Source organism: Homalodisca vitripennis, chromosome 5, assembly GCF_021130785.1.
Source record: "Homalodisca vitripennis isolate AUS2020 chromosome 5, UT_GWSS_2.1, whole genome shotgun sequence".
Lineage (NCBI taxonomy): Eukaryota > Metazoa > Arthropoda > Insecta > Hemiptera > Cicadellidae > Homalodisca > Homalodisca vitripennis.
This window is the reverse complement of record NC_060211.1, coordinates 144,370,130-144,483,387: the sequence shown is the minus strand read 5'-3', so window position 1 is coordinate 144,483,387 and position 113,258 is coordinate 144,370,130. Positions and strand designations below refer to the sequence as shown.

Below are 113,258 nucleotides of genomic sequence, written 5' to 3'. Positions count from 1 at the left end.
CCACAGTGAATAAACCACTGAACTAAGAGCCACACTGCATTACATCTGCCAGGCCATGACGGTAATCTACTGAGGCTGCCAACATCCGCTCGCTACCCAACACTGTAACACAGGACCACAGTGAGTAAACCACTGAACTGAGAGCCACACTGCATTACATCTGCCAGGCAGTGCCGCCATGCCGGTACTGAGACTGCCAACATCCGCTCGCTACCCAACACTGTAACACAGGACCACAGTGAATAAACCACTGAACTAAGAGCCACACTGCATTACATCTGCCAGGCCATGACGGTAATCTACTGAGGCTGCCAACATCCGCTCGCTACCCAACACTGTAACACAGGACCACAGTGAGTAAACCACTGAACTGAGAGCCACACTGCCTTACATCTGCCAGGCCATACCGGTAGTCTACTGAGGCTGCCAACATCCGCTCGCTACCCAACACTGTAACACAGGACCACAGTGAGTAAACCACTGAACTGAGAGCCACACTGCATTACATCTGCCAGGCCATGACGGTAGTCTACTGAGGCTGCCAACATCCGCTCGCTACCCAACACTGTAACACAGGACCACAGTGAGTAAACCACTGAACTGAGAGCCACACTGCCTTACATCTGCCAGGCCATGCCGGTAGTCTACTGAGGCTGCCAACATCCGCTCGCTACCCAACACTGTAACACAGGACCACAGTGAGTAAACCACTGAACTGAGAGCCACACTGCCTTACATCTGCCAGGCCATGCCGGTAGTCTACTGAGGCTGCCAACATCCGCTCGCTACCCAACACTGTAACACAGGACCACAGTGAGTAAACCACTGAACTGAGAGCCACACTGCCTTACATCTGCCAGGCAGTGCCGCCATGCCGGTACTGAGACTGCCAACATCCGCTCGCTACCCAACACTGTAACACAGGACCACAGTGAGTAAACCACTGAACTGAGAGCCACACTGCCTTACATCTGCCAGGCAGTGCCGCCATGCCGGTACTGAGACTGCCAACATCCGCTCGCTACCCAACACTGTAACACAGGACCACAGTGAGTAAACCACTGAACTGAGAGCCACACTGCCTTACATCTGCTAGGCAGTGCCGCCATGCCGGTACTGAGACTGCCAACATCCGCTCGCTACCCAACACTGTAACACAGGACCACAGTGAATAAACCACTGAACTAAGAGCCACACTGCATTACATCTGCCAGGCCATGACGGTAGTCTACTGAGGCTGCCAACATCCGCTCGCTACCCAACTCTGTAACACAGGACCACAGTGAGTAAACCACTGAACTGAGAGCCACACTGCCTTACATCTGCCAGCCCATGCCGGTACTGAGACTGCCAACATCCGCTCGCTACCCAACACTGTAACACAGGACCACAGTGAGTAAACCACTGAACTGAGAGCCACACTGCCTTACATCTGCCAGCCCATGCCGGTACTGAGACTGCCAACATCCGCTCGCTACCCAACACTGTAACACAGGACCACAGTGAGTAAACCACTGAACTGAGAGCCACACTGCATTACATCTACCAGGCCATGACGGTAGTCTACTGAGGCTGCCAACATCCGCTCGCTACCCAACACTGTAACACAGGACCACAGTGAGTAAACCACCGAACTGAGATCCACACTGCCTTACATCTGCCAGCCCATGCCGGTACTGAGACTGCCAACATCCGCTCGCTACCCAACACTGTAACACAGGACCACAGTGAGTGACAATACCACAGAACTAATTTACAAAATTGCAACTGTTTGCACTGCCAAGCCTCTTTATTTTGAAACCACTTTGTACTGTATGTATAGATGTGCATTTTCTAACGGCTGAGATGTACACTTATACGTAACCCGAGTAGGAGACTACTATCGGACTGGGAGGCACAGGGCGGTTGCTCATGAAAGTTTGTCTTCACTGGCTGGTGTTCAGTTTGCCGAATAAAATAAACATGCCCATAAACTTAAGGTCGGTATTTAAAATTTGTTTGTAAGTCCATTAAGGATTTGAAGGTAACATCTAAATTGTTATTGATACAAGAAACCAGTATCTTTACGTTTTGAAGTTTGCAATCTGATCTTTCTGTGGTGTATACCTAACTTAATAAATACCTTCAGACAAGGTTAAAATAAACAAATCATAACATATCACGGTGTTATGATACACACAAGTCAGAAATCGAATCAGACACTTTACACACATACACTACCTATAAAAATGTACTTAATTTTAAAAACATTAATTATTTAAGCTGAATCTGTTGTCAGTGAAGTATTTTGTTTCTAGTAAGAGAATTTTTTTGAATAGTGTGCATGGAGTTGGAACACATGTTTGATTTGTGATTTGTTCTTGATTTGTGCGCATCTGGTATGATTTTTACAATTTTCAACCTAGACTGTAGTCAGTAGTTATTTATTAGGTTAGTTCTTCACCTAGGAAAGGGATCAGATTTTAGGCCAAGAAACGTATTGTTATGATTTCTTGAATCACTGAACGATGTCTGATGTCCTAAAAATCATGTTACCTCACAATCTGTTCATCATCAAAAACTTCAAACGAAGACTAGTCAGACAATGTTATGTAACAACGAAAATTGTTCCTAGTCTGGCAATGCTATACTCGTATAACGCCAAGAACTATAGCTAGTCATGTCATCTATATATATAAAAATGAAACTGTTCGTGTGTAACAGCATCACTCACAAACGGCTGGACGGATTCGCCTAATTTTTTTTTTTAATTTGTTCGTCTTGATCTGTAGAAGGTTATAGGATACTTTTTATCCCTTTCCCGATTCAGGATTCCGCCCCACTGGTTACAGAAATACCCGTAAGAAATGCATTGCAGCAAACATATGTTATTAAGTGAAAGAGTCTTTTCAAATTTTTAATCAGCTGTTCTTTGTAAACATATATAATGCGACAAAAAATTGTTGTTATTTTTGACAGTAACTAAGTAAACATAAATATTTTTGACGTTTCTACGTAAACAAACATTTTTTGACATTTACAACGTGTCACAAATGTCAAATTTTTGATAAACGTGATTTGTATATATATATATATATATATATATATATATATATATATATATATCTATATATATAAAAATCTTGAGTCACGATGTATGTTGCCAATAAACTCCAAAACGACTGAACCAATTTCAATCAAATTTCACATGTATCCGTAATTTAGTTTAACTTAGAAGATAGGATAGTTATTATCTGAATTATTCGCTTATGTCGTGAATATAAACGAATAAAATGAAGAAAAGTTTTCAAAGCGCCTGCACATTATAACCTGCAATTACGAGATAGATACGTATATTAAACAGTGAAACACTATTTGAAGGCGCTAAGTTATGATGTATAATTGTCTAAACTAAATTTTTGGTTGAACTTAAAGGTTGAGTGGTAGACCACTTTGTAATAAAATACATTATGCATGTACAATACATTTTTGACATATTTTCTTGATCGTGACATCAAGGTAAAATCTACATCGGGGTTGGAAATATAATTTACTTCAACCAGAAATGCTCATACGCGGGCAAAACTTACAAAAAGCGTGCGAAGCCGCGGGAAACAGCTAGTGTTATATAATACCGACGAATATAGATAAACAATCGAATATAACGAGTATGTATTATAGGGTTTAAAAATAAATGAGCGTTGATTTTCTCCGATTACACAACTAAAAAAACTGTATATATATATTTCAACATAAGTATATATACTCAACCACTGTATATATACTAACAAAAGTATATTTCAACATACAAACTAGTTAGATAATAGCGTCTGTGTGGCCAGAAGCGAGCCACCGCACAGTAGGGAGATTCCATTGATAAGTTGTCTTAGGTGGCGGGGTTGATTTCTTGGCGTTAAAAATACGTGTCGTTTGAGGCGGGGGCGGGGCGGGGGCGTCCGATCAATACGCGTCTGTGGGGGCGGCGTGGAGGCAGCGGGGGCGGCACGGCGCGGCTCAATTCGGTCTTCTATTTGGCTTTTGTTTAATTGAAATCTGGGACGAAGAGCTGGGATGTTTCTGTACATGTACCGGTCACCCTGAGAACACATCCGCGAGATCAGGACAAGAGAGTATGTTCTTTAGCTAATCCTCTATCAAGGAGGCAAACCAATGCCAGCAAGATATCTGCGTTCGTTTTCACTCTATTTTACCTTGTGTTGCACTCGATTTTGAGTTTAAAACCTAGTTTTTTAATGTTAAATTTATAGTTCTTTTAAATTTTTTTCCTGAATACAGAAAAATAGAAAATCCTTCGTGTAATTACAGCCAATTTTGTGATTACACTCAAATAAAAACTGTGAAAGATAAAAATGTGAAGTTTTTTAGCATTTACTGAGTTTTTGCTTCAGATAGTGATGTATTTTTTAATTGATATATGACAATGAAATTATTTTTAATGAAATATAATTTAAGAAAAATGACACGTTTTAAATGTATATTCTTAACAAAATATTGTTTTAGTAAATAAAGCTTTTTCTATTTAAGATAGATTACAAAATTATATAAATTACTATCTTTTAAGCCTGTAAAACACACACAGAGTGACTAAAATATAGTTTTTGTACTTTTTTTGTATTTAGAGAAGTAATCCTAAGTGGTTAAGAATTTAACATTACGAGTACAAAAATATTTTCTTGACAAAAAATTAATTGTATCACTTTAAACTGGCTTCCGAATTAATTAGTACCGTTACTTAGAGAAATAAACTGCAAATATTGTGTAGGCAATTACAACTCCGTACAACGATTGCCGCTATTATCTTGCAGGCGTTAAATAAGTACAGTTTTTATTCAAGGGTATTCATTGTTGTATTAAATAGATTTCGTTATTAATGTTAAAAAAAGAGTTTTTAAAAGCTAAATAAACAACAAATTCATTTGTATAATTAACTTACCAAGCATTTTCTTACATTAACTTTTAATTACAATAGGTTTTATATTGTTAAAAGTACAGTGTTGTTCTTTGTTTAATATTTGTTTCTGATTGAAAGATTACGAAGGAAACAGATTTTTTTTGGAAATAAGCCATCCCTTAGTAATAAAAAAATCAGTGACACTACATTTCGAGATCTGAGATCTGATCTCTTCCTCAGGTTGATAACCAATCACATATCTACAATTTAATTTAAAATAAACGAATCATACAACAGTGTTATGACGTATAATTTCTTTAATCATTGAACATGGCAAATATTTGATTACATTGTGTTTTCTTCAGTGTTCTTGTCTTAGAAAATTGCATATGTGTTATGTACATACCTATAGTTAAATGCAGGGTATAAGCAAATCATTTTAAATTAATAAATATTGTAGTTTTATGAACCCTGTTGTAGTTTTAACAATTATAAAAACGTATATCGCATAATTTCCCAATATAACGATGAATCACAACCTTCACGGTTGGCAATATTTTAATAGTGATAAAAGCATTTTCAACATTCAACAAACATTACTTTGTTAAGTATAAAAAACCTCTAACTGCCAAGTTAGATAATAAAAAATTGTTAATTTCAGTGTCCACTCTTTAAAAAAACATATAGAAAGTTCTTACTTTCTATATGTTTTTTTAAAGAGTTTTTTTAAATCAAAATTTTAATTATGAACATTTAAGTCTTCAAAAATTGAAAGAATTAATATTTTAAACAAATTAAATAATTTGGTTCTATTCTGTATTGAAAAATTACAAGACTTTGCTAGTAAATTATCTCTTCGAAAAATTGTTGGATTATTCACAAAATCCTAATAAACAATATGTTATAGATGTTCAAATATTATCATCTATAAAAAGATGTTTTAAAGAATTCGTTCTAACTAATTAAGATAAACAGTATTTATATTTCTGCGTATCTAGAATATCAGAGAACACGTTAAAATTATATTAAAAATTTATATATATATATATATATTAAAGTTCAAATAACATATAACAGAATGCTTGTATGAGAGGTAATGAGATAATTATGACCCTCACACTACTATAGTGTTTTTAAAATTAAAAGATATTTTTAACGATGATTATTTTATTTCAAATCTGTCTGATAAAACTTTTATTGTTGGGCAGAATAGCCAACCAAATAAAGTATTTGGATGGAGTTTAAAAATATGCCTTCAAACGATTTTAAAATTGAATCATATATTGAATTATCTGGAGAAAAATATTAGTAAAATAAATGCTTACATGCAATTTTAAAATACTGTAGATAGTTATTGTTTTATTTACGCTGTTTGATGTGCAATTGATTTGCAAACCAAACTTTCATCCTACACGAATTAAACGGTATGGAAAATTTGTAAATAATTATATATTTTCTGAATTTGACAAACCAATGTCATGTGAAGATGTAAAATTGTTTAAAAAATGAAGTTATGGCTAAACATATAACAACCCGAAAATTTAAATAAATATCTCTACACATAATGATAAATCGTTCCAATGTAAATATCAGACATTTATGAGACAATTATAGAAAATTTAGTATTTGAAATTTTGAAACAAAATGAAAGAAAATTTGAAACAAGATGATTTTAAACACGAACAATTTTATTAATACTGGTTTAATGAAATACTAGAACGATAACCAAAAGATGAATAAGAAAAGTTTAAAATTACTATGGTTAGTTTAATATGTTTACTTTATTTTGAGTTATTGTATTGCTTTTGATTTATTGTATTACTGTTGGATTTATTTTTTGGAATTATTTTTGTCGTTTGGAAAATAAATTTATTATTATTTATTTATTATTATTCACTCTTTATGTTACAGGAATATTTTAATATGATTTATACAGAAGAACTCAAAACTCAAGATATTTATTTAATTTTAACAAATTATAGTATATCTAAAGAAAGATTATCAACGTTATATGAATGTTGAAAGCAAATTGAAAGAAAAAAATTAAGGAAATTATTCATATTTATATAGTATACAATATGTTACGAGTATATTACTTGTCGTATTTGAATATTTTAGATCAGTTGTTTGAATTGTTATAAATTAGATCCCGCACATTCTCTAAGTTTAAAATAAATTGAAAAAGTTCGAAATAGATGTGATATTAAACTAGGAAAGGAAAAATGTAATGGATCAAGCAATAAAAAAATAAAAATAAAAAGCAAACTTCAAATGCTTTAAAATAGATGATGGTAATTATATATTGAATAACCGATTTTTGTTATATTTCCAGTTTTTAATATATTACAATTGTTGATGTACGATTACTATTACGATAAACTAAAGACATGTGATCTAGATTTGAACGATTGCTATATTGGTACAGACAGTATTTTGTTGAATTAGAACAAGATTCTTATAAAATTATAAAATATAAACTTGATTAATTGTATCCAAGAGATTATCCAAAGAATCTCGAATGTTTTACCAATTAACAGAAACAAGTTATAGGAAAGTTTAAAAATTAATTAAATCCTAAAATCTTAGAAGCATTTTGTGTATTGAGAACGAAAATGTATTCATATGAATATAACATTTACAACCATTTACACGAAAGGGGTTTAAGACAAGTGTTGTAAATAAAGCGATAATTATAGATAATTTTAACAGCTTTTTATTCAAAAATAACGTCTATAAGAACCTATAATCATCAACTGTATACAATAGCTGCAAACAAAGTAGCATTGTGTTCAAAATACGATTAAAGAATTTTAGTTTTAGAAAATAAAGTTTAAACAGATCCATATAGATATGAAAATCAGGTAAAATGCGATATGTTAAAAGATTTGAATAAAATAGTTAGCCTTAGAAATTAAATATATTAAATTGAAGATTAATTTACTGTATTAAATGTAAAAATAAAACTAAAATTACAGATTCTAAAATTGTTCAAAGTCAAAATGGATTATATAGAATTGTAGAAAAATTTAAACAAATTCAATTAAATTTATACAGATTCCTAATGAAAAACCAGTAGACACTCCTTCCGGCTCAGTCGAAAGAAAGGCAGATTTCACACATTGCCGTCATTTATAAACGTCAAACTGAAGGTGCATCCATAGTTTTTATGTTTTATTTTCCCAACACTGATAAGACAATAATTCTTAAACTTGGCATGTTAATATAAACGAAGAATTTTGAAACATTTAGGACTACATGATAGTCCTTGGAACCTTACAAGATAGACATTGTTATATACATTTATTTGTATAAACGTAACTTGATTAAGTTAAAATTAATCGGAAATCATGTTTGTAAACATATTCACTTATAACGGTTCAATTGTATACTTACATCACTTTAAACAACCACCATCTTGACAATTTAAGAGCTATCGAAAGAAAGTTAGAGCTTGCCCAAATGCGAATGTCCGCCATCTAGAAACCTTTTATTGGTTAAAACTGGCTAACAAACTCGACCATTCTGATGAGTAAATATTGTCTATGTACTGCATAATAAATTATTTGTAACCATAGCTTTTCCCAATTTTAAATGGCCGCCTTCTTGAGATATTGTAAGAATGAAAGGGTAAAAGTTGTTTATATTTACTTATTATATTTTTAAAATGTATTGTTTTTTATCTACGTTGATATTTAGTTTAGATAAAATTTTGCTCGAATGCGAATGGCCGCCAAATCTTTCATTGGTTAAGGTTGGTTAAAACACTCAGGTATAACAATAGTTTGATCACAAATTCGAAAAAAATATAAAGTATAAACCTGTATTCGTCTCAAGGAATGCAGAACAACAATTATATTCAGTCTTTTCAATGAAGACACAGAAGTTTGACGACTTCAATATAACATAGACGATCTTAGAGATGATAAAGAACATGAATAGCTGTTAAGTCTAGAAACTACTACAATATTGGTGATCTGATCGACGTTTATTTAGATACAGATCCATACTGCTTACCGTCTGAGAGAGTGAAGGTGGCCAGTGTACGAGCTGTTAGGTTATTCTTGGCCATGTTAAATGCGTACCATCAAATGCACCAATCAAAACATATGCGCAATACTACTGCTAAGCTTTATTCCACAGTATCGAACATTCAAGCTTCAATTTGAACAGACACTGATTGAAAACAACGATGTGGTTACGGCTGATGTTCAAATTGAAAGTAATTAAGAGAATGAAGTTCGCTACCCCTCAACTGATCGCAGATCTGATCACCTCCCAGGAGTAGCAGCCTAAAAACGATGTGCTAAAAAATTGCAAAATGAAGTCACATGTATCCAATGTGATGTTGTCTTTATTGACTCCTTTATTTACTTGAGATACTTCAGAAATGTCGTAGGCATTTCATGTTTGGACTCTATTGTCATGAAATAAAATACGAAATTAAAAAACTACAAGAATATTTGCCTTAGAAAAAACGTAAAAATTAGCAGTTTTCAAACTTAAGTCCAGTATGTACGTCATCGGAACATAAGTGACGGTGAGTTGCGCGTGTGATGGTGTGTATCGCCACATGACATTAATATAAGTGACAGAATGGTATCGATATATCATCCAGTTATTTTTAGTTCCGCCTGAAATCAAATGGAAGCAATAGTTTTCACCAACAAATCGAAAAAGATTAAATTGTTTTTTTTTTATAGAAATAAGAGCTTTTACTATATGATTCACTGTAGGCCAAATAAAATCAATATCTGGCGTTCAGGAACCCAGCTGGACCCAAAAGGGATATGCATTTGGAAGCCTGGCTTACAAAAAGAATTCGAGTTGAGCGCTAAAATAACCCACAGACAAACCAATTCTGGAACAATTTCTAGTAAAAGCAATATATTTCCTTATGTATTCCATTGATTTGTTAATAGTACACCAATAAGATTTAAACCAAAACAGATAAGATCAAAATCAAATCAGATTTAAATCTACGCCAACATTTCGCTCTGGCACGTGTCAATGTTACCAACGTTACCACTGACGTGAAAATCGATTGTCTGAAAAGTGCAAGGAGAAAGTGAAGTTATTTCACTCTGTAAATAGAAACCTGCAACCCACCTGCTAATGCCAAAGAAGGTATTTATTTACATCCAACTGTTTCACTTTCATCACTACTACAGTATTGCCAACGGCTGTTAACAAAAACACTCATTCTTAAGGTGCTACGGTGTGCACTAGTGTTTCAATTTTAGGGTGATTAACAAATCTTAGGGGTGCACACTTAAATAAATAATGTACATTTTATTCGTTAAAATTGATCGTTATGCTAATAGCATTGTATATGGCTGACTTATATAACTGTAAAAATAAGAACAACCACATACTGCATTTTCACTAAAACATGCTGGAAATTGCTGATTTGTGTGGTAACTAACAATAATGTGATAACCCTCTTTAGAAAGATTACATCTCTGCTGCAGGTTATGTGAAATGTGTTCATTGTTACAAATGTGAGTATGTTCTACTTTAAAGTTTTGCAATTTCAACCTATCGTGGTAACTTTATTTTGATTTTACTTAAATAGACAGACTCTTTAGATTCTAAAGTATAGATTATACAGTTATAAGAAAGACGTTTTGTAAATATGCAGTAAATTTTTGGTTTGATTGTAAAATTTAAAACAATTATATATTTTTAACTTTAATAAAAAAATAATACAAAATATTATCACATTCAAAGAAAAATAGCTCTTCCAAGTCAGACTAATTTTTGCGACATTTGTCTACTCGAAGATACTGTGAGGACAGAACAAGTCCAAACATTCTAATTATTAGCAATTATAAATGAAATACGATGCTATTTTCAGCATGGTGAGATTAGAATTAGGCCTACATTGTACGGTAGCCACTACTAGTATCTTTAGTTTGCTGGTTTTTAAGCAGAAGATTGGATCTCCGTGTGTCTGTTGCAGAAGATGTGATATTGACATCTTGTTTACAACCTTTAATTTTAAAGGAGATTAGACCATCATCCTTATGGAAATTGTATAACAGACGTTTTGTACTTCAAGGCTTGCCTGTGCTGCGATTGTGTACAGTACAAACAATTGTAAAAACATGTTGTTTCTAATTGTAAACTACTCGATTTTTCTATTATGATCTAATTGTGACTATTTAAATTTATAGATGTCTAAATTTCTGTAATATGTTTAGAACCATTGTTTCCAATGTCCGTCGCTTGACTGAACGCAACCATATCTTTTAAAGTTGCAACAGACTTTAGAATCGTTCAAAGTATTTTCTCATAGACTGTAAAGAGTACAACAGTAGCAACTCTTAAGTACTATCACAGAATACAATTAAGATTTCTTGTGAAAAAAGTGAGTGAGTTAAAATTAAACTATTATATCCGTTAGCTGATTCAGAATCCAGACAGTTGAAAGTCCTGGCTCACATCTTAGGCAAGAGAGGCGAGCAACAATAGCAGCCTCAGAGCACATCATCCATTCTTCCACATCTCACGCGCACTTGAGCCTCTCTAGGCATGTAAAATGTGAGCTTGCCAGCCAAGTACAATGCACTACATCCGTGCGGTTTCACTTCAGAACAAATAAAAAGAGAAGCAAAAACGTGTATCGCGAAGAACTGAAATTAATATTTTAGGGAGGAAATTTCTAGATTTACTTGTGTTTCATAATTGGCGTGCGCAGCGTTTTGAATTGAACTTGCTCATCTTTTAAATCAAAGCAGTTTTATGGACTAAAAACTCATAGAAATAAAATAATAAACTCTGATATAAAATGAAGTGATTGTACTTACGAACTCTACGGTTATCTGTTTAGAAATTTGTTCTTCGTGTCAAAACAAAAAAAGTTGTATAAACATGTGTTAGAAATGTTTAGTTCATTGCTTGTATGTCTGTTTGTGTTGTTTAGGTTTCATTTCGGAAACCAGTATAGATAAAAAGTTCAATTTGTATAGGTACAATTTATTGTTCTTGAAGTCTCACATCCAAAGAAAACATGTGTACTACCGAGTTACTGAAAATTCCCTATTCTATACTATCTAATGTAAGTATTAAGAGGTTAATTTGGAGAATACATAGATCCCTCAAATAAGTAGCCGCGTAAACATATTTTGAAATATCTCATTGAAGAAACGGTTTTTACGTTTCATAGTACAGAAATAAACAGTGTCAGGCCACAATATGTTAATACTGACATAGAACCTTGCGAGTTAACAGTTTGTACTTATCAATAGTACGAGTATTTTAACCTGCATAATGCGTGATTTAAAAGTGATTTTAACACGGAGATATCTATACGTCTGGAAAAATTTGATAATACATTAAAAGAGAGACGAGTGTAATGGTTTTACTTGTACGAAAGGTTTTCTGCAAACGTCCAATCCATGCCTTTGGATGATCCGTTCTTCCAATTCCCCAAGATCCTCAACGAACTCTTCTGTTGAAGAAGAAATATTCTAATAGCGCCATAGAAGGTCAAAAATACTGTTGCAAAAGTCAAGCACAGCTCAACCTCTGAGAGAGACCGCAGAGATTTTCTTTATTCTTTAAAGATTGTAATTTCCGATGGAAGGTTTGAAAGAATAATAGGATTTTGTGCATTTAACATTCTTATATCTTACAAAATGTATAACACAACGTTTCGAGAGTTGAAATCTGTCCTCATCGTCAGGTGAGGAGACAATTATTACATAAAGATTACAACGTGCGGCATGAACTACCGCTAAAAGAATAAAGAAAAAAGAGAAAGAAAACACGTTAAATATACAATAAAACTGCTTGGAATTCAGACAGAAGAAAATGAACCCAGGCATTGTCACTGTACAGGATAGAAGTCACGAGCACAAGTCAAGAGCACAACACACGTCACACCGTTTCTTTTTTTAGTGGAACTCTATTGCTCTCTCGTTGTAACCTTTGTGTACTGATTGTCTCCTCATCTGTCGAAAAGGATAGATTTCAGTCCTCGAAACGTTGTATTACAATTTTTGTTACATGTAACGAAAGGTTTCCTTCTCATACACGGGTGTATTATTGCTGCGGTATGAAACTGTTCCATTCTTATACTCGTCGAGATTTAAATGATAATTTGATTGGTAGTACCACTTATTTTACAGGTAAATATATTAAAAGGTATCAATGTAGTTCATCTTACAACCGTAGGGTCGTGGTTAAGTGACCTTATTTATATAACTTGCAGTCCTTATGGTCGTTTCAATTCAAATAACCGCCAATTTTTTAATAAGAATAACTCAAAGAATGTCAGCCGTAATCCGAATAGATAGCATTCTTATATCCAGCTTGACGCTTGGCAGACTATAACGCTTGTACACGTCTTCCACACCTGGATTTATATCTGTCTCTAGTACCGAATGGGACGATAGGCGGAATTTTTAGGGCTCAAAATCTTTGTGACTGTGATAAGCCCAGATTAGTGCGTAGTTTGGAGGGTTTGGAGGGCTTACGAAATTCCTGCTGGGTGCTGCAACCCATAAGCACAAAGGGCGGCATGACCTCGGTCCTCGAGAGGCATTTATGTCCTCGGTGAGCTGAGGATGCTGCTCTAGGCTGTTGCTCGGCAGATGGTGACACGCATGGGTGTATTCTGTACCTCTGGGCATGTGCCAGTGAAAAGCTCGCTTTAGGTACCCTATTCCATATCAGCAGGGTAACGGATCCAATGATCAGACTCTACGGAGGAAGGCTCACCGTGGTCTGTATTTTATGATACTGGTCAAAGGACTGGTCACCCAGCTGTATCTTGTACCTCTGGAGATATGCTTATAGAACTGGTCTTCCAGTACCCTATCCCAGGCTAGCCACGGTCTGGACAACGGATCCGGAGGTTATAGACCACAGAGGGAGGGTACTTTGGCTTCCGTTATCTGTACCTCTGGGTGCAGAACATGGGACTAGTTTTCCCGAGTAAGAGAGAATGGTAGGAGAACATTTTGGTTTGTCAAAATTTCCCGATGATTCGCAGTACAATGAGTACTGTGGTGAGTGAAACACGGCTAACGATCAGAACAAGCCGATATACCCTTAAATTCAAATGGGAGCGTCGCGCTGCAGAAGGTGGTATCCCGAAATCAAGAGACGGTTAGAGGCGAAAAAGAAACTAAAGTAACATCGGGAAGGATAAAAAACAATGTCGGCTCGAGGAACTCACTAAGGAGACCTAGTGCCTATGGCCAGAGGTGTAGGCGGGATCCTCTGGAGAAACCCAAATATTCCGAGCCTCAACCATACATGTAGATGTGCTTTGAAATATTGAAATATTAGATAAGGAGTATGTTCCGGGAAGCTTACGGTTAACGCATGCTATTTAATGAGTTACCTTCTCTAAACTGTTATCAAACATTGAAAACGATCGTGCAAGATACTCCTCGGAACGCAGACAAGTAACGGTTCTTCTGCCAGCTTCAATGATGCCCAAATAATTGTTACAACAGGTTTTGTTATTATACTACTGTTCATAACTAAACATATGTCCAAATTGTTATATGTCGAGCAGTAATTTAACCTGAGTTGCATTCCTCCATATTAATTAAATTAAACTAATACTCTCTTCTACCTTCTGGCAGTAATTCTCAATTATTTTTTTAATTCCAGATCTAAAATAGGTACAATATGAAATTTGTATTATACGACAATTTATATTAGAAAGTGCAGATTATTTTGAATTATAATAGACCTCAAAGCGGAGTTATTTTTCCACAATTGAACCAAAAATCTGACACGGTTAGCAGTGTGTAGGAGTAGTTGTTTTATATGTTTTTGAATTGATCTTACACTAGAATTGTTAGCAGTGGATAGACGTTTATATTTCTGGGACTTAACAAAGGGTGAAAAAAAGAAATCTTTGAATCCAGGATTCGGTATCCACAAAATCCTGCTCTAAAAATATAAAAATAACATATTATAACACACCCGTAGGTTTCAAAATAGTGTTTTTATCGGTGTTTTTTATTGAGCACTAGAACTCCGAACTATAAGAGCTGCGAGCTCTGTATCACCACATAGCCTGGGGTTTCTTCAAATCAATATGGATATTTCCCTCGGAAAGATATCGATCGCCAGTCATGCAAGTTGTGGCGGAGGTCGAAATGGTATGGTATCAAAAGGGTTATAAATATGAGATAATGATATTTTCTTAGATAATATTTTTCTTAGCTTGACAAACTTTGAACTAAACATCAGATACGTAAATAAATGTTAAATTAGCGACAATTAACCACACTAGACTCTCAGTCTCTCTGCGTGATTATTACATAATATGTCTGTTGGTCGGTTTTTAAATGTATCACTCTAGGAAAAACATAATATGAGAAAAATATTTTTCAATATTTTTAACCCCTTCAATAAAAAATTAGAAATCACATTTTTTGCTTATTCAGTGCAAATTGGCTCTTGGTTTCTATACTAGTAATTTTACCCCAACTCCACGTACTTAGTATCACTTAAATGAACATAATAGTTTATAAGATGTGTATAATGAAGGTTTTTATTACACAGGGAATGTTGTTCTGAGTTACGACCATTTAAGTGAATGATTTTATTATGCGCACTCAAAGAAAGCAGACTTAAGAACACACAGCAGACGTAACGGGTGCTCTCTGATTATATTATTCGTTTTCTTCATTTGGCCGAGGAGCAGTATTCCGAAATTTCCCCAGACAGCTCTGAAGCACCTGCACATTGATATTTAAACAGACGCAGCGTACAGTCTTCGTGGTGTTGCAGGTTTTGTGATATTACCTTGTGAACGTCAATGTTTTTTACTACTTATTCTTAAAATAAAATTTAAAAAATGTAATATTTATGTTGGCGCCATTAAGCATTATCCTAACCTGCTTTTAGTATATAGATATTAAAAGATTAACAAAGGAATACATATACAAAACTAAAAAGTGCCCAAAACATGATTTATTAGTAAGTTTTCTTATAGAAATTCACCCGAAGGACTGGAAAATTTTAATTTCTACCAGTCCACACGATATCTCAAGAAAACATTACTTATTTTGGCCCGAAACTTTGCACAAAACTTCATTTCTATATTATAACCAACATCGAGTTCAAAATTATGGTGAATGTGACTCGTGGTCTATTGGGTAACCATGATGTCAACGAAAAATCACAGGATAAATAAACTCGTAAACAGTCTGGGTACAATCATATGAATTTTAACATGTCATAGTAAGACATGTAGCCTCCCCAGGAGGGTTGTTCTGGCTGGTTTATACCTTCCAGTTGAACCTACACTTGGTACAGCAAAAACCGATAGACAACCCAGGAACGGCACATTACTAACCACTAATCGAGATGGGTGCAGGGGTAGATCGATAGCTCTAGTCTATTGCGGGGGATGACTGTTGGAGCTCCTTAAGTGTTAAAGGCAGTTGCTAACCTAGACATAAGGGTATGCCGCCCCCTGCCCGCTTTGACTGGAGAGGCTGGTACAAAACCAGCTTCCCCTTCTTCCACGGAGATATGGTGAGATTAATGATCAAAATCCTTCCTCGTGGATTTCGACGGAGACCCCTATCCCGAACCTTACTCATCCAGTATATCCTGTCACTCCAGAAGCAACTCAAGGGCCTTTTAGGAGTAAGTGCATTCTCTCTTAATTTCTTGTCCTAAGAAAAAAACCAATAAAATACACACATGTTGCCTAACGAAAAGAGCAGTAGACGAAGCATGTTATGTGACACACGGTGTAACGTACTTGTACCTTGTGTAGCCCTTTAAAACCCAGACGTCCGTATAGTGCGGATATGCAACTTTTATTACTTTACTGGCTACCTATTTTACCAAATGCTTTGAAATTCCACAGACTTGTGTAAAAAGATTAATTGCATTGAAATATAATTGTTTGTGAAGCTATGACTTCGTATTATATAAGTCTGTGATCGAGAAATTGCAATTCATCTCAGATGACTGCTCATTAATTGTAGCATACAAATGTATTCCACCACGCTGGGAATATTCCACTTTGTTTAATGTTATTAGGTTAAAACAGTATAAAGTACGGAAGTTAAATATTAAATTATTACCTTTTTTATTTGAAAATTAGTAAAACGAATGGTCCGAAGTCTCTCGTAATCGAAAATACACAAATTACTAACTTAGTTGCAAGTGATGTGGATGTGAGCAGTGACGACGATTTGAGGTAGAACTATTTTAACATTCTGTAAACATATACTAGTTAGGTAAATATTGAATTAAAAAGTTTTTTTGTGTGTCTTGTTTGTTATATTTATATAGGCTATAAACAGTTTTAATTATATTATCAGAAATAACTTCGGTTTTAGTTAAGTACTATGAATGCTCATGTTACATTTACTTGCACAAAAGTTACAAAAAGGAAAAATGACACGTCCTTAAAAAATTTACGTTACTCAACTTGTGAATAAAGTAGGTCTATAATTTATTGTTGTTTCTTTGGAATAAGAATTAAATTTTGTTTAAAATAATTAGACAATTGTGTGTAAAATATTTTGAGCTATATAGTTTTTATCAACAAACTTGAAATTTCAAAATTTGTATCGATTTTTTTATACACTTTCACACAGTAACTGGACTGAATGTGTCTCACAAACTAACTGATAAAAAATAAGAGATGACATGGAAAAACTAGCTATTGATATTCTCAGGACTTTCTAATGGGCTTCGGTTAGACATAACAAACCCTAATAAATGGAATGTTAATCATGTTTGTTGATTCTTGTAATAACTTGTTTTATGATTTTGTGTCTTACGTTTTCTAAATAACTGAATGTTTATCTGCCTTACAATAACTTTAAATGCAATCTGTGGGAATTTTATAAAACATTTCAAAATTTAATTGGCCACCAAATTTGATAAAGTAACATTAGAGACCTCTTGTTTGCAACATTATTCTTCTTTTTATAATACCTTTAAAATGAGGTGTCACTTGCTAGGGGATCCTATTTGAAATTTTTTACTTATCCCCCAAAATAACCCATTTTGGAGGGAGTAAAAATGTGCATTAGTCAAAAACTCCTCAGTTGGTCATATAAACAACCCCTAAAGTAAATCACTCCGCATCTATTAATACAAAAATTTAATAGGGTTTGGACTTTTTAAGACAACCGGTATTTATTCAAGCAACCGCTAACCAGACAACCTGTTGTCTAGTTTCTAATCTAGATGTGTAATGGAGGTTATTACGTTGAACTTTAAATCTTACTTTTTTTTTTTTTTTTTTTTTTTTTTTTTTTTTTTTTTTTTTTTATTTAAAATGGCCTAACTAACGGCGGCGAAATGAGCCAGCACAGACAACGTAGCGAACCTAGGTTACCACGCGAAACAGACACGTCACACCCTCTAGTATTTAGTGACCCCAAGCAGTGGACCTAGGGTCCAGGTACTGTCCGGCCACGAAAGGCCGTGGCAGCAGAGTCGTTTAGTGGGTAAAAATCCCACATAACTGGTACTCCGGTATCCTTTGATGGTTCCCTCTGCGTATTAAAAAAAGTTCCACTAGAGTTATTTAAATTCAGAATTGTACGAATTCGAATAGAATCATAAACATTGATGTATTAAAATATGCCTAAATGACCCTAAGTTCCAAGTATACACAACACTTATTACAAGTAATTTGTCACGACATCTTATAATACATACATGAAATGTCAGGTTATGTCTATGTGTAGCCGTAATAAGAGGTAACATTAGTCGCAAATAATTTTCAATATATGTTTTCAGTATGAATTTCATAGAGATGCAACAAAATTGTTTTCAAAATTTAAATATTTAGAGCACTAAACGCGTAAATTGCTCATAAAACTACTTAAAAAAAGATGTTTATGTAATTTATATATTTTTTATTTATGAATATATCTAGTTGATTTAATTTTCTATTCATATTTTTCGACGTAAATCTTTTTTTGACGAACGCGTCCCATATTATATTTTAATCCTAGGCCAGCCGGTAGGAAAGTAGTTCGATGGTGACTGGTGCGCCTGAAACTCAGCTCTACACTCCGTGTCAAACACTGCTGCCAGTTTTACGTGATCGGAAAATTATTGATTATTGATAGCCACGTCATATCGGGATCAGCGATATGGCAACATTGCCTCATCGTCATTGGACTATTTTCGAGCTGGTTACAATAGGAAATATTGTGCTATGTATAAAATCAAGTTTATTTTACGAGAATTACAATTAGAAATTTTCAACTTTATACTACTGTTAGGGATACTTTATTATGTCAACCCCAAGACAAATATTTAACAACCGTTATCTATTACAAAATTGACGGTTTGACAAAAATAATGTAAAAACTAATAAACTTCACATCACAAGTTTAAGTATAACAAAAAGTAGGGTTCAGGTTACGTTTGACTAACGGAATCCTCGGCTAAACATTTTTGTTGTTGTTTTTTTTACAAACCCCAGGTATTTAGCTTGTAATGTCTAAATAATTTAAATTATTAAACCTTTCTTAGGGGTTACCTAATTTTTTTATATCTTTGTTTTCTATTAACAAATTTTACAGTCTATGCTTACATTAAAGATTTTCTAACCTCTGTCTCATCAGAACCTTTGGATATACCGTTTAGGCATACTCTTAGTGAAACAGTCAATATTTCCGTCTAGCCAGAAAGAATGATCTATTATAATTTTAAAAACTGTTGATTTTACCCAAAACTTTTGGGTGGGACGAACATATTAAGGCGCAAAAGCGATTTGTTTGTATAAAAATACGTAAAAATAATATAAACGAAATGATAATGATTACAATGTTATTCAAACGCCTCAGAACAGCTGTCTATGGCAGAGCTACCTTGGTATTAATTCACCATCGAAACAGCTCGTCCATTAATTTTATAATTTATAAAGTTTCGATGTAAAGGCGGTGGCGGTGCTGGGGAGGTCGATGAGGATACGCATGCGCTCTAGCGGCTAGGCTCGGCAACAGGTAACGTTTACCCCGCCAGCTGCTGTCCGGCCCTGGTCTAGTGCCGCGACCTTCAGCTATTCCCTCCGCTAGGCGGCCACATAGCACAGATTTGTATCATTTTGGCGACATTTATGAGTCAATAACAATTTTTTGAAGCCTGTATTTCACCTTCGCCTTTGTCCGAAGTAGCAGTTCAGCTTCAATCGTTCACTATTTGAATGGAATGAAAAAAGTAAACAACGTACAACTATCTTGACAAATTACCGGTTCGCGGTTGGAATTCAATTTACTTAAAAGTACAATTATATTCATGCATTTAATTGTGTGGAATAAGGTAATCGGAAATGAATATTGCCTTTTTAAGTGGTTACACTATGTGATTTCTTCACATAAGAATTTGTGTATTCAAAATGTGATTGTTTACAATTTCAGCATATCTTTCGCGTAGGATCAGTTAGAAACGCTTGAAGCGTTTGTCTGGGTACATTTATCTAGGTTAATTTATCTCCCTGATATTTACTTTTCACCTATAACGCAGTTATGGTGGGATGGGCTGATTCAATGCGAATGTTGAGTTTAGCTCAATGGTGCTGTTGCAGACTTTTTGTAAAAATAATGTTGGAGCATTGAATCACCCCGTTCCACCATAGCTGCGTTATGTGTAGAAGACTCGGTTGCTCCACCGTTCTTTGAATCGTGTTAGTCAACAGCGTGGTGTACTCAATTGTGCACCTGATGAGATAATGAGAATACCTCTTCACCTAGATTGCACTATCGTGTTTTTTTGTAGTCTGGGTGTCTATGATGACGAAACGATGGAGAGAGAGGGTTAATTTTCAGCTTCTTCGTTCTTCGTCGCCGAGTATTGTTTGGACTTATTCAGACGAACTTGACTCCAGATTTCAGGAGTCATGCATGCAACTTCAGATTTCAGATGCTGCACTTAAGAGGAAGGTTAACTGGAACTAAACTCAACTCAAAATGTTTTACTCTTATTTACTATATGGAATAATATTGTGGTGTGGCAGCATACAGCAAAAGTCTGAAAGAGTCAATATACTTTAAACAGATATTGTGAATTCAAAGAATCCTCTATTGGAGATGGGATTACTGATTTTACCCTGCTTCTACATTATCTGCATCTCGATGTATCATAATCCGTTGATGGGATATCAGATGCAAAATGTACCTACACTGAATAATTTTATTTGAGGAACTTCCATCTCAGGTTGGCGCCAGGTTAATAAATGAGCTTCCTTAGTAAATTAAAAAAATGAAATTAATTCAAAGCTCGATTAAAACACAATTTGGTGTCAAAAATATTTTTTCTCAGTATGACTGACGTATGAGTTTTTTTTTTAAATTTTTTAGACATATTAGTTCTTATAACATTACATATCACATTATTGATTATCTTCGCTACTATTTGTGCTAGTACTGTAGATAAATTATTGAAAAAATGTATAAAAAATTTAGAAGACAAATTATTTAATTCAATATCCTTGGGAGCCACACTATGCTTTTCTGGTTTGTTTTCTTTTTTTAATTTTTTGGAGGTTTTTCTCTTTAAGTGCAATGAGGACTCTCGTTTTAACACTTTTTTGTCATACCATGTTATTTATTGTATATAAGTTTTTCTATTACATTTATTATGTTATTACATTATATAATTATATTTATATTCACATATTTATTATTGTTTCCTTTTGAATAGTTTATTACCATGCTTTAAGTTTAGTAACTAGTTATTTTAGTTTGCCTCGCTCCACTTTCAGTTGTTACTCGTGTATTTACTTCTCAATACTTGTATTATCCTATGGAGCATTTGGATTTATTCATATGATTATTATCTTAATGATATGTAATATTTTTAGCTGTCATTTTGAATATAATATTATTATATTCAAAATGTTCTGCTTGTATTATTTGTACTTTGAAATAAAAAAAAATCGTGCAACAATTAACGGGTAGTTTTTACATTAATTTTATTACTTAACTTACAGTTGCGGATCTCAAGAACAGTCTTCAAACAGTTGGACGGATTTATTTTACCACAAATGAATGTTTAGTCAAATCTTCTCAAGATATTTAAATTCTTAGAATGTCTGCAGCCTGAAGATGTACGGCGCGGCGCCCTCCCCCTCCCCCTCCGGTTGACTCACCGCAAACAAACCACCCCTCAGCACTTATCTCCAAGAGCAGACGTAACTCCCGGGATCGAAACCCAATTTCCGTATAAACAGACAGAACTAACGACCGCGCGTTGTTGGACAGGGCAGGAATAATTACTGAAGCACTGCAGGAGGGGAGGGCCGCACAATCGCCGGCATGTTGGGGTAGGGCACCCTCGCAGCGGTGGCGGTGACGGCAGCTCCCCCATCGCAAGCGTGAGAGTCACCTTCTGCTTGCCCGTGCTGGGCAAAACCTCTGATTCGACGGAAATTTGCACGGAAATAGCAAGCATATAAGGCCGAAAAGGTAAAATTGCACCGACCGTAGCTTCTAAAACACAATGTTTCTTGTTGCCTCCATCACGAAGACAGTATTTTACAAGTGTAGTCATTCAGCATATGTAAAGTTATAATACGCTTTCCATACCTAATTTTAAATTGCTAAATAGTGCCTCCTTCACGAGGATATGCATTCTCAGGTACTGCCCTTAAAAGCAGCCAACTAGTAATTTTAACGCTCCACATCATACTCAAAATTTGTAAATGATAAATAGTGCCTCCTTCACGAGAATATTTCTTTTCAGCTACTACTCTTGAAAGCAGCCAACTAGTAATTTTAACGCTCCACATCCTATACTCAAAATTGTTAAATGCTAAATAGTGCCTCCTTCACAAGAATATTTCTTTTCAGCTACTACTCTTGAAAGCAGCCAACTAGTAATTTTAACGCTCCACATCCTATACTCAAAATTGTTAAATGCTAAATAGTGCCTCCTTCACAAGAATATTTATTTTCAGCTACTACTCTTGAAAAGCAGCCAACTAGTAATTTTAACGCTCCACATCCTATACTCAAATTTTTAAATGCTAAATAGTGCCTCCTTCACAAGAATATTTCTTTTCAGCTACTACTCTTGAAAGCAGCCAACTAGTAATTTTAACGCTCCACATCCTATACTCAAAATTGTTAAATGCTAAATAGTGCCTCCTTCACGAGAATATTTCTTTTCAGCTACTACTCTTGAAAGCAGCCAACTAGTAATTTTAACGCTCCACATCCTATACTCAAAATTGTTAAATGCTAAATAGTGCCTCCTTCACAAGAATATTTCTTTTCAGCTACTACTCTTGAAAGCAGTCAACTAGCAATTTTAAGTTCAACACCTTGAACTCAGCATTTTCAAATACTAAATAATGCTTTCTTCACGGTGATATTTATCTTCAGGTACTGCTTTTAAAAGGAGCCAACTAGCATTTTTAACGCTCACCATCTTCTACTCAGCATTTCTAAATGCTAAATAGAAAAGTCTATTACTTATAACTTAAAGTGTTCAGCTCTTATTTAGATTTCAACCAGCAGTCATAGTGTAGTTACCCCGTCACTGCAAAAGCAAAGGGCATTCCCCTAAATTTCAATCTGGAGATGGAGACTGAATTAAAGTGTTGTGTCCACACAAGACTAGGTACTTTATATATATATATATATATATATATATATATATATATAAATCTAAACGTGTCGGTGAATAATACTATATGGAACCAAATACCCAAAAACACTTTTGTACAGTTTGACACTCTAAACTTAGGTGTTCATGAGGATGTAGCGACATAATGTTGGTAATCTTGTAAGATGCAATCTACTAAAGATTATTTAGATCCGTCTAGGAAAATTTAGCGCAGAAGCAATGAAGGTATTAGACATATACCGTATCCAAAAAAGTGACCGTGAATCCCAGCAATTGCTTTAAAAAAAGCCAGCCAGAAGGCCATTATAGCTAAGAGGAAGTTTGAGGAAGCATTAGAAGAGAAAATACAGTAAGGCTGGATCTTCCTATGAAGCAGGACTGCACTAAAACATACAATTGCCTTACAAAATCCTTGTTTTCCGAAGGTTTACCCTTTTAATACATTATGTTCTGTATCTCAAAACTTTTTCAAGATAGATCTTTGACATTTTTACCAGTTGTTTAGTAAGGCAGAGGGGGAAGCTACTAAGTTTTTTTGTAAAAATATCTCTTAAGGTTTTGGTATTTAAAAAAGTAAAATGTAATCAAATAAGAAGTTATTATCGATGTTTGGGAAAATATAACATATATGCATATTATTTATATATACATTAATAATATGCATATTTATTTATAAATCAAATGAACCGAATAAGGTCAATTTAAAAGAGTAGGCTAGTACAGTTATCAAGATATGAACATAAAAACTGGTCCACCACAAATTATCCACGTAATCTCCAAAAACGACACTACAAGATAATAGGAAGAACATTTCACTATGAGCTCCAATGTAGATAAAACTATAGATATAAACAATGACAAAATTGCATGATAGCTTCTAACATACTTAACCTTTTCAAATATGATCTAAATTCGGAAGAAATTTATGTTTTATCCAAAGGGTTACCTTTCTCACAGAAGTTTAATCATATGGGTTTTCTTGCTGATGCCCTCACATTTGCGCATAATATAAGGCTAAAGTTTAATTTTCTATAAAATACCATGAATGATAATAAAAACCCAAATTCAGTGGAATTTCAAATCAAAGTCAAATTGGACCCCACCTAATCTCCCATTCATAAAAATCATATCAAATTCATAAATGTCATCTTATCGAATTTGTCACATCATGAATTTACCGATTCCTTAAAAAGTAATTACAATCTAACAGCAGGAGAAAGAAAAGCTATCACATAACAATTTTATCAGAAGATAAGGCAACACAATAGTACTTCTAGATCTGGATGATTATATTTCTAAAATTAAGAAGCAATTACATGATAAAACATTTTTCAAACAAATCAATTATGACCCAACTGAATGTTTTAATAAAGATATTAAGCATTTTCTGACAGTTGAGGGACCAAAAGAAGATATCAGTCAAGAAACTTTAGCTCTCCTAACTCCTGATGTACCAAGAACCCCTGTTTTCTATATATTACCTAAAATTCGTAAGGCAACAAGGCTACTACTAGGGAGACCGATAGTTTCGGGTTATAGTTCTCCAACGGAAAGAATCTCCAGCTTTATCGACATCATTTTGCAGCCAATGGTGAAAAATTTGAAGTCACACATCAAGAACACCGATAATTTCATCGCAAGACTGAATGACGTGAATCAACCCATTCTCAGCGTTGCAATACTATAGTCACCATTGACGTCCAGTTTCTGTATATTCCTCATGATTTGGGTAAAGAAGCGATTCATAGTTTTTTAAACACTAGACCTAAGCAAGCCAGTCCCAGCACAAAATATATAATGGACTTACTCAAATTTATTTTAACTATGACTATTTATATCAAGAAGTCTACTTAATGTTTATAATTGAGCAGTTATGCATTAATACAACTGAAGTAAATCTGGTATATATAATATTTTTTTGGAAGCAAAAACAACTCAGTGGCTAAATGAGGCTTGGAGTTAAAATAAAAGTATAAATAAACGATTCCATGTTTAATAGTTCCTTATAAAAAACCGCTAATTTAACATGAGCGAGATACAGAGGTATGCAATCCTCTTAAAGTGGTTTGCAAAATGTCAAACACGGAGTGATACGGCAAGTGTTAACTTCCTGTTCCATGGTTGGAATAATTAACTGTATCCTGCTACTTCCTGGAAGAAGCCACTTCTGATCCTGAATTTAGCATATCAAGAAGAAAGCTATTTTACTGCGTATCACATCACATAACTATATTTCTCGAAATAGCATATTGACAAATATAACTCAAATGTGTCTGACTGGATCGTCGTATTCTGATGCGGTTGGCGGCGTTTCACTCTACTAACCAATGTGTTTTCACTGACTTTTTTTAATTAGCAAATTATGTCATAAATTTATAACACAATAAATAAAACACAATAAATACCGATGTTTTTTAGTTTTATTTATTAAAAGTCAGTGAAAACACATTGGTTAGTAGAGTGAAACGCCGCCAACCGCATCAGAATACGACGATCCAGTCAGAAATGGCAGCGCATAATGTACTTCACAATGTGTACCTAAAACAACCCGCCATTTCTGATTGGATAAACCTTTTGAGATGCGGTTTGCGGCATTCAACTCTACTAAGTGAGCTCTTTCAAATGAGCTATCACTCGACCCATGCTTCAATTTAAGATTTCCATGTTTTCCTCTGTGGGCCGTCCCCCCATGGTTGGCATGTCATGGTAATAGCAAGAAAAGATAGTTTACATAGCCATATGACACTGTGCAAAGTTTATAGATGTTATCTCCTATGGTTTTTGAAATATTAAGCCGTACCCATACTTTTCAAACACCCTGTATAATGTTTATAATTTCAATCAAGATTTTATTTCAAAAGTGCTTGCTTTATTGTTAAGTATTAGTAAATAAAAACCATCTTTCTATGAAAGATATTTTAGGTTTATATTATTGATTAGATTTACAATATCTGTGACTATAGTAATTTTAAGTTACAATAGGTTTTCACGAAATATCTAGGGTTAAAAAAGTTGTTGATTTTTGTTAGGTTAATTTATAGTTTCCACTAAAAACTATAAATTTACTATATAATTTACTTATAAATTGTATTTTTTTTTATTTCTTATTTAAAAGAACTTTTCAAAAATAGCGCCAAAAGCTCTGGGAGTTGATTAATTAGGATTAAGGTTCGTGGATAGGAGATTATATGATGTTGGTTGAATTCAATAAAGTTTCAGTCACTTGTAGTAAAAATTAAAATTTCTAAAATGGTCTCTACATACTTTTCAAACACCCTGTATATACATAAACATGCACGTACAAACACGCACACAACACAGCCAATAAACTTGACGGAGTTATGAAGTACCCAATATAATGTAACGAAACCTTACCTACCAATCCACCAAATATAAAATTTTAAAACGTGATACAAAAATCTGTTTGTTGCATACTTTTTATTTTGTGATTTTCTCGCTGCCACATGGTTATTTATTAGGCGAATGTAAAAGTTTCGCTAACGCTTAGCCAAATCCCAGGGAGTGACATGCACCATCCTACTCGATATTCCTCATATAGAAATGTAGCCACGTGAAAAATTTAAAGTGTGTAGATAAAGTCATTCTCAAGACATCGTGCGGAGAGATAAACAGAAATTAAATTTGTCCACTCCCTCAAGAAATGTTTCGCTAACGCTCAATCAATCAAATAATATAAACATTTCAGACAATTAAAAGGATGACACATAAGAATTGTATACACACATCCAATAATTGGCGTGATATTTTTAGAACGCATAATAGGAATATAAGTACAAAGAAAATATTACCAAAAGCCTTACCTCAGAAACAACGGGGGTGAAGAGTGTGGGGTGCGAGCGCTTTGTTTCCGGGTATAATGGGAACAGAACCAATTAGAATGGAATAAAAATCGTGAACGTGCCAACAAGAAAAGGGTATCGAGGGGGGACAAGAGCCTAACGTGCAGGCTGGCACGTTTTGTCGTAAAGAGTTGTTCATGTCGTCATTAAAGTCAACATTCTATGGGAGAGTTTAAATACTTATTTTAGTTTATGATCTCAACTAGAAAACATTCTAGAATACTAGCAGCAAAAAACGGCTTTGTTAAAATTTGTCAATCTTTCTGTGTTGGAGCTGATGACTAATTTCCCATTAGTGAGAACTCCAAACAAAACATTCTTGTCTATCTTTCCCTTTCTAATAGTACACATCTATATTTTCGTCCTATAATTAGGTTTCTAATCTTTTTCCGAACAGTCAATTATTTTGTTACATATTTACAGTATGTTTAATAAACTTAATATAAAAACATATCCAAAGAAATGTATAATATTAAAAGCCAAAGACACCATTTCCAATTGTAAAAATATAAATTTGTAATTTTTTTATTATTAAAATATTGTCAATTGTCAACGCAGGGCTCAAGTCTTTAAGTCGTCAACTGTTTCTATAAATCTTAGCTTCCGCATAAGTAACCTTATTCTCAAAGAGGGCTCTTCTGTAAATCAGTAAGGCATAGTTGGTTGCGTTCATTTTGCGATGATAATAATGACCCCTATGTCTAGGGAAGGTTTCTCTAGTAGCATGAAGTATTAATTTGAGTATGTAGATAGTAACAATTCATAGAATATAAACATTTATCTGCAGAACTCATGAAGATGGCTCGCACTTCATTATTCTCAACACTCGCTTTTGCAAGACTAAAAGTTTGTTGAGATTGCTATTCAAGGAGCTAGCGGTGCCCAAAATCATCAGATATCAATGAGGGAAAGAAGAGCAGAAGCAGAGTATCGTCATGGTCTAAAAAGACGCTGGAATTTGAACGAAAGCAAATTTATAAAGATATTAGTCCACTTCTTCAAGCAAAGATACTGAGTTCCTCAAAACATCGGGTTCGGACCTTCGACAAGCAATAATATTGTTCTCTGAAAACTTTTGGATCTGAAGCTTTTCATAGAAAACCTCATCATTAAACATTCAGTTTCTCGCACCGCAGACAAAAGTATACACTTTTGGACAGCCAAGCTGACAATTCTGATTAGTCTAACTTGTTATCAACATTACATGTTAGAGACATGTGTTAAAAAATTGGCTCACAGATTGCTAGACCTAATTTACATACCGCCCTTAACTGATTAACAAGGTTTTGGCTGATTATGTATGTGAAGTTCAGCTGTCTCATCAAATCCTATTCAAGAATATGAAATATTTCAAACTTTATTCAGTGGTATTAATAACCATGCCAGAACTAAGTTTGTAAGACTGAAAGATATTCTTCCAATACATACCCCTTATCCTTAGCATGTATCCATTCAGGTGCAACATCATTACTTCGGCTATGCTCTGTCGTGTAACTCACTACATAATCGTTATCAATGATTGTTCGAAGGAAACGTACCACACACTCTCTCTCCGCATAACAGTACAGTACATGACACCTACCATATACTTTCAGGCAATGCAAGTACACAGAAATACGATTTCAACCTAGATTCAAACCACTAGCACATTAAGGACAAATAGGCTATCAATTTAAATTTTAACCTATAAACATACAAGCTCGACAGTTAGTAGCTACCTAAATACCATTAGAACTAAAAACTTTCAGTTCACTCATCAGGTCAGTCAATTAACCCCAATCACCGCAAATATATGATACAATTCATTCAAGACACCCCGTGGTGGACATATAGTTCAGCAACCCTCAAGGGACGAGTACAGGAGGAGTTATTAGGCAGCCCCCTCCATGGCTCTCCAGTCTGCCACTCCAGAGGTCACTCAACAAACCCCCCTCCCTTACTAACTATAAGCATACTTTCACTAATTCAGGTGTTTATTTGAGAAAACCCTAGGTAATAAAGTGAAATAATAGTAATGCATACTAAAAACTGTACCAAATAATATAAACAGTCCATTTTAGGATTCCAAACAAGCAATAGCATCTTCGATTAAAACATCATATTTACCAAGTATGGTTGGTCAACACAGTTCATTATCACTAATATATACTGAATTATCATACTCTATTATCCAATAACTTTTTTCAAGACTCAAATCTTTCGAGGGTCTAGCCAAATGAGATGGTACGCGTATTAATGTATCTGAAACAAACCACTACATTAAAAATCACAGGCCAAATCTTTCTTTTAAGACGAATCTTAGACATTCCCATTTCTTTTTAGGTATCCGAATCAATTGGCATTATATTAAGGATAGACATTTTGAGATACACCAAAGCCACCAAGGTCATGTCATTAAATCACAATATTTTCAAATAGCAACGAAGAACTATTATAATCTCTGCTGAAATTTTGTGAAAACCTTACAAGAGAAATTAGGTGAAAAATATTATAATACATTTTCTATATACAATTCTACATAGACACAGGCATAGGTAAAACAAATAATACCAAGTATTATATCAACATAAACCCTGACCACAAGGTTAGAACCCGGCCATACCAATTTGAACCACTCATGGCTCAAATTCTGTTATTCGAACGAACTTCTTCATGCACATCACGAGCCTCTTTAATGCCAATGAGAAAGAAATGTAATTTATTTGTAAACTAATAACTATTATATTAAAAGTCTTCAATTTAAGCGACTTCTATGCTAGCTATAATGTTTCAGTATTTTAACACCTTAGTATTTTTTTGCTTTCATTGCTGTAGTTTAATTAGGTTTACAACCAAATCCCACTATGTGAAGCTTAAAAAAGTACCCCACTTTCATTGTATCCTGTCTTAGTACGAGTAGAACTTTCAATCCTTTGAATTAGCCAGTGATTAGGTGGTTCTAATTGTCGTGATTAATCGCATTTCTGGTATCATCAAATTTGTTTGCCAGTTTTCTTTTTGTGTTCATATTGTTATCTATTACATCTCCTTTGAGGAACTGTACAACTCCTAGAATGTGGACTTGGTAGTCTCCATATTGCATTCCTAACAGCGAATCCACAAAAAATGTCAATAGCGGAAGAAAAAATTCCATTTCCGGGGCACATACTTTAAAATTGAAATTATCAATGAATCCTGGGAATTCAAATTAAATAGCCAAATTTTCCTAGACCAAAAAATATCAAACATTTTCCCGGTTTTTTTGGGGAAACAGACCTGGAAAAAACACCACCTCTTGATCATCTAAAGAAGAAGAGAGTAGAATCTTTTTGGGGACAAAGAATAACAACATTAATTTGCTCAAATATTAATCTTTCCGGTATTTCAAATGCCGGACTATAATCTGCCATTGGTGCTGTACTGATGCAGCCCCAAAAGCAGTTTGTGCAGTCCTCTCACAGTCGCACAATGAATGGTATCTTCATAACTACAGCATACGCTTCTAAACTATCTAACCACCATGAATATATTGTATTAAATTTAAGCTTGAGCACTCGCAATAGTGCTTTCATTAAATTCAGACAATGCCTTAAACAACTCAATTTGACCTACTCATTGATAATGAACAGCCCTTAACACTTAGGGAGCCCAAGTCCAACAGTCAACTAACACAGCAGACTAGACCTATCGATCTACCCTTGCATCTATCTCGAAATTTTCAGTTAGTTAGTGATGTGCAGCTCCTGGACATCCATAGGGTAACCCAGATTTTTGTGACACGCACGATTTTGCTGTAACCAGTGTAGGTTCAACTGGAAGGTATACACCAGCCACAAATGGACCCTCCTGAGGATTCCTTGGTTATGAAGTATTGAATACGTTCGAGAGATTAATGTCTTCTCCAGCGAGTCTAATTTTTATTGTACCTCTTTCAATTGGCTTGAAATTTTGATAAAATCCCCGATCATTCAATACCAAATTACCAGCCATAGCCTAATACAAAGGAAAAGTGGGTTACATTTTGCCCAGTAAAAAAGAGTTAAAAAGAACGCTTTTGGCAACATAGGCAAATCAGAGAACACCAATACAATACGAATCAATTTTTGTTTGAAGTTCGTTTTTACGTTGGAAGACTAGTGATGGTACCAAATATGTTCTTCGGACATTTACCGTTGTCGAATGATACAAGAAATCGGTACATGACGTGCAATATGAATTCCTATAGTTAAGTGGTTAACTAGCTTGAAACACAACTACAACCTAGGTTATACATCCCACAGACCTACCAAGTAGGTGACTGGGTAATATCCAAGATGCAAAACGGACACAAAGCAGCCAATAATAACGTAAACGCTAAGCTGCTTCCTCTCCGATCAAATCTCTGTATGATTGTAGAGTTTAATTGATCTGTATCAGTGACATTGGTAGATCCTACTTTCAGCCAAACTATCAGTAGAGTGTAAGGGGCTACAGAAGAACTTCATGCGATCACACTGTGTTGATATATTATAATTAAGGTATTACGCTATTTGTATCTGACTCTTCCTTCCCTCCTTAAGAGTCCATTATATTGTTATACTAATCACATCCTGTTTATAACCCTCTGTGACTAAGGTGTTTCGCGGAGGCCTTCTTCAGAGAATCATATATTGGCAGGGACGTACACATACGTGGCAGAAATTTAACTATTAAGGATTTGGGTAAAAAAACAGTTCTTACCTATTGGTTTTCGAAATATTGTTTTCTCTGTTTTAGTTTAATAGAAAATTATTACTATGATGATGTAGGTATATTAACTAACTGTTACGTATTTATTTTAAACTATATGTACATGTTCAAGGTCATGTGTTAATTTCCAGTGTATGAAAAGTGCTGATCGTAAATCTTAAACTAAAGACAGTTTATAGAGACTTTATATTCTATCACATAATCACACTTAGATATTTACGTAACACATTCCTTTCAATTTCAAAATTTCCTCTTTCTCTTCTACTTATTTATTATGTAACATTTTAGATATTTGTAATGATGTTCTACTCGTTATGTTAAGTTTAATCATTCAAACTGAGTGATTACAGTTTGAGAACACTTATTATTTAGTACAGTTGGACACAGTTTTGTGTATGTTTTTTTTTATGTAAAGGTTTTTTTGTTTATGTCTTGTACAGCTATTTATTCATTTACAGGCATTATATGATCATCATATTACAGTTGGTTTTTTATAATATACGTTGGATTAGGGAATCTCTTAATAAAGACTATAATGAAATCAAAGGCAGAAACTGCACAGTGTATCTTTAATTTGAGACAATATACTGATTAGGGTATTAAAAAGGATTTTACGTATTTTATTTGTGTTAGTAAATATGATACCAAAAGCATCATATCAATAGCAAGGGAAGAGTTTCATACATGCAAAACAATGTTTATTTATTCCATCCCATCGTGATTTACACATATTTTCTTCACACAATAACAAGCACATCCACATAATTATGGGGGGGGTGGGGGGGGGGGGGGGTGGGGGGGGGGGGGGGTGGGGGGGGGGGGGGGTGGGGGGGGGGGGGGGTGGGGGGGGGGGGGGGTGGGGGGGGGGGAAATTTTTTTTCTCCCTAAAACCAAGATGAGAACAGTAAAAGGTCTCATGTTATTAAAATTTTTGTATGGTATTTTTAGTTACTAAGAAAGATTTAAAACTAGCTTAAAGCTCTTATTTAACTGTACATGATTTGGAAATATTTGGTCTTGAATCATTATCATCAAACTTTAGAGAATTAGTGAAGGGGAAAAAAATGAAAAAGTAATTTAAGGTTTCATTTCAACAAGATATACAATTTTATAATGTAGAAGAAAAATGTTGTAATAATGTAGATCTACTAGTTAACATGAAATGGCTGCCTTGAAAATTGCATAAATATAAGCTTTGTGCTCATTCTTTGAAGTCACTTCTGTCGCTCAATCCCGTGACTGCCTTAATTTTTTTAATTCCATGAGAAAAAACATTTTCTAGTGGTATCACAAAATCCTTTTACTCTTAAGTGCCTTCCTACTGAACCACAAGTCTAAAAACTAGGTCTTTTACATTATGTAGTCCCGATTTGTACCTTGGGTAGGCAGACAGACTGGCTGTATATGTGCCACATAGTTGATACGGTGTGAGAGCCTCAGCAAAGCCAGGTCATGGGTGTCGTGTACCTCGTCCACCCGATGCTGGGGGTGCACTAGAAAGCTCTCCACCCCCACCACTTCTGTGTCTGTTAGGTTGACAGTATTGTGGACTCCCAGAGCCACACTTACCTGGCCAAAGTCCACACTAACAGAGGAAAGTAATCAACAAATAGTTATGGAAGTATTTTAGTCATATAATCATATAATAGCTGTTACATGTATTTCTGCAGCATATCAAGGGCATCATATTCAACATATTTAAAAAAATGACATCCCATACGATGATCCTCGGTGAAAGATTCCTTCCCTGAAATCATTTCTGATAATTTTTAAATGAATTATATTTTAAATAAAATCAAATGGCAAGTGGCCTCTGGAAAAAACAAGGACTCATGCCTGGATATTGGGGTAGAAAGTATTAGCTACTTTTCAGTAGTTCATTTTGAATAATATTTTAGTAAGCAATTTATTAAGTGAATAAGAATTACTTCATTGTATTGTGTAAGATTTAATGTAATTTTAATAAAGGTAAAACTTTAAAGTAATCTACAGTATAGTTTGTATATTCAATCCATCTAATATTGAATCTAATTACAAATGAAAATTCATACAATTGTTACATTGGATATCTTGTTATAAATAACCCAGTAGGATTTAAAGTTGTGTTGTGTCAACCGTCTGTTCATCCATAACAAAGTTCCTAGAGACTTTAAACTTGATGCATAGGTTCCTTTTAGTTCAAGGAAGACTGTTATTGATTTTGCAGGTAAAAGGTCGAGGGGCAGTCTATCTGTGTGATAAATTTTGATAGACACTTGAAATTCGGCACCTATCTTGGTTGAAGGAAGAACCCTATTGATTTTAGTGTTAAAAGGTTAATTCATATTTCTATGAGATAACTTTTGATAGAAAGGTCCTAAACACTTGAAATTTGGTACATAGGTTTCTCATGATTGAGGGAAGAACACTATTGAATTTTAGATCATCTTGAAGCAGACTGTCTATCATTCATTGTCCATCTGTGGACCAATGGTTCTAGATGCTTGCAACTTGGTACGTATAGGTTGATCTCTTGTCCAAGGAAACTTCTTGATTCTTCAAGGGCAGTCCGTCTGTGCAATACATTTTGAGGGAAATGTTCTAAACACTCTTGGAATTTTAGGTTGAAGGAAATTTTAGGATTTAATAGTCTGTCTGTCTGTTCATCCACCTGTCCATCTGTGCAAAAGCTTTTGACAGAAAGGCTCTAGATGCTTGCAACTTGGTTTATATAGGTTCCTCTCCTTGTCCAAGGAAGACCGCTATTGATTTTTGAGGGCAAAAAGTCAAGAGGCAGTCTGTCTGTCTGTGCAATAACTTTTGACAGAAAGGTTCTAAACACTTGAAACTTGGTATTTAGGTTTCTCTTGATTGAAGGAAGAACCCTATTGATTTTAGGCTCAAAAGGTCAAAAAGTAGTCTGTCTGTCTGTTCATCCATCTGCCCATCTGTGCAAGAGCTTTAGACAAAACGTCCTAGTTGCTTGAAACTTGGTACATACAGGTTCCTATCTTGGTTGAAGGAAGAATCTTTTTGAATTTGGGATTAAAAGGTCAAAGGGCAGTTCATATTTCTGTGGGATAACTTTTAATAGAAAGGTCCTAAACACTTGAAATTGGGTACACAGATTTTTCCTGTTTGAAGGAAGAACCTAATTAGTTTTAGGGTTGAGAGGTCAAATGAATTTCTGTCCATCTATCGGTAGGATAAACTCTTTCATTACATTCTGTCGGATCCTTTGATATGCCATTTTATAGGTTCATTCTCATTGTGCTAAGAACATTAAATAACATTTGACTGTTTTAAGAACTGGTTTCAAACAGATTAAAAATCTATAATTATTACAATAAAAAAATGTTTAAATCCAATTTGTTATAATGATAGAATGAAAATTTAACGACTACAGTATTAATTTGTACATAATTAATATTTAATTAATTGTACATATTAATACATATAAATATATTAAACAATCACTAATGTGCTTCTATAGAATACTGTTAGTAAATATATTTATTACTGTAGAGAATCGAATATATTGTATTTAGTTATAGAAGTAATGTTTCTAACATTTTCGGTATGATTTCGGTGGACACGGTATGTGACCGGATGTTGGAGGGCGAGGACTACTGGTGCTTCTGGTCCAGTTTTGCACAGGGTATACTCCGTGGCAAAAAGAGTGATCTGGACCGGAACGCGGGACAGATCCAAGATCCGAACGGCTAGATAGGTGCGAGCTCTCTGGGTGTAAGCCAAAATTAGGCCTAGCCTGAAGTTTAAAGCGATAAGTGGTTTCCAGGCTAGAATCCTAAGAGTAGAGGAGGTTTTTATTGGGTATTCTACGTAAGTAGGAGTCCCACACTACAGGCTGGCCACCTGTGTGCGCAAAAGCATTTTCCTGCCTCTCCCTAAAAAAAAAAGGTTTCTAACATTTCATATAAACAACACAATCTTTACCAAAAATGGATGTATTTTACAATATTATAAACATTTAAAGTCTAGAAGTTTGTTAATGAATTATATATGAACTGTTGTCACCATTCTTGATAAAATTATTTATTTGTGAATTTCGCAATATGTAATCACAAAATATTTACAAAACTGTTACTGTAATGACAAACATACATCTTACCTTCCATTTGCATTGAGTACTTTTTCCTTATATTTCTCTTCTATCTTTCTTTGGAAGTCTTTCATCCTTTAACAAAACGATCCTTAATTTCAAATTAATGTTCAAATCAATTTGTATAACAGAAGCTTAAATTCATACTGATCTATTCAATTTTAATTTATTGTCCTAGGATTTCTACTACTTTACTGTAATGCATGTTAGAAACTTATAAATAATAATGAAATCATATTATGTGTTTGATTGTCAATTAATTAATTTAATTTAACCGCTTTTTATATTAACATATTTCTCAAGTTGAATCATCTTTTCTAGGAATATATGCTCAAAATTATGTTCAATTTGAAATTATGTTGCTTGTGACCAACATAATTGAGTAAATCCAAGCTGGTAAACTTAAAGGTGTTATTTCATGACAATAATCTACAATGATTGTAATAATTTAAGTTTTTTTCATCTATAAGAAAAGGAAATAATTTAAGAAATAAATATTACATATAACATAAATAATATTTTATAACCAAAACATGAATTTATTATCTGGGCATTATTGCAAATTTCACTTAAATTTGAATTTTTGCCAGCTTTAGGATTTAATTTCAGAATTAGAACAATAATCCTTCTCTTGCAAACAAACAATTTTGTTTATATATTGGCCTAAAACATATCTTGTTAAATGAACAGCCCCTGTTTTATACACAATTCTTAATCCAAGGCCAGAGTTATGTAGAGCAAGGTAAACGAAAATACATATTTTATGACAGGATATTTTAATTTCAACAATAGATCTTATAACTTAACTTCAGTTTACTTTCTAGAATTTGATTTATCTTAAAGGATGAAGAAAGTTTAAAGAGAGCCAGCACCTTTTGACAGGTGATTACTGTTGACTTCATGCTGGTATAGGGCTTAGTGATAACATTATAAAAATTGTAGCATCCTAAACATATAGAAGCAAGATATGTAGAGAGAAGTGATAGCCAAGGAGTTCCATCTGAATCAAGATCCATAACACAGGTTCGTAATGGTTGTTTATTACTTTTCTTTGAATTCTGAATAGACTGTTTTTCGGTTCATTAATTTTTAAACCACATTTTAACAAGAGCTAGGGTTCATATTCCATGCAGATGTCAAATGAGGGATCAGTTGATATGCAAGATAAACACTTGTGATCATAAACATCACAGTGAGACAATGGGTTCTTCTTTAACTGATGCTGATTTAACAATAGTTCAGATGAGCTGTTTAATGCTTTTGTGCTATGGACTATGTATTATTGACTTTCTGATTACGAGTGAATGCTACTATAAAGCCTTGCATACACTGAATGTAGAGAACTAGTCTGGAGATGAATCCACCCGAAAAGTACAATGGGGAAATGATGGCATTGTTTTATAGCCAATGATGGAAGAAACTAGAAAGTTGGCTTTTTCATGGAGAAAAATTGTCTTACTAATTTGGATCTTACTTTTCATTTGCTTAGAGAGATCAAAACTAAGGCCATCCTAACCTACAAGAGGAGTTACAGGTGCTACATACAATCTGGATGTTGCAATGGCTACATTATCTCATCTAATAGACGACAAAAAAATTGAGAACAAACCTCTTTTAATAATGGGTGATATAAATGTCGACATACTCAACCCAGACAGAAATACTACAAAATTAAATGAAATGCTTGCTTACCACAATGTTCAGAGAGTCAACTTGCCAGCTACAAGAATCACTCCTACTTCAAAGTCATCTATAGACTGGATTGTATCAAATAGCACCATTGATGCACTTGACACAACAGTTTTTCATACTGGGCTCTCTGACCACACTGCCCAGATGTGCACTATTACCAACCTTAACAGAACAAGTTTGCCTAAATCATTCCATAGAGCTATTGGGAGTAGAAACTTACATGAACTGAAAGGTTTGCTAACAAAAGAAAAATGGGAAACTGTGTATACTTCTTTGAACTCAGAAGAAGCCTACAACAACTTTAGAAAGCTAGTGACAGCTGCCCTAGATGCTGCATGTCCCCTTATGACAGCTGGTAGCAAAAAGAGAACACTAAAGCACTTCGCTGATGCAGAAGCACTAGTGCTCAAGAATGAATTCCTAACTCACCTTAACGAGTATGAAACTACAGGAAATCTTGAGGATAAAAACAAAGCAATGGATCTCAAAAAAACCTATGACCAAAAACTGAAAACTCTGAGAAGCCAAGCTATTGCTAGTAAAATTTCCAACTCAGAAAACAAATCTAAAACAATCTGGGAAACAATAAATACTGTCCAATCAAAAAAACAAAACTGCTCACCTGAACTAAAACTAACCATTGATGGAAAGCTTATTGAAGATACATCTATAGTCGCTGAACAATTCAATAACTACTTTGCCAACAAGGCAAAAAACACAATTAACCTTAGTAAAAACTCTCATAGAAAACCAATTGAACCAGCTGAACGCATAGGCACTCAAATTAATGAACTTAGTTCATTAAGACCCACAACTCAAGAGGAATTAAGATTAATTATTAAAAACTTTAAATAAAAAAACTCAGCCGGTATTGATGATATATCCACAAAAATACTAAAACACTGTGCAGAAGAACTTATCTATCCCCTTACTGATATCTTCAATAAATCTTTCAACGAAGGACACTTTCCCTCAGCACTGAAAATATCAAAAATCTATCCTAAATTTAAGACTGGCAGTAAATCAGAATTAAGTAATTACAGACCCATTTCATTACTACCAACTGTCTCAAAACTTTGTGAGAAAATTGTTCTCGTCAGGCTATTAGAACATTGCAGGTTGAACAACCTGTTAAGCAGCTCTCAGCATGGCTTCGTCAATGGCAAGTCAACAACTACAGCAATGATTAGCTTGATAGAATCAGTGACTGACAGCATAGAAAAAGGCAACCTGACTACAGCTATCTTCTTGGATTTGAGTAAGGCTTTCGACTGCCTGGGTCATGACCTCATACAGAAGAAACTAAAAGCACTTGGTGTAACAGAAACAGCTCTGAAATGGTTCGAAAGCTACCTCAAAGACAGAAGTCAAATAGTCGAACTAAAGTCTACTGAAAAAGGGGTGACTAAAGCATTCCGATCACAACCCCATCCTATACATAGAGGTGTCCCACAGGGATCCGTGCTGGGTCCAGTGCTTTTTATTCTTTTTATTAATGACCTTCCAGAATACTTACATGAATATACTAAAACTTTGATGTACGCTGACGATACAAAATGAATAAATGAATAAATGATTTATTTCCAATTTTAACAAACATTTACAATTCTTTCATTGTTTTGGAAATATACTGGTCACTTTTATAAATAGTGTGACCAGTTTTGAACAAAAATACATTACCTACAAAAACATTTAAACTTATGAGTCTAGCACTTTAAAACAAAATAAAAACACAAAGTCGCCATCTGCGATATCTGTACATGACAAAATAATTGATCAAAATTATTGCTTGTTTCAATCAATCTAACAAAATAAACAGATACAAACCCTGGAAGGAATACCTACAAAGAAAACAACAGTACAAAAAATAGTGGAAACAACAGTTACTAGTAAGCACGTATTTTAATAAAAAAACTTTTTACTTAATCTATGGAATCTAAAAAGTTAGAAAAATAAAACAGTTTATAAGTATTTTATTATCATTTGAAAAATTTGACAATACATAAAGTACTTAATACAAGATTAACAAAAACTTAACAACTTAACAAAACTTAACAATCACTTGTAGAACCATATGTTTAAAACAGCCTTTTTGAACCATTTTTAACAACAAAAAGAATTTTTTTTTCTTGCAACAAAATTATGAAATAATTGATGAAAACAAAATATATATATCCTCACAGGTAAGAAACTTCTAGTACATTGTTGAGGTTAGGTAACCAATATCCTGTTTTGAAAGAAGCCAAATTATTACTTCTTTGCAGAAAATTTTAAAATTTATAATATTTTTTAAGATCAAGGGTAACTTGTTGTACAACTTAGGACGTAAGTACTGGAAAGAGTGGTGAAAAATTGATCTGTTTACTTTAGGCAACCGGTAGTTTTTGTTGAGCGCAAAGCGAGTGTTGTAGTGAACATGGTCAATACCTATGTTACCACTCCTGATATAAAAGAGTCGCAATACTTTAAAAATGAACATGTATTGAATTGGTAGAATATTAAATTGTCTAAAAAGGGGAAAGGAAGATGTTCGTTTTTGTCTATGCAAAATTATGCGCAGAAAATAATTTTGGGTTGTTCGAAGTTTATCAATTAAGTATTTATAAGTTCCACCCCAGCATATTAGTCCATATTGCAATCGAGAGTTTATTTACACCTGAAAACCTTAGTGTAAATGCTTTTATTGCGGTCAACATGGCATATCAATATTGTGATGGAAATGACTTAGTGGTTAACCCCTCTAAAACTACCCAATTAGGGTTTGGGAGAAGAACAGGACAAATTAATTGCTCACCAGAAGTTAACTTGGTTGAACAAACCAAATTCCTCGGAATTACAATTGACTCAAGCTTATCCTGGACACCCCATATTGACCAGCTATGCAATAGACTAAACTCAAGCCTATATGCACTCAAACAGGTTAAAGAAATTGGTGATCTGACTACAGCACGTACTGCCTATTTTGCTCTATTTGAGGCACATATAAGATACGGTCTAACTGTATGGGGAGGGACATCAAATGCTAACATGACCAGAATTCTAATCCTTCAAAAAAAAGCAATAAGAATACTTGCAAACCTTCATTTCCGGGAAAGCTGCAGAGAGGTCTTTGCAACATTAAAGATCTTGACTGTGACCGCTCTCTACATACAAGAAGTTATTTTATATGTTGATAGAGAAAACCTATCAAGGCTTGAAGACCTGCACTACTACAACATCCGCAACTCAACTATGTATCCACTGCCCATTCACCACTTAGCACAGTATGAAAAAAAAACCATCCTACATAGGAAGAAAGCTGAGCAACTGTCTACCGATAGAAATAAGAACGAAGAAGGGGAAACAGCTAAAGACTGAACTCCATAAACTGCTCTCACACCAGGCCATCTACACACTTGAAGAATTTTACCAAATGACCAACCCTGGACATTAATATTCTACTCTAAATGTTTTATGTCACCAATTAGGTTTATTAATTTTTGACACTATCTCTGTACTTGATGTATATGAATAAAAAACATTTTGACTTTGACTTTGACACGTTCTTATATGTGGGTGAAGGATAATTCATAATTATGTCAAATGCAGATATTTATAACTTCCTGTAAACTTGTTTGAGGCTGTTTCCTATTTCGTTTGACTCGTCCTGGCTGTTATCAGGGACAAATAACAGAAAACTGATAAATATAATTTAACAAGTAAAACAACTATTAAGAATATTTGACTCTCACATAAAGATGCAGTGTGCGGCAGTGAGAATGTACAGGTCACTGATGATGGTGGCACTACAGACAGGTACTTGGTAATAGCGGAGTAAAACCTGCCACGGGTGGGAGTGGGGGGTGGCCACAAACCCTCCCACCACCCTTGTGGTGATATGATCGTCTTCCTCTGGGTCCAAGGTAGACACACCACACGCTGTTGGGATAAACAGTCTAATTACTTTTAGTTGAAGAAATTGATTTGAAGTAAAGATTGATTTTTATAGGATGAACTCTTTTACATCATAGGTACATTCTTTCTCATTTCATCATGCATAATGTACTGATTAATTAACACTATTCATTTTACTGATTTTAAAGTTGTGAGTGGGATGTTAAAGGTGATATTGACAGCCATCTGTATCCTTACAAAATGAAATCTCCATTCCATGTATTTAGATTTAAGAGAATGAAAGAATATGTTTGCCCCACAAACAATACTGTTACTGCCTTTGATTTTAATTAGTTGTGTGATTTTGAAATTCATCATACAAATAATTAACTGTTCATTTAGAAACATTTGTAACATACAAGTTATAAATCAAACGTACTCACTGCATTCTTCTGTTATTTTGTTTGCAGATGATATCATGATTTCATCTGTGGTATTAGTTGATGTTGTTGTCTCTGGTTCTACGGATGCCCGGGTGTCTCCCTTGCTTGTGGGTGATAAGGTTGTCACAGATATGGAATGGGTAGTAGTAGTGAAAGGGATCTTAGTGAAATTCATTGTCTCTTGGGAAGATATGGTACCAGAAATCGAAACAGGATTTGCTAATGCCTGAAAATACACAATAATATTTTGAGAAGTTAAAATTTATATAAACTTAGTTTTTACACTAATATTTCTTAACACGTTGGCTACTGAAAATGCCAATTAGTGTTTGGCATTGTCACGGTGGCTGCAGAAGACACCACTCGGCATTTCTGGCAGGAAATAATATACCATCATGTTTCCCTGTTATCACTTGGTCTGGACCCATAGCTGACCTTGATTAGTCTCAAACAAATTTTAGAGTAGTAGCCTATTCTGTGCCTATTCTACATCCATATTGCATGTTTTTAAATTTTTGAAATGAGTTATGATAAAAGTCATAATTTGCATGATCCAAAATAATTTGACCCTCAGTGAAATCTTTATATATGATTCTGCCTTTGAATCGTCATAGAAGTGATAACAGTGATTTTGGATAGATGTTGATACTGTGAATAATGGCCCAGACATGTCCATGAGTCAGTCACTTATGGTCCTATTTCTCGGGGCCAACCCACAAGATCAGAGATGTCAAATAGGGAGAACAAATAACACTCCTCGTCCAAAATTAGTATGGGATGATGATCCAGTGAGTTATCAAAATTAGTTCATCCCACTGGATTACTTGATTTCTAAAGTTCTGAAAATAGGAGAAGAATCTGATTCATCAATAACATGTACTCCGAGTGAACTGGATAATAAATAGTTTACCACTAAAAGTGTCAACAAGTGATGAGAAGAAAAGAGTACCGTAGTTAATTTGTTTGTGAAAACATAATTATGAAAGGTAAAAAAGTATAAAGAACTCAAATGCAACACTTATCGAGGAAGTAATGATAATGTTAGAGACAGAAAAACATATAACTATGTTTCTGAGTGATAAGCAGAAATGCGAAATAGTGTTATGAATTCAAACAAAGCTAGTTTTTCAAGATTTTTTGGAGTTTTCTTTGGAAAATATGCAAGATGGTTTTATTATCTCTTATCTGTAAAAATGATGCCAATCTGGAAGTACGTACCCGATTAACATAACATAGTTGGTTGCTTAATAATACTGTTGCAGTTTTTATTAAATCTTTACAAGTTTCTCTAAAATGAATGAAGGCTGTTCAAAATAAAGTAGAACATGGAGAATATAAAAAATGAAACATAACTGTTGAAAGAATTATACCAACCCTACAAAAATTAGGGAAGATGTTTTTGAATTAATCCAGCATCATTGGGCACAAATATGAAGTAATCCAAATAATTTCACTTGTAACAACAGCAATAGGTTGCATGGTAAAAGTCCTTATCCATAAAATGTTTAAAAGTTGTTGAATCTTACTAGGATTTTTTCCATTTAAACAGGTTAAATTATAAACTTGAAGTATAAAATACATCACTAATACTTCATGGAGATTAGCCAAGGATTCTTAAGCGCACATTTCTGTATCCTTATCCATAAAATGTTTAAAAGTTGTTGAATCTTACTAGGATTTTTTCCATTTAAACAGGTTAAATTATAAACTTGAAGTATAAAATACATCACTAATACTTCATGGAGATTAGCCAAGGATTCTTAAGCGCACATTTCTGTATCTTTGGTACAAATGGTAAAGTTTTAATGGAAAATACGAATAATCTTTACTTATTTCCACGCTATAATTACCACATTATAAAATACAATCCATATAAAACCACGAAAAATGCTATTGAAGAAAGATCTATATTGAATCATCTTGGAGAAGCTGAAGTTTGACTGATAAGAAGAAGCCAATTCCAAAGTTAAATTTTTAAATGTTGTTTTCTTTCTGTGGAAAATATTTCACAACTACTTCCATTCTTCCAGAATTAGGTTTGGCTAGAGGTCAGAAGCTTTGAATACTGACAAACGTATGTGACATCTTCTTTTTCTTTTGCAAAATATAACCTATTCTTAAATAATATATTGACTAGCAACTATTTCATTCTTGCTTCGGAAAGGGTCATCAGTCGTTGACCTACGAAATACACGTGGATCCTGATATTTAAAGATTTACAGATTTGATTCTTAAGTCCTAATAAACTCAACAGAACGTTTATTGCTGTCTTGTCATTGTCAAAATGTGTACATTGTTCATACCATTGTCCAACAACATGCAAAATTGCATAATATGTAAAGCAAAAAATTACGTATACTTTAAACCAATCCTCTACAATACATTGTACTAACTCACGTGCTGGGTGACAAGCAGGAACAGGACACTCAGGATGTGGCACACAAAATAGGAACCTGGTGTTACAGAAAGAAAAGAACAACTTCGCGGCGAAGCCATCTTACTCGGCCACATTGGCTTCCCTGGGTAATATTGCCACACGTTTAGTCACTAATTAACCAGTAACATGAGTTATATGGTCCATTGTGTCCGTGTTATCTTAATACTCCCACTCTCTCTCCATAAAACTACCTTTCTACGTGATAAGATTCAATATTGTTAAAATCAATGCAGTCATTCGCGATTTAAAAAATTTCTTCAAAACGATGGTAAATTAATTGTATATTTAGAATGAGATTTCTATCAATTATTTGTTTGGTGTATATAAATATTTATTGGAAACAATTTGAATGCAAATTAATTCTTACCGTCCCAGATTCTTAATCTGGTTCAGTAAGAAATTAATTAAAATTGAAATGTAAGAGTCTTTACTCTTGAACTTGTGACCACCATAATATTTAGAGGATTTCTTATATTTCCATTATTATAAGACACAAAAACTGAAATTTTATAAGTTTCGATAACTTCCATCTTTCCTCTTCATCAGGTGGAAGCAACAGGTGTAATATGACTTTCATGTTGTTTATCATGTTTTTAATTGTTAATTTTCATACATGTTTGAATTGTTGTGTTTTAGTATTTGTAATATATAACGATACCAAATGTCTTAATTCCTATTAACTTACTCTTTAATAATAAATGTTTTAAATGTATATAAATACGTTTAACTCTCCCAATAAAACCAGGTTATTTTTATGCCATTACCATATTGAATGTTGAAACGAAGAATTTTGTTGAATTCAGTGGCTATTGAATCTCCAATATATGGATGGGTTCCGACAGGCATACTCTTTCAGTAGACATGGAGAAGTTTGGGACTTCAGGTAAAGAGAAATAAATATGGCCCAAATGCACTGTAAAGATTTGTTTATTATTTCATTATAGATCCAAATGAGAACCCGAGATGATGGAAGGTCAGGCTATGGCAGAACAGACAGAGTCTATATGAAGCTTTATCCAATCCATGTAACTAGAGAGTCGGGTGTACAGGCCAGGTATACCTTCCGTGTTGCCACACTCCAGTCCAAAAGATACTATTCCTAAAAGAATTGGCACACTTTGCTTAAACTATCTTTCTAGTATCCTAGAAATAAGAGAACTTCAACACTTGTATCGACTACTGATTGTAGAAAATAAACAATTTCATTACAGTCACACAATCCGTCAATATATTATACTTGATGTGTTGGGTAAAAGTATTCTTCACTACGGTAGTTGTAAAATAACACCTTGAATATGCAAATACTAGTTTGGTAATACATTATATATAGTAAGTGATAAGAATAAAACGCAAGAGTGGTCTAAAATGTGGTGGTTCGGAAGTCACCTTTAAGGTGTTGGTACCCAGGTTAGGTGTTAGAGAGGGCTTATTAGCTTTAACTTCACCTGGTAAAATAAAACACTCCTAAAATAAAAAAAATAATCAAAGTGTTGATATCTCTTTAAAAAATAGTAATGGCATGGAAGTGTACAGAAAAAGTTAGACTTTTTTAGGCTTGTGCGTCTTGTGTCATGGTTATAACATAGGGTTTTCCGCTTCACACTGTGTCGAAATATTGCTAACAAATAAAATCTTGAAATATTCGGGCTGGCTTGCTGTAGATAGCAATGTTCAATCAACAAATGTTGAACTAAAACTGGAAAGACAATTAATGCTGAGTGCAGTAGCGGAATTAGGTAATGATGGGCTGAAACCTGTCACTGATCTATTTGAATAAGCAATCACCAATATGGCTTCTTTATAACAGGCTGCCATGTTTTTGATAATTTGATTTTTTCCCTTCTTGATCATTTTTAAGGTTATATATTACATGTTATATATTCTATTTTGATATATATATCTTAGATTTTTTAGTTTCTTATTTATTAGTTTGAAAATATAAAATATAACTAGCTTTTGTAATAATAATGTACATGTATCTTTATACAATAAAATATAAGTAAAAATACCTATTTGATACACTAGTCCTTTTTCATTTGATATAAACAGCGGCCCACCACTGTCACCCTAAAACAGAGTAGATCATTCAATACATGGTATGCATAAGTAAATAAACCATAATTTAATTTAAAAGTCAAAAATTACACTTCACATGCATTAATTCAAAATAAAAGTATGATGACCGTAACAATGATAATACAAAATTCACCATAAATTATTAAATATGATGGTACCATAATTAATCACAATAATCATACATTACTTGCCTAACGGAGAATGAAACATATTTTAAGAGTATCAAAGAAAAACTCAAATTTTTCTGCAACATTCCTTAATATCCAAATAACTCCAAGAAATTCAGTAACAAAAGATTAATTTTAGGCCAAAGTGAAGAAGTCCTATAATTATTTTGAATCGAAAGTAAATTTATTTATAGTCTATACTATTTCGGTGTAAGGACTGGCTCTTATTTCAGGTTTTAAGCATGTGACAGAACTTCTGGTTTGGATAAATTGTATTTAAAACATAATAGAAGACTTTGCTTTGTTATTACAATAACAAAATATTCATAGTAGATGTGAAATGAAAACCAATCAAGAATAAAGAATTTTAGTAACCAAAGGCAAATACAGTCTGCATTAGTCTCGTTAGGCAAAATATAATATATCAACAATAACATCAAATAATTAGCAGAAATGAGATTAAAACATATTCTTCCTAACACATAATAAACAATCTAGAACAATGTAGGTAGGTTAAGATTCCTAGAAAAGCAAACAGAGGTTTACAATGAGACCTAGGAGAAGCACCACAATGTCAGCCAAAAAGCCTCAACTATTGCTTTAACGTATGTTTTGTGGCATAATAGGTTTTGCATTGATCAAGAAATCATATCTGTATCCTAACTATTCGAGTTAACTTAGCTAGTAGCAACATGGATGGTTAACTCAAATTTTTCACAATATCAGGTATTGGTGGATTTAAAATGAAAATACCTTGGGAAATCCAATGAAGATGTTGTTTTGTGACAAAGATAACCAAAAGTGTGTGAAAATCACATTTAAATATGTGCCTTGGTTACAGAGTCTGTCAACCATCAAATGTGTTGGTAACAAAAACCACAATCTCCACCAAGCACCAATCACAAGGCTCTACTCTGTCACATGACCTTAAAAGGTTTATTAATGTTGACCTGCATATTATGTTGTTTGGTTACTACTTAAAACCATCTACTTCCGGCCCTTGCAATCTACTTCCGGTCTAAGAGATTTTGACTGACACTGAAATGATGGCATTGTTGTCCCGATCAAGATAATACATACATACATACTTAGGTCTGAAAAGTCTTCTTCATTAAGAAAGTGTCTATTCCATTCATGGTAATCTATTTCAGGTCTAAGGCCATAGTAACATTTATTTTTGTTTTTCTTACATACTTACTACAATACCTATTTCGGTCAAAAACGAATACTTCCGGCCATTATCTAACTTTTTTTGTGCCGTACTAGCGATTGTGTAATTTTTGACCTAAATGAAGAGAATCGATAGAGTATGTGACCCATTGATCGGCGATGTTCAGTTACTGTATATATATATATATATATATATTCTTAACATTACATGGTTCAGGTATGCCCACACAAAATGTTTCCACATGAATCGATTAAAATTTCATAATTATACAAATACATTGGCTTGTAAAACATGCATCAGATGACAGATTTGAACGCCGTTTAGAATGAAAACGCACAGGAAGTGAGGTACTGATATTCTATCACGAGGTACCTGACAAGCGTCTGTGGCCCTCTCATAGGCACACACTACCGCGTGGTGGATATCGTGGACATGGCTCAGCATGGGTTGTACTGGGGACATCCTGCATTCTTGCTCGGTCAGCACCGAGAGGATCGCCTCCTTGGGGAACCTTGGCGCCTTTCCGAGGAAGTTCGTTGTGCCCCAGCCTTGTATCTTCGCCGCTTTGAATCTACTCAAATCTGGGCAGAAGAGGAAAATAGTTTTATAACTTTAGAATTATCATTGCTTTAGAATTTCCAGTGTATTCAAGTAACAATTTTAAGAAATAAATTGGTGAAATTAACATTTTGACATACGGCAACAAAAGTTTTCCACCTATTAAATTTTTTACTGATTGAGTTAATTGTAAGATCGTAGATTTTTACAAATAATTATTTATTAAAGGTTTAATTTATATAGTACTCTTAAATCCGAAAGTGTTGCATTTCTTTCAGCAAATGTTAAAGTGTCAATTAAAGGTTTTTGGTTTCATTTTTATCATTACTTTGCACTATCAGTATTACTGTTTGGTGAGAACCAACTCAAAGTATCTACGCATTTCCATATAGTGCTATTTCTGTGTTTGATTAGAGTTTGTGATAAAATTATTATAATTCCTTAGACAATGTGTATCGAGGTTTCCTGCAATGCACACTCGAATACTTACCTAAATCCGGGAGGCAGATGGGCTGCACTCTAGCATTGAAGTGTATCGTGCCAACTTGAAGAAGGGCGATGTCATTAACTAAAATTCCGCTATCGAGTGTTTCGTAGTAATCTGGATGTGTTATAATCCTTTCTACAGCTCGATACTGAATGACGCCTTCTTTGAACTTCTGTGTCCTATCATGAGTTCCAAACACTGCGTAAAAGTTGTCAAGAGGGTGTCTGAACATAAAGAACATAATGCGGTTCAGAATACAACAAAATTACAGTGAAATTGCAGTGATATTTATCCAAAATGGTTTTTTTTTAGCTAAAACTATAAAACTTTGCATGATTCCTATAACTCTAACTCAACAAAGAATTCAGTCACTTTGCCTACTATGAATGCCTGTCTAGTTAAAAAAGTATGGATTTCAATCGTGTTGGGATAGTGATTGGTGTTACTGTGTGAGTTTTTGGATATGGAACAGACTCAACAAGTGAGAATTTGGGAGTCTTCCACCGTAAGTTGTTAAATATCTATCTGATGTAACTGTCTAATCTGAAATACGTTTGTGATATATGAGCTAGCCGTGATTAATATCAACGAAAGTATACAATAATACCAATAAAAAAATAACGAAGCATGAAGGGAAGGGTTGATTATATGTGAATGTTGAGTTTAGCTCCAGTTCACCTTCCTCTTAGACCAGCAGCGTCTGAATTCTGGCGATGTCACAGACTTGATTCCTAGAATCTGGAGTTAAGTTAGTTTCAAGAAAAGTCGGGGATGAAGAAACTCAAAACGAACTCTGCATAGTTTAGATATCATACTACAAATATAGTGTAATTTAGGTGAAATGGCATTCTAATTGTATCATCAGGTGCACAACTGAGTGCTCTATAATGTTTTAGACACGATTTCAAAGCAGGGTGAGGCTACCGAGGTTTCTACTCATGCCTTGGTGGGAAGGATTGATTCAATTTGAATATTGAGTTCAGCTCCAGTTCACGTTCTTCTTAGAGCAGCGTCTGATTCTGACGCTGTCACAGACTTGACTCCGGGGAATCTGGAATCATGCTCGTCTGAAAAGTTCCAAAAAAAGGTCTGTGACGAATTAGTGCAACGTGACAAATAACAGAATGCACCAATAATTGTGATATAAAGTTCATGAGAGAGGATTACCAATATTCTATGGAGATTCTTTCATTATCGTGTTACTCGTTGACCCTAAATGGATCATAAACGTAAATATTAATGTTCTTATACATCAAATAAATTATTTTTTATCAATTGAATTTATTATAGACTCGATAAAAATCATGTCGTCTGTCTGCCCCTCTGTGTGTTCATTTTCGATAGGAAGTTCCTAGGAATTGAATCGTGGTATATATATGTTCCTCTTGGTGAAAGGGAGAACTCTGATGATTTGGGCGTCGAAAGGTCAAAGTGTTGCATGTCCGTCTTTATGATAACTTTTGGCAGAAAGGTCCTAGAGACTAGAAAATTATAACATAGAATGTTTTGTTGATCTAAGGGAGAACTATTCTGTCCGTCTGTCTTCCGTCTGTGCGATAATCCTTTCGTTAAGTTCTGTCGGGCGTTCAAAACTTCGTTTTATCGTTGAATTACTTTTGTTTGTTAAGAACATTAAATAACATTTAACTGTTTAAGAACAGATTCAAAACTTATAATTACGACAGTAATATTAATGAAAAAACCATATGTTTTATTGGAGCAGTTACGACAATTAATAAATTACGTATCGCCTTAAAAAGTTTACTAAAGGTTTGAATGTTACAATATTAAAAGATGTGATCCTAGGAAAAATGACAAGATAAGCAACAATATAATTAAAACATATTAAGAAAAAACTAGATATAATATTGCAATTTTTCTATTGAAGGTGAGTATGTTGAATAGTACACGGATAAAACCTACAAAAACTGCTATAAAGGAAATACAAAATTAACCATCTTAACTTTACAGTAATACTAAACACGTAATTCGTTCCAACTGAATGCTGGGATTTACAATAACGAGGACCATAAACATTGCCCTCTGCGAGATTGTGATAAAAGGACGTTTTCATGGAAAAGAATTTGTTATGGAACCATAAACAATAAAATTACCGTAACTTCACAAACTAAATTTTAAGTACGAGTCAATTTCTTTCCAAACATTTTGTTTTTCGTTGTACTGAAATGGTAATTGCTTGTAACAGTAATGTGTACTAAACCTCAGGTGGCCCCTTCCGAAAATAATGACTTTACCCGCTTATAGATCTAACAGGAAGGTGAAATACGGCGAGTGAGGTTTATTTCAAAGAGCGAGGTAAGGCGTAGGCGAATATAACGCATACATTGAACTTTAGAGAATGACAGGAAGAAGACAAGTGTAATGAGAACAAGAACGGTTATTGAAGAGAATTAATGTAAAGCAAATTATGATTTGCTCTCTTGTAATTGTTTCAGGTTAAAGAAGCTGGTAAGAATTATGAAGTAATATTACTTGTCCTCTATACAGTGTGCTGCAGTGAGCACAAAGCGTTTGCTGATGATGGAGCCTCCACAAATGAAGAAGGAGTCCTTTATCAGGAGAGCCAGGAAAGGATGTTCGCCCTCCTCCAGGTAACGACCGCCAACCACCCGCAGCGCCAAGCCCGTGGAGGTCGTGTTACCACATTCTGTAAGAACATGCCAGGATGTATAGGATTTCACTGCATAAAACTGATCATTATAATCGTAAGGTGGTGAGAGGAACTTAAAAATAGTTATCCGTCTACCACTGCAGAAAGATAATACAATTCTCTGACAAGGTGTATTTTTAGTAATAAACTCAATAATAATACTCAGCATCAATGGCATAACAGGATTTCGAACATTTGCCATCGTTATAGATTATAAAAGGTATAACACAGCGTTTCGAGGGTTGGAATCTACCCTCTTCGTCAGGTGGGGGAGTTATTAATACAAAAAATACCATAAAGTATCCTACTGTAGCCTGTGTTGGTGTGATGTGTGATTGTGAGCCTCGTTCTTGTGATTTGTGCTCGGGACTTGCATCCTGTACATTTACAACGCCTGAACTGGACTCGCACCTTTTGGGTTTGTTTGAACCCTTTCCTTTCCCTTCTTTACTTCCTTCTGTTCCTTATTTTTGTACGTATTAATAACTCCTCCCAAATGACAAAGAGGGTAGATTCCAATCCTCGAAACGTTGGTATACCATTTGTAAACTATAACGATGGGAAATGTCTGAAATCCTGTTATCCTCTCAAACCATCCATCGTCAATAACAAACTCTAAACAAAAAAATCAATGGCATGTCTGATAACACTTAATTTTTAAAGTCCACCATGATTATTTTGTACCTTGATAAGATCAGTATACAAAATTTCGCTAACGCTCCGCTAAATCTTATGGAATGCCATGTAACATTATCGAACTCGGCGTTGTTTATAGAGTGAAACCTTGATATATATACAGCCTCAATATCTAGAATTCCTTGATAAATCGAAGCTTTATCATCCCCTTGAATGTGCCGTTTATTTAAATGCTAATTTACCTCTATATATGTCGAAGGTTTAACGTAAATAACCTCAATATATTGAAGTTTAGTCTTCAACTGTTAACCTCTATATATAGAAGTTTCAGTTTATCAGCGCAACGGACTGAAGTACAGTAACGTATTTTTCATGTTGAGACTTGAAACTCTCACCACCTCTTTTGTTTACTGTTGTAGCCAGTGGAGAATCACCACTCCACCCTCAGTCTAAGTTTGATTGTTACATTACCGTGGTTCGGGAGAATTTAACTTAACTCAGTGACCTGTGTGCGTTAGATTTTAATTTGTGGCAGGTTCTCGTGTAAAAGTGAGATATCATACATACTAATTTTTTTCAATTATTATTTATACGTTTCGTTAAAGCTAATAAATTTAAAATTATGTACAATAATTGTAATAATTTCTTACTACACATTCCCAGATACAGTATTCATAGTCAAGCCTTCATTATTACTGTAGTAATTACGGACCTCTTTATATCAAAGTCTGCCGATTTGTCGTTGATACAATGAATAACAGAACAACAATTTAAAACACCAATATATTAAAGTCTTCGCTAACACTCAGCCGATAAAATGCACACAATCCCCCTTTAGCTAAGGTACGTCCAAACTTAGGTCTAACATGGCCGGAGTAATAACAACGATTGCGAAATCATTAAACCTGTTTACTACACATTTTAAAACCTTTGGTAATGTGGAATTTTATGATTATATTCACTTGTTTTAAAAATGAGCTTCGAAGTATATAAATTTTGTCGCTTTATTTACCATACTTAAAACGATTCGGAGAATAGAAGATTAATAAAAATCAAAAAATGAGCTGGTCATGGTTTGAATTTAGAAGGTTTTAAGCAGTATTTAAAGTGAACTTTAATGGTTTGATAAAGCATACTTACGGCAATCAGAAGTCTCTTCAGAGATTGATTGACTCTCCTGTGAAAAACAAATTTAAACTTAAAAAGTGAAATATAGCATATAACAATAAAATTATCCACATGATTAATTTATTTAGTATATATTATAAACTTCTCACTATTGAGCTTCTCATAGAAAGAACCAATAATATTGGTTCAAATAACAAGAATATTGAGAAATGTATTATCATTAATTAAGTTTAAATTAATTTGTTGTTAAGTATATACACTGTCAATAAAAGCAACTGCAGTCAGAGTATATTGGACACGTTATTTAGTTGTTTTTACGTTCTGGTTAATATTTGTAATTCAGTCAAAAGTGATATTTACCAGTCAGAACTGACTGTAACTAAAGGCCATGGCCAAAACCAGTTGTAACTAGTTAATACCAGTTTCTCCAAGTGTTTCAGTCAAAACTAGTAGTTAGAGATATCGAAGGATTGTGTATTTCGCCTATATGGGTGGATGGGGGAGAGGGACGTCTTTTCCCAGAACGTCCCTTAGAGCTCATCCTTTGGTATTCTCGTGAACCAAGAGGCTAAAACTGGAATATTTATTAATTATTCAGTTGTCTCATGGTTATACTCAAATAAAATATGTTCTTATAGTTCAGTTATTTTAAAATCAATCACAGAATGACAGCGCATAGGTGAGGCCGATGTTTCGTGGATGGCTAGTAGAGCCTCGGCCGCACGCTCAGATCCCTTGGCCACATATACAGTTCCAGGACTTTAGCTGCGCGCGTGACCTTGAGTGTGTGGTGATAGGCGGGAGGGGTGGCGGTGTAGCATTATGCGCTACGTCCCGAAAACATTTCCTGTGACTCATGAGTAAAACCCTTCTTTCAGGAATCGTATTGGCCCAAATAACTCATCACACTCACTAAAATCAGCCTGTTTTATGACAGTGCTGATTGTGGTGGGATTAAATAATAAGATAATACCAAATAATGGCAATAATAGGACTTATCCTTGTTTTCAGTTGTTATAGTGTTGTTTAACGTGTTTTTGAAAATAACGTATTTGTCAATACTAGTCTGCAAATTAAAATTGTGAGTTTAAAGTCATTAAAGAGATTGTTGCGCCTTCATCTCAGCGGCTAGCAAGTAAACGCAACCCGCCACACAGATGGCGTTTATTGGTGTAAAGGGTAGTATTTGGGCCCTACGCGCACAGCTAAATTTCTCCAACTGTACCGTACTCAAGGTTGTTTTGAATAAAGTTCAGCGTTATAGCAAATGTCTGTTATTTAATGAGCTTTATATTAAAACCCTTTTAACATACATAACAGTTAGTAAGCAATGCATTTGTTCAGACGTTTAACATTGATATGTTACAGGAAATAAAGTTAATTAGCGATATCAAAATCCAGAGTAAATTCCACCATTAAACTCACCAATTCCTTTATCAACGCGCATTAAATTTACAGGAATACTTCGCATGAGGTTGCCAAGGCAGTGTCGAAGTTTACAAGGGGGTAGGTGGGAGAGTGGCTACACAATATTGGTCCTGCGGCGTCAGAAAGGATGATAAGACTATTATATACCTGATTTGCAAATACCACGATGGAATAATGCAAAAAACCTGTTTATGGAGTAAGGGTTCCACTACATAAATTGACAACATAAATGTTTTACCTGATAACAATAACACTAATTGGTAAAATATTTATCAACTTGTATGATTCACAACAATGAAATAATACATACTTTTTTAAGTACGAGACACCAATATTTAGGATTATTTGTTGCAATTAATAATGATCCTCCTCCGTAGACTAATAGTTATAGTCTCAGCTCTCTAACCGAGAGATCACGGGTTCAAATCCCTGGGAGGTCCAATCATGTACTTTGAAAATAAAAACCAGTGAACATCGAAGCCGGCATAGCTAAGACGCTGAGGCTTGAATAAGACAGAAAAAAAAATTAATAATGGAGCTTTCTAGTATAAGAACGGTTGTATATTGACAAAAATAGTGTCTTTAAATTTATGTATTATTGTTTGAATCCAAATATTATATATTTTCATTAATTAAATATACAAGATATATTTTGTAGAACTCGTCTTGAGCTCTTTCCCACACGCAGACGAGTGACTTTGTGGAGAATATTATTTGTCTTATTGTTTTGAAATATTTTCAATTATATTACATTTGGAAATATAAGTTCTTTTGAATTTGAATTTAAATACCTAGTAAATATCGTATTTCTTATCGCGGAATCACGTTAGTATCAGGTCTCTATAATTTTGTTCCTTCAGCTACTGTAAATATGCCGTCCTACATTGTCAAAAGAGGCCAATTTCAAATAAGCGACATGTATAATGTTTTTCATTAAGGTTCAGAATAAACTAATTGGCTTGAATTTGCCATTGCTGCTATCTATAGTAAAAATGAAATAGTTACATAAAACTGCTGGTATTTATTCACGGGGATACAAATACACTGCGTTCCACATTGCGTAGGCGTAATGTAATTTATTTTTGCTATAAAACATATTGCCTGTCTTTACAGTAAATACATTTTCTTTGAATTGATATTAGGTGTATTTGTAGATTATATTTTGAAGAATGCTATGGTTTATTATTTTATCACTGCAATGCATGATCACATTTCGACCAATTCTGTCCACTAGGTCTTGTGAGTTGTTTTTTCACTTTCATTATACACTTTTGTGTAATAACCCAATTTGTTCACCTTAAGTTGTAATCTTCTGAATTTTTCTTGTACCTCTTTCGATTTTAGTTATCACTCCACTCTGTAGTCTAACTTTATTTATCAATTTCTTTACCTTGTCTTCAACAAACCATCAGCTCTAGTTATCTTCTTTAGATTTATTTTTATTTCTCAATTAGCTAGAATAAAAATGTTTATTTCCTTTAGTATGAACTGAGCTAAATTGTATTAATTTACTACTGCTGTAAGACATTTAAAAGCAAGGAGATGGAAGGTAATAAGAGAAAATAAGGTTAGGGGTAGAAGGTGGAGGAATATACAATATAAGATAATGCGTTCTTGAAGGGGGAAAAATAATATAATTTAAAATGTTTCAGTCCTGGTTACGAAAGTTATTTTTTGTCATAACTGATTTTTATCTTGTAATATCCTACTACTATTATTACTTTAAATAAGTGGTTAAACTTAATTTGTATTCTGATGATTATAGTTAGAAATAACAAATAACTCAGTATGATATAAATGTGAACTTTAATGATGATAAATTAATTGACATACAAGTTTGAATTTTGAAACATGATGGAGGATACAATAATGGTAAATTTTTTAAAATACAGTTCTTAAATTTTAGGGCAGGGTGGTCGTGCTGGCTTAATGAAATAGAAATATTGGGTATTTTTTTTAATAAAAGATATTGTAATTTTCAAAAATAGTTGTTGTTAAATTTTAATTATATTAATTTTGAATTATTAGCCAAATCGAATGTTCCTGGGTTTTATGTTCTTCCAATGAATCACTATTAAACTTAAAAGGAATTTTATCACCCAATGTCTGTCTTCTGCTTCGTGTACTTCAGTGATAATAAGAATTTAATAAAGTAACCTTTCAAATACTGCTGAATAAATGTAACCAGTTTCTTTAGAATAATAATCTTGCTTCACTTCTTCCAGATCCCTCTCTCCTCTCCACCTTTCAAATCTCTGCTCTCTTCACTCTTCAACAATCATCCCTGCACACTGTATCACTGACTTTAGTTCACTTTATAACTTTTGAGTTTTATATGTAATAAGGTGAATTTTGATTAATTTTGATTTTGTATTTATTATTGTTTGTAGTTAAATTTGAGACAATTTATAAATAATTATTCCTTAATTATTATTATTAATAAATTTCTAAATTAAATAAAGTATTGAAATGAATGTGAGATGGGCGTATGAAATGAGTCATTACAATCTGTGAAGGCAATACTAGTTTTGACTGCCAGCCTTTGTTAAACCTGTTTTGACTTGTAAACTAGTTATAACTAAAGAGATTGGCTAAAACTGGCATTGACTAGTCAAAATTAGTTTTAATTCCTTTGATTAAAATCAATTATACAACTGGATTCTAGTATCGAATATATATTTATAGTGTAATTTTTTAAACTCCTTGGTATATTATAAGAAAAGGGCTTTATATTCAAATTAAGATTAACAATATAAAAAGACATTCTAACAGCTTAAAATTAAATTAAATTTAAATTAAATATTAACAATGTTGTTGTTTTGGAGTTGTACATTCATAAAACATAAAAAATAATTACAATATAGACAATAAATTGTGTTTTAGATTCTTAGACTAATTTAGACTATTTTTAACATATCATTTCTTATTTAAACCAAAAGGTAATTTTGAATTAGTAACTAATTAATAAGCTTGTTCTAAATTTTCAAATTGAATTTTGGAAGAATCTTCTGGTACTTTACAAATCCCTTTTAATGTGTAACAGTTATTAAATATTTCGTTATGAGCCAATGCATGTTGTGAAACCAATTTTTCGTCTTTTCTGTTGGATGAAGACCGATGGTTATTCATCCTAATATGTAAGGGATTTGTCGTTAAACCAATATAGTCCTTGGGACAAACATTGCATGACAACTAATAGATTACATTCTTTGATTTACAGTTAATGTTATTTGAAATTTGATATGTTTTATTAACTTGTAACAGTTGTAGAAGGATTTAGAATTTTACATGTGGCACAACGATTGTCTTCGCAAGAATGGCAACCTAAAAACATTTGATCAGCATCTTAATTTGGAATTTGGTTAGGCAATAATTTAGGTCTTACCAGAAGGTTTTTTCAGATTAGAAGCTTTTATATACATATATAGTTGATAAAATTATAAAGATGGATTTAACAGGTTAATTAATACTGCAGATAATATTAATACTCCTGATTCCAGGAGACAAGTCTGTGACAGCATCACACTTCCAGACGCTGCATTAAGAGAACGGTAACATTCATATCCAATAACTGTAGTTAAAAAATTAAAATTTTACCACTTCTTAAATACTAAAACACATTAATGTAAAATTACCAGTAAAGTAAATTAATGTTTTTGGAATATTATTACTTACCACGCAACTAAGAAAGATGCAGAAAGAAATAGCGGAGATTAGAATGAATTTAGGTGGCATTGTGTTGATACTGCAACATTCGGTATGAACTAGAGAAGTTAGTGAATGGCTTTGAATACTTCATTTTTACAGATTTGATACGCACGTTGGCGTATCAAATCAGTTAGCTTACAAAGCTTTAACATTTTCTTTTCTATATCGTCATGCAATTAATTGCTATCTAAGAATATTCTCGTAAAAACTGGTCAAATAATGTAGTTTTAACTCTTTTGTCGAGATGATTGTTTCGAAGTCAAATCAAATCAAATCAAATCAAATTTCTTTATTTGCCAAGACATGGTTAACATGTATAGCATGCGTCAAATTACGTTATTGTAACTAAAATTTTTCCATCCGTTCTACATCAAAATCCTCAATCAAACATACAATTTCACCTTCATTCATTTCCTTTTATTCGCCAATCATCCCACCACCAGCGACGGGGCGACATACCTGTTGGCTGGTCTCCCAGTTTTTTGCCAAATACTCGTCGACATTATAAAATGCCTGTGTCGCTAAAAAGCGTTTTAGACGAATTTTGAACGCCTTGGGCGTTGGGGCATTTTTTATTCGGTGTGGCAGCTTGTTGATGAAATGAACTCCTGCTTGTGATGGCAGGCGTTCATAAATCACCGTTCTGTGTTGGCCAATTCGGTAGTTTCCCCTGGCTCTGGTCTCATATGAATGTATGTCTTGGCCACTTGTCTTGACGCATTTTGACATACAATACTGTGTTGTTTCGAAAATGTAGAGACTCGGCAGGGTCAACAGCTGCAAACTTTTGAAAGATTCTCTGCATGACTCTCTGAATTTCAAATGTGCGATTATTCGAATCGCTTGCTTTTGCAATCTGAAGACCCTCATCAACTGATTGTTTGCACAAGCACCCCACAATGCCACTCCGTAGGTAAGGTGGGGGTAAATCAAGCCATAATACGCCGTCATCAGTACCTGAGTGGGGCAATATTTGGCTAGATTCCTCAAAACAAAATTTCCTGAGGATATTTTGGCGCAAACGTGATCAATTTGATTATTCCATGTCAACCCTCGATCAAGGTGTATTCCAAGGAATCTCGAACTATAGACCTCTTCTAGTATGGAGTCTGCCAACATAGTGGCAGGACCACACCGTCAATGTCATGTTGCCATATCTTAAACTTAAACATTAAATAAGGAAGGAACTGATGGAATAAAAACATATTGAACACAGTAAAACAAAATATACAAAAACAGGTTTAATGATAACAATAAATAGTATAATAAATATATTAATAAATACGTAACAGTATTTGTGCTTAGTATTATTATTATAAAATAAAAATATCATTTTAACTAAATTAGATTCACAGGAGAATCACCTTTATACACATTCTTTGGAATTGTCAGTGGACAGTGGTTTATGTTATTTTAAAATACAACTTTAAGATTATTAACAAACTACGAATGTGCCAATAACATAATAAATCAATAAATAATACTAATAAAAAATTATTAACACCAATTATTAATGGTTACAGTTCAAAAGATACATTTTTAATACGGCTGTCCGCAGATGAAGTTTATTCGTTTTTTTCGAATTTAGTCATTTTAGTGACGATGCAAATGTAAATCCACTTAATGTTCGGTAATAGTTGAGTATTTTGCAGAAATGTTATGTTTGACCAAAAACGTTTGCTCACGGTTAAAATTTATTTTAAATATAAGCACAACTTGTTTGTGCTTTAACATGTATTGCTAACTCGTTTCTTGGTTGTAGAAATAAACAGTTAATAATTAATTATAAAAACTTTATAATCATGAAGACACTCTTCATGATTATTTATACTATTGAAAATACCTGATTTATATTAATAAATGTCATATATAGTAGACGATTACACATTATTATTGAGAATTTATCACCCATATAAAAGAAGCATGACGCAGCAAGCATTGTTTGAAGTTTTCCGAAGAGGCGTATAAAAAGTCTGTTCATTTCACGCGCCTCCCCGAAAATAAAATAGCTATGAATTTAAAGATTCATTTACACCAAATAGCATCAAAAATTTACATGTTAACAAATTGTTGCAGAAAATGGAAGGGATTTAATTCCAGGCACAATTTGTAAGATTCCTACTAATAGGTTTGAAATTTCTTAGAAGCAGTAGCAGGCATCACGTGTGTGTTGTATGATCCAACCTAGGTACATATTGACTCTAGTGTAGACTCCTGGCTTGTTGGGCCGAGCACAACCAATTCCCCAGGATAAGATACCTACAAGCAGAGTAAATATATGTCAGAAACTGTAACAAATATTGACTCTAGTATAGACTCCTGGCTTGTTGGGCCGAAACACAACCAATTCCCTAGGATAAGATACCTACAAGCAGAGTAAATATATGTCAGAAACTGTAACAAATATTGACTCTAGTTTAGACTCCTGGCAGGCGTTGGCCGAAACACAACCATTCCCTAGGATAAGATACCTACAAGCAGAGTAAATATATGTCAGAAACTGTAACAAATATTGACTCTAGTATAGACTCCTGGCTTGTGTTGGGCCGAAACACAACCAATTCCCTAGGATAAGATACCTACAAGCAGAGTAAATATATGTCAGAAACTGTAACAAATATTGACTCTAGTGTAGACTCCTGGCTTGTTGGGCCGAGCACAACCAATTCCCTAGGATAAGATACCTACAAGCAGAGTAAACATATGTCAGAAATTGTAACAAATATTGACTCTAGTATAGACTCCTGGCTTGTTGGGTCGAGCACAACCAATTCCCTAGGATAAGATACCTACAAGCAGAGTAAACATATGTCAGAAATTGTAACAAATATTGACTCTAGTATAGATTCCTGGCTTGTTGGGCCGAGCACAACCAATTCCCCAGGATAAGATACCTACAAGCAGAGTAAATATATGTCAGAAATTGTAACAAATATTGACTCTAGTATAGATTCCTGGCTTGTTGGGTCGAGCACAACCAATTCCCCAGGATACGATACCTACAAGCAGAGTAAATATATGTCAGAAATTGTAACAAATATTGACTCTAGTATAGATTCCTGGCTTGTTGGGTCGAGCACAACCAATTCCCCAGGATACGATACCTACAAGCAGAGTAAATATATGTCAGAAACTGTAACATACATTGAGGTGTATTGTATGATTCAGGTCAGATAGACGTTGACTCTAGTTTAGACTCTAGTTTAGACTCCTGGCTGTTGGAAAAGATGAATTTCCTAATACACAGTCAGTATCAATCTATATATATATATATATATATATATATATATATGCGAATGTTTGTTTGTATGTTCAGTTATAACTCTGTAACCAATGCAGGAAACATCGTGAAATTTTGTACAGTGATTCTACACGTTCCTAGAAGTAACATAGGCATACTTTTAGAGAGGTATTTGGTCCAATTTTAATAGTTTATTTCATTAATTTTTTAATTATAAATTGTTGTTGATGTTGGTGTGTTTTATATTGGATCCGACAGACTGCGCTACGACACGTAATACAAAGCGAACTGATACTTAACAGCTGATAATACTTTCAGCTGAAGTTCATCAAAGAGGCAGAAACATTTGTTTACATTTAAAATTTAAAACATTTTTATTGTAAAGTGCTTGATCAACGATCAGAAGTGTTTTTAAATTCAGATTGCATCAATGATCAATAAACTATTTAATTCAAAGAAAATACTATTAAACGCTATTATGAAAACAACCTCATTATACAAATCCGTGAATGTTTGCACATAAGGTAATCGAATTTGGTTACATCGAAGGTAAATGAAAAGAGCCGAAAGAAGACACTTTATGATCGAAACTTGGTTTCTTTGATACATTTTCTTGAAGGCACACTCCTAAAATAATATTGGAAATATCTTAGACAGAAAATTAATTTTAACAGACCGAATGTGATTCTTTATAACCTAATTAGTTTACCGAGATTCATTCGTATACAGTAACTGTTCTGAATAACTTATCAACACCTAGCAAAAACCACGAAAGATAGAGGCAGTAATATGATACATACCTTCATAATGCGCCCAAGAGGCTCACGAAGGAACGACTGTCAATTATCTCAGCAATGTTTAGAATGTGATAGAAAAAGAATAAGTGAATATAGTGTACTGTTCTCAACGAGAAATTGCGTGCGAAGCCGCGGGAAATGAAATTGATAAAAATCTATTTTCAAATTATCAAGCAGTAAAGATATTAATTTTGCAAAAAAATATTGAAATGCGCAGCGAAGCGTGCCGGGTCCGCTAGTATACTCTAAATAAAATATTTTAAAACACTGCTTTTAAAAGCAATTATTAGCTGATTTATGCTATGGTTTAAAAAGCTGTGAATGTAAATTTAAAAAAAAATAAACGATCTTTGTTGATATATTAGCTGAGATTTGGAGTAGGGTCTCTGTCTGCTTGATATTTCCAAAACGAACTGAAGTAGAAGCTTCATTTCTATATAGGCAATACTTTGATAATGGTGCATGTTACTTAATGGGATAGAGCTGATCATTGGTGAACATTTTTGTATTGTTCTTATGAATAACTATGACGGCAACGAGAACATAGCAGAATAAATAAATTTGTATACAAACTGAGTACAGCCCCATGAGTAAAACACATGGTAGCATAACTCTTTTCCGCATAATCATCTTTTGGTAATTTTATGCGTAGACTGTTATTATTATACAGTGCTATGCAAACAAAATTAATAATCAACAACGGGAATGTATCATGGTAAGATATCAAGAGAAATATCAACTTTAGACTCTTAATTTTGCATACATCTTCAGTTCTACATAGACGAGAATGAGTTATATAATGATGGTGGATGTTCAACCATGGAGTTTGGGTGAGCGTAGTTGAAGTCTATCATATGCAACATCGACACAGACTGTTACGCCACAAGTGGAGTGGTGTAGCCTACTCCTTGTTTGTTATAACTTACCCATATTAGTTATATTGATTGTGTTATTACCTGCTTGGAACATGCGTCCTTGCCAGTCCTCGATGATGAGGGAACCGCCACTATCTCCCTGCGGGACAGACATAATTTAATATTAGCCAGAATCAGTATAGACAAATCACACGACTAAGATGGAGTAATCAGTTTAAAAACATATTTTATATAAAATTAACATGTTTATTTTAATATTAATTTACTAACTATTGTGACTATTAAGATGAATACAATGCTTGCCCGTCAAGCGTGAGATTCAGGTTAGGCCCCACGTGTGACAATTACTAGTTTTCTATTGAAAAAGATATTGCATCTAAATGAGGGTTGTACGATAACTCGTGTGCGGTTAATTAAGCTAGTTCTGTACGGAGCACAATGATTCAGCCAATTTAAGCGAACAAAATTATTTTACGCTGTAAACGTATTTGACTAATTGGACGTGTGTTATGCAATTAATTGTTTAATGACCCAACTGTTTTATATACATATTTATATACTATTTATATACATATTTACAGTACATTTATCTCTCCACTTTTATAAAAAACAGTAATACATGCCCAAGTATGTCAATAAAACTACCAAAAATATGAATACATATGTAAACGTGAAGAACCACAGTTGTTTGTTTGATGCCGACTACAGCTGTGAACATCTAAAATCACCTTATTATTTCATATAAAAGTACTATAAGAATTTTAATAACCTAATTTATCTTTACTTTTAAAGTACCAATAACTACAAAGTACTACAATCACGATTCAAAACATATTTTGTGCCCAATATACAGGGTGAATATAAAGTCAGGACCCCCCCCTCTACTTTTTCTATAGGTAATATAAGGAGATATCCTTTGGGTAGTGGTGCAATATGGAAAGGGAGTATCATTTTATGATATTGAAAATTTTTGGTGTCCCCCAAAAATGTGAAATTTTGGGGGCAACCCAAAAATTTCAAATGTAAACCCCTATCAAGTGACCCCTCATTTTAAAGAGCATGAACAAACTTAAATAGTGGTGAAAACCGGAGATTGATATCTCTTTCCTAATCCGAAATAATAGCCAGTATTTCCAGAACAATTTTAATAACTCACCACGTCACGAAGTCAAATCAAATGTTCAAACTGAAGCCCTCCTACTATTTGGCAGTGAGACAAGCGTAGGGTGAACGCCTCTCTGACGTTTTGGAAAGTCTGAGGTGGTATTTGGTTGCAAGAATCAATAATCCTGTTTCTTAAATCTTCACAAGGTTTGCTACTGGTGTTTTGTAAATTATAGATTTTATGAGACCCCATAGAAAAAAGTCTATGGGTGTAAGGTCCGGAGACCGTGCAGGCCATTCTATTACACCACAACTACCAAACCACTGACCACGTAGCTGAGTTCCCAGGAAATGTCGTACAGCACGATGATAATGTGTTGGGGCACCATCTTGCTGGAAATGAACGATTTCTTCTTCAAATTCATGTTGATTCTCCCTAAAAACAGTATTTATTGCAGGAAAAAAATTGATTTTTGTAACATTTCCAAATACAGTTGACCATTGAGTTTCCCATTAATAAAAAATTGTCCTATAATGTGATTCCCAAAAATCCCGGCCCACACATTAACTTTTTGTGGGTACTGGGTGCGAGATTCATGGAAAACATGGGGATTTTCTGTGTCCCAGTACCTGCAGTTGTGTTTGTTCACATCTCCATTGACGAAAAAACTGCATTCATCACTAAACACAACATTTCGAACAAACAATGGGTGAACAGAAATTAGTGCTGCCATTTCTTCACAAAATTGTAGACGACGGTCTGGATCGTCTTCGTTTAACTCATGGATAAGCTTAATTTTATAAGCGTGAAAATTTTTTCAGTAACTTTACCACAGACATTTGGGAAACATCACAAAGATTTGCTACTAATCTGGTTGACTGGTGCGGATCTTCAACAAATTGTGCAACAATTTCAAACTGTTTGTCACCACCTAAAGGAGGCGGACCTGAGCGTGGGGCATCTTTGATGGAACCAAATTCTCTGAACTTATTTACTAAAGTTCTTAAGTACTTCCTTGTCACAGTTCTATCAGGATGTGCCAAATTAAACCGCCTTTCTGTCCATGATAATTTTCATTCAAATCCCCGAAAGTAAATATCATTTCTACTTTATCTTCGTGACTACGAGTGCCATTTTTACTCGTAATCAGTATTAATTAGATAATATTATTTAAAACTTACAATGCGAAAGTGCATCTAAATAAATTATTGTAATAACACTAAAACACATAAAAACTTCTCAAAATACTTCACGGAACAGTAACCACACAATACCACTGGATAATAATGATCCACTAAGATAATTACTGTCAAAGTATGACCTGTTCTCACAAGATTGAAACAAAGAATGGACTAGTTTGTACTAACTAACTGTACTTCGAACCGGGAAAGCCCAGTCACTCATTGACAATAAACTCCTTTTCAGTATACTTTCTAACATTGGATTCTTCGTCCATTGCATGCATCACTCATTGAGAACACAAACAAGCAATAAACCTGTTTCCACGCAGACGGAAACTGTACCCAAACAAAATAAATTTAGGTGTAAAGACTTAATTACATTTTTTATTGGCTATGTTGTTGGAAAAGAGATAGCGATCTCTGGTTTTCACCACTGTTTAAGATTTTTCATGCTCTTTAAAATGAGGGGTCACTTGATAGGGGTTTACATTTGAAATTTTTGGGTTGCCCCCAAAATTTCTCATTTTTGGGGGACACACAAAATTTTCAATATCATAAAATGAAACTTCCTTTCCATATTCCACCACTACCCAAAGGATATCTCCTTATATTACCTATAGAAAAAAGTAGAGGGGGGGTCCTGACTTTATATTCACCCTGTATATTATTTAATTACATGAAATCGGCGGGCATAAAACTGTCTGCCTTTATGTTCAACTAGTAACTTGGTGGACAAAATATTGTCTGCCCACGTTAAAAATTTTATGTATATATAATATATTTTGTTTCAAAATGTTGTCACTGTTGAAAATGCTGTCAAAGATTTCAGTTTCACCCCGTGTTCCATGTATGGTAACAAGGTATAAATAAAAGTGCAGATTATGATTAGAAATGTTGTGAGGTATAGAAAAATAAACAAAACAATAATTTAACATGTAATAAATAATAGGAACAAATAAAACATTGTCATTTAAATTGGGCAATTCATTTTTTAAACCTAGGTACACTGTTTATGCTGATTGCTTCTCTTTGGGTCTTGAACAGAACTTGGCGTCAAGGGTGTTGTTCCTAATCCAGTCCGTGTAAGCTGACACTTCCGTGTATACTCCTGGGTAGCCTTCCCTGGCGCATTCTATTCCCCATGACACAATACCTACAATAGGTTACAGTATAAGCTAAGTAGTTAACCACACAATATTTTTTAGATCTTTTATACTTTTTATAAATTTGAAAATAAAACAATTAAAATTCAGTAGTATTTATACTTTAGTAGATGTCTGGTAGTTTTCTAAGTGACTAAGACCTGGCTGTACTGAAGACGCTGTTTCACTTAGCAGTATGGCCCTTAGTACACTAGGCTGCTGAGTTGTACTACTAGCATCCTACTGTCATTTAACTTGTGATTTTATTGGATGTTATTACATTATTACAGTGGTACAGTTGTTGTAAATTGAGTGGCGCAACACCAAAAGTCAGCTGCCGGACTCACCGCTTGCCTGCAACTCTGCTGAAAGCTGCGTCTCTGCGTTCATCTCTGGGCATTGTTTTAAAGAAGCATATCATACTAGGACGCACTATGAAATTGTATAAAACTGGTTGCACTGCTAGTCACCATAGTCTAATTTTTAGCGGCACTACTCAGCGGCCTAGTGTAATAGGGATCTAGAGTGTAGATACAGTCCTAAATGGATACATACTATGTAAAAGGTTAATAAAAACAGTGTAGAACTATTATTGCTTGTGGTATGCCTTTGAATGAACTCTTTCCAACAAGTGTCTCGATCTAAAAATGGGGCCATTATACACACATACACTGTTTAGTGAATTTGGGGTGTGGGTTATAAAACCCTCTTTCAGCTATTTCTGTACTTAGTAAAATTCATTAGTTACTTATGTGGAGGAGGAATGTACCTGAAGGCACAACCCCGTTTAAAGAGATCTTGTGTCATATCACTTCATAATGGCTTTCACAATAAGTAAAGTTTAACAAAAATCATTGACTTCTTGGAAATAATCATGTTTAATATTATTAAAAAAATAAAAATAATACACACAACACAAATAATACAGATTTTGAGAAATCTATATTTTATCTGGAAACTGTAATCAGATAAAACCTACCAAATCTTTCAAATTAACAATATATTGTACTCTGTCTTCTCAAAGGTATCAAAACCTAATTTAAGTAATTTAATGCTTAAAAACTATTTATTTGAAGTTAAAATTTCATCCTGGGCGGTACACCACTAGGTTCCCTGTTATTCCCCCTCCCCCCAATGTGTCACTCTGGATCCAGCCCTGCTCTTCTCTATGTGGACATTTGGAGGACGTCCTTATAACCTTAAGTGATTCATAGATATTATTTCTTAAAACTGTTATGATTTTGTATAAAATAACAATGATAAGTTTTCTTTTACTCTTACTAATCATTTAACCGCTACAGTTTAAAATTTAGAAAGAATCCCCTACAAATTACTAAACTCACAAAAACATAAAAATAAATTAATAATAAAGTATTATTTAAAAGTTTTCAACTGTAATGTTAGTGCTTTTTGGTACTTAGTCAATATTTGTTTAAATATTCTTATTGGAAATATATTTTTGCACATTAAAAACTGCAATGATTACCTGCTTGGATATAGAAGCCTGAGCCAGCCCTATAAAGCAATGGCCCTCCACTGTCACCCTGGAATCATAATATATAAAATAGTGAATCATATTAGGAATAAAGTCGTTGCTAAAGATTTATATTAAAACATTACCCAAATGACTCAGAACAAGTAGTTTGAAGAAAGCTGTAATTTATAAAATAATAGGAAAATGATAAACAAATATAAATGGAGTTTATAAATTAAACTAAGATTGTAATAAAAAGACCATTTACTATTTTTTACTGTTTGATGTGGAGAGATTCTAAAGTTTGGGAAAAAATGCTCGCGAGACATTCACTATTCTTAAAATCAATTTTAAACTCTTTACTAGACAAAAGATCAACTCAACAACTGGAAAATGAAACCCTGTCAAAACTTTATTACGTCCAAAGGCAACATAATACAGATATAATTACGATTCCTCTTCCAACAAATTAAAATTCTTTAGTTTGTACTAAATATAGCAGTTAATTGGATTTACCTTGCAGGCATCTGTCTTGTACTGGTAGGCACATATCATGCTTTCTGGGCTATCTGCAAAGTGTTTCCCCATCTTGGATTGGATACAGAGAGAGTCCTCCAAAATCCGAACTTTGGCCTGCTTGAGATTCTGTGATTTGGAACCATTAAACTCAGTCTGGCCCCAGCCAACAATGAGACCCCATTCGCTACTGAATTGCTCTCCTATACATGATGAGAACAGTAAAGGTCTCATGTTATTAAATTTGTATGGTTGTTTTTTTAGTTACATGAACTTTTAGTTACTAAGAAAGATTTAAACTAGCTAAAGCTCTTATATACTGTACATAATTGGAAATATTTGGTCTTGAATCATTATCAAACTTTAGAGAATTAGTGAAGGGAAAATGAAAAAGTAATTTAAGGTTTCATTTCAACAAGATATACAATTTTATAATGTAGATGAAAAATGTTGTAATAATGTAGATCTACTTGTTAAAAAGTAGCTTTACTGGAAATAACAGGTTGAAAAAAAAGGGCTCTGGGCCAAAAGTTGAAGACAATTTTGATGGAACCAATAAAACTCTCTTAATTGGCAACAACTGGTGGAAGAGAGGATTCTGTACAAACTATACATTGAAAGTAAAATTGAAAAAAATTAATATATTATTGAATAAAATTGAAAAAATTAAAGGAAAACATTTTAATTTATTTATTAATAAGAAGAACAAAATGTTGACATCTCATATTTGTATATTAGTAAAACTTGGATTATTCAAAGCTTTAGGGATCAATAAAACCTAAACTAGCCAAGATTTCGAATCATGCAGACTTTATTTAAAAAATTGAGAAAGTTGGGGAATGGGAGGGTTGGGGAGTTATGTGTTTAACTACACAAATTCTGAATTAAAAATAACCTGAATAGTTCCAGTTCAACTGTACATATATAACTTTGATTAAATTTTGAACTGACTAATGATATTTTTTTGAAGTAACTACTTCTTTTCACTGTGGACTGTGGATGTATGTTTCACATGTGGGAAAACTTTCTTTTTGAGTCATGGAACGTAGCGTCATACTTGTTTTTTGTATGGTTCTGTTATAGTTGGTACAGAAACTACAGAACTTTTATCAAATATTTATTAGGATTTTGAGGTAAGTTCATGTCTCAGTAATATTTTTCCAGTAGACTAATATTTTTATTGTCATCCATAAATATAATCACTGTTGTTTAACTATCTTATATTTTTGTAGTGTTTAAAAATTCCACAGTAATTTTAAACACATTTGGATATTATAATAGATATTTATTTGTCAAAATAAGGCTAAAAAATAAATAATTAAAACGTTATCAAATGTATAGCATATCATTGCTATTTTGCAAATAATCTGTGATACACTGAAATATTGATGTTTCTACCAACTTGTAACATTAGGTCAACATATATTTCAAAGCTTAATCACTAGATATATCTTTTTTATACTTTTTAGATCCCAGTGTGTATTGAAATTGTTTAGGCCTAATGTACAACTTACTGTAAAATCAATGTAAGAGATAAGCCTAAACAGGAAGTATAGTAGGTATATACCTACTTAATTTTATCTAAATAGAGCTGCAAAATAAATAACTAAAAGGTTATAAATTAATTAACCTAATTCTTAAGACAAACTCTAAGACAAATAATGTGCAATGAACTAAAATACATGTTTTTTACAAATTTTTATAATTGGAGTAACATTATATTTTGTTACTCTTATATTGTCTTTCCTCCATTTATATTAAAACATTGGGCTAGCCCCAGGTTCTGTTGCGTTATGATAAGTGGCCACCTTGACAATCGAATCATTGATATTTCTGAATATCTAAAACTACTAATCAAACCAAAGAACAAACTGAATTACATTATAGGTATTTTCATATTGTGGAATAGTTTAATGATGTGTTAAAAACTATATATGTGTATACAAAAGGTAATTTGCGCCTGCAGTTTGCTAAACGCACAACTATGACAATATGACATGAGATGGCTGCCTTGAAAATTGCATAAATAATCTCTTTTTTTTCATTCTTTGTAGTCACTTCTGTCACTCAATCCCGTGACTGCCTTAATTTTTTTATTTCCACGAGAAAACATTTTCTAGTGGTATCACAAAATCCTTTACTCTTAAGTGCCTTCCTACTGAGCCACAACTCTAAAAACTAGGTCTTTTACATTATATAGTACCGATTTGTACCTTGGGTAGGCAGACAGACTGGCTGTATATGTGCCACATAGTTGATACGGTGTGAGAGCCTCAGCAAAGCCAGGTCATGGGTGTCGTGTACCTCGTCCACCCGATGCTGGGGGTGCACTAGAAAGCTCTCCACCCCCACCACTTCTGTGTCTGTTAGGTTGGCAGTATTGTGGACTCCCAGAGCCACACTTACCTGGCCAAAGTCCACACTAACAGAGCAAAGTAATCAACAAATAGTTATGGAAGTATTTTAGTCATATAATCATATAATAGCTGTTACATGTATTTTCTGCAGCATAGCAAGGGCATCATATTCAACATATTTAAAAAATGACATCCCAAGTGATGATCCTCAGTGAAAGATTCCTTCCCAGGAATCATTTCTGATAATTTTTAAATGAATTATATTTAAAGTAAAATCAGATGGCAAGTGGCCTCTGGAAAAACAAGGACTCGTGCCCGGATATTGGGGTAGAAAGTGTTAGCTACTTTTCAGTAGTTCCTTTTGAACAATATTTTAGTAAGCAATTTATTAAGTGAATAAGAATTACTTCATTGTATTGTGTAAGATTTAATGTAATTTTAATAAAGGTAAAAATTTAAAGTAATCTACAGTATAGTTTGTATATTCAATCCATCTAATATTGAATCTAATTTATTACAATTGAAAATTCATACAATTGTTACATTGGATATCTTGTTATAAATAACTCAGTAGGATCTAAAGTTGTGTTGTGTCATCCATCTGTTCATCCATGTGTAACACAAAGTTCCTAGAGACTTTAAACTCGATGCATAGGTTCCTTTTAGTTCAAGGAAGACTGTTATTGATTTTACAGGTAAAAAGCTCAAGGGGAGTCTGTCTGTGTGATAGATTTTGATAGATACTTGAAATTTGGCACCTATCTTGGTTGAAAGAAGAACCCTATTGATTTTAGTGTTAAAAGGTTAATTCATATTTCTATGAGATAACTTTTGATAGAAAGGTCCTAAACACTTGAAATTTGGTACACAGGTTTCTCATGATTGAGGGAAGAACACTATTGAATTTTAGGTCAAAAGGTCTAGAAGCAGACTGTCTGTCCATTCATCTGTCCATCTGTGGAAAAACTTTTGACAGAAAGGTTCTAGATGCTTGCAACTCTGTATATATAGGTTCCTCTCCTTGTCCAAGGAAGACCGATATTGATTTTTGAGGGCAAAAAGTCAAGAGACAGTCCGTCCGTCTGTGCGATAACTTTTGACAGAAAGGTTCTAAACACTTGAAACTTGGTATTTAGGTTTCTCTTGGTTGAAGGAAGAACCCTATTGGTTTTAGGCTCAAAAGGTCAAAAAGTAGCCTGTCTGTTCATCCATCCGCCCATCTGTGCAAGAGCTTTAGACAGAAACGTCCTAGATGCTTGAAACTTGGTACATACAGGTTCCTATGTTGGTTGAAGGAAGAATCTTTGTGAATTTGGGATTAAAAGGTCAAAGGGCAGTTCATATTTCTGTGGGATAACTTTTAATAGAAAGGTCCTAAACACTTGAAATTGGGTACACAGATTTTTCTTGTTTGAAGGAAGAACCTAATTACTTTTAGGGTTGAGAGGACAAATGAATTTCTGTCCATCTATCGGTAGGATAAATCTTTCATTACATTCTGTCGGATCCTTTGATATGCCATTTTATAGGTTCATTCTCATTGTGCTAAGAACATTAAATAACATTTGACTGTTTTAAGAACTGGTTTCAAACAGATTAAAAATCTATAATTATTACAATAAAAAAAATGTTTAAATCCAATTTGTTATAATGATAGAATGAAAATTTAATGACTACAGTATTAATTTGTACATAATTAATATTTAATTAATTGTACATATTAATACATATAAATATATTAAACAATCACTAATGTGCTTCTATAGAATACTCTAAGTAAATATATTTATTACTGTAGAGAATCGAATATATTGTATTTAGTTATAGAAGTAATGTTTCTAACATTTTCGGTATGATTTCGGTGGACACGGTATGTGACCGGATGTTGGAGGGCGAGGACTACTGGTGCTGCTGGTTCAGCTTTGCACAGGGTATACTCCGTGGCAAAAAGAGTGATCTGGACCGGAACGCGGGACAGATCCAAGATCCGAACGGCTAGATAGGTGCGAGCTCTCTGGGCGTAAGCCAAAATTAGGCCTAGCCCGAAGTTTAAAGCGATAAGTGGTTTCCAGGCTAGAATCCTAAGAGTAGAGGAGGTTTTTATTGGGTATTCTACATAAGTAGGAGTCCCACACTACAGGCTGGCCACCTGTGTGCGCAAAAGCGTTTTCCTGCCTCTCCCTAAAAAAAAATGTTAACATTTCATACAGAGAACACAATCTTTACCAAAAATGGATGTATTTTACAATATTATAAACATTTAAAGTCTAGAAGTTTGTTAATGAATTATATATGAACTGTTGTCACCATTCTTGATAAAATTATTTATTTGTGAATTTCGCGATATGTAATCACAAAATATTTACAAAACTGTTACTGTAATGACAAACATACATCTTACCTTCCATTTGCATTGAGTACTTTTTCCTTATATTTCTCTTCTATCTTTCTTTGGAAGTCTTTCATCCTTTAACAAAACGATCCTTAATTTCAAATTAATGTTCAAATCAATTTGTATAACAGAAGCTTAAATTCATACTGATCTATTCAATTTTAATTTATTGTCCTAGGATTTCTACTACTTTACTGTAATGCATGTTAGAAACTTATAAATAATAATGAAATCATATTATGTGTTTGATTGTCAATTAATTAATTTACTTTAACCGCTTTTTATATTAACATATTTCTCAAGTTGAATCATCTTTTCTAGGAATATATGTTCAAAATTATGTTCAATTTGAAATTATGTTGCTTGTGACCAACATAATTGAGTAAATCCAAGCTGGTAAACTTAAAGGTGTTATTTCATGACAATAATCTACAATGATTGTAATAATTTAAGTTTTTTTCATCTATAAGAAAAGGAAATAATTTAAGAAATAAATATTACATATAACATAAATAATATTTTATAACCAAAACATGAATTTATTATCTGGGCATTATTGCAAATTTCACTTAAATTTGAATTTTTGCCAGCTTTAGGATTTAATTTCAGAATTAGAACAATAATCCTTCTCTTGCAAACAATCAATTTTGTTTATATATTGGCCTAAAACATATCTTGTTAAATGAACAGCCCCTGTTTTATACACAATTCTTAATCCAAGGCCAGAGTTATGTAGAGCAAGGTAAACGAAAATACATATTTTATGACAGGATATTTTAATTTCAACAATAGATCTTATAACTTAACTTCAGTTTACTTTCTAGAATTTGATTTATCTTAAAGGATGAAGAAAGTTTAAAGAGAGCCAGCATCTTTTGAAAGGTGATTACTGTTGACTTCATGCTGGTATAGGGCTTAGTGATAACATTATAAAAATTGTAGCATCCTAAACATATAGAAGCAAGATATGTAGAGAGAAGTGATAGCCAAGGAGTTCCATCTGAATCAAGATCCATAACACAGGTTCGTAATGGTTGTTTATTACTTTTCTTTGAATTCTGAATAGACTGTTTTTCGGTTCATTAATTTTTAAACCACATTTTAACAAGAGCTAGGGTTCATATTCCATGCAGATGTCAAATGAGGGATCAGTTGATATGCAAGATAAAACACTTGTGATCATAAACATCACAGTGAGACAATGGGTTCTTCTTTAACTGATGCTGATTTGACAATAGTTCAGATGAGCTGTTTAATGCTTTTGTGCTATGGACTATGTATTATTGACTTTCTGATTACGAGTGAATGCTACTATAAAGCCTCGCATACACTGAATGTAGAGAACTAGTCTGGAGATGAATCCACCCGAAAAGTACAATGGGGAAATGATGGCATTGTTTTATAGCCAATGATGGAAGAAACTAGAAAGTTGGCTTTTTCATGGAGAAAAATTGTCTTACTAATTTGGATCTTACTTTTCATTTGCTTAGAGAGATCAAAACTAAGGCCATCCTAACCTACAAGAGGAGTTACAGGTGCTACATACAATCTGGATGTTGCAATGGCTACATTATCTCATCTAATAGACGACAAAAAAATTGAGAACAAACCTCTTTTAATAATGGGTGATATAAATGTCGACATACTCAACCCAGACAGAAATACTACAAAATTAAATGAAATGCTTGCTTACCACAATGTTCAGAGAGTCAACTTGCCAGCTACAAGAATCACTCCTACTTCAAAGTCATCTATAGACTGGATTGTATCAAATAGCACCATTGATGCACTTGACGCAACAGTTTTTCATACTGGGCTCTCTGACCACACTGCCCAGATGTGCACTATTACCAACCTTAACAGAACAAGTTTGCCTAAATCATTCCATAGAGCTATTGGGAGTAGAAACTTACATGAACTGAAAGGTTTGCTAACAAAAGAAAAATGGGAAACTGTGTATACTTCTTTGAACTCAGAAGAAGCCTACAACAACTTTAGAAAGCTAGTGACAGCTGCCCTAGATGCTGCATGTCCCCTTATGACAGCTGGTAGCAAAAAGAGAACACTAAAGCACTTCGCTGATGCAGAAGCACTAAGTCAAAGTCAAAGTCAAAGTCAAAGTCAAATCATTTATTGCCACAAAACAATACAAGGATTGCACAGGCAGAGGACAAATTAAAGTAAAATTATCTAAAATTATTAAATTTAACATTACATACAGAACCAAAACATAACATACTAAAACTAGTCTTTCTTCTCAAGTAAGTAATCCTGGACACTGTAATATTCCTTTTGAATTAAAAATTCTTTCAATTGGCTTTTGAATTTGTTGGGCTTTCCTTAACATTCTTTAGATACTGTGGTAGAGAATTAAACAATGATATGCAGGAGGAATATGTTTTATTTCTGAAAAAAGTGGTGCTACTGGCGAGGTAGGGTTATGTTATTGTTGTGACGGAGTTGGTATCTATGAGTATGTGTAATGTGAGAAGTTAAATAAACCAAAATTCTTGATTAGAAATGTCAGGGCTGTTGAGGATGTATATTGATGGAAAAGTGAGTATGCCTTTCTCTCGAAAATAGCGATCTGCATGACTGATTTTCCGGCCAAGTGAAAAAACTATCGAACAGCTCTCTTCTGCAACCTGAAAACATACTGCGTCTTGGTGCTTTCATGGCCCCAAATTGGTACTGCATAAGGATAAATAAGGGTAAAAAACAACCATGATAAATCCAACAAGAGGATGTCAGCACTTTTGAAACAGGCAAGTCGAGACAATAAAAAAATACTGCAACTTAGCTTACCTGTAACTTTCTCAATATGGTTTGAGAAGTTCAGATTTACGGTCAAAAACAACACCAAGATAATTAACAGTGGCTGACGGACTAAACTCGGTATCCCCTATGATAATATTCAAACATTCATTATCCAACTGGTTTCTGAGATTGCAAAATCAACTAGCTTGGTCTTTGCTGTATTAATACATAAAGAGTTTTTCCTCCAGCCACTGAAATAATGAGCTCCCGTCTACGAAAATTTGGATTCTCCAGCTGTGGTTTACTCTTACTGGAGACTACGAGGGATGTGTCATCAGCAAATAAGTACAAGTGAGAGTCCGAAATACACCTGGCTATGTCATTTACAAAGAGGAGAAAAAAATACAGGACCAAGGACCGATCCCTGGGGCACCCCGGTTCTGACAATTAGTTCTTGAGAAAGTTTTTTTTTTATAGCAGTCCGTCAGCATCCATATAGGGAATCTCAACCATCTTTTTTCGACCAGTCACATAAGAATGTATCCATTCAAACACATTGCCTCTCAGCCCAAGATACTCCAGTTTCCTTAAAAGCAAAGTATGATCTACCACATCGAAGGCTTTAGATAGGTCTAAAAAGAGCCCATGCACATGTTCCTTGTTATCTAGAGCCTTTGTTACGTCTGATATAAGACTAAACATTGCGTTTGTTGTAGACAGACCCCTCTCTAAAGCCATACTTGATGTGCATAAAGAATATTGTTTTGAAATCAGAAAAGAAGATAACCTTGCAAGAAAGAGCTTCTCGAATACCTTTGAAAACGTGGATAAAATAGCTATAGGACGAAAATTATTTATGTCATGATCACTGCCATTCTTTTTATAGAGGGGTTTTACGATAGATAATTTAAGAGCTGTAGGGAATATTCCCTCCTCAAAAGAGCAATTAATCAAGTATGTCAGTGGCCCAACAAGAAGATTAGCACAATTCTTCAAGAGATTAGATGATATTCCATCAAATCCCGCAGAGCTACCAGGCTTCAGCGATTTGATTACTTTAAGGACTTCTCCTTGATTTGCAGGAAAAAGAACCATCGACGAACACACTCTTTCAGCTGGGGAATAACGATAAGACATAGACCCAGATGAGTCAGCATGACTTTTAACTCTTTTGCCCACCTCAACGAAGAACGTGTTGAATCTGTCTGACACAGCCACTGGGTCCCTCAACAGTTTACCCTGCTCGTCTTTAACAAAAAGTTCTTTGAAAGCCTTTACTCTTTTTCCAGGAATCATGTCATTAACAATATTCCAAGATGCTTTTTGTGTTTGTTGGTGGCTTTTTGTAAATGGCTAGTAATTGCAGCAGCCTTGGCCAGAGTGGACACGTCTCTTCTAAATTCCTTTCTAAGATCAATGAAAGATCTCTTGAGGGGATGAGTTGAGTCTAAATCCCTAGACAATGAGTAGAGGAATAACATTCTATCACGGAGGTTCTTAAGATCCTCATCAAGTTTTATCCTGCCACAATATTTCCTTGTCCTAACTTTGGATGTTTCTTCTGGGAAGGCAATGCTGAAGCTGAACTCCACAGCAGATAGGAAACCATCAAACTTCTCGCTCACATCCCTTCCAGCCACCATATCTTTCCAGGATTCTCTTCGAAGAAGATTTGTGAAGATGCTGATGTTATTACTGGAAAAGAATCTACAGGTTTTAAACTTTAAATTAGTGTGCTGAGGTGAAACCGATAAAGAGATGCTCTCCAACTGTGCGTGATGATCAGAAATCCCAGTGACAAGGACAGTGGATGAAGCTGCTGTCTAGGGATATTTTGTAAATATGTTGTCGATAAGAGAGCATGAACCGCCGTATTCTCTAGTGAATGAAGTAATTTCACTATAAAGGCCAAAAGATGAGACAAGTTCCACAACCTTTCCAGCACTCCCGCCGACAACTGAAAAATCCACATTGAAATCTCCGGTCAGAAACCATCCACTCACCGCGCCGATTTACATGCTCCAAACAACGCTGCAATGACAGCAGAAAAGAATCATAATCAGCAGAGCCTCCACCGGGAGGTCTGTACAGACAGATCACTACCGAGGCATGACGACCGATCCCAATCCTCACTGCAGACAACTCGCACACACCCTCAACAGCAAAACCCGACACATCAAGCGGTGATACCTTGCACAAATCACGTGTTAAGATACAAACACCTCCCCTCTCCATATTGGCTCTACAAAATCCACCAGAGACACTATATCCAGGGAGACAAAATGAATCAAGTTCCGATTTTTTTAGGAAGTGCTCAGATAAGCATAGAATCTCCGGAGAGTAGAGTTCCAGCAATACTTCAATCTGGCACAGCTTGCTCTTCAATCCTGGACGTTCTGGTGAATGATTCTGAAGCATATAGAAGGATTACTTAGGTCACCATTTCGTTTGCAGCACTCTTCTCTAAAAAAAGGCTTGTCGGTTCTGGATGGGATGCGAGGGAGAGGCAAGGTATCCGAGTCATGGGAAGCCAGCTGGGGGGAGTTGGCCGAGGGGAGACAAGAGTTCTGGCCACTAATTGATACCGGAATAGGGAGAGGCTGGGCATACAACCTGACATTGAGTTGAATGTAAAGCATCTTGAGTACCCACATGTGTGGCAACAGAGGAAGTGGAGAAGCCCAGCTCAAGGACCTCTTGGATAGATTTGAAAAGAAGCTGGACGAACACTCTTTTACCAGTCAAATTGAAGTGTAGGCCCATTCTAGAGTAATAAGATGGTTCCTCTGATAGGAGTGAGGGATAAGAAAGTTATAGTTTTCAGGGAGGAGGACAAGGTTCTGAATCTGGGTGTTCAGAGATGAAATTAGATCATTCAAAGAAGGCTTATCATGTCTATATGGTAAACCCACTAAGACAATGTTAGTCTTTTCAGCCACCTTTAACATAGATTTGACACAGTCAAGGAGCCCAACGATATTTGTCTCTACATCATTTGTTCCTGCAAATAATATCAGGAAGTCATTAAAATTCATATCATCAGACACTCTGTCTATCTCCTCAATAACATCACACATCCTACCACTGGGCTTAACATAGCATAACAAATCAACAACATCATACAATCTGTCGTGTAACAAGCCACTCAAAGAGCGACCATGGCTGTCTGAGGAGGACCCTGATTTTTTCGTCTCACATTAAGATTAGATGTCAACTTGAGGCTCACACACTAGTGCTCAAGAATGAATTCCTAACTCACCTTAACGAGTATGAAACTACAGGAAATCTTGAGGATAAAAACAAAGCAATGGATCTCAAAAAAACCTATGACCAAAAACTGAAAACTCTGAGAAGCCAAGCTATTGCTAGTAAAATTTCCAACTCAGAAAACAAATCTAAAACAATCTGGGAAACAATAAATACTGTCCAATCAAAAAAACAAAACTGCTCACCTGAACTAAAACTAACCATTGATGGAAAGCTTATTGAAGATACATCTATAGTCGCTGAACAATTCAATAACTACTTTGCCAAGATGGCAAAAAACACAATTAACCTTAATAAAAACTCTCATAGAAAACCAATTGAACCAGCTGAACGCATAGGCACTCAAATTAATGAACTTAGTTCATTAAGACCCACAACTCAAGAGGAATTAAGATTAATTATTAAAAACTTTAAATAAAAAAAACTCAGCTGGTATTGATGATATATCCACAAAAATACTAAAACACTGTGCAGAAGAACTTATCTATCCCCTTACTGATATCTTCAATAAATCTTTCAACGAAGGACACTTTCCCTCAGCACTGAAAATATCAAAAATCTATCCTAAATTTAAGACTGGCAGTAAATCAGAATTAAGTAATTACAGACCCATTTCATTACTACCAACTGTCTCAAAACTTTGTGAGAAAATTGTTCTCGTCAGGCTATTAGAACATTGCAGGTTGAACAACCTGTTAAGCAGCTCTCAGCATGGCTTCGTCAATGGCAAGTCAACAACTACAGCAATGATTAGCTTGATAGAATCAGTGACTGACAGCATAGAAAAAGGCAACCTGACTACAGCTATCTTCTTGGATTTGAGTAAGGCTTTCGACTGCCTGGGTCATGACCTCACACAGAAGAAACTAAAAGCACTTGGGTTTGTAACAGAAACAGCTCTGAAATGGTTCGAAAGCTACCTCAAAGACAGAAGTCAAATAGTCGAACTAAAGTCTACTGAAAAAGGGGTGACTAAAGCATTCCGATCACAACCCCATCCTATACATAGAGGTGTCCCACAGGGATCCGTGCTGGGTCCAGTGCTTTTTATTCTTTTTATTAATGACCTTCCAGAATACTTACATGAATATACTAAAACTTTGATGTACGCTGACGATACAAAATGAATAAATGAATAAATGATTTATTTCCAATTTTAACAAACATTTACAATTCTTTCATTGTTTTGGAAATATACTGGTCACTTTTATAAATAGTGTGACCAGTTTTGAACAAAAATACATTACCTACAAAAACATTTAAACTTATGAGTCTAGCACTTTAAAACAAAATAAAAACACAAAGTCGCCATCTGCAATATCTGTACATGACAAAATAATTGATCAAAATTATTGCTTGTTTCAATCAATCTAACAAAATAAACAGATACAAACCCTGGAAGGAATACCTACAAAGAAAACAACAGTACAAAAAATAGTGGAAACAACAGTTACTAGTAAGCAGCACGTATTTTAATAAAAAAAACTTTTTACTTAATCTATGGAATCTAAAAAGTTAGAAAAATAAAACAGTTTATAAGTATTTTATTATCATTTGAAAAATTTGACAATATATAAAGTACTTAATACAAGATTAACAAAAACTTAACAACTTAACAAAACTTAACAATCACTTGTAGAACCATATGTTTAAAACAGCCTTTTTGAACCATTTTTAACAACAAAAAGAATTTTTTTTTTCTTGCAACAAAATTATGAAATAATTGATGAAAACAAAATATATATATCCTCACAGGTAAAAACTTCTAGTACATTGTTGATGTTAGGTAACCAATATCCTGTTTTGAAAGAAGCCAAATTATTACTTCTTTGCAGAAAATTTTAAAAATTTATAATATTTTTTAAGATCAAGGGTAACTTGTTGTACAACTTAGGACGTAAGTACTGGAAAGAGTGGTGAAAAATTGATCTGTTTACTTTAGGCAACCGGTAGTTTTTGTTGAGCGCAAAGCGAGTGTGTTGTAGTGAACATGGTCAATACCTATGTTACCACTCCTGATATAAAAGAGTCGCAATACTTTAAAAATGAACATGTATTGAATTGGTAGAATATTAAATTGTCTAAAAAGGGGAAAGGAAGATGTTCGTTTTTGTCTATGCAAAATTATGCGCAGAAAATAATTTTGGGTTGTTCGAAGTTTATCAATTAAGTATTTATAAGTTCCACCCCAGCATATTAGTCCATATTGCAATCGAGAGTTTATTTACACCTGAAAACCTTAGTGTAAATGCTTTTATTGCGGTCAACATGGCATATCAATATTGTGATGGAAATGACTTAGTGGTTAACCCCTCTAAAACTACCCAATTAGGGTTTGGGAGAAGAACAGGACAAATTAATTGCTCACCAGAAGTTAACTTGGTTGAACAAACCAAATTCCTCGGAATTACAATTGACTCAAGCTTATCCTGGACACCCCATATTGACCAGCTATGCAATAGACTAAACTCAAGCCTATATGCACTCAAACAGGTTAAAGAAATTGGTGATCTGACTACAGCATGTACTGCCTATTTTGCTCTATTTGAGGCACATATAAGATACGGTCTAACTGTATGGGGAGGGACATCAAATGCTAACATGACCAGAATTCTAATCCTTCAAAAAAAAGCAATAAGAATACTTGCAAACCTTCATTTCCGGGAAAGCTGCAGAGAGGTCTTTGCAACATTAAAGATCTTGACTGTGACCGCTCTCTACATACAAGAAGTTATTTTATATGTTGATAGAGAAAACCTATCAAGGCTTGAAGACCTGCACTACTACAACATCCGCAACTCAACTATGTATCCACTGCCCATTCACCACTTAGCACAGTATGAAAAAAAAACCATCGTACATAGGAAGAAAGCTGAGCAACTGTCTACCGATAGAAATAAGAACGAAGAAGGGGAAACAGCTAAAGACTGAACTCCATAAACTGCTCTCACACCAGGCCATCTACACACTTGAAGAATTTTACCAAATGACCAACCCTGGACATTAATATTCTACTCTAAATGTTTTATGTCACCAATTAGGTTTATTAATTTTTGACACTATCTCTGTACTTGATGTATATGAATAAAGAACATTTTGACTTTGACTTTGACACGTTCTTATATGTGGGTGAAGGATAATTCATAATTATGTCAAATGCAGATATTTATAACTTCCTGTAAACTTGTTTGAGGCTGTTTCCTATTTTCGTTTGACTCGTCCTGGCTGTTATCAGGGACAAATAACAGAAAACTGATAAATATAATTTAACAAGTAAAACAACTATTAAGAATATTTGACTCTCACATAAAGATGCAGTGTGCGGCAGTGAGAATGTACAGGTCACTGATGATGGTGGCACTACAGACAGGTACTTGGTAATAGCGGAGTAAAACCTGCCACGGGTGGGAGTGGGGGGTGGCCACAAACCCTCCCACCACCCTTGTGGTGATATGATCGTCTTCCTCTGGGTCCAAGGTAGACACACCACACGCTGTTGGGATAAACAGTCTAATTACTTTTAGTTGAAGAAATTGATTTGAAGTAAAGATTGATTTTTATAGGATGAACTCTTTTACATCATAGGTACATTCTTTCTCATTTCATCATGCATAATGTACTGATTAATTAACACTATTCATTTTACTGATTTTAAAGTTGTGAGTGGGATGTTAAAGGTGATATTGACAGCCATCTGTATCCTTACAAAATGAAATCTCCATTCCATGTATTTAGATTTAAGAGAATGAAAGAATATGTTTGCCCCACAAACAATGCTGTTACTGCCTTTGATTTTAATAAGTTGTGTGATTTTGAAATTCATCATACAAATAATTAACTGTTCATTTAGAAACATTTTTAACATACAAGTTATAAATCAAACATACTCACTGCATTCTTCTGTTATTTTGTTTGCAGATGATACCATGATTTCATCTGTGGTATTAGTTGATGTTGTTTTCTCTGGTTCTACGGATGCCCGGGTATCTCCCTTGCTTGTGGGTGATAAGGTTGTCACAGATATGGAATGGGTAGTAGTAGTGAAAGGGATCTTAGAGGAATTCATTGTCTCTTGGGAATTTATGGTACCAGAAATTGAAACAGGATTTGCTAATGCCTGAAAATACACAATAATATTTTGAGAAGTTAAAACTTATATAAACTTAGTTTTTACACTAATATTTCTTAACACGTTGGCTACTGAAAATGCCAATTAGTGTTTGGCATTGTCACGGTGGCTGCAGAAGACGCCACTCGGCATTTCTGGCAGGAAATAATATCCCATCATGTTTCCCTGTTATCACTTGGTCTGGACCCATAGCTGACCTTGATTAGTCTCAAACAAATTTTAGAGTAGTAGCCTATTCTGAGCCTATTCTACATCCATATTGCATGTTTTTAAATTTTTGAAATGAGTTATGATAAAAGTCATAATTTGCATGATCCAAAATAATTTGACCCTCAGTGAAAATCTTTATATATGATTCTGCCTTTGAATCGTCATAGAAGTGATAACACTGATTTTGGATAGATGTTGATACTACTGTGAATAATGGCCCAGACATGTCCATGAGTCAGTCACTTATGGTCCTATTTCTCGGGGCCAACCCACAAGATCAGAGATGTCAAATAGGGAGAACAAATAACACTCATCGTCCAAAACTAGTATGGGATGATAATTCAGTGAATTTTCAAAATTAGTTCATCCCACTGGATTACTTGATTTCTAAAGTTTTGAAAATAGGAGAAGAATCTGATTCATCAATAACATATACTCCGAGTGAACTGGATAATAAATAGTTTACCACTAAAAGTGTCAACAAATGATGAGAAGAAAAGAGTACCGTAGTTAATTTGTTTGTGAAAACATAATTATGAAAGGTAAAAAAGTATAAAGAACTCAAATGCAACACTTATTGAGGAAGTAAGGATAATGTTAGAAACAGAAAAAACATATAACTATGTTTCTGAGTGATGAACAGAAATGCGAAATAGTGTTATGAATTCAAACAAAGCTAGTTTTTCAAGATGTTTTGAAGTTTTGTTTGGAAAATATGCAAGATAGTTTTTATTATCTCTTATCTGTAAAAATGATGCCTATCTGGAAGTACGTACCTGATTAACATAACATAGTTGGTTGCTTAATAATACTGTTGCAGTTTTTATTAAATCTTTACAAGTTTCTCTAAAATGAATGAAGGCTGTTCAAAATAAAGTAAAACATGGAGAATATAAAAAATGAAACATAACCGTTGAAAGAATTATACCAACCCTACAAAAATTAAGGAAGATGTTTTGTAATTAATCCAGGATCATTGGGCACAAATATGAAGTAATCCAAGTAATTTCACTTGTAACAATAGCAATAGGTTTGCATGGTAAAAGTCCTTATCCAGAAAATGTTTAAAAGTTGTTGAATCTTACTAGGATGTTTTTTCCATTTAAACAGGTTAAATTATAAACTTGAAGTATAAAATACATTACTAATACTTCATGGAGATTAGCCAAGGATTCTTAAGCGCACATTTCTGTATCTTTGGTACAAATGGTAAAGTTTTAATGGAAAATACGAATAATCTTTACTTATTTCCACGCTATAATTACCACATTATAAAATACAATCCATATAAAACCACGAAAAATGCTATTGAAGAAAGATCTATATTGAATCATCTTGGAGAAGCTGAAGTTTAACTGATAAGAAGAAGCCAATTTTCTAAAGTTAAATTTTTAAATGTTGTTTTCTTTCTGTGGAAAATATTTCACAACTACTTCCATTCTTCCAGAATTAGGTTTGGCTAGAGGTCAGAAGCTTTGAATACTGACAAACCTATGTGACATTTTCTTTTTCTTTTGCAAAATATAACCTATTCTTAAATAATATATTGACTAGCAACTATTTCATTCTTGCTTCGGAAAGGGTCATCAGTCGTTGACCTACGAAATACACGTGGATCCTGATATTTAAAGATTTACAGATCTGATTCTTAAGTCCTAATAAACTCAACAGAACGTTTATTGCTGTCTTGTCATTGTCAAAATGTGTACATTGTTCATACCATTGTCCAACAACATGCAAAATTGCATAATCTCGTATGTAAAGCAACAAAGGATGTATACTTTAAACCAATCCTCTACAATACATTGTACTAACTCACGTGCTGGGTGACAAGCAGGAACAGGACACCCAGGATGTGGCACACAAAATAGGAACCTGGTGTTATAGAAAGAAAAGAACAACTTCGCAGCGAAGCCATCTTACTCGGCCACATTGGCTTCCCTGGGTAATATTGCCACACGTTTAGTCACTAATTAACCAGTAAACATGAGTTATATGGTCCATTGTGTCCGTGTTATCTTAATACTCCCACTCTCACTCTCTCCATAAAACTACCTTTCTACGTGATAAGATTCAATATTGTTAAAATCAATGCAGTCATTCGAGATTTAAAAATTTCTTCAAAACGATGGTAAATTAATTGTATATTTAGAATGAGATTTCTATCAATTATTTATTTGGTGTATATAAATATTTATTGGAAACAATTTGAATGCAAATTAATTCTTACTGTCCCAGATTCTTAATCTGGTTCAGTAAGAAATTAATTTAAATAAAATTAAAATCTTAAACAAGAGTCTTTAACTCTTGAAACTTGTGACCACCATAATATTTAGAGGATTTCTGATATATCCATTATTATAAGCCACAAAAACTGAAATTTTATAAATTAAGTTTCCGATAACTTCCATCTCTCCTCTTCATCAGGTGGAAGCAACAGGTGTAATATGACTTTCATGTGTTGTTTGTCATGTTTTTAATTGTTAATTTTCATACATGCCTGAATTGTTGTGTTTTAGTATTTGTAACATATAACGATGCCAAATGTCTTAATTCCTATTAACTTACTCTTTAATAATAAATGTTTCAAATGTATATAAATACGTTTAACTCTCCCAATAAAACCAGGTTATTTTTATGGCCATTTCCATATTGAATGTTGAAACGAAGAATTTTGTTGAATTCAGTGGCTATTGAATCTCCAATATATGGATGGGTTCCGACAGGCATACTCTTTCAGTAGACATGGAGAAGTTTGGGACTTCAGGTAAAGAGAAATAAATATGGCCCAAATGCACTGTAAAGATTTGTTTATTATTTCATTATAGATCCCAAATGAGAACCCGAGATGATGGAAGGTCAGGCTATGGCAGAACAGACAGAGTCTATATGAAGCTTTATCCAATCCATGTAACTAGAGAGTCGGGTGTACATGCTAGGTATACCTTCCGTGTTGCCACACTCCAGTCCAAAAGATACTATTCCTAAAAGAATTGGCACACTTTGCTTAAACTATCTTTCTAGTATCCTAGAAAGAAGCGTACTTCAACACTTGTATCGACTACTGATTATAGAAAATAAATAATTTCATTACAGTAATTACACAATCCGTCAATATATTATACTTGATGTGTTGGGTAAAAGGTTCAATTTCAAATTCTTCACTACGGTTAGTTGTAAAATAACACCTTGAATATGCAAATACTAGTGTGGTAATACATTATATATATATATAGTGAGTGATAAGAATAAAACGCAAGAGTGGTCTAAAATGTGGTGGTTCGGAAGTCACCTTTAAGCTGTTGGTACCCAGGTTAGGTGTTAGAGAGGGCTTCTTAGCCGTAACTTCACCTGGTAAAATAAAAACATTCCTTAAATAAAAAAAATTAATCAAAGTGTTGATATCTCTTTAAAAAATAGTAATGGCATGGAAGTGTACCGAAAAAGTTAGACTTTTTTAGGCTTGTGCGTGGGGGGGGGGGGTGGGGGGGGGGGGGGGTGGGGGGGGGGGGGGGTGGGGGGGGGGGGGGGTGGGGGGGGGGGGGGGTGGGGGGGGGGGGGGGTGGGGGGGTTTTTCTTTTAAATATTCTATGTGTGCAATTCAAGTTTCAAATTCTAAAACATTAATTTCTACATAATTTTGTACATATTAACAGATCTTGTTTGTATTTTGTTTTATTATTTCATTCAAAACCACTACTACTGATATTATAACGTTTTGTATTAAGTGAACAAATAAAGGGTCTCCTAGACCGGGTGTGTCTGTTAAGCTCAAAAAATGAAGGATCTTAGGATTTTCTTTAAACATAAAGCCATGTGAAAGTCATGTTTCGGTAAAGGTGTTAAAACTAATTAAAGATTGTGGGAGAAACTAAGCCGTTTATTTTTTGTTTAGGTAGAGATCAACAAAATGGACAATATAAAGATCCCATACCTCCCAGAACTGGAGACTTGTTGTGGCTGCTTGTCTCTCAGGGAGGGAGCTAAAATGTTTGGAGTGATATCGCTGGTAAGTGCAGAGAGAAGAAGCATCCAATTTTTCATATTATCATAAACCTATGTACAAAGAGAATTGGTTCTTGGAATTGTCTTGGCTGTTAAATTAATTAATTTACTTACTCTCTGCTAGACTTTACTTATTTTTTTATGTTTTCCAATGTGTTATCCTTTGTTTTTGTTTCAGTTGGGAAGCATATACATGTGTTTGGAAATATTTGCAACAATCATCATGATATCAGTTAATCGTAAGTATTTTAAAGTGTTATGTGATATTTAAAAGAATTAAAATATTAATCGTAACCTACAATATAATTGAGATTCATACTTCAACTCTGTGAACAGCTTCAGTTAACCAAGGAAAGATTTAGCATAAAGTTTCGACAGGAACAGAATGGAGGTCCCTTCCCTGAAATTTTTGTTGTCTAAAACTATATTTGTGCACAAAACAAAAACCACGAGAACCATATATTTGGAAATGGCCCATGACCCCTCTGCCCCTCCTCTCCTTAAAACCACCATTGCAGCTGACTACAGACTTTATTATAATACCCCAACAGTAAGTAAATGGGAATTTAACCAATTTAATTAAGCTAAAAAGAACAAATAGATCATTTTTTTAAAGTTTTTGTAACAAAGTTGTTTTATATTGATTTTATCGGTCTGTACTTGTTATAAAACAGTACTATTAGGCTAAACATGGAATCCTTCTACCATAAGATTTAACATATGTTGTAGTTTTTTAAGATTTAATATAAACTAGTTTCACAGTAACTAATGTTTGTAAAATTAATCATAAGAAAGATTAATTTAAACATTTAGAGGACTGCAAATATTTCCCAGTAATACCTGAACTATTCCCAACTTAGTAATCTATTTCTCTTGTGGTTTTTTGATCTGTGTTTATTTTGCTATGAAGTTGTTAGATATAGGACCAAGAGAAAGCATAACCTGGCAATATCCTTGTGTTCTTTTCCAAGCTAAAGTTCTCATGAGTAGTGTTGTTTTGAAATCCATGACGAACTTGGGTATTAAATTTAGAATACTGTTTTTATTGTGGTAAAGATTCTGATTTAACGCTTTTGTCCATAAAGGCCCTTGGTCCAAAATCATCCTGAGTAAGCCATCATCCTTTAGAATAGGAACTAGAGTTACACATATGTAGCAGCCAAGACTGTCCAGTTTCCAGCAACAGGATGGAATAGATAAATGTTAGGAAGGAATGTCAGAGATCTACATGGTTGCAGTGTACCGGCAGAATTTTAGATTTAAGATTTTCAGCACTTACCTTTAGTACAAGAAAAGTATTTTAGGTTTGTAACTATGCAATTATATTTACTATAGTACAAGACATATCATTGCAAACCCTGGGTTGTGGCTGTAAAACTGTTGTGTAATGTAATGAACTTAAGCCTGAGATATATTGTTTAAAATTTTCATGAGTACATAAGATTAGTTTCTTGCAATAAAGCTGCTATTAAAATTATGAATAAAGAATTTTTTACATTATTAATAAATATTTAAATCAAACGACCAGGCTTGGAATGATATGTCTTGTACTATAGTACCTGAAGTACTATTAACAGGTCGGATATTTCTATAACAACTTGAGCGAGTTTTAATAGAATTTTAAAAATTGTATATGAGCTTATGACTCTGCAACTCTTACTCACACTTAACTCGTTTGAACAAGTCTTCAATTTCAACTGTTTGAGCATGGGGTTCAAGTTTGCATTGTAGACTGGAATCTTAAGAGTTTTGCTGATCAGATGTCATTTGCCAATGGATGACCACTAGTGTGTAGGTTTGAGTGGGAGCAATACTTAAAAAAAATTATTTTGAGTGGTAACTTATTATAGAATTTGATAAACAGTTAAGTAATCAAATTCTCATATAAATGTAAATTATGGACGTCAAATCACAGATGTATGTTCCATACCTGGTAATCATGATTGGTTGCACAATTTGGATGTCTATGTAGCATGTATGAGAAGACTATGCTGAGACTTAATAGTAAAGGGTAGATTTCTATAACAGTTTGGTTACAAAATAAATGATATGGCAGTACAATGTTAAACTAAAAACATAACAGATTTTATTACAACAAGCCTCCTATCAGTCTATCTCTCTTTCTCTATTTGTATACAGCTGACTACGTGGCAGAGGGTGCTGGAATCCTCTTGTTTGCCATCCTTGTCCACTCTGTTCACATTGGCACTTCAGCCTCGCTTCTCTTTGGTGTATACAAGGTGAGTTGTACTTCTAAAAATTGAATTTGGATGAAAGATTTATAATCGTATCTTGTAACTTTTGACTAAAACATTATGTTTCCATATGAATTTTCATAATATTAAGCCGGCAATGATGCATTTTCACTTTAAATGAATTATTAATTTAAATGCTAACCCTTTATAAGACTCAACTAGTCTACAGTTGTATAATACTCATGGAGCTGAGTGTAGGAAAACAGTGACATAAACCACATTCTAAATTGAGTTGAAATTTGGTCTTTTTAATACATAAATTATAAACTATGTGTATGAAGTGTCATTGTAATACTACACAAACCAGAAGGCTAAATATTAATAAAATTACCAGATTTATAATGCTTGAGTGGTAAAAAAATTAAATGTAAATTTTATATGATTAGCCTGGATGTGACGCCTGTTGCAGGAGAGGAACAAGCCTATGTTCGGTTGGCTCATCACCGCAGTAATGGTGGCACTCCTGGAAGCCTTTGTAGTCCCATCTATCTATATTCGGGTCCTGATATTCCACAAACTCATAGAAGTCAACTATAAGCTAGTCTTAGTGACCATCATAATGCTCAGTGAGTTAAATAGTTATTAATCTACAGTTAAACATGAACAACCAATATTCAACCCATAATAATAACAATGTAGAAAAAATAATTAACTGTAGCATGCCCCAATTAAAATAAATTTATTTAGTTTGTTTTTTAACATTTAGTTTAACTATTAAAACTAAATTATTTTTAAGTATTTATTTTATTGCCTGTTTCTGAAATTTTTAATGAATGTTATGAAATTTGGATACATTTTTAAAGTCAAATCCTCCAGTTGTTGCTCTTTTGAAACAAAAAGACTGTTAAGTATAGTTCACAAGTAAATAAAGTATTCCATTATTATAATCAAATAAATAATTTTTTATTGTTCAAATATTGAAAGATCTTTGTCATTCCTTGAAGCTCTGCCTTAACAGCAGTGTGTGTTTTTAACAGTTTTAAATCCAAGCAAACAATTTTTTTGTTCAGTTCCAAAATGATAAGGTATGAGATACCAATGTTCTGCTAAAAATGCTAGACATCAAACGGCAATTTAGACAGGGAGCTTCTTTTTATGTTATATTCTAACTATTGATTTTTCTTCATTTACATTGGTTTTTTTTAATGTTGTTTATAAATAGATTCTATGTATGCGTATAAAAATGTTAAAACTAACTTTTATTTTGCACAACAAATTTTAATACTTTTATTTTTTTAATATAATAAAATATCACCCCACATCGTACATAACATTGTTATAAATTTATGTCAGTAAATAAGTTACTTTTTGAAAAACCATATAGAGTACATTCAGTAAATAAAACAGCATAGGTCTGAGTATTTTTGTGTAGGCAGCAAAAAATATTGAAGAAGATACTTGAAAGGGGGCTTCCCACCACTTCTACAATAGACAAAAAAGTTAATAGTAAGACTAGTTTAATTTCAGGTATCGTCGTTCTGCTCAATGTAAATAAGATTGTTCAGCACATATTTCAAAGTCAGTACATCAGTGTTAATGATGATATTAATGATAACATATTGACATATTTTATTATTTTGTATCTGATATGAATAATTATAAACATCCAATTCGTTTCTAATCTGAACAAAATTTGATCTCGTTTGCACTGTTATTCATCAGTAGACTGAAACGCTCATGAGCAAGTGTATTGAATAAGTATCTGTCTGCTCCATATAAATTACTTTTTTTGAACATTAAATAACTTCCTCGTAGCAAAGCCAAAGGGCGTATGGAATTGTTTTTTAGTCAGCTGTAAGGGACTGGAAGTCTTCCTCTTCACTTTCAGGTATACAATCTAGAGTTAATCTCTGTATCTAACCTACTTTTGGCATCTATGAATTTTAAGAGTTATTCTTCCTTTGATCTGTAATTATTAATGCATAAACATATTGAAAGCTCAAACTAATTGTTATATGAATATTGAAAGGTTCAGTTAACAATGTGTTGTTGTACAGTTGATGACATCTACGGTTGGCTAGTCGTTGTACAGCTATTACCGAACTCTTGCACGTCCCAGACAAGACTACGTCTTGAAGATTGACTCACCCATGGATGCCGAAGGGGAAACTTTGTAACTGAAGTGTTCACACAGCATTTTAAAAATCCAGGTTATATTATTTTTTACATACTGTAAAGCATAGCTTATAATATTTTTACTCAGGCAGCTACAGTCATCCGTTTTCTTCATGGACATTTATTTATACTTGTAATGTTATAAGCTAAATTGTCCACGGGAGTTGTGCTGACAGTAGAAAATGTATACTGTGATAACTTGTGATTTAGTGAACTTTTAAACATGTTCTGTCCCAGTGATTCCATGGTGGTTGGCATCAAGAGCTTGCTACACTGCCACTACTAATGGTAGTATCATTTAAATATATATATATTTTTTTATTGTATACAAATACTTTACTATAAAAGGTATCATTTTATATTATTTATACTATACTCGTTACTACTAAATCATGTTTATTTACACTTCCAAGAATAACAAAGTTACTTTGGATTCTATAAATTTGTCCTAAAAGTATTGTGATTATTATTTTATTGACAACGGTCAACTGCTAAAAATCAGCCGTTTTAATCAGCTGACTGAAAAAAACACTAAATGATTTTGATAATGTTGAAGAACAATATAATGGAAGTCCCACGAAATACTTATGCTGACCTGATCAGCTACTGATGTTTCTGCTGAGATAATCTACGATAATCCAATCAGGCTGGTATAGCAGCTAACATGTTGAACATTTGCACTTGTACTTAGAAGTTTAGATATCTATGTTTTCCATAAATATTATTTATAAATTTAGGCTTGTGTGTGTGTGTGTGTGTCATTTAAGCGTCTTCATATTTATGAAATTTTAGCACAATTTTTATTTTTTATTTATTTATTTATTATTTTTCTTATATCAGTTGTTTTTGTATTATATGTACTCGTATGATACTGCATTTTTGTGCATTTACAAGTCTCTTATATTTTTTTTTTAATAGTCCTCAACAAAATTTCTTATTAAAGCTGTTATTTACAAATTAGATTTAATAAAAACATCAACAATAGTCTAAGAGCTAGTGGTCGGCTACCTGTATGTATTTTGACGAGACCTGGGTTTTTGTACAGTGAGGGTCCCCTGTACCCCCTGTACATGAGATGGGAAAGTCACTAAGCTCCAGGTGGCCGACTTGGCGGGGCGCTCAGGTAAGGACAGGTATCAATTTTTGGGCAATTTCGTAAGTATTTGATGACGTCTGCCGTTTTGTAATTTCAAAATATATTATTATTATTATTATCGGAAAATAACAATGGCAGACCATTATCGCGCGGATTTCATTGCGGCAGACAATTTTGAAAGTGCTCAAAAAAATAATATTTTGAAAGTAATTGACGAGATCTGCCATTGATATATTTTATTTATTAGGATCTTAAAAACTTATATTGATCATGGCAGACGTCTATGTAGCGGACATAATTTAGTAGAAAAGTAAATCTTAGCTATTTCCCTGATTAAAAAAAATTGGGTAAAGATCATCAATTGTTGAAATACCCGTTGGGGCAACAACTTTTTTTGTTGGATGTCAAAATTTGAATTTTATCGCCAAATTTCTTACGAAGTTTTTCTTCCAAATAAGATGCGTTAAATATTGATGCTGGGCCTGAGCTTTCACTTAATTCTTTAAATATTTCAAGATACTCTTTCTGCAAATAACTCAGAAAATAACAACGTACTCGTTTTATCACATTATCTTCAACTAAATGGACATATTTCTTTATAAACAGTTTCATGTACTTCTCGGGAGATGTGCCATGCAGTACGAACACGACTTTTCACGAGTGATCTTTTTTGATACCTAAATAATTTTGCCGACAAATTTCATGGTAATGTACTTCAGATGAGAGAACACTTTCTATTTTTGTTAAAGTTTCTTGGTAAATTTGTAGTAAGTATCTGGCTTAAAGTTTAATAGGATACTCTTTTTAAATTGATCCTTCTCTGAAGTCCGTAATGGGTCAATTTTATATCGAAATTGTTTCTTTTTTTGTTACAAAAAAAAAAAAACACAAATTTGAGTTTGCAGAAGCTACAGTATCGGAAGCTACAGTATTCGAAAATTGAACATTCGATGATTTTGCTGAATCTGAAGATGATCCCTCCTCCAACGAAAGTTCAGCTTCAGCGTCGATTTCTTTTTCTGCTTCTTTTGTCTCAAGAATGTTTGCATTGTTTTCAAGGGAATCATGTACACGTGATGTATCCTCAATTATTGAACTATCAGCTGATGTAGATGGCTGTTCAATTGCAGGACAAAGACTTTTTAGACTGTGATAGAACCTTTTTTTTCAACATCTGTCGTCAAATAAATACTGCCTTTTTAATGCTGTAAATGTCTTATAACAACTACTATGATATGCTTAATCATCAAGTTTGTCGTCCGGTAAAATAATTTCTTTATATTTTTAATATGTGGAATTTTCTTAACCTCAAAATCCTTTTACATTTTGATATAGTATTGATAATGAAATCACGCGCGATAATGGTCTGCCATTGTTATTTTTCCGATAATAATAATAATATATTTTCAAATTACAAAACGGCAGAAGTCATCAAATACTTACGAAAATTGCCCAAAAAATTAATACCCGTCTTACCTGAGCGCCCGCCAAGTCGGCCACCTGGAGCTTAGTGACTCCCCATCTCATGTTTACAGGGGGTACAGGGGCCTCTCTGTACAAAAACCCAGGTCTCGTCAAATACATATAGGTAGCCGACCACTAGCTCTTAGACTACAAGTAATATCAAGAGAACTAAAACATAGCAAATTGTTAAATAAAACTACCTCTGAATTGGTGGTAAACAATACAAATTTATGAAATAATAAATTTATTTATTTATCTTTAAGATTATCAGCAGGCAATGAGCATGATAGTATTGTTAGTTGTGAGATTCGATAGGTTCTGTGCTGTTGGAATTTCATTTAGTATGTATTTCTTAACCATCAAAATTTATAGGCTGTAGCCCTATATAATAGCTTTTTGTCTATAATCGTCACCCAAATACTTTGTTTAGTCTGGTCACTGCATTGTAGCAAATAGTAATAGGTCTACAGAAATGTTAAATTGATCGTTATTGAAATGGTAAATTGATTGTTATTGAAATGGTAAATTGATCGTTATTGAAATGGTAAATTGATTGTTATTTTATAAGTAGAATACAGTAAGCTGCCAAACATAATAGTTAATTATAAACTAAATATGTTCTGAACAGAATTTTTTAGATTAAATGTGTTAGTTAAATTTTAAAAGTTCAGATGAAAATATATCCTTTTTTTAGAAGTATTATGTACATTTTAGAACTTTTCGTATGTAGTTTTAAACTTTGAGGGTATAATAATATACTACTTTAATATATACTTTAAAAAGTTATAAAAAGAGTTTAAATTTTATTTTATTCAATAAAACCTAACAGCACAGTAAAACATATTTTACATAGTTATGTAAGAAGGCATAAAAACTATTTATAATGAATGAAATATGGGCTGTTTTTGTTGTAAGCTCCATAAGCCCTCTACAATTATATTTTTATAACTAAGAACCCTGTATTTTAGAGATTAATTTTAATCTTTTTAATGAATAACCTGAGTTAAACTCAACTGTTGGTTCATAATTATTGTTGTAAGTTTTAAAACTTGAATACTGGGATGAAATCCACAATAAGTATTGTGGATTGTACGAGTATTACTAGTATGTATTTAGTGACTTTGTTGAGTTTGTAAACTCAGTTGTTGTATAAGTATGATAAAAATTATCATACAAAAATGTTGTTGGCTTGTTAAATGTGATGTAGCATATAATGCATGTGATCTAGCATATAATGCATGTATTAATTATTCCTATGAATGGTGTACTTTTTCTGTGAATATATAGAACCCTTTAATAGTTAATAGAAAATACAAGAAATCATATAGTTTTGCTAAATGTTATCCTTTTTTATGGGACCGGCTTTTAATACTGCTAAAAAGATTTTATTTAATCAATATTACTTAATTGATTTTTTGTGTTAATAACTATTATAATGGAAAAACAGTTCTTTTTGTTATATTAATGATTTGGAATGTTTTTTACTGGTTTATTTAGCCCTTGAATTTCTAAAAGTTGTTGCCTGCAAAATTGTTATATTTTATAAATAAATTAGTTTTTGTCAAAGTAAGATCTGATTTGCAAAGGAAACCTTCTTTAGCTCATTTTGTGTATTTTTTAAATTAGAAATAAAATTTTTTCTGAAGCATTGCTTTAAAAATTTAATTTTTGACTTGTTTGTTTACATTTTTAATCCAAATAAAAGTACTAATTAAAATTTTGTTTAGTAACTATTCACTTATAACATTGGCTGTAATGTACTTATCAAGATAATATGTAATAGTATATTCTGTATCTTAATTATTACTATTCTGCAAATTTTTAAATGATAACTAGCAAAATAGTGCCTGCGGGGTTTTGCAACTGCTACTTTTAGAGTTGACCTCCAGAGGATCTATTAAGACACAGCAGTGGCAAGAATGTAGTCAGGAAAAAGTTTTGGGGGCGAGGGTCAAGACAATTAATTTTTCCTAAAGTGGACAAAAAGTAAGGCCACATTTTGTCGCTTGAAAAATTCTTGACCCATATCTGTGTGAGAACGATCTTTAAGCAGTACATACTGTAATACTGAATTATTAAAATAATAATAATCATTTACTAAAAAAGTAATTGAAACAATTAAAAAACTTGGGGGAGGGTCCGGACTCCTTGGACCCCCTCACTGGCTGCATCCTTGTGCAGTGGCTCTTAAGTGCATTACATCATAGACGGCTGTTATAGTCATGGCAGAGGCCTGCTGCCTTATTTTAAAAATAAGTATTTAATGCATCACTATTTATATGCATTTTTAGTTTAGATAACAATTATACTGTAGCAATTTAGTGAAAACAGATCTTTTACAATATGTTTCAAAACCTTACAATGACATTGTTATAGTACTACTACTAACCACTAGGAAACACTAGTGCTATGTAGGATCCAGTCAATTATGATGTATTCGTAACAAGCAAGATGTAACAGAGGTGTAAAACTTTGTATGTATTTTATACTATTGTTTTCATCCAAAATACCCGAAAACTCGCTTGATTCCAACAAGGCTTGTTATGAATTTGTCTTCCTGTTACATTATACATTTAAATAATATATTTTTATTTAAATATTACCCCATTAGTGCCTTCTGTAAACGAATTCCTGTTTTCACTGATTACCTCATTAACCTCAAAGTATAATTAAGAATCTTTTTGAATTGGTTGAAGAAAATATCACTGTCAGATTTATAAGAAAATAGTGCCTTAGTTGAATACTGTTATATTTTGGACTTTCAATTTAGGTACGAAAACTTTGATATGCAATGAATGGCTACTGTTTTTATTATAATTTATACTATTACAAAACAGAACTAAATGTTAACATATAAGCTGTGATTTAAGCACCTTGAATTTTATTAGAATGAATAGAATTAGAATGATTTCATATGTAAATGAAATCTGTATCTATGATGTTATAACTCATGCTTTCATGTATTAAATATTCAAGTTGCTAACTATAGTATTTGATTGTAAACATAAAAATCAACTATAAAACAATTATTTTGATTATTTGCATGTTTTAAATTGGAAACAAATTAATAATTAAAATTATTTATTCAGTAATAAAATATTAATGAACTTTTTAAGATTGTAGTTTGTAACAAAATAAATATTTTTTGTAGTATTATACAGGTACATAGGTTTGGAACATTGATGGTTTAAACGATGATTCTGATATCTATAACAGAGTATTTTACTAAAGTTTGGAAGGTAAAATGTTATGTTAGATGTATACAAAGTCTGAGATATATGTGAAGAATATTTTAGTTACTTGTAGACTACTGCTGATCATGATTATATATAATGATGATTTTTTTTCTGTAAAATTTGGGAAGTGTTAGATCTGAATGTAATATTGCCTTTCATAATGTCTTTTTGTTATTATATTCTAATTTATTTTTTAGTATTATCTTAAATTTTTTGTACACTATGTGATAACTTATATGTTTGTCTATTTTAGTACTTTATTATTTAACCCTCTATCTGGTTTGTGTTGGATGTCCTATGATGAATATGTGCACACTCTCTCTCTTTCTCTCATGTACACACATGGTGAATTTTCCTGATATCAGTAGTAATTCTAGTTTCTTTCTGTTCGTAAATATATATATATATTATATATATATATATATATATATATATATATATTTATATATATATTTTATACATATATTATTTAAATTTGTATAAATGGCAATATATAATTTTCATTTTGTATGAAAATTATTTTCATTATATTTTTGACCTTTACAACTTTTTTTGTTAAATTGATATGGTTCTTTTCATTATAATAAATGATATAGTTCCTAGAAATTACATAAAATTGGCTGCTTGATGACTCTCAGGATTGTATATAATGAAAATGTATACATTTTTAAAGTACTGTCTATTTCCCTTTTTATACTTTATTTTTACAAACTTCTAAATAAAAAATATTCCTCTATATTTATTTATTTACATACTGTATTTGAAATGCTCAGGAAGTAAAATTATCAAAGAGGGTTAATATTGTTGTTGTATTGATGGCATAAATTATTTAATTTGTTGTGTTACTAATGTTGTAAACTAATCCATATTTTAAACTACAACGTACCTTGCACTTGTCTGTATTTACAATTTTTTATTGTTTTGATACAAATTGTTCACACGACTGTGGCTTATAGACAAATAAAGTGATTATAAGACTTAGGTGGTATTTTTGTTTTCAATACCTGTTTGCATATTTCACAAAAGAAACCTCTGAAAAAGAAGAAATGCTTCTCACTTGGAAAGTCCAAAGTTACTCACTTAGAGTAACTTTGGTTTTGAAATAAAACAATTTCGTTAATTTAACCAAACATTATCTAGGTAGCAAAATTCGTACATTGTAATTAATAGTAATATTGCTTGTTTTACCATGTTACATAAAATATTCATTGATTTGTGTTTGAACTAATAATTTAATACATCAAAATGGGTTTTTATCTGTATCTCAGTATCTATATTTTAAATTTATGTTTTGTAATATTTGTATAGACATATTCTGTACTATTCTAATCATTTATAATTATAGACAATATATTATCAGAAACATATTAAAATATCAGTACCATACAGATAATACACATTTTGGTTACTAAACTTTCTATTTTTTATTTTTTGTTTTGTCTTTAGTACTTAAAAAATAACTAAAAATTGTACCCAGAGTATCAAGTTAATGCATACTGTTATACCTTTATCTCTAATAAGGTTTAGACTATATCTAATTAATAGATCATTTAAGATTTTGAAAAAAAATTAATATAAAATTATAATGGTTGATTCAGATTGCTCTTCGAGAATATACATTTTAAATGATAACAGATCATTCACTCATTTAATTTTTAATAGTTTAATAATATTTAATCAATTGTTGGTATCATAATTATTTGTTTTCTGTTGTAATAAATTAAAAGCTATGCAAACACTTAGTAAGATATTGATTGTCTTTATTTCGTTGAAAAACTTGTAAAAAATATCAGAATTAAGCGGTGGAATGTACACGCTTTTATGTATGGTAGTTGCTAGTTCTGACTATATTGGGAGCTAATTAATATAAAATTATTCTGTATTCTAATGTTTAACTGCTGCAGTTGTCTAAGACAATATTGGTACCAAACTGTAGAAACAACATTAAAGCAATATTTATTCTGCTGGTAGAAGGATAAAAATGGATACAGGACAACTCTGGTGACTGTATACCATAGGTGAGACGAAATTTTAAAAAATTATACCACTCATAAATCACACATGAAATTATAATTTATATATTTTATTATATTTATTTTGCAACTTATAACTTTTTAATTTTATTGTTTTCATTATCTTCTATATATAGTTTAATGCTGATTTCTACAAGAGTGTTTCATCATAAGTAGCTAAAGAATAACTTAGAATATTATTTCACAGGATATTATATTTTAACTAAAATTAATCAGAGGGGACATTAGACTCATGCCCCCACTCTGGAGGGGTGTGAACTGTAATTAATTATTAAATGACTTATGATTAAATTTCCTACAATATTTTGAAAAGTAGTTTTTATATAATGAACAAAAATTTGAGTTTGAGTAAATTTCTGTCTAAAAATTGTATTTTTTTTTTTATCGAAATGCAATTTACCTGTAAATATAATAGGAAACTAAAACCAAGGTGGCTTCCACCGAAAATCAAGAGTGGATCCGCCCTTGCTTTCCAGTCTGCCATTTGTAACAAAATAGATAGACCCAGTTTTTTATCACATTTATATTATATGCAATATACATGTGTATAGTCATAAATCATTACAGGGAAAATAATGTTTCATAAAAATTCTGAATATGAATATGAAACCATGTATGTTGTATGGAGTGCCCATACGTATTAGGGTGGCTCGAAAAAACCTTTTTTGGAGTAATCAAATTCTAATAGCGCAAAAAACTTGCGCATAGACGTCATTATTAAGGAAAAAAATATAAAATAAAATCATTTTCAAAATTTGAAATCGCGCAGAGGGCTTAAAGTTAAGAAAAAAATAAAATTTTGGCAATTTTTCGAAATCACAAAAAAATCTAATTTTTAATTGTTTTTGTTTTAATAGTTTAAAAAGGATCTTATAGAATAGCCTCAATGAATATAAATAAAATTTTGACTAATTCCCGTTAAACTGAAATCGCGCAAAATGCCTATAGATGCGGGGGTTTTCGTGAAAAATCGATCTTCCATAATTATGATAATTTTTTGTGATTTTCAATATTAACGTGTGTTTTACATAACATATTATATTTAGGTTTGTATTAAGACTCTTGCAAGTGATAATCAAATAAATTTATTAGCCCATCACATCATATTATACATTATGCATGTTATTGTGATAGGCAAAAGGTTATTTAGATGGAAATTCCTTTGAATTGTGACTTGAAATCAAAGGTGGGCATCAGCTGTCTTGATTTTAAGGTAGCTCTAATATATCCATCTCGAATTTTCTTGCCCGCACACTTTTTCTGCTGATTCTGTAACCAGTTTTACACACCTCTCAACTGCCTGGGTGTGGCATGGGAACTTGAGGTAGTTAAACTCCGGTAAGGCCTTTTCTTTCAATAAAGAAGCAATATGTTCAGTTGACATCTTAGACAGAAGTGGCGGTGGTGTTAACTTACAGGTAGACCAATCAATTAGTTCGGTATAGTTGTTTGCACTAAAATTGATTGAAGGTATGATGAAGTCTCTAACGAGTCCTTCGGCTAATGGTTCATTTCTGGATTTTAGGATCCTCCTGTATCCGAGTTCTATAATGTTTGGGTTCTTATCCATTATCATAGCCAACATGATATTTTCAGGGTGACAGAAGAATGCGTTCCTTTGAATCACTGGATCAATGATATTCTTGATACTTTCTGGCAGATATCACTTGCTGCGGTGGCTCTGTCAGACACCCCGAACCTGTCACTTATCAAGGATGTTGTTGTCAACGTTGAACGCATTTGTGTAGACGAAGAAGGCAACAAAACCCCTACATCACACTCAACATCTGGTAAATTTTTCTTAATTTTCTTTTTTTTTTTTCATTACTGCAACCACTTATAGCACCTTTGCTTGTACTGGGAGTACTAGGCTCAAAAGTAGTTTGCGATTCTTGAGACAACAATTGTGCTCTTCTCTCTTCTCTCTTTCTTAATTTAGGTTGTTTTCTTGTACATCTAAAACTACCAATAGCCATAATTCTGGTTGTTCTTTGATCATACATAAATTTCAACTCAATGTCTGGAATTCTTCTAGTTTTTATCACATTTACAGGCTACACTCAAAGGACAGTTGCCCTTACAGATGATAGTACCACATGTGCAATTCAAAGTTATTTTGCATTTACACGCAGCAATATCAAAAAGTTTGCTTTTTGCATTCTGTATGAAAGCCTCAATTTTTTTCTTGTAAAAATCTTTTTCACAGTCTCGGTTATAAGATTTTTTTTAATGCAATATAAGAGTTGTAATATGATTGGATTCAACTGGACCACACGAGTGTGTGTGACTGTTGGAATTGTGGCCTTGTTGTAAATTCCAACTACTTGAGTAGCTACACAATCGGCAATTGCTAAAAATTCTAATTCTTTCTTATTATTCGGGCTAAATAACAAAGAACGTTTATACTTCTCATCCAAGCAACAGAGCAGGATGTCCTCGTATGTTGGCAGCGACAATCCACTTAGTTCTTTGGACACACCGATGATAGGGCACGCAATAGTCTGTCTTGTAACACGGGGAGCGTTTGGACATGCCATTTCAAAATTACAACATATAAAAAACACTTTATCACAATTTTCATCACATCACTGTTTGATTGCACTAACAACGTAAGCACTAGCAGTAACGCGGATGATTTGCAACTGACCGCCCGCGTGTCCCGTAGCCTGGGCGAGTCTATCCGTCCAAGCGGAAGGGGAGTATGTTTTGAGGAGAGCTAACTTGTACCTTACTTTCGGCCTTTTGCGCGAATACAGTTTAGGATTATCTGTTCGGAAAGTATGTTTTTCCGTGTTGGGAGAACAATTTTGAATGGTTTTCAGTCTATTAAAATATTAACTTACTAATTTTTAGATTGAGGCATATATTTAAAAATCGTTAAAAATCATGAAAGATCGTTTTTTTTACAAAAACGCCTCAACTTCAGGCCTTTTGCGTGGTTTCAGTTTAAAAGGAATGAGTCTAAATTTTATTTATATTTATTAAGGCCACTCTTTAAACCCTTTTTTAACTATTAGAACCCCAAAAAAATTAAAATTTTGAATTTTTGCGTGTTTTCGAAAATTGCCAAAATTTTTATTTTTTTTGTAACTTTAAGCCCTCTGCGCGATTTCAAATTTTGAAAATGATTTTATTTTATATTTTTTCCTTAATAATGACGTCTATGCGCAAGTTGTTTGCGCTATTAGAATTTGATTACTCCAAAAAAGGTTTTTTCGAGCCACCCTAATACGTATCACTTCTTCAGTGACTGTTTTGACAGATGCAGTAAATAAATATTAAATTTACTTCTCGGAATGATTATGTAATGTAAGTACCAGTAAATATATTGTACATAAAAAATCTAGTTCAGATTTCATAAATTTTAATATTTGCCTCTAATATTTTCTGTTTCTCATTGTTCTGTTCAATTGTCATTTTCTTTTGTTACATTAAATTAGCATTTCCTTTAGTAGTTGTAAAACAATTGTATTGCATTTGTATGTAGCTTCCTTATAAAAGAATATATAATTATCAAAAGTAGCTACTCTATAACTACTATAGTAGCTATCTTAGTTCAAGATTAAAAACAGTAAAACTTATTCCTTTGTAAATGTAGTAGCATGATGGAATTACACCACAACCAATCTGGTCTATTGAAGAAGTTAGATGAGAGGCAAACAAACGCACGTCTCTCGCACAAGTGGGGAAGTTCCTTGCGGTCTTGTCACATCTACCATAACCACCCCTTTCCTCCCGCACAACCGCGCGTGGTGCAGTACAGAGAGAACCTCACGTAACCACCAGGACAGATTACTTCAAACTTGAGCTCTTTGTGCCTCACATTGTCTACAGAGTGCAAATTGCTGGTGTTCTAGCATATTCTTGAATACTTCCAAGTTTCAGTCAACTAAGAATATTAAAAGTTGGCTGAAGTGAAAGAACTGGCTGTTCATAAGAACAATAAATTAATGTTAAAACTCAAGCACCTTTACCCCCTTATTTTTGATAGTAGCATTATGACAGGTGTTGCATTTTAAAGAGATTTATCACATCCACATTTTTTTAATTTTTTGAAAAATTTATACTTTTTGAATATTTAAACTATGAATTGCAAAAAGTTTAAGATTTTTTTCTGGATAACCTATAAAAAGTATTGAAAACCCAAAATAGATAAGGTAATGAAAGATAATACAATTTTTTGATGCACATTAGTAATATCTTAAACATGAGACATTGCCCAAAATTAAGGGCGTAAAGTGCATAAGGCTTAACATTATCCTTATGGGCCCACAATCAAAATGACCATTAGTAAATTCGGCTCTTAATATAACTTTTACACGCAATTAGCAAACTAATTATGAATTCATAACAATACCATTTTTTATGTTTTAAGTGTCCAATTTGTCCTTTATTTGAGTTGAATGGAAGTACCATTTTCACATACAATTACAATTTTTTTTTCTTTATTTAACTTTGTTTTGTATATTTTTGGTACAACACATATAAAATGGGATTGGAGGTATTTTTAAAGTATGGTTTGCTATAGAAATGTTTAAATGAAATTGCACTAAGTTTGTTACAATTTCAATTTGCTTACATTTTATTATGGGTTAATCACGATTATTTATTTGCAATTTGACATACGCTTACAGTTAAAAATCTGCGTTCACTTCACTCTTCATATCCTTATCCTTGAAGGAGCGAAGATTCATTGATCGCATGTAAGAGTAATTTTTAAGATCTTGTGTGTACCTGAAGAGGTTTACTTTCTCACATGTTAAAAATATTGTTGTAATAATCAAGTTGTTCTAGAATCTTTCACAATGTTGTTTCATTGCGTTCAGCTAATGTTTCCTGGCCAAATTTGAAGTGGTGCTTGCAATGGGTAAGAGATAATAACAATGTTTAAAAGATAGTTGCCATATTAATTTCACAGGTTCTGAAATAAACAGATATTTTAGATGCAAGACAACTATAGTAAAGCTACTACGTCTGTTTAAGTGATGAGTTATAAACACTGCCTTAATGATGTGGGGAACTTGTAGCATTCAATTGCCGCTTGCCGATCAGGTAATAATTAATGAAGTTTGCTCATAACACATTGTTGTCCATATACAGTATCACAATCTGATATATAGATCAGTAACTATTTCTGTCATACAATAGTTTTGGATTTGGATCAAGTAATTAATTGATACCATGTTTTGTGAGTAATATTGGATAGCTGAGAAAAGAAGAATATCTCTGTGAATTTGATTTATTTATAAACAGTAACAGCATAAGTTTAGTTTAGCGGTATTAAACGAAATCAATGATGAAACGTACGGTACTAAAAAAGTACCAGGTAGAGATTTATGTTCAAGAATTACAAGCACTGCTTGTTTTATGCAGAACTTGCATTTTTCAAATTTGGAGTTCAAAGTAATTAATGACTGTTGCTTATAACTCAAAAGTACGCATCATTATAGAGAATTAAATGTACTTCCAAATTCACTAGTCAAACATTTAACATATTTTCAGCCTAGTAGATACCGAGGCTACAGCTCTCCATAGCTAGGCAAGTTTTCTCATAATGTAAAAATTCACTAAAAATCCAAAAAAAAAGTCTACAGCCTCTAACTTTTAATGTTTTAGCATATATGTGTACGTTATGTATAACTTTACCTTTTACCATGCAAACCCTTTACCCCTGATCTTCTCCTCTCATTACTTATCTAGATATATCTAACGAAATGCATTCCATACACCAATAATATAATAAAGCTTTAAAGTTGTAATAAAGTTATGACTTATGTAAGGAAGCGTATTGGCAGGATGCCAAGTCCTTAAGAAGGTATTAAAAATTGTTGCAACATATCAAGGTACACTATCCCATTGATGGTTCTCTCTTGGAAAAAAAGGAGCTGTACACTTTCCTCTTGCCCAACGCACATACAACGTTCACTTTAGGGCTATCACGAACATGTTGTAATGTTTCATGTGGATTTTCGCTGCCCCAAATCCTACAGTTATGTGTGTTTACCCTGCCACTTAAGTGAAAAGTGGACTCGTCAGAAAAGATTATGTTGTCCAAGAAATGTTCATCATCATCCACTCGATTTAATATATCCACATAGAAGTTCCTACGGGAAATCTTATCAGTGTCTTTAATTGCTTGTAAAAGCGAATATCGGTATGGTTTCAAGTGCAAACTTTTTCTTAACACACGCCAAACCGTCGTATGTGGTACTTGCAGCTCACGAGATGCACGCCGGGTCGATTTCGTAGGGCTATTTACAAAACATTGTCTCACTTGCTCAACGACTTCGTCAGATGTGCTTGGATGACCTGAGGATTTTTTATGTTTCACTGAGCACCCTGTTTCTACAAAACAACTATGCCACTCATAAATTGTAGGCCTACTAGGAGGATCTTTAGCGTACTTGGTACGAAAATTACGCTGAACTGTTGTCGCAGACGTCGATTCTTCAAACCAAAACACACAACTAGCACGCTCCGGTCCAGTGAAGGCAGCCATGTTTAACGTAACTGTCACTAACGCTTGTGCGTCGCGATTAGGCACTAGCGGACTACGCGAGTCAAAACTTGAAACTGTTTTCCTTTAAAACAACGCCAAAACCAGCTCTGTACCTTGTTTAATAAATTTTATATGAATTTTCAAGGTTGTAAAGTCCTTTTTGAAACGCCCTGTACAGCAAGTTATTATTATTTTTCAAATGAACTACCATTTTTGGATTGTACAGATTCTTAGTATACTTAAATAATTTACGTTAATGAAATTAGTGAAATAGTGAAGCACGACTCTCGGTAGTGAATTACATGTATTTCTTCCCCACTCCTCATTGGTGAAACAGTTCTGACCTGGATTTTCGCTCGCCTATGCTCAATCTAATGTCTTTAGTTAGTTGTATCTCCCATTATACTATAACAAGATAATGTAATTCAGCAAAGCTGCTTATTAATGTATCTTTTAATTTTTATTATTTAAGATCATTCCTTGTATTCACTATGTTTAGCGCTAATATTCCCAAATCGGATGAAATTGACCTGTATAATGTGAATTTTGAGTTTATCTTCAGTCCACCTTCATCTCAGTGCATCGTCTGAAATCTGACGCTGTCGCAGACTTGACTCCTGGTATCTGGAGTCATCTTCGTCCGAAGAGATCCAAAAAAGTAAGTAATGAAGGATGTTCATGTTTTGCCTTAATTTTTAATTAATTTCAATAAACTGCCATTTTGTAATGCTCAAAACGGACATCAAAGACGTCTGGACTACAAAATGTAGTGTAATGTAGGTGAAGAGGTATTCTCATTGTCTCATCAGGAGCACAGATTTCAGGAATCAAATCTGCGTTAGCGTCAGATTTCATACACTGCACTGAAAGGAAGGTGAACGAAGCTAAACACTCAACATTCAAATCGAATCAAGCCTTCCCACCATAGCTACGTTATGTGTAATGTGTTTAGTCAAATTTGTATTACGTAAGTCGCAGTCTCTGGTGCACGGTAACGGACACTGCATATCTAAACGCCTCCTGCCCCTTGTAACACTTACAGCATTCGTGATAGGAGAGCGATTGATTCGAATTTGGACGAAATGGGTTTAATCGCCGACTGTGATTTTAAAGAAAACATCTCTACAGTTTTAATTTTGAGCATATGTTATTTGGAATGACGCTGTGTTACAAAAGCGCGTAAAACTGTAAAGTCCTTTGGCATAACACTTTTCCCGCAGGTGTTTTTATCACGTTTGTGTTCTCCGTCATGTTCTTTTGTTACACATTAAAATATTGTACTCTTACAGGCTACATTTAATTACATATTTCGATAATTTGTTGAATAATAAACCAATATAACGGATTATCAAAGGACTCGTGAATAGAAAGAATGAGCTATCACACAGATAGACGGTCGAACATACATTAACCTTTTCACCAAAGTCTTACTTAGATGAAGAGGAAACTATATCAATTTTCCAGTCTGTATGACTTTCCTATCGAGCATTATCACATAGACAAACAGACGGACTGCCCTTCGATCATTTGTTATCAAATCAATAGGGTTCTTTCTTGGACGAAGAGAATCGTATGTACCGATTTTCATGTCAATATGACCTCTTTAACAAGAGTAAAGGCAAAGACGGTCATATACACAGATGTACTGTATTTGTATATTGGAACATATTCAACACATATGTACATGGAACAAGAACCCATGTACCAAGTTTCATGTCACTAAGACCTCTCTATCAAGAGTAATCGCATAGACGGACAGACACACAGGTCGACTGTATTTGTATCTTTTAATCCCAAAATCAATAGCGATCAATTTTGGAACAAGAACCCATGTACCAAGTTTCATGTCACTAAGACCTCTCTATCAAGAGTAATCGCATAGACGGACAGACACACAGGTCGACTGTATTTGTATCTTTTAATCCCAAAATCAATAGCGATCAATTTTGGAACAAGAACCCATGTACCAAGTTTCATGTCACTAAGACCTCTCTATCAAGAGTAATTGCATAGACGGACAGACACACAGATCGGCTGTATTTGTATCTTTTAATCCCAAAATCAATAGCGATCAATTTTGGAACAAGAACCCATGTACCAAGTTTCATGTCACTAAGACCTCTCTATCAAGAGTAATCGCATAGACGGACAGACACACAGGTCGACTGTATTTGTATCTTTTAATCCCAAAATCAATAGCGATCAATTTTGGAACAAGAACCCATGTACCAAGTTTCATGTCACTAAGACCTCTCTATCAAGAGTAATCGCATAGACGGACAGACACACAGGTCGACTGTATTTGTATCTTTTAATCCCAAAATCAATAGCGACCATCTTTAGAACAAGAAAAACCCATGTACCAAGTTTCATGTTACTAAGACCTCTCTATCAAGAGTAATTGCATAGACGGACAGACACACAGGTCGACTGTATTTGTATCTTTTAATCCCAAAATCAATAGCGATCAATTTTGGAACAAGAACCCATGTACCAAGTTTCATGTCACTAAGACCTCTCTATCAAGAGTAATCGCATAGACGGACAGACACACAGATCGACTGTATTTGTATCTTTTAATCCCAAAATCAATATGCAGATCATAACAAGAACAATGAACTCTCATGTACGTCATGTTTCACTAAGACCTCTCTATCAAGAGAAATCGCATAGACGGACAGACACACAGGTCGACTGTATTTGTATCTTTTAATCCCAAAATCAATAGCGACCATATTTAGAACAAGAAGAACCCATGTACCAAGTTTCATGTCACTAAAACCTCTCTATCAAGAGTAATCGCATAGACGGACGGACACCCAGATCGACTGTATTTATATCTGTTAATCCCAAAATCAATAGCGACCATATTTAGAACAAGAAGAACCCAAGTACCAAGTTTCACGTCACTAAGACCTCTCTATCAAGAGAAATCGCATAGACGGACAGACACACAGGTCGACTGTATTTGTATCTTTTAATCCCAAAATCAATAGCGACCATCTTTAGAACAAGAAGAACCCATGTACCAAGTTTCATGTCACTAAGACCTCTCTATCAAGAGTAATTGCATAGACGGACGGACACCCAGATCGACTGTATTTGTATCTTTTAATCCCAAAATCAATAGCGACCATCTTTAGAACAAGAAGAACCCATGTACCAAGTTTCACGTCACTAAGACCTCTCTATCAAGAGTAATCGCATAGACGGACGGACACCCAGATCGACTGTATTTATATCTTTTAATCCCAAAATCAATAGCGACCATATTTAGCCCCAAGTATTTAGAACACTCAAGCCTTACGTTAAGAGTCACTAAGACCTCTCTATCAAGAGTAATCGCATAGACGGACAGACACACAGGTCGACTGTATTTATATCTTTTAATCCCAAAATCAATAGCGACCATATTTAGAACAAGAAGAACCCATGTACCAAGTTTCATGTCACTAAAACCTCTCTATCAAGAGTAATCGCATAGACGGACGGACACCCAGATCGACTGTATTTATATCTTTTAATCCCAAAATCAATAGCGACCATATTTAGAACAAGAAGAACCCAAGTACCAAGTTTCACGTCACTAAGACCTCTCTATCAAGAGAAATCGCATAGACGGACAGACACACAGATCGACTGTATTTGTATCTTTTAATCCCAAAATCAATAGCGATCAATTTTGGAACAAGAACCCATGTACCAAGTTTCATGTCACTAAGACCTCTCTATCAAGAGTAATCGCATAGACGGACAGACACCCAGATCGACTGTATTTGTATCTTTTAATCACAAAATCAATAGCAATCATCTTCGGATCAAGAAGAACCCATGTACCAAATTTCAAGACTAGAACCTTTTTATTGAGAGTTACCACAAAACGTACAGACAATGAATCTATTTTAGTAAGGCTGTGAGGGTCCTTATTGATGGTTACACATTTTCCATAATAACAATAATTAGGTGTGAACTAGACAACAGGCTGGTGATAATGTAGGCAGTCTCTGGAGTAATCAGCAAATGGAAACCCATGTCTCGCACTAGCCGATCAGTTCACACTTGTAATGTACTTACTCAACGTTAGTAGGGACAGGCTGCAACAACTTCACCAGTTGGAGTAATATTCTTGATTAAATTTAAAGGAAGTAATATAGGTTCTAAGAGTGCTTCAGCATCCCACTTGTTCTTGGGCTCCGAAGTTTTGTTCAGGACATCAGTTGTTTGTGGCCACGAAAAATTACAGTTTTTTTTATACATAAACTGTTTTTTATAAATTTTTACTCTTACTCCTTCTAAAAGATAAAAATGTGTATATTTTGCACGTACAACCTATTTGGATCGCGATTCAAATTCTGTTAAGAAATCAACTTTACTATAATGCGTACGTTGTTTAATGAATTATAGCACAGTAAGTTAAAATAGTAATGACAAATTAAAATATATAATAAATTTACTTAAGCCCCGGCTTAAAGATTACATATCAGAATTATTTTACTGCACAGGAGAGGCCATAATCCGGTTTTGAAGTAGAATAAGAATAATTTAGCGATCAGGAAATGAATAAGGATATGCTGTCATGTGTGACGAAGATCAGCCTTTCTTCTTACCAATCTAACCTGTAACCTTTACTGTACCTCTCGTAGAGTTAACAATCGATGTGGCTGAATATACAAAACAGGGTTTCAAATATGCACCATGGACACTACTTCTATAACACGAAAATATAGTAGCAGTTAGCCACTCAATTGACTGATACAGATTCTTGTCTTTTTGTGTAATTAGTGGAGAAATCTCTCTTTAAAAAGAGATCTATCATCAGGCGCGCTACTGAAACTAGGGGAGTAATGTAAGCGTTATAAATAATAATAATTAAAGTTTTGTAATTATATATTTGGTTAGCTTCGAAAACATAAAAAAACATCCGTCAGGCACATAAAACAATTTAAATCAGCATCAGCCAACCTTATAAAGACCGACTATTTGGCTTAAAATGGCGATTTTAGGCTCTTTATCTCATTGACTGAAGGCTACATGTACTTTCTTACCACCCACATCCTGTCCCAAGGTGTGTATGTGTTGCAGCTGAAATCTACTGCTTCTTCAAAAACAACTCCATAGCTGAAGAGACGAACCGAAGTCAAAATGACAAATCATCGGTAATATTCAGAGCGTGAGCTCAAAGATAAAGCTTACACTGACACACGTGAACGCGTTTTGGTCGACAAGGAGTTACGGATCCCAAAAGGGGAACCGATCTCTGTTTGACTGAAACCTTTTCACGAGCACGTATTTGTTGAAGCAAAATGAGAAACAAATTTAGAGCTAGTTTTCGCCTGATTCTGCTTTTGTTCTTTTCGGAACTCATCACCACGGAAAAGTAGCCATAGAATTTGGAAATTTACTGGTGACATACAACTGATACTGTATTTCAACAAACATCCAAAAGGACCGTAGGAAGACAAAATGTGAGATATGGCAAAAAGCTGTACAAAATAAAAGGTAATGTTATATTCTTACCATCCACATTCTGTCGTAAGGTTTGTGTGTTCCAGCGGAAATCTGCTGCTCTACACAAACAACTCCTTAAGCTGAAGAGATGAACCATTCGAAACAGGCGAATTATCGCAAATATTTCACAGGGTTAGCTCAAAGATTAAGTAAACATTTTGCCAGATCTTAAACTTTTTCTTCCGACAGTCTTTGAAATATTCGTATTTTTTACTCGTCTAACGATTGTTTTAAGATCAGAAAGGTTGTTTTGGACACTGGAGTTTTGAGAGTTCTGGTGGTTGGGTGCCGTTGGAAAATGGCAGCATAGGTAAGGTAAAGGATGACTTGGTACCTCATTAAAAATTAGGTTACACCATTAGTGTATCTAAAATTTGGATATAGAGGACCCAAATCGTGTTGGGGAGGGGAGTTAATTTCACTTTAATACTATGGTATAAAGTTTAAAGTAACATGTTTCGAAAATGTCGATAAAAATGCCAAAAAGTGAGAAAATTGATTTATAAAACAAAAGTTATATAGACCTCATACGTTGCACTTTACATCTACTACAAAAGCCCATGTAATTCCGTTTCTGTCTACTATGTTTCGACAGATAACTTAACTACCACATTTAGTTTGTTAATAATGGAAATTAAATTAAATGAAAAAAAACGTCTTTCTTAGAGATGAAAGGGCGTTACATTGCAATAATGAAAAATACGATTCTATATTCCGTATAATCTTGTATAACATCAGAGTATAAGTTTATTAAGAATCATAATAAATGTTATACAATAATTGTTTCATAATGCGTCATGCGAACTTGTTTGCCACGCTATGTCTACCTTGACGCTGAATCGGATTTCTCTATTTATGTGTTTTAAATCATAAAATAAAAATTTAAAGGATGTAAAATAAGATTCAATATTACATTATTGTTAAATAAATTATACTCTTATAAGAATATTTTATTATTTTTCTAAGGTGCTTTAGGGAGACTACGTCCCT

At 33.7% G+C, this 113,258-nt stretch overlaps 4 protein-coding genes across 5 annotated transcripts; 1 reads left to right on the top strand and 3 right to left on the bottom strand.

The window, feature by feature from the left end:
* Nucleotides 1-33,361: 33,361 nt before the first annotated feature.
* On the bottom strand, nucleotides 33,362-44,809 carry LOC124362972 (chymotrypsin-like elastase family member 2B). Of its 2 annotated transcripts, XM_046817893.1 has the most exons (5): nucleotides 44,545-44,793; nucleotides 42,148-42,373; nucleotides 41,563-41,749; nucleotides 36,149-36,214; nucleotides 33,362-33,622 (listed from the first exon to the last, which is right to left on the bottom strand). In XM_046817893.1, exons 1-5 carry the CDS (start codon nucleotides 44,656-44,658, stop codon nucleotides 33,388-33,390), a joined length of 828 nt encoding a protein of 275 aa, XP_046673849.1. In that variant the 5' UTR covers nucleotides 44,659-44,793; the 3' UTR covers nucleotides 33,362-33,387. The 2 variants fall into 2 exon arrangements, with proteins under 2 accessions (XP_046673849.1, XP_046673850.1); XM_046817894.1 differs by lacking the exon at nucleotides 36,149-36,214 and having other exon boundaries at nucleotides 44,545-44,809.
* A 684-nt stretch (nucleotides 44,810-45,493) lies between these two features.
* LOC124362970 (trypsin-1-like) lies at nucleotides 45,494-58,704 on the bottom strand. Its single transcript, XM_046817890.1, has 7 exons — nucleotides 58,582-58,704; nucleotides 53,491-53,527; nucleotides 51,537-51,711; nucleotides 49,047-49,267; nucleotides 48,371-48,579; nucleotides 46,594-46,651; nucleotides 45,494-45,683 (listed from the first exon to the last, which is right to left on the bottom strand). The coding sequence occupies exons 1-7, from the start codon at nucleotides 58,639-58,641 to the stop codon at nucleotides 45,559-45,561; spliced, it is 885 nt and encodes a 294-aa protein (XP_046673846.1). The 5' UTR covers nucleotides 58,642-58,704; the 3' UTR covers nucleotides 45,494-45,558.
* An 8,031-nt stretch (nucleotides 58,705-66,735) lies between these two features.
* On the bottom strand, nucleotides 66,736-86,008 carry LOC124362968 (tryptase beta-2-like). The gene is made up of 8 exons (XM_046817888.1): nucleotides 85,877-86,008; nucleotides 83,610-83,835; nucleotides 83,025-83,211; nucleotides 73,704-73,769; nucleotides 71,159-71,367; nucleotides 68,946-69,148; nucleotides 68,442-68,499; nucleotides 66,736-66,966 (listed from the first exon to the last, which is right to left on the bottom strand). The coding sequence occupies exons 1-8, from the start codon at nucleotides 85,988-85,990 to the stop codon at nucleotides 66,824-66,826; spliced, it is 1,206 nt and encodes a 401-aa protein (XP_046673844.1). The 5' UTR covers nucleotides 85,991-86,008; the 3' UTR covers nucleotides 66,736-66,823.
* Nucleotides 86,009-87,939: 1,931 nt separating this feature from the next.
* LOC124362973 lies at nucleotides 87,940-92,586 on the top strand. Its single transcript, XM_046817895.1, has 5 exons — nucleotides 87,940-88,066; nucleotides 88,241-88,301; nucleotides 90,202-90,302; nucleotides 90,727-90,883; nucleotides 92,315-92,586. Exons 1-5 carry the CDS (start codon nucleotides 87,968-87,970, stop codon nucleotides 92,398-92,400), a joined length of 504 nt encoding a protein of 167 aa, XP_046673851.1. The 5' UTR covers nucleotides 87,940-87,967; the 3' UTR covers nucleotides 92,401-92,586.
* The last annotated feature ends 20,672 nt before the right edge of the window (nucleotides 92,587-113,258 follow it).

Coding starts and splice junctions, on each gene's coding strand:
- LOC124362973 (XM_046817895.1), top strand. CDS start 87,968: ATGGACAATATAAAGATCCCATACCTCCCAGAACTGGAGACTTGTTGT. Junction 88,067..88,240: donor TGTTTGGAGTGATATCGCTG/GTAAGTGCAGAG, acceptor TTTTTGTTTCAG/TTGGGAAGCATATACATGTG. Junction 90,884..92,314: donor AGTGACCATCATAATGCTCA/GTGAGTTAAATA, acceptor GTTGTTGTACAG/TTGATGACATCTACGGTTGG.
- LOC124362972 (XM_046817893.1), bottom strand. CDS start 44,658: ATGTGGCCGAGTAAGATGGCTTCGCCGCGAAGTTGTTCTTTTCTTTCT. Junction 41,750..42,147: donor CAAAATAACAGAAGAATGCA/GTGAGTACGTTT, acceptor TTATCCCAACAG/CGTGTGGTGTGTCTACCTTG. Junction 36,215..41,562: donor GCCGCACACTGCATCTTTAT/GTGAGAGTCAAA, acceptor GTTTTGTTAAAG/GATGAAAGACTTCCAAAGAA.
- LOC124362970 (XM_046817890.1), bottom strand. CDS start 58,641: ATGCCACCTAAATTCATTCTAATCTCCGCTATTTCTTTCTGCATCTTT. Junction 53,528..58,581: donor GCATCTTTCTTAGTTGCGTG/GTAAGTAATAAT, acceptor TGTTTTTCACAG/GAGAGTCAATCAATCTCTGA. Junction 48,580..49,046: donor CATCTGCCTCCCGGATTTAG/GTAAGTATTCGA, acceptor TCTTCTGCCCAG/ATTTGAGTAGATTCAAAGCG.
- LOC124362968 (XM_046817888.1), bottom strand. CDS start 85,990: ATGTGGCCGAGTAAGATGGCTTCGCTGCGAAGTTGTTCTTTTCTTTCT. Junction 73,770..83,024: donor GCCGCACACTGCATCTTTAT/GTGAGAGTCAAA, acceptor GTTTTGTTAAAG/GATGAAAGACTTCCAAAGAA. Junction 69,149..71,158: donor AGTCTGTCTGCCTACCCAAG/GTACAAATCGGT, acceptor CATCATGTATAG/GAGAGCAATTCAGTAGCGAA.